At 43.4% G+C, this 126,662-nt stretch overlaps 1 protein-coding gene across 2 annotated transcripts; it reads right to left on the bottom strand.

The window, feature by feature from the left end:
• Positions 1-5,384: 5,384 nt before the first annotated feature.
• ZC3H12C (zinc finger CCCH-type containing 12C) lies at positions 5,385-89,075 on the bottom strand. Of its 2 annotated transcripts, none has more exons than XM_043579273.1 (6): positions 88,916-89,075; positions 55,264-56,015; positions 21,228-21,367; positions 15,613-15,847; positions 13,695-13,801; positions 5,385-12,604 (listed from the first exon to the last, which is right to left on the bottom strand). In XM_043579273.1, exons 1-6 carry the CDS (start codon positions 88,937-88,939, stop codon positions 11,208-11,210), a joined length of 2,655 nt encoding a protein of 884 aa, XP_043435208.1. In that variant the 5' UTR covers positions 88,940-89,075; the 3' UTR covers positions 5,385-11,207. The 2 variants fall into 2 exon arrangements, with proteins under 2 accessions (XP_043435208.1, XP_043435209.1); XM_043579274.1 differs by lacking the exon at positions 88,916-89,075 and adding an exon at positions 88,689-88,836.
• Between the last annotated feature and the right edge of the window lie 37,587 nt (positions 89,076-126,662).

Here is a 126,662-nt window from a genome sequence, read left to right as displayed (position 1 = left end):
TGGGCTTCGGACAGAGGGAGAAAGACGGTGAGCCGGTAGCTCCTCTAAAGCCGGCCCCAGGACCCCAACAGAGGCTGCGCTCAAAGGGTATGAGCCTCCCTCCTGTCAGAAAGGCTGGAGACAGCTGTAGGTAGAGGTTGGCCTTTATGTGGAGCCGGCTCTTCGGTTTGTGCTGGCAAAGTGGAGCAGCAGGTGCTGGAACCTGGAGGGTTGAGAGTGAGGACCGTGCCCAGTGTGGGCGGGGTCGGAGGTCCAAGGTCTGTGATGGGTGCAGGGGCGGGTGATGGATCCTGAGGTCACCGTGATGGGGGGGCTCCGCATGTTGTAATGAGGCATCTGTCTTTGTCGTGCAGGCAGTGTGTGTGTGTTGGGGGGGAGGGGATGAGCTGGAGGTGGGCAGCCAGAGGCTTCTAGGAAGCGTATTGTTAGGTTAACTCGAGCTACAGAGTGGAAGGGAGAGGGGTTTGATGGAGGCCGAGTAGGCGGTGGTTCCCAGAAGCCTGAGTCCAAGCAGGGTTTGGGCAGGCGGTGATGAACCTGACATCTAGAAAGTGGGCTGAATGGAGAGCTTGGGAACCGCTGTGTGGGGTGTGAGGGAGGGAAGGAAAGGCAGGGGGCGAGGCGCCATTATGTCACAGGTTCTGGTGCTGGACGTTCTGCGCGGCTATTTTATTACCCCGGTGCTCCTGGAAGCTGGGTAAAAATATTCCTTGTATTCAACAGAGGAAGTGGCTGAACTTCACCACGAAGGACTTGACTGCCCGAGGTCGTCCGTGTGGTGATACGCTTTCAGATCAGGCTGCAAAGTTCGTGCATGTCCCATTGTACCCCAGTACCTCCCCTCCACCCGGTAGGAGTGAGCCCTGCTTCGCTCTAAGCCAGAGAGGAGCTGGACACTCACCAGATCAGATCGCCGGTCCCTGTTTGCAGGTGGGAAAAATGGAATTCCCCCACAGGAGCTTCCGGTTCCCTCCACCCACCTCTCCTGCTATTACTTTGCTTCTTTGCCCACGTGTTGCTTTGGACTGCAATCTTCTCACAGCCAGAAAGAGCCAATGTCAGGATGCATGCTTTTCCTTGGGATGGTGAGCCTCAGGAACGCTGGGGCTCGGAGGGTCATGTGGGCAGAGTCACCGGGCGGTGGCAAGGGTGGCTGTGGACCCCGACCACACTGATGGCGGGAAGTCATGCTTGCCCCCCCAGATTAGCAGAGAAGGCTCCGAAGGCGGTCTGGCAATGCTGCTGAGATGGACAAACAGCCCTGAGAGATGGTCAGTTAGGACATACACCTGTCCCTGTCTCCTTAGGAGCTGAGGAAGCAAGCTGTGACGACCGTCCCCTAGCTTCTGCTGGGGCCTCTAGAGCCTGGCTGCTCAGTCCTTGAGGCACATAGATTTTTGCAACATCCCTAAAGCTTGTGGCCGGATTCAAATGTTCCCTTCTCCACCCCTTATGCACTTGGCGTTCCCTGCTACCCGTTTGGAAAGTGGTCGAGGAAGCCTGCGTCTTAAATTCCTGTTGCATGGGTCAGGGTCTTCCAAAGCCAGTTGCCGCCTTCCTCTTTCCCCTCCCCCATGACCACTGCCACCTGGTGAGCTCAGTGTCACCAGGCAAGCTCTGGCTGGGGAGGGGGGCAGGGCAGAGCTGAGAATCTGGACCTTGATGGATGTCTGGGAACCGGGGAGAGATGGGGCAAGGGTGGGGGTGGGGAGGGTGTCCGTGAGGTCAAGGGCCCGATGAGGCAGGGAGGTTTTTTAAGACCCTGGAGCTGGTGGAGCCTGGCTAAACTGCCCTGGGGCCGCTGGTGGCCTCCAGTCGCACTCTGGCCCCCTCCCACGGCTGTCCACCTCCACGTGTGCAATATCGGCCGTAAATTGAGCTGAGACTAGAACGTGCATGTGCTCTGGTCCTCCCCTGACAGATTGAGAATTCATGGCATTTGAACGTTCACTGCATTCGCCACTTGCAGCGTGCTTTGTCGAGTCTTGTTAGTTGGGTAACAGAGCTAGCAAACGCATAAATCTCTGTCGTGTACAGAATCGCTTTTCATGTAGTGAAAACTGTCCTTCCCTGAACCTTTTCATTTGCACGTTTGAAACCGTTATTCAAGTGGAATGATAAGTCCATCTTTGGAAAGTGAATTGGGGAGAGAGTTCTGAAGGCTGGGGACGGAAAAGCCTGTGCCCCGGGACTCCAGTGTTGCAGCGTTCGGTGCTGGCGGGTCCCGAGCAGTTAAAGGGTGGCTGGGACACGCTGACGCTCGCCAGCACAGGCTTCTGGAAAAGAGCGGGGAGGGCAGGGCGTTCGGCGAATGGGAAATGCACTTAATCCTTGTATTTCCTGTGAAGCTTTGAGTGTTGGGTCCCTCCCTGAGCTCTCCAGGGGAACGGAAGGGAATGTGTTGGACCACCTAATTAAACTTGTCTGGCTCTAATCTCATGCTGAATTTGTGCAAATACAAGGCCTGGGAACTGCAAATGGCAGCTGCTTCGCGTGCAAGGTGTTGTTTGCAGTGAACAGGATGAGAGTCCTAGAGCTAAGTGGGGGCTTCGCACAGCACACCCGAGAAGGGCTCTGTGCATGACTGGAAACGTTAGCAGTGAAGGTACTGCCTCTTACTAAGACCACAAGGGGCGCTGCGGAGGGAGTCGGGAGTCCAGCCTCCAATCTTGGTGGCACAGAACCAGCCAGTCTTGCTTATCAGAGAGGCTGGGGGTCCATGGGTTTCCCAAGGCCCTGAGTAGGGAGCTCTGCTCCGGCGGCTTGGGTCTTGAGCTGAGCACGGCTTCGGGCAATCAGCACGGGCTTCAGGACAGGCGGATCTCTGGGTGTTCTCTCCCTCCAATACGAGTGATGTCCTAGTTATGCCTAGTTGTGCCTAAAAGCAGAGTGGTGAATGTGTGTGGGTCTACTGGAGTACAAAAGCCAGAGTTCTAATTTCTGTTTTTCCTAGTCTTTCCCTGCCCCTGGTGAAGTCAGAGCACGGAGTTCCTTCCTAAACGTTCAGACAGGAACCCACACTAAGGACAAGCACGGGCGCCTTTCTGAGCACTGTCTTGCAGCATAGTAAACGGAAACAAGCATTTTGGAAGCAGCAGAAGGACTTGCCTTTGAGCAAGTGCTTGAACCTTTCTGAGGCCTCATTCTCTCGTTTCTAAAAAGGGATAATGCCCGTTGCACAGGATTGCGGTTTAAGTACAGTCCCGAACCCTCAGATGTGAATGGTCTGCCGGTCAGTGCTCTGTGGATTTGAGAGGAGCACTTATAAACAAGAAGGAAGTGCTCAAAGAGAAAAAAGCACTCACCCGATTTCATCTGGCATCTTTCCACAAATGCGCATGGTCTACCTGAGCACATGCTGCTGTGTCCAGACCGGCTCTGGAGTTTCCCGTTGCCGGGAAGTGACATCCCCTTTGACTCAGGCCCCGGGGCCAGGGTGTGGCCTGGTTTGCTGAGCGGCACCTCCAGGAGTGAAAGCGGAACTGGGGGTTGGGGGGCAGTAATGCCATCCTTGACCTACTGAGCTGCGAGCTTCTGGAAGGTGTACCTGGTTTTTATCATTTTTGTTACTCCATTTACGTCTCTATTCTGATAGATAGGAAACTCTTGAGCCACGAAGGGCCTGAACGTGGGGTTGCATGGGTATGGGGTGCCAAGACCTCTTGAAACAGGTTGAAAGGTCATTCCTGAAATAGACCCCGCCAGTCAAAACATCACACCACGGGCGCTTATTGGAATCAAAACTCTGGAATATTTTTAGCTCTGTGAATGAGAAGGCTCTGGGGGGAACATCTGGAGAGGACTGTGTCTTTGTTTATTTATTTATTGTTAAAAATTTTTTTTGTTTTTAAATGTTTGTTTATTCTAGAGAGAGAGAGGGGCAGAGCACGAGCGTGGGAGGGGCAGAAAGAGAGGGCGACACAGAATCTGAAGCAGGCTCCAGGCTCTGAGCTGTCAGCACAGAGCCCAATGCGGGGCTCAAACTCACTAGCTGTGAGATCATGACCTTAGCTGAAGTCAGACGCTTAACCCACAGAGCCACCCAGGTGCCCAGGACTGTGTTTTTAAATACCTGACATTTACATAACAATGACAGGGTGGGCTGAGGCCTGGCTGTGCCTTGCACAGGGTCTAACTCAGTCCTCACAACCCCAGCAGAAGAGGTGGGGACTCCCTCCATTCGGTAACATGCGTCTCTGCCCATAGGGCGTGTGTGGGACTTGGCCGCCAGGGGCTGTCTTCTTAATGGCCAGAATGACAGTTGCACACAGAGAGGAATGGATTTTTAAAAAGGTTACTTAAAAAACCCGAAAGCCTTGAAAATGTCAAAAGAATTTTTACAAAGCTTTGAAAAATCTTTAAAAACACCAAAGGAACGTCACTGACTCGAAGCCAGCATCAGATGCTGATAAATACACGTTCAACTAGACTCATTTGTTCTGAGTAAACACGATTCTAGTTGCCGTTTCCAACTGCCCTTGACCTGACTTGATTCGGCAAGGTGTGTGAATCCTCTGTGGACCAAGGGACGCGGTGGGGGAGGAATAAACTAGCACTGGCCCACGGGGTAGGCTACTCGGATACCCCCAGATCCTGCCTGACCTCTCCTACTACCGACAGAACGTGTTGCGTTCTCCACCGACTGTAGCTGAGTGAAGTCTGCTGACAGAGATGAAATGAAGGACCTAAATCCACGCCCCAGGTAGAGAGCTTAAGGGGAGGGGTAAGGGGTAAAGAAAATACCGGACAAATGGCAATTAAACACACACACACGCACGCACACACACACACACACACACACACGCGCGCGCGCACAAACATTGGACAAGAGGAAACAAAAAACAACCCATCTGATGTGGAAAGAAAAGTTTCTTCGACTCTGACAGAGAACGTGAATACGCTAAAGTCATGAAGATCATGACACCAGTTTGGGTTTGTGACCACATGATGAAATAAGAGTATTTTCAACTCCCAGCAGGTCACAAGGGAAGGGAACCTACTGCAAGCAGGCCCGGGTAGGGTACTAAGGCTGGTCCTTGCAAGGAGAGAGGCAGCAGACATCTATACAGCAAAGAGGTCTTCGGGTCACAAGAGGTGAGGCCCAAAGCCAGAGACAGTCGAGGCTGGGAATAGCCTAGACGGGCAATTGCTAAAATGGTAGGGAAGGGCCACTGGGTCTCTGTGGCCTTGAATTGCAATTTTCACAGGCATTAATTTGGCTCCACTGCATCGATAAGGGGCTGGTGGGTGTCCTGTGGAACACCCCCGTTACCGCCGCCAAATGTCGGCAGGCCAAGGGACAAGAGAAAGATGCTCTGATTTTTTTAGCATCTGTGCCTCTGCAGGAGGTCCGTTTCCTTGTGAAACAAAAACAAACCACCATAAAAAAATGAACTTTTTAATTTTTTTTTTTCTCAGTGGCAGAATCACACAGCTGTTTTGATAGGGATTTCCAGTAGGTCTAAAATACTGCTTTTTGGAGTTGTAAAAATTCCAGTACAGAAACACACAGAGCAGACATAGGATAAATAGAATCACATCACTTTGTCCAATGGTGGTTCTAAACATTCTTGACTTTATTTTCCTAGAAGAAAAGTCTGAAGGGCTGAATTGGAAATTCTATCGGCACGCGTCTAGGGTTCAGGAAGAACACCACCTCACAGAAGATGAGATCAGTCTCTGGTCACGTACAGCACTACGTTTACGTCTCTGAGGAGGTTCGCATGTTTGTGGGCATTTTGTGTCGGCTACGAAACATAAGTTTAAAAAAACAAAACAAAACGAAGAAAATCTAAAACCTAAACCGTTTAAAAAAACAAGCCACTGCTTTTCAAGGTCTTTTTCCCTAAAGACATAAGCTGTTTTACGAGAGGGGTCAAAAGCTTTAATGGACAGCAAACAATTGGTTATTCTTTTGAAATACCTAGACAGACGACTGGCAGATTGGATATGTGGTTGAAAAGTGGAACTTTAAAATTTTATAAAACTAAATGAAGACATGCACCAAATTCTCCAGAGAATTTTAACTGCCAAATGGTCAAAACCTGAAATTGTTTTTAAATCTTAGAGGCTACGGACCTGAGGGAAAAAGCTACTCCTGGCACATAACCGTGTTATTGTAAGGGAAGCAAAGGGCAGGGGAGCGGGTGACCTTAAAGGGCCGGGGGAAGTGACCGTTTTAAACAGTGGATGCGGTCAAGAGCTAGAGGTGTGTTGCAATTTTAAAATAAAGTAACAAAACTGGACGGTGGTGTTCCACCCCATTTACTGTTCCCGGCGAAATGGTGTGAAAATGTGACCACCACCGATGACAGTGCTGTGAGTGAACGTGCCCGACCGTGTGTGGTGCCGACGGACTTAAAATCACACGTGACCGTGTTCAGAATATTCACCAAGGACAGTCCTAAGGTGTCTCAAGAAGCTACACTAAAGATCTGGACAGAGAGAGAGCAGGGGTACACTTGGATTCTTGTAAAGAGAGCCACAATACAGCAAATGCACTCACATTATCGCTACAGTTACACTGGTCACAATTTAAATCTTACAGAATAAAGCTATATAGTATGTGAAATTACAGTATGTTTATCTTCTTTAAAACCACTTTTAAAGAAGGGCACATCTGTCGTCTTTTTTTTTTTTTTTTTTTTTTTTTTTTTTTTAGAAGTCAAAAAACCAGAAAAACAGAACGGATAAATGCAATCTTTAAAATATTTTGTGGCTAATTACATGCTAACTTTCAAAATACAACAGAATTTTTGGTCCGTGAGGCCCTTAAAACACAAAATGTAGGTAAGGTGTTCCCATTTATCAATAGAAATACAAAGTTCGTGAAAAAAATTCGATACTTAGTAAAATATCTGTTGACCAAATGCTTTCTTTGTGTGCGGTTCAACGTTAAGAAACGTCGCTAATATATAATGGGTGTGACTGGATAAGAAAGATGCTTTAATAGGACAGGCTCAAAATCTTCTTTTGAAAGCCATCAACAGCATCAACTGAAATATGGTTCTCACTTCTACGTTAACACGGATCAGAACTTACTGCTTCACAGGCCCGTTTTTCTCCCTCTAGGACAGAGATGAACAGACTGGCCTAAGTCAGGTTCTGTTGCCGCACAGCCACACGGCTCGTTGACGTTCCTGTCTGTGGCTGCTTTCGTGCTCTAAGTGCAGAGGTGAGTAGTTTATACAGAGTGTATGATTCTCGAACTCTGACTTAGTTACTGTCTGATCCTTTACAGAAAACGCCTGTCAACCTCTGCCCGAGGGAGTTGCCCAGACCAATCAAAAATGACGCAGTTTCTCTACTTTTCTTAACTCTGCTTTCTCTTATTCTCATGCACGTGTGCAGTTCATGAATTTTACGCTTCATTTGACTGGCTGGTGTATACCTAGGAAGCTCATCTTATATAAGGAAGTCGGACAGCAAAAATGAGAACGACAACCAAATATACCTTAGGGTCAGTGCCATTAAATTGGGGGAAAAACAGCTCGAGAGTTTTCAAAACACACACACCTCTGTACCCAGAGGCACCCTCTAACCTATCACAAACTAACAGCTATGACATAATCAAAGTATATTTGCTTTATAAATATATTACTGTCCATATACATAGATACATCCATAAAAGACATGTTAAATAATTATCTGTATAATCAATACTACTTTGTGTGTGTGTGTGTGCGTGTGTGTGTGTGTGTGTGTGTTTTAAAATTACACACTCTATTAAAATTATCAAAATAACTCTTTAAAAATACCAGGAATAAAACCATTGAAGAGTTGCTTTCCATTCAAGTGGTTCTAAATCTTATCATTGGTCATCCAGACTCCAGGCTTGGTCGTCCGCAACTCACAAACATACATAGTTCAACGAAGGGAAAGTTAGCCACCGAAAGCCTACCACCCTCCTGTTTTTAATACTTGATAACAAATATGTATGCATGTGTGTATATATACATAGAAAACCGCGCTTATTAGTTATATTACATATTCTCATAAAGGAAATTTCATAAAAGCACAAAGTTCAAGTTTCTACCAGTATCCAACATTTTATACTGGTGTGCATTTCATTCAATGTTGAGGTCAATGACAAACTCTATCAGGATACAGAGATCATCAACAGACTGAAAACTGACATTATCACGTGCAAGAAAGGAGGAAATACTGACGGCCAGTAACTGGCCAGCTGGGTGCTACTCCCTCTGTAGTAAGACACAGAGACAAGGAACCGGCTAATGACTGTGCAAAGTACCGTCAACTGTCAGTTACTCGGGGCAGAAGATTCCAATCTGAATTCGTTCTCTTCTCTCAGCTGACCACTTGGGGCAGTTTTCCTACTACCTCCCTCCCCTTCCAGTTATTTATTAGCAAGTCTGGTGAAAGACAGGATTAAGGTGAACGTTTTGGCGACAGTGAAGGTTTGGGATCAGCTACGGATTTAACTGAATGATGGATCCTTTTACTTATTGCTTTAGATCATCAAGAATTCGCTGTATCTAAAGTCTGCCAACCATCTCCTTCTTAAGCTCTGAAAGCCACATGGGTGTCAAAACAAAACCAAAACAAAACAAAAAGGAGGGGGGGGGGGGACAAATTGTCCTCTTAAGAAAACTGCTATTTCTTAACTCACAGTGAATTACACTGAAGGATTTCAGTGTGAGTCGTTCAGAGCTAGTCACTTCAGGACAGGTGCTCGCAAGCTACAGCTACTTTTCCTTAATCTAGAAGCCAGGAAGCAATGACAGACGGCTACAAACGGCGAGCAGGCCACGTGAAAAGTAGGACCTACATTTCACCGAAGACCTCCTTTCAATAAATGCAGTCAAGTGTGGCAGAATCTTCAGCTAACGGAAATGCTAAGACTAAGAAAATGGAAGCAAAACCTAGAATTTACAAACGCTTGCACGCTTACGAGAAACAAAACAAAACAAAAAAGGCTTAGAACAGGACTACAGTAAAAGGTACTCCACACTCGTAACCCTATTTTTGGCACTCACTCAGCCTCTACACTGAAACTTGTTCTACAGACAGTTGACCGACGGAATCGAGGAGAACGGAGTCACGAGTGAGCAGGGTCGCGCTCAGACACCCCTCGGAATGGCAGGTGTGGCACCGTCCGCACGGTTTCCGGGCACAGACGAGGGCCACCCTCACCTCAAAAACAACAGCAATAATTATGTAGAACGCCACTTTCCTGAATTAAGTTTGCTGAACACGGTTCAGATTATTGGATATGTCAATATGCACAATGCCTTTTAGAAGCATTTACTGTGTACCCGATTCCTACTCGATGTGACACACAGTGTCACACAAGTAGTGAAAATGTTATCCTAGTCAAAGGTGCTCGGACGTTATTTTCAGGCAGCATTTTACCTTTATTTTTTTTTAAGTTCTCACTAGGTAAGTTTTAGGAGAAAGAAAATGCCAATAAGTGTATTTAATATATTTTAATGTATTATATAAAACTAACACAGACACTTTTATTTACCTAAATAGTTACTTTTTATGCTCTACCCTAGTCTAGACCTCAATTTTACTTTAAAATTTTGTATTTAAATAAGGGATAAAATGTTGCCCAAAAGTCTAATCATAGTTACACATTGGTGTGTTCACTAGATCTACAAATCAAAATAGTTCTTAGAGTTAAAAAGATACAATTTGTATCAACAGTAAAAGGTACTTTCTGGCTTTTCAGGGCTTTACTTCAAACTGTGGCATGTAGGGTAATCAGAACGACCAGGGCCTCGAGGCAGAGATCAGAGGAGTCTGTCACACGAAGAAAATTTCAGAGCCTGGAGGCAACAGTGGAGGTCGTGACAACCCCCCGCCGTCTGCCCCCCGCGTGCGAGGTCCGCCCTTTAAAGACAAACATGAATTCGCATCTAGCAAAACCCATGACTTGGAAACCAGAAATATCCCTTACTAATACTAGAACAGACTTTAGTCTGTAGCTAAAACTACACTATTTGTGGCAAGAATCTGGCCTTAATAATATAACAGGCCCCCCCCCCCCCCAAAAAAAACTACCTTCAGGAAAATGGGAAATATACACTATCTTACAAACGTTTTAAGTTACCATTTACAAGTCCACCACCACCACCTTCCGTCTAGTGCAGTACCAGTCAGCTTTGCATATGCTCAACACACAACCCCCCCCTCCCCCAGGCCAGCCTTGATAAATAGCGGGAAAGCTAAAGAGTATATTAAATATAAAAGTTGCATTGAGAATAATTAGATTCATTAAAAACAGGCAAGTATTGTGAAAGGGTTATTTTATCCAGTCTTGTTGTGCCCCCAAAAGAAAAAGACAAACGCATTAAAAAATACAGGTTAAGGAGGATCTGGGAATTCAATTCCGTTTCTACCGTCTAGAAGCACATCAGAGCTGGGTCACACAGCTCTACGCTGGAGCACACGCGGCTTTTGCCTTATTGGGTAAGAAAAATAGTAATAAAATGGAAACCATTTTTTCCATTGATTGCATCTGCTTTCCTTTAAATCATCCATATTAAATTAACTCATTACTTAACAGGAAAAAAAAAATCCGAACAAAACTAGAACAATGAAAAGTGCCATATTGTAAATCATTCTAATATATAGACGGTTACCCATTTCAACATAAACTGGTAACTTCCGTTTTGTTTCAAATATAAAGTCAGTGCGGTAGTATATCTTTGTTTCTATAAATAATGATTCTAGCACAAAGAAGCCCACTTTCCCCAAATAAAAATAACTTAAAAAGCTGTAAAAGATTCCAATGAAGCTTGGCTTGAAAAAATAGTTGGCTAGGGTCTAGTCAAATGTTCAACGTTCTGAAGGTATCGTAATTGCTCGCGATTGATAGACAAACACCAAGTTAAGAAAACACGAAACAAGGATAAAAAGTGCTGCATATAAACCCCTGATGCACCAAAGAGGAATATCAAAGATCACAGAGACATCTAAGAAATCAAACTGGAAAAATCTCCAGCCGAGGAGAGAGCTTTAAAAAGGAAATGTTAAAAAAAAAAGTTTCCATGTAAAGCAATCCCGTGATATTTCCACTAGGTGGGGCGATACATACAGATTCCATGATACAGTACTTCACAGAAATGGATACTATAGAACCTCCTTGCCGAGAAGGAGATCACATGTGCTATTGTAGCAAACCTCCCTCAGCGTTTGAGCTGAACAAAAAACTACTAAACACCACAAAGATGCATCGTCTCTCAATAACCCAGCTGGGACTTCTCCACCAAAATGGCTGCGGCGAGCTGCTGGGCGTCTGTCATGTGAGGGTTCCGTTTCATGACCGTCCTCACGAGGTCGGGCGGGAAGATGTTGCACAGGTTGACGTAGACCTTCTCCCGGCTGTCCTGGTACCTCGGGGGCTCCGCGGGCGGCCCGCAGTAGGGGACGCGCCAGGCGGGCTCCTGCTGCTCGGGGAGGCTCTGGAAGGTGAACTGCTCGTAGCAGGGCTGCGTGGAGCTGTCCGGCAAGGAGTAAGTCTGCCGGTAGCCGTACGCGTCCACCCCGTAGCCCGGCCGCTCCCAGCCCCCCGGCCCCTCCTGGTGCGAGTAAGGCTTCCGCTGGCGGGAGGGAGAGCCGTCGTAGAGCCGGGAGTCGGAGATGCTGTCGATCCGGGTGGCCACCAGGGCGCGCCCCAGGTGCGGCGCCTTGGAGTGGGCGGAGCCGGGCGGCGAGGGGTAGTCGCCGGGACAGCTGGCCCGGGCCCCCACGGCGGGGTGCTGCAGGTGCACGGCCAGGTGCGGGAGAGGCGCCTTGGGGTGGTACTTTGGTTCTTCGTGGCTGTAACTCTGCACTCGGGTCACGGGGTCGTGGAAGTTCTGCAGGAAGGGCTGGGAATTAAGGCGGCTGTGCGGGTGCACGTGCTGACACTTGAGGCTCTCTTCCAGCTGGGGGTCGGGCGAGCTGACGTACGGGCGGTCGCCGTAGCCCACGTACGAGTCGCCGCTCCCGCAGCTCACGCTCCCTTCGCTGCTGCAGTCGGAAGCCACGGAGCTCACCCTGTAGTCCGTGTCCAAGGAGAAACGGCGCTCGGGGCTGCGCGGGCCGGACACGCTCAGGTTCGAGTAGGCGTTCAGCATGGAGTAATACCCGATGTCCACAGGCGAGTCGCATTTGGGGTACTGTTCGTAAGGCATTGGCGTGCCGTGATTTTTGGTTGCCATCAACATCGGAGGATACTGCCCCTGGGGTCTTTGATCCTGAGGTGGGAAGTGAACTCCGGATGGAAGGCCGTTGCTTAAAGACGTAGCGCTTTGGGGTTTTGCAGTGGCAGTCGCCGGGATACTAACTAAAGAGGGGACGGACCTGGTTTCCAATTTGTTTTTGGTGGGCAGCTTTTCCTCGAGGTCCTGGTAGACTTGAGTCCTGATGCTGGGGTCCGACTGCCTCTTGGGAGCGCCTCGTTTGACATCCGAGGCGCTGTCCGCTTTAGTGCTGCAGGGGACGCTGTTGCTTTTCACCAGCCCGCCTTCGTTCGCCGTTTTGGCCGCCGTGTTTCTGGACATGGCCCGGAGTTCGTCAGCCACCGACCGCTGCGGCTGGCTGCCCCTCTCGGGATGGTAGTATTTGCACTTGTGGCCATAGGTGCACTTCTTCCCTGTGGACAGGAGAGCTAGTCAGGCAAAGGAGCACGCCGCCTGCCCCCGGCCCCTCAGCCTGGCGCTGCTGCTGGACCCCGGGTAGGAAACACAGGCGGCGCGGCGGTTCGCGGGGCGCCCCTCTGCTCCTTACTTGGGAGAGGGGCCGCCTTTCAGTGGTTCCCGCCTCCGTCCTAGCGAGTCGCTTCCAGAGTCGCCAACCCCCTCCCTCCCTGCCCATTCTCCTCGGGACGGCTTCCCCATCAGGCAGGACGTGGTTTCCAAGAGCAAACCACACCGCGGGAATGTGATAAGCCCAGGCCAAACGGACGTGCACGTAGATGGAAGAAACCCCACGTTTTGAGCCGCCTGGCGACTAACTTCACGTAGCATTGGCTGAGTTTTTGGACCCGTGTTTAAACTCTGGGAAGGGCATCTGCACTGAATCCAAATAGGTCAAAATGATGAATTTTTCAGCGCTAACGCGTTTCCTTAAATTTAAGTACAATCACAAGAACCGCACACTATGCCGTCTGAAATTTAAAATATTAAAAAAAATTTTTTTTAACGTTTATTTATTTTTGAGACAGAGACAGAGCATGAACAGGGGAGGGTCAGAGAGAGAGAGGGAGGCACAGAATCCGAAGTAGGCTCCAGGCTCCCAGCTGTCAGCACAGAGCCCGATGCAGGGTTCGAACTCACGGACCGCGAGATCGTGACCTGAGCCGAAGTCGGACGCCCAACCGCCTGAGCCAGCCAGGCGCCCCTGAAATTTAAAATATTTTTATTAACAGGAGTTTAGCAACATATTGTGCACTAAAGGTGTATATTAGGGCACCTGAACGGCTCAGTCGGTTAGATGTCCCACTCTTGATTTTGGTCCAGGTCATGATCTCGCCGTTGGTGAGACTGAGCCCCGCGTTGGGCTCTGCACTGACAGCACAGAGCCTGCTTGAGATTCTCTCCCCGTCCCTCTCCCTCTCAGGCCCGGTCTGTCTCTGTCTCTCTCTCTCTCTCTCTCTCTCAACAAAACAAAACAAAACAAAAAAACCACACACACACACAACCCCCCCCCCCCAAAAAGGCATAAATACTTATAAAGAAAATTACCATATGGACAAGGCTGCTTTTTGTGTTCAGGAACAATAGGTTTCTTCCTCAGAAAATTATCGAGGCTTGGGCCGTGTCTGCCAAGGGGGTCGTCTGGAGGCATGAATCTGTCAAGGACAGAATAGAAAAGAAACCTAATTAGAAGGCTGATCATTTAATTCTAAAGACAGAAGGTCGACATTGATTCACTCTAAGGTATTTATAAAATTTTAAGTTTAATTTATCGTCAAATTGGCTAACATACAGTGTATACAGTGTGCTCTTGGTTTTGGGGGTAGACTCCCGTGGTTTGTCATTTACAATCCAATATTTTGATTCCACGTGTATGGGATAAAAAAAATCAGTACACGAAACTTTTTTAATGAAAACAAAATGTGTCAAGCCAAATTTGTATTTGCTGTAATTCAAGTAAGTTTTGAGCCTTGCGTGTCCTCAATCATTCTTTCTTCCTGTCAGTCTTGGGATTTTGTAAGGGCTTCAGAAAACGACACCCTGAAGTTTTAGGAGGGGAAGGTGGGGGGGATGATGGGAAGACGTGATACCCACCACACCCCGGTCCGTGTTCCACGCCCGATGCTGGGCGTACCCCACCTTCCTCTTCTTCCTGATCGTGAGACCTTGAAGTATGAGCTCCATTTTGCAGATTAATACACTTTCCTAAGGAAGTTTTTTGACCTGAGTTCACATGGCACAGTCAGGGTTCCATGTTTAACCCCCCAGTCCATTCTCTTTGCCTCTTAGCGGAGACGGAAAAAATCTCATGGATGCAAGATTTCAGGGCACACACAGCACCACAAAAGGAAGTTACACCTCGAGAGTTGTGCTAATTATGTCACTGAAGTTCAAATGAGCCAAGCAGTTACCCCTAATATGTGAATAATGTCGTATGAACTCTTAAGAGAGTGTCCACGTGGCCGGGTAAGAACACTTAGCGGATAAGTGTTTACTATTAGCCAAACCAATATGGCAAAATTATTAAAAATAGAAGAGGTGCAAAATCCTGTAACCTTAATACAATTATTTTCCCCTTATGTGTTGCATTTTAGTTGTTTCCGTATGCAAACACATCTCACAAACACAAATATAATTTTGTGCTTTGTCTTCTTAACAAATATATTTCCGTTCCTTAAGAGTCTCCGTAATCACAATGGTGAAGGGCTGAAGAATATTCCACGAGATGGAATATTCCAGCGACTGAACTGGTTGCTCTGTTGTACCTTTAGCTGCCTCTGAATTCTTGAGTTTATAAATACAGAAATGAGCATCTCTGGTCTTTTCCCCTCAGTATGTAAATTCCAAGAAATGAGATGGTTGAGTTGAGAGGGTGTACGTATTTTCAAGGCTTCTGCTAACCAAACCGAATTGCCTATCAGTTTCACTACATGTTTAACAGCATAAAGCACGTGCAAAAATATTTTTGTGAATTAAATGGGCAAAAAATATGTTCTTGATAGATTTGGTTTGCATTTTTGATTATCAACAGGTGAACTTTCCCCACATATTTGTAAATATTTCTCAGGAGACCTGCTTTTATGTCATCTGTCCGTTTCTCAACTTACTCGTGCATTTAACAAATGTATTTGAAAAGCATTTAAGCTATCAATGCTTTAAGTAGATTTTGGAAGGCAGTGTTTTGGAGGTCAATATGTTCGAGATCTGCTTTCTCTGAAGATGGACACTGTCCCTGTCAGTGATGACAGACTTGCTCTGTGCGTGTTTTACAGGGCACGACCTGTTGCTCACACACGGCCTCCAGAGGCAGGACTCCGCGGTTTTCCTGACTCCCACTGAGGATTAGAGGGGAAATTGGGGGGGTGGGGGGTGGGGGTGGGGTGCTCCAGGAGCGGCCGCCAGGGTGGTGTGTTTTCAGGGAATTTCAGGGAAGCAGGGTCACCGGTAAGGGAAGGGTCTTGCTTACTTGTCATTGACAAACGAGTACATTAACAACCGCTCATCGATGAACTTCTTCCACTCTGGTTTTTCATTGGCCAGGTCCCTGTAGTTGTCATTGGACACGATGACCCCGTCCGACTCGAAAGCCAGCTTCACGATGAACCTGTCGTCATAGCACACCACTCGCCTCCCCTGCACTCGCCTGGAGGGCGTGAACACCAGGATCTTCTCCTTCTCTAATTTGCGCAGGATTTCTTGATCTGCAGGAACAGTCAGGGTGAGATTTCAGGAATCAGCACGTACCTAACACACAGGGCTATTTTTGTGCAACGTGAGCTTTTAAAATAGGAAATGGGTTTATGTAATCATTAAAAAAACTTTTTAACGTTTATTTTTGAGACCGAGACAGAGTATGAGTGGGGGAGGGACAGAGAGACGGAGACACAGAATCCAAAGCAGGCTCCAGGCTCTGAGCTGTCAGCACAGAGCTCGATGCAGGGCTTGAACCCAAGAATTGTGAGACCATGACCTGAGGTCGGACACTCAGCTGACTGAGCCATCCGGGTGCCCCGTAAGTCGTCACTTAATTAGGATAATCTGCACTGTGTGGACAGAACTTACTTGTATCTCCCTGTATTTGTCCCTCAGGGTTGCAAGGCTTGAAAAGAGCCCAAAAAAGTGAGCTTAGAACGGTTTAAAACTTGGAAAGAATAAAGCTTAATGAGAATGTGCTGGGCTGTCTGCTACTACAGAAGGTTTTGCTGGAGAGCTGGGGCCCCGGGCTGTGGCAGGCACTTGGCTTCTCTCACACTCGCGCTCCCCACTATTCTGACAAAGCAGCTCTGCAACCGAGTCCCCCCCCCCCCCCGGCCTAGCCCTGCCCCCCCACAAGTCTGTTGGTTTGTAGTTTTGTCTTCTAAGCAGTGGGACTAAGTGGGACAGTCTGAGAAGCTTTAGAAGTAGCAGAGGCAGCAAGGGGGAGGGTCTCAGGCAGAAGGCTCACAGAGGAGGCAGGAGTCAGAGCTGTGGTTACAGATGTGGCCACTACATGTCTCGCGTCTTTTCCTGTGAAACGTGTGGCAACAAATGACGACAGCCTGACGGGCTGGACCGAATGAGAAGAGATCAGAAGTGATTCCAGGGGAGGGGTGCTCAGTCAGTTAAGTGACGGACTTCGGCTCAGGTCATGATCTCACGGTTCGTGAGTTTGAGCCCCGTGTCAGGCTCTGAGCTGGAGCCTGCTTCAGATTCTGTGTCTCCCTCTTTCTCTTTCTGCCCCTCCCCAGCTGGCACTGTTTCTCTCTCTCTCCTCTCAAAAATAAACATAAAAAAAAAAAAAGGATTTTAGGGGAGAGCCGCCATAGAAAAAGAACAGGTAGAGGAAAGCTCCCAACCTCTTGTGTTGGAACATTCTTACGGCCCTTTGTAATGGACCCCTGTAGTGGTTTTTTTTTTTTTTAAAAGGTGCCAGAGTTCATATTGTGATTCGTGATAAAGATTCTCCCCCAACCATCCCTTCTTTCTACTTTTGCTCTCACACTTCGTGTCTTCCCACCATTGTTTGTACTGGCACAGAGTCATGAGGTCATGACTTTTTTTTTTTTTTTAAGGCTACTTCTCCATGTTTATTAACTGGAATGGCTAATTAAAAAAAAAAAATCGCTCTCTCCAGCGACTGATCACGGCTGTGCTATGATACCATGCTATGGTATGTGAAGCATCAACCGCCACCAGCATTAAGAAGGACCTCTCTTCGGGAAGCCATCAGTCACTGGAGGAACATGCAAACCAAGTAAGCAAAGGCTGGAATTGCCACAACAGAAGGATGAGCAGGGGACCCGGGAGGAGGGAACACAAGAGCCATTAGGGGTCTGCTGGCTCTGACGCTGGCATACGGATTTCAGTGACGTTCCTGACATGAGATCACCGAGACCAGAACGTTGGTGTAGAAAAGCGGCAGAATAGAAGTGGTGGAAACGGGGGTGTTCTCATCAGCGAATCATGGGTAAATCTCGGGTTCTGGCACTTTCTGGATCCGGCAGTCATATCTTATTGAGCCGGAGAGGCAGTCGGTCGGGTGGGAGAAGTCAGTGAGTCAGTGAGTTGTCATGTGGCAAAGCACTTAGCACAGTGCCTGGCGAGTTCTCAATAAACACCGTTCTTCAACTTAATTTGAGATAAAAATCGCAGAAAACCAATACAAAATCAGAAGCCTGGTCTCAACTATAGGATTTATCCTACTCTAATTATTTGTGCTTCCCTGATACAAGAGACGTGGTGCCTGCCCTCAGAACGTTTATGGCCACGGCCTTCGGCACGGTAGCAGATACTCCGTAAGCGTCTGCAGAATGAAGACATGAGATACTCTAGAGATGCATATTCTGGGGTCCTCCAGGTTCCTGACTGTGTTCATGAATAACCCTGGTACTTGATCTGTGGGAGTGTTTCCTCATACGTGGTATGCCACGAAGCGACTGAAGACACCAGTGTGGTGGCCTAACGGTCATCTTGCTTAATCTGCTTTTTCTGTAATAGCTAATGAGGTAAAAAGAACACTGATTAGGAAAAGAAATCCGACCTTAAATACGGGTTCAGTATGGTTAGTAGGTCTAAGTGGCTCTCAGATTCCTCACACAGTCCCTGATACATAGCTTGGTGCCTGGGAAGTAAGTGTTAACTCGCCGGAAGGCCGGCAGACACACTAGTCTGAATCTTTAGGTGACAACTTGCAAGATTTGTCATGTTTTTAAGACGGTGAAAAAATAACGGACTGTTAACCAGGTATGACCTGGTTACAGGTTTTAGTTAGAACGATGTCCCGGAGGGAGAAAACCCCTAACGACCTTTAAGCGACCCCTGAACAGCACAGGACTTAGGGTCCTTGCTGACCCCAGACGCGGTCGAAAATCCACGTAACCTTGGACTCCCTCAAACATGACTACTGTAGGCCAGTCGACACGTATTTTCTTTGTTGTGTGTATTATACACTGTATTCTTCAATAAGCCACAGTGAAGACGGTCCCGTGAGAATTACACGACCGTATTGTAAAAGGTCGGCTTCGGAGTGGACCGGCGCAGCTCAAACCGTGCTGGTCAAGGGTCCGCCGTAGTTGCGTGCATTTTACAAAGTCAGCCGCAGCCTGAGGTGTTCCGGAGGCTTGGCAGGCTGGCCTCTTCAACCCAGCCACTCTCCCACTCCCTGTGGTCATTTCCCCTTCTTCTTGGGCTCATGTTCCTTTCGTGCTCAAGCTTTCCAGGCATTGACATGTTTCAATAGGTTTTCTTTTTCCGTTTAGCTTTCCCCTGATCACTGAAGTATCACAAGTTCCTTGAGCAAAATGAGGAAAGGTAAAGGGAAATACTAAGAAGTGGGGAGAAACAAAACCTCATGAAGTCATGACGCAGAGTCAATTACCGTGAACACTTCGGCTAGTCGTTTTCTGCGTATCGTGTCCTCTCCATCGGTGATCTACGTACACACATGCATGTGTATACGTGCATATGTACACGCACACAGTAATAAATCCTTTCATGTAAAAGACCACTTCCTCGAATCGTTAGAAGTTCTGCCCAAATACTCGCATACTCTGACTCCCTGAACCGTTCTAACGAAGGTAGGGTTTATTTCTATTTTTTTTCTACTACAAGTAACTTTGTGGTTGTAAATCTTTGCCTGGAACTCTGCTTATCTTCTGTGGACTTATTCCTGGAAGGGGAAATAGTACATCCGAGAGTATTAATATTTTAAGACCAAACTGCTTTTTAGAAAAGTTGTCACAAATTCCATTTCCACAGCAGTGAGGGAACAGCTCCGGTCGGGCACTGAGTCTGACCAGCGTTTCAATCTCTGCCAATTGGCTGGCTGAAAAATAAGAGTCGTTTGAGGTTGCACTTCTTTTTTTTTTTTTTTTTTTAATTTTTTTTTTCAACGTTTATTTATTTTTGGGACAGAGAGAGACAGAACATGAACGGGGGAGGGGCAGAGAGAGAGGGAGACACAGAATCGGAAACAGGCTCCAGGCTCTGAGCCGTCAGCCCAGAGCCTGACGCGGGGCTCGAACCCATGTACCGCGAGATCATGACCTGGCTGAAGTCGGACGCTTAACCGACTGCGCCACCCAGGCGCCCCGAGGTTGCACTTCTTTAATGACGAATGTGGTTGAACTTTTTCCTCTGACGGGGCACTTGAATTCTTTTGTGAGCAGACTGTTCCCACCACATTACCATTTCTGGGAGGGCTCTGCATTGATTTTACCAATGTGTGTGAGCTCTTGATGTGTTAAGGACATAAGTTCTTTATGTGTTGTACTTTTTTTCCCTTAAACATGGTAACTTTTCTTATTTGCCTCAGAAGATTTCCCAAAACACGCAAGTTTAAATTTTAATGCAAGTACGTGTCATTTCCTTCCTAATGTCTTCTAAAAATGTTACATTTAGAAAGGTCTTCCCAGCCACTCGGAGACGATTGTGTTGTGAAAATTCTTCAACTGTGTGGAGTTTACTGTCACATGGGATAAGAGAAGTATCTAAATATGTATATTTTCCCCAAGAGTTATCCAGTGTCTTGGTGCCCCTGGCTGAATTTATGCCACCTTCTTCCCGTGACAGTTTATACACAGCAGGGTCTAATTCCACAGCTCTGGACTCCTCTACATCTTGTCTGTTCTTAGGCTAGCTTAATAATGGTTTCATGATTACAGATAAAATTAGAGTCTTTAATCTTCCCTTCAGGTATGTGGTCTCTCCGTTTGTTTTTGATTTGAAAATGTCGTTTTCTTCACACAGGCTCTTTAGATTTTGTTCATGTTGGAGGTGAAGAGAGGGGCAAGAAGGGTTGTACGTGGACAGAGAATCACTTAACTTGAGCAAAATGTTCAACAGTCATTGACAGTTTTTGCCTGAAACTCACACATTTAAAAATTACAAAACAGTGCGAAATAACAGATACTTGATTGAGATCAAGTCGTTTCCTTCTACTTGACCCCAGAGAGCATACCTCCAGGGTGTTACAGGTCTGTTTTGACCAGGCACTAATTTCATACAGCAGGTGAGAAAACGGAGGTCCAAAGATGTTCATTCAGCATGATGCTCCCGGTCAATGGCTGGTAAGTGTGTGGCAAAGCCAAAATTTTAAAGGTCAAAATTTCCGGGCGCCTGGGTGGCGCAGTCGGTTGAGCGTCCGACTTCGGCCAGGTCATGATCTCGCGGTCCGTGAGTTCGAGCCCCGCGTCGGGCTCTGGGCTGATGGCTCAGAGCCTGGAGCCTGTTTCTGATTCTGTGTCTCCCTCTCTCTCTGCCCCTCCCCGTTCATGCTCTGTCTCTCTCTGTCCCAAAAATAAATAAACGTTGAAAAAAAAAAAAAAGTCAAAATTTCACAAAATTTGAAGTAAAAAGCTTCCAAGTTAAAAACGAAACCCCAAGCCCAGATAACTGGCTATGGAGCAAGGATTGCTGTTTTCTTAACATCATCAGATAGCTTGTAAACTCACCGGCAACTCTGAGGTGTCACCCAAGAGAGAGTGGCCGTCACACGCACTGACTAAACAGAAACAGATGAGGGTCTCAGTGAAACACCTGATAGTGCCCGACACCTGCACAGGTGTGTATGGAAGCTGCAAGCCAACAGCTGACGGGGCTTACCTGTGATAAGAGCATCAGGTCGGGATTGCTCTTTCCTCCAAGCGGGAACAAAAACTGTAATATCTTTGTGGCCTCTTTCCAAAAACCAATCCACTGCCAATTTTATTCCCCGGCAGGAAAAGACTTCTTTGTTTCCATGGCTGAAACATTATTTGAGAACACGTTAAGACACAAAAAAATCTAAAGTTACAACTTCATTCAAATTTGTAAACAGAAATGATCCCCTAATGACAAGAGTAATGCATTTCAAATTTAAGATGGAGTTGTATAGCTCAGAGAAACATTCAGGTAAACTGAAAAGCTGAAAATCTGTGAGAAAGAAATAGGAAAATTGAGATTAATTGGTGGAGAATAAAAAAGTTTTTAAATGTCAGTTGTAAAGGTTAACTAGTCTGAAAGTTACAAGCTCTTTTAAATCAGGACAGGAAAAAGGGAAGACTCCACCACCACAGCAAGAATTTCAGTCAAATGTAAAAAGAAGCCACACAGAATAATATCTATAAACGGAAAATCACGCTTACAATGCTTAATCTCCTACAAGAGACACTTCCCGTGTTCTTCAATGAAAAGACACCTGGTTTCTGTTTAACACTATTGTGCCCGACAAGGCTTAATGATGACAAAAGGGCATTCAAAATTGGATTAAGCAGTCTTAGTGCCTAAAAGAAAATGCTCAAATAAAAGTGCAGTCACTCAATAAATATTTATCTAGCACCAGGCTCTGCCTGTGCATTTTAATCTAATAATTCAAAAATAACATTGATACAGTTTTTAAAACTTTGAATGTAATGATTGTTTTGTTTTTTTGTTTTTTTTTGCAGCTTGAGCTCCATAATGGAGACAAATATTCTTTACTTCTTGGTGCTAAGGAGGGGGTGAATCAAGTCAGGTAAGTAAATGCTCTGTTCATTTTTAGCACAAACTGAACATTAGGTGTATTAATATATTCTCGTAGACTCCTCCGAGGAAGTACTGGAACCATCTATATCATCCTTTTAAGGATAAAACAGAGATAGACCGACCTGCTCTGTAGATACTGAAGGCTGGAGATGCAAACTGCAGTGTTAATACTCCATGTTCCAAAAACCGGGCTGGGGCAAGGTTAGGGGCAGAATCAGAGGCAGTAAAGTTTCAGAGAAAGGGATACAGGAAGGGGGAGCCTGAGGTCCTATTTCCTAGGTAAGAAGGGCTACACGATGGTCCTGCCAATGCCCCAGCAAAGGACAAAGTGATGTTGAGTTTCATAGAAAATACTCAAATCAGTCTTTTGAAAAGCTATAGGAAAGAATGGGATCATCTCTTAAGAGACTATATATACCGTTCCTAAATACAAACACTCGCTAAAAACTGACTGTATTTTTATTTTGTATTAATGCTTTGAAATCTAAGTGTGTTGTACTTTGCTAGTCCCGAATGACACCTGGTTTACTGAAGCTTGTGCATTTTACTGCTTCTGCCTCTACATGAGCACTTGCTCCCTGGTGACTTCACTTGGGAAGGGAAATGGTCACATTTTACTGCGGAAATAGAAGATTCTATCTTCTAATTAAAGAATGTTCACAAAATGTGTGGCAACAGCAAATCATTTACAGTCAAGGAACAGAGATTCTCCAGGTGCTTCAAGGGGTATCAGGCCCCGCAATCCTGATGGTAAAGGTTGTTGTCCTCTCCTTGTCCCACAACCCCCGTTGCCATCCGACCGGCCCAAGGCGGGAGGGGACCACACTGTGAATGGTGCACAAGGACATAAAGAAAGCCTGGTTTCTGAGCAGAAAGACATGCACCTATCTCTCGGACATTGTTATTTCACAAAAAATACTTCCCCCATTTTAAGAAACTGTAGTCAGGTTTTCTGTTATTTGTAGCTAAGGACATCCTTGTCTGCTTTTTTAGTTGTACCATAAACTAAAGAAAACTTGGAAAGCTCTTTCAATGTATAAAAACAGAGGGATAAAAAAGTTATTAAACAATAGTAAAAATGAATTCACAAAAACGAATAGTAAAGACGAATTTAGGATAGGAAGCTATCCTAATTGTGAACTGAGTAATGGAAATGATGAACGGATTACTAGAAGAAAAAACAGTAATTGAACGATGAAGCAGAAAACATTTAGTAAGAATATAGATGACTGGATCCATGACAAGCTTGATCTCATGGACATGCACAAGACCCTGCAGAGAATAAGAGAAAAATCTTTTCAAGACCATGTGGAAGATTTATAAAATTGGCTATGTACTATGCCACCGAACAGATTTCCATAGACAGGGCTGTATCCTACAGACAATATTCTTTTACAACATGTTATTACACTGAAGATACAAGGTTGTAGTTAAAAAATTTGTACTGTTATACAGTAGCAAGCCAATTTAAAGTTTTAATTAACAAAAATCCCATTTGTAAAAGTAACAAAAACTAAAGTCTAAGGAGGAAAAAGAGAGGCAAGAGTTTTTTTTTTTTTAATTTTTTTTTTTCAAAGTTTTTTATTTATTTTTTGGGACAGAGAGAGACAGAGCATGAACGGGGGAGGGGCAGAGAGAGAGGGAGACACAGAATCGGAAACAGGCTCCAGGCTCCGAGCCATCAGCCCAGAGCCCGACGCGGGGCTCGAACTCACGGACCGCAAGATCGTGACCTGGCTGAAGTCGGACGCTTAACCGACTGCGCCACCCAGGCGCCCCGAGGCAAGAGTTTTATAGAGAAAACAAAAAGAGAAAGCCTATAATGAAGGCATAAGACAAGACCTGGGGACGTCTGGGTGGCTCGGTCGGTTAAGTGTCGGACATGGGCTCAGGGGATGATCTCATGGTTCTTGAGTTCAAGCCCCGTGTCGGGCTCTGTGCTGACAGCTAGGAGCCTGCTTCAGATTCTGTGTCTCCCTCTCTCTCTGCCCCTCCCCTGCTCAAGCTCTGTCTCTCTCAAAAATAAATGTTAAAAACAAACAAAGGGAAGACATGAATGAAAGGAACAATATACCATTTTCATGGATGGCAAGACTCACTTTATGTAGACAACAATTCTCAAATGAATCTGCAAGCTCACTGAAATTCCAATAAAAGCCCTCCAAAGGATTTTTAGGGAACTTGAGAAGCTCATCCTAAAATTGCTATGGGAGAAGAAAAAGGCCAAGAATATTAAAGAACAAAACGGGAGGAACTTCCCCACTAACGATCAATATGTAGCATAAAACTAGTGATATCCAATCAAGGTTATATTGATACGGGCAAAGATTAAAAAAACATGTAACAGAAAAGCAAGCTGAAGGTGAGACTTGTGTATAAGTGACATTAGAAATTAATTTGAAGATGGACCATTTAACAAATGGCACTAGAACTGGGAGTTTATATGGAAACCATAAAATTGTATTTTTTAGCTCTTACCATAGACAAAAATAAGCTGTAGATCAAAGATTCAAATATGAAAAATACTATAAAACTTTGAAAGAAATTACAGGATACACTGACATTAGGATGGGGAAATACTTCTTAAAGATGACATACAACTGTGCGTTATCAAGGAAAAGACGGATGAACTTGAGTACATAAGACTTTTTATGTAAAAGCATGAACAAAAATGCATATGCATAAACAGGCCATAGATTAGAACAAGATATGTGCAACATACAGAGCCAAAAAGAAAGCTAGGACTCAGATTATGTAAAGTATTCCTATACGTTGAGAATAACCATTTTTTTAGGGCAAAAGATATGAACAGTGAATTCACAGAAGAGGAAACCCAAATGACCAACGAACATATGAAAAGATGCTCAATAGTGAAGAAATGCAAATTAAAGCCCAAAATGAGACACCACTTCACACCCATCAGATTGGAAAAAATAAAGTCTGCAAACACCAGATGTTGCCAAGGATGTGTGAAAGTAGGAACTCATACATTACAGGTGGGAGTGTAAATTGGTACAACTATTCAGGAGAACAATTTGGCAATACTTGGTAAAGTTGAAGGCGTGCTTTTCCTAAAACATAGTAGTTCCATCTCCAGGTATAGTAACACCCCACACTAATGTGAAATCATATTTAATGCAATTAGCAATTGGCTCTCATGCTTGACCCAGATCAGAGCTCACGTGGGGGCAGGGAGAGGCAGTCCAAGTGCTGGTGTGAACAGTGGGTCTCCCAGCCTCTGGCCCTTTTCTCAGCCGGTCGTCTCCTGATCGGATCAAAGAAATGAATGCTAACCATGAAATCCCTGGAATGGTGGCTGTTGTCTTGGAAGTGCCTTCCAGCCCCCAAGGCCCAGAATCATCCCCAGAATTATTAAAAGCCCAAGCAGAGAACTACTCAGTGGTTCCCAAGTGCAGACGGGACTTGTACAGACCAGGAGAGCTTCAGGAGACTGAACTTAAGGTAACCTTCCTGAGACATGTTGAAGGATGTGACTAATCACAGGTGCTGGATACAATAGAAAGGGCAACTGTAGGAGGTTCTGATAAGGAATTAGAAAAACAGAGTAAGCCTGACTAAAAAATATATGCAAAACAGGACGTCAGAGCAAGCACAATGTAGCTACTGGGGCAAATGAACTATCTGTTGAATGTTTACCAAAAGAAAGTAGGATGATGTTTAAGAACTGAAGCTTTAATTCCATATAAATAGAGAAGACTCATTACAGTCTGTAGTCATTTATGGGCTATGTCTGCATGCATTTTCTCTGTAATAAAAATAGCTAATTCTATATTTATGAATTGGCATATTCCATTGGGCCTTGATTTTTTTTTTGTTTCAACAATTTGGCAATAAAGACGGTACACCTCAAGTGAGTCTTTGTGATGCTGAATTTGTTGGAACATTTGTGGCCACCTGTGATTACATAAGAGAGCCTGAATGTCTGATAGAATGTGTCCTTTTGACTCAGTTCGACTGGGTTCCCAGGGAGAATTTGAAACTCTTACTGCAAATTCTGAATTACTACTGAGCAAAACCGTGTAATACAGGCTCAGAGTTCACAGGTGATTCACCAACACCCGGGGCCGACCAGCAGGTGTCTTTCTTGAAAGGCTTCTTTTACTCTGTCATGTTTGGAATCAGCATGCTTATAAAAATCCTGCTTTGCAGTGGCCACAGAAAGGCTCAGATGAAGTAGAGAAATTGGTATGTTTATAAGGATTTTTAGAAAAACCTTACTGAAAATAATAAAAGGAGTACTGGTATCTCTGAACATCAGGAAATTAATGAAAAGATGAACTGGGACAGCCAGAAAGAATGAATAAGAAACCCAAGGCTCCTTTCTCCTAGTTCTCAAAGCCTTCTCTGCTGTTCCTCCTTTCCCCCTTTCCACTCTTTGTCTGGAACTGAGAAGAAGGAGACAACTTTTTGGATGGATACTTCCCAGTGGCTTCAGGGTCTGAGGATAACTTCCCTCTGGAAGAAGGAAAATTGCTGGCCTTACCCAAATGTTCTGATGTGAACTCTATCTCCAAGATCCCCTACATTCATCATGCAAAACACAGGGCAGCAGAAATGATGAAGAGGAAGGAACAAGGAGTCTTGCGAACTGGGGTAAGATAAAGTATCCGGCTGGCAAACGGTTGCCCTGATAACTAGAAAGAAAGGGGAGATAGGAGTCAGGCTACGAAACAGTAAGATGAAACTGGCCGGAGAGCCATACAAAGCAACTTTTCATCTCAACATGGGGAAGATCAGCCTTCTCCCTTCGGAGCTGCAAGGACTCAAGGGCGTTGAGAAGTTACCCAGCACTGCTGGGTGGATCAGACAGGGAAAGAGCCCAGGTGCCCTTTTCATGGCTGACATTCTCCATCTTCACTTACTTTCCCCTGCTCTGCAGATACGTGCAGACATGTACCAAAGTCCTCTACAGCAGGTCTTCAGTCCTACAGCCCTCCGCGGGAAGATGGATACTGGCTGCCTGCCTGGGGAGGTGACCCTGCACGGCTCTGCTTGATGCACGGAACAGGAATGACGGGGGCTAAACATGAGCCCCCCCCTCCCCCCCACAACCGAATGTCTTGGCCTCGGGCATCTCCGACAATGCAGGCTGTTCCTGAAGCCTCACGTGCCTGCTGGGAGGCACTGCTGGTGGCAGTCTTTGAAATCTTTCTGAAAAGGTGACCTGGGAGAAGCCATGGGGCTGCGGCTGGATGAGTCTTCCACCCGTTTTCATCTGTGATTCACAGATGCATTTTCCAGACCCATGGGCATGGATTCAGGAGCAGATCAGAAGAGACCCTTAACCCTCTTCGCTTTTTTGGTTACCTTGTTACTGAAATGCAGGCACAGGTAAGAGACAAAGTTCTTGGGTGATAAGGATATATACACTTCCTCACATACTGGCGTTGGGAAATGATGGAGAAAGGTGGAGGCAGAAAATCAGACACATACGTCAATGGAACAGAACAGAGAACCCAGAAACGGACCCACAACTGTATGGCCAACTAATCTTTGACAAAGCAGGAAAGAATATCCAATGGAATAAAGACGGTCTCTTCAGCAAGTGGTGCTGGGAACACTGGACAGCGACATGCAGAAGAATGAGCCTGGACCACCTTCTTACACCATACACAAAAAAACCTCAAAATGGATGAAAGACCTCAATATAAGACAGGAAGCCATCAAGACCCTCGAGGAGAAAGCAGGCAAAAACCTCTTTGATCTTGGCTGCAGCAACTTCTTACTCAGCACGTCTCCAGAGGCAAGGGAAATAAAAGCAAAAATGAACTACTGGGACCTCATCAAAATAAAAAGCTTCTGCACAGCAAAGGAAACAATCAGCCAAACTAAAAGGCAACTGAATGAAATGGGAGAAGGTATTTGCAAATGACATATCAGATAAAGGGTTAGTATCTGAAATCTATAAAGAACTTATCAAACTCAACACCCAGAAAACAAATAATCCAGTGAAGAAATGGGCGAAAGACATGAATACACACTTCTCCAAAGAAGACATCCAGATGGCCAACTGACACATGAAAAAATGCTCCACATCACTCATCATCAGGGTTATACAGATCAAAACCATAATGAAATACCACCTCGCACCTCTCAGAATGGCTAACATTAACTACTCAGGCAACAACAGATATTGGCGAGGATGTGGAGAGAGAGGATCTCTTTTGCACTGCTGGTGGGAATGCAAGCTGGTGCAGCCACTCTGGAAAACAGTATGGAGGTTCCTCAAAAGAAATTGAAAATAGAACTACCCTATGACCCAGCAACTGAACTACTAGGCATTTATCCAAGGGATACAGGTGTGCTGTTTGAAAGGGGCACATGCACCCCAATGTTTATAGCAGCAGTATCAACAACAGCCAAAGTATGGAAAGAGCCCAAATGTTCATCGATGGATGAATGGATAAAGAAGATGTGGTGTATGTGTATGTATATGTATATACACATATACATACCTACATGTATATATACATACATACATACATATACATACACACACAATGGAGTATTACTCAGCAATCAAAAAGAATGAAATCTTGCCATTTCCAACTATGTGGATGGACCCAGGGGGTATTATGCTAAGCCAAATTAGAGAAAGACAAATATCATATGACTTCACGACACAGAACAGGTGAACATAAGGGAAGCAAAAATAATATAAAAACAGGGAGGGGGACAAAGCATAAGAGACAAATATGGAGAACAAACAGAGGGTTACTGGAGCGGGGATGGGCTACATGGGTAAGGGGCATTAAGGAATCTACTCCTGAAATCATTGTTGCACTATAGGCTAACTAATCTGGATGTAAATCACACAAAAAAAAAATTAAAAAAAAATAGAAAAGAAACATGTCTTTATCCAACCTTAACCTTTCCCTGTCCTTGCTCGTGTCTGCAATTTGTATGGACTTTTCCTGTTTCACCCAGGCCCAGAAACACACACGATGGTGGGTATACCTAGACACCTGTCCACTTGCTCTTTCGCCTCTGAGAATCCTGAGCAGCACGTGTCCCTCTGGTGTCCCCCAATGCCATTAATCTGTGGGGAAGAGACCTGCTGTATAGTATTAAGGGCTGCCATGTTCTGTACTACAGGCAGAGTATTTTGGAAGTTGGAAGCCCCCGAGAGACCAGGCACCTGACTTAGTAGATACTTGTGGAGTGTCTGCCAGGCCGTGGGCAGAGTTTGAAGAAGACAGGCTTTGTAACATCAGTGGCAACTATGAAGCCTCAATTTAATAAGCCACAAGCTGCAGATTTCTTAGTCACTGCAACTTCCCCAACAGCTTTGTGTAATTCACTGTAGAGATCACTTTGCAGACCCAACAGCAGAGAAGGATACTAAGTTTGGGCCCAGGTGACGGAGGCCCAGAGACTTCTGTGGAGGGACTCTGACTCACAGACACGAGCAACCCCCTGTGAACTGGACCCTGGAACCCAAGGGGAGCTAAAATAGATGCAGATCATCTTGGCGTATTCTTCCTAAGACTGGCACTGTCCTAACTTTTCACTCGTAAATTCATGGTCTCCATATCTAACAGAACTATCTTTATTCATATGTACCTCTGTAACAAATTTGAAAAGTACACAGTTTGGTCTTCAACAGGACAATTCCATAAACACTCAAAATAACATGACTTGCTATGTAACACCACCACATACGCATCCCAATGGAGAATTAAAGTATACTTCTTGATGTGTCTTTAGATTAGTCACCTCTGATGATTAAAGGGCTATAAAGGCATACTTTGTAACAGAAAAATTCAGGGCACTACGTATTGTAATGTAGTTTGCCACAAAACAAGACTGAGAAGAGGGGGCTAATGGGCCAACCGTTCCATCAGCAATATGCAGGAAATAGAATGTCCTATATTATTTCTCAAGTTAGATATGCACATATCATTAACTGGGTTAACCAGAGGATAGGAAGGGTTACTTTAGAATTCTAACTTCTAGGGGCGTCTGGGTGGCTCAGTCGGTTAAGTGTCTGACTCTTGATTTCAGCTCAGGTCATGATCTCACGGTTTTTGAGTTTTAGCCCTGCATTGGGCTCTGTGCTGACAGTGTGGAGCCTGCTTGAGATTCTCTCTCTCCCTCTCTGCCACTCCCCTGCTCATGCTCTCTCTCAAAATAAACATTAAAAAATAAAAGTTTAGGATTGTAACTTGTCCTCAGTGGTAGACAGGAGGATTAACTGAAAAACAGAGAAATCTAAAAATGGAATGAGGGATCTATTAAAAGGGACTGCTTTTCAATTCTTTTGATGGCACTGAAAGGAAAACAGATGAGTCCCTTTTTCATGATCTTATCTCTTCCACATTGATTCTGCTATAGTGTGAGAGTTTGTTTTGCATTAACATGTTATTTGTGTTGCCTGTAAAGAAGGCTGCAGGGAGGAGGACGAGGAGGATCCTGAGCACGTTCCCCTCCCCGGAGGCACTGACACAACCCCTCCACTTCGTGGAGACCAACACAGCAGGCAGGCATGGGGAAAGACACCCTAGTGTGGCGGCAACCCCCCAGTGGGAGGGGACCGCAGGAGCAGTTATTCCCTGAGGAGGGAGGCGACCAAGGAGGGCATACCTGGCCCTGGGACCCTGCACTGAGAAGTCAGGCCACCAGAACGTCAGGCTTTGAAAACTGGTGGGGCTTCACTCTGGTGGGGCGGGGGGGGGGGGGCACTCGAGGGCTGTAGTAAATCGTGTCTCCTCCCTTAAAATGTCAGCATGCTGTATTTCTTAGCCCAGGACACAGCAGAGAAGCAGCAGGTTGCAAAGTGCCTGGGATACATGCGAAGGGTTACTAATTTGGGAGGTGTACGTAACGGGCAGGGATCTGAAGGTGCTCTGGGCACCGGGCTCCTTGCTCTCCTTCACTCTAGCTGGCCCAGTGCTTGCAGGAACCAAGTCGGACACCGCACCTACCTTGCCAGCCCTACTCTTCCTGCCCAGACATTCCCCTGAGGACTCACCCCACCCAATGGATAGCCCTGGTCAGGACCGGCACCTCTCCATAGCAGTTTTTCCCCCGGGGATGGGGCACTTAGCCCCAGCAACCAGTGTACCTACACTGCAGCCAGACCTCTCAGTCAGAGGCACCAAGGACAAGCCCTACTGATCATGTGCCCACAGCAGTGGCCCTGGTAGTCTTTGCAGACAGCTGGGCTGAAAGGCAGTTCCGTTCACCGTAGCATCCAGAGGAGTTGTGCCCAGCCACAGCAGGAGGGTGCACTGTGCTTCTGGACGCCACAGAACGCCTTGTACACGAGGCCAGGAGATGTAGCTGACCTAATACATAGTAACACACACGGTCAGACAAAGGAGATGGAGGAATGTGATCCAAAAGCAAGAAAAAGACAAACCCCAGGTAAGGAGTTAGACAAAATGGAGATAACCTATCTACCTGATAAAGAGTTCAAAGTAATGGTCCTAAAGACGCTCAATGGATGACAGTCCTAAAAATACATGAACTCAGTGAGAACTTCCACAAAGGGAAAATACAAAAAAAGAACCAGTCAAAGCTGACAAATACATTGGCTTAATGAAAAACATACTAAAGGGAATCAACAGCAGATTAGAGGATGCACAAGAACAGATCGGCAAGCTGGTAGACAAGGCAATGCAAAGCACCCAAGCTGAAGAGTAAAAATTTGAAAAAATGAGAGGTTAAGGAATCTCTGGGACGTCAAGTACGCTAATGTTTGCATTATAGGGGTCCCAGAAGATGAGAAAGGGGTAGAAAATTTACAAGAAAGAAGACGTGAAAACTTCCCTAACCTGGGAAAGGAAACAGACCTCCGGGTTCCAGGAAGCATAAAGAGCCCTAAACAAGATGAACCCAAGGAGATTAGAATTGAAGGAAAAAGAGTTTCCCTGCACTAAGAAAAGTTAGAGGAGTGCATCACCACTAAACCAGTCTGAAAAGAAATATTAAAGGGACTCCTTAAGTGAAAAGAAAAGGCCCTAACTAGAAGCAAATTAAGAAAAAACTTCACTGGTAAAAGGAAACTTAATGGTAGCAGATCAATCACTTACAAAGCTAGTACAAAGATTAAACGTAGTAAAATTATACAAAAATTAGACAAGGCACTTGAAGTAAAATAGGACATAAACATAACATGGAGTAAAAATGTAGTGTTTTAGAATGTGTTAGAACTTAAGTGACCATCAGCTTCATATATAGCATCCTAAGTATATACAATCTCATGATAGTCACAAACCAAAAACCTGTAATAAATACACACAAAGAGAAATCCAAGCATAAGGAAACCGAAGCATAAAGAAAATCATCAATCACAAGGAAAGAGCAAGAAAGCAGAGAAGTACTATAAAAACAACCAGAGGTGCACCTGGCTGGCTTAGTTGGTACAGCACGTGACTGCTGAACTCAGCATTGTGAGTTTGAGCCCCATCCTGGGAATAATGATTACTTAAAAATAAAATTTTAAATAATAAAGAGAAAATTAAAAAAAAATACCTGGAGACAAACGAAAATGCAAACACTACAGTTCAAAATCTTTGAGATACAGTAAAAGTAGTTGTTAGAGTCAAGTTTATAGCAATATAGGCCTATCTCAAAAATGAGAAAGGTCTTAAATAAAAAATCTAAACGTATACCTAAAGAAACTAGAACAAACAGGAATACCTGGGTGGCTCAGCTGGTTAAATGTCTGACTTCAGCTCAGGTCATGCTCTCACAGCTCATGGGTTTGAGCCCCACAGCTGTTAGCTCAGAGCCTGGAGTCTGCTTTGGATTCTGTGTCAATCTCTCTCTCTCTTTCAAAAATAAACATTAAAAAAAAAAAGAACAAATAAAACCCAAAGCTAGAAGAAGGAAGGAAATAATACTGATCAGAAATACAGACTAAAACAGAATAGGAAAGATCAATGAAGCTAAGAGTTGGTTCTCTGAAAAAGATAAGATTGGTAAAACCTTAGGCTAACCAAGAAATAAGAGAGGACTCATGAATGAAATCAGAAAAAAAGAGTTTACAACTGACATCACCAGAATACAAAGGATTATGGGAAATTACTCTGGAAAATTACATGCCAAGAAAATGGGTAACCTAGAAGAAATGGATCAATTCTTAGAAACATACAATCTTTTAAGACTGAATCAAGAAGACACATAAAATCTGAACACACTGATTACTATAATGAAACTTAGTGATCAAAAAACCATCAAAAAACAAAAGTCCAGGAACATATGGCTTCACAGATAAATGCTAACAAACACATAAAGAACAGTAAATCCCTCTTACAAAAAACTGATAAGGAATGCTTCCAAATACATTCTATGAGGTCAGCATTACCCTAATCTTAAACTAGATCAGGACACTGCAAAAGAAAAAAAAAATAGACCAGTATCCCTAATGAAAATAGATGTAAAGATCATTATCCAAATATAAACAGAATTCAAATCTAAGTTAAAAGGATCATCCATCATGATCGAGTGGGAATTATTCTATGGATGCAAGGATGGTTCAATACCCACAAACCCATCAGTGTCACACACCACATTAACAAAAAGAGGAAGACAAACCACATGATCATCTCAACAGAGGCAGAAAAAGCATTTGCCAAAATTCAGTATCCCCGTTTGTGATAAAAACTCTCAAAATGGGTATAGTGGGAACATACCTCAATGTAGTAAAGGCCACATATGGCAAACCCACAGCTAATATCATACTCAATGGTGAAAAGCTAAAAGCTTTTCCTCTAAGATCAGAACAAGACAAGCACATCTGCTTTTACCCCCCACCCCCATTTTTTTCACATTTGTATATGGTCTCACTAATTGTTAAATACCACAGTACTACTGAAACGAGAGAGCTGAGAAAACCTGTTTTTCATTCGCATTAAACATCAAGTAAAATTGTTAGTAAGATACAGTTTCACTATTTTTAATACCCAGTAAATGAGGTACATCCAGGTGTTGGCTTGTTATTCCTGACTGGCTAATGGTCTTTTCATTTAAGGATGGGCTTCTAGCCACTCTTACCTGACCCAATTCTTGGGCCCTTCTCTCCCTCTCCCTACCCGGGATGAAGGCCCAAGACAGAAGCTCCCCAAGTTGAGGAACAGTGTTTGCTGTCACACTGACGGATTTAGGAATAGACCCAGGACACAAGTTAGGCCAGTGAGAATTTTCACTATTTTCTCTGGAGCTCTGAGGAAAAGACCATCACCTATTTCTTCTTCTTTTTTTTTTTTTTAATTTTTTTTTCAACGTTTATTTATTTTTGGGACAGAGAGAGACAGAGCATGAACGGGGGAGGGGCAGAGAGAGAGGGAGACACAGAATCGGAAACAGGCTCCAGGCTCTGAGCCACCAGCCCAGAGCCTGACGCGGGGCTCGAACTCATGGACCGCGAGATCGTGACCTGGCTGAAGTCGGACGCTTAACCGACTGCGCCACCCAGGCGCCCCACCTATTTCTTCTTTTAAGGATGAGGAAAGGACAAGTAGCTTGTGGGGCTGTTACAGAAAGAGTCTGAGAATGACGGTTACACAGGAGAAAGCAGAACCAAAGGATCATGGGAAAGACAGAGTCACCTGACAAACTGTGGGCTCCTGAATCCCACCTGGACAACTGCGACCTGATCCCTTATTCCCAGTTACTGAAACAATAATATTGTTTTAAACAAGCTAGCATAATTTATTCTACCAAGGCCAGCATGACCCTGATGCCAAAGCCAGAAAAAAGAAAAAAGAAAAAGACAAAAAGAAAAAAAAGAAAAAAAAAGACAATTACAGAACAATATCCTTGCTGAACAGAGATGCAAAAATCCTCAATTAATTATCAACAAACAATTCAATAATACATTAAAAGGATCATTCACCTCAATTTATTCCAGGGATGCAAGGCTGGATGATTTGTGCCATTAGCAAAACGAAGGATAAAAAAAACCACACAATCATCTCAATAAATGTAGAAAAAGCGTTTGACAAAATACACATCTGTTCATGATAACTCTTAACAAAGCGGGTGCAGAAGGAACATACCTCAATATAATAAAGGCCATCTGTGACAGACCCATGGCTAACATCATAGTCAATGGTAAAGAAAAAAACCAAAAAACTTTCCCTCTAAGATCAGGAATAAGGCAAGGATGTCCACTCCCTCACCACTTTAATTCAACATAGTATTAGGAGTCCTAGCTAAAGCAATTAGACAAAAACAAAAACAAAAACAACAACAAAACAAAACAAAAACCAAAAACATCCAAATTGGTAAGGAAGAAGTAACAGTCACTACTTATAGATGATATTACATACAGAAAATCCTAAAGACTTCATCAAAAACCCATCAGACTAATAAATGAGTTCAGTAAAGTAGCATGATATAAAATAGCTGCATTTCTATACATTAATAACGAGCTAGCAGAAAGAGAAATTAAGAAAACAATCGCACTTGGGGCGCCTGGGGGGCTCAGTCGGTTGAGTGTCCAACTCTGGCTCAGGTCATGACCTCATGGTTTGTGAGTTCCAGCCCTGCGTTGGGCTCTGTGCTGACAGCTCAAAGCCTGGATCCCACTTCGGATTCTATGCCTCCCTCTCTCTCTGTTTCTCGCCCACGTGCACTCTGTCTCAAGGTCTCTCTCAAAAATACATAAAGAATAAAAAAACAATCCCATTTACGACTGCATCAAAAGGAATTAAATACTTAAGAAGAAATCTTCTTTTACATTTTATTTTTGACAAAGAGGGGGAAAGAGAATCCAAAGCAGGCTCCGTGCTGTCAGCACTGGGCCCGATGTGGGGCTTGAACCCACAAATTGTGAGATCATGATCTGAGGTGAAATCAAGAGTTGGAAGCTTAACCAACTGAGCCACCCAGGGGCCCCAATACCTAGGGAGAAAGTTAATCACAGAGATAGAATATCTGTACTTTGAAAACTGTGAGACACGGATAAAGGAATAAATACTGTTAACATGTTTATATTACCCAAAGCAGTCTTCAGGTTCAATGCAATCCCTATCAAAATACCAACAGTATTTTTTTTATAGAACTAGAAAAATAATCCTCAAATTTGTCTACAACTATAAATGACCCCGAATAACTGAAGCCATGTTGAGAAAGAACAGCAAAGCTGCAGGTGTCCCAATGCCAGATTTGAAGATGTATTACAAAGCGATAGTACTCAAAATAGCATGGTAGTGCCACAAAAAAAGACACAAAGATCATTGGAACGAAGTTCAGAGCCCAGAAACAAACCCACATTTCTACGGTCAATTGATCTACAACAAAGGGGGCAAGAATATACAAGGAGGAAAAGACAGACTTTTCAGTAAATGGTGCTGGGAAAACTGGACCACTTTCTAACACTGTACACAAAAATAAATTCAAAATGGATTAAAGACCTAAATTTAAATCCCCAAATCATAAAACTACTAGAAGAAAACATAGGCAGTAATCTCTTGGATATCGGCCTCAGCAATATTTTTCTGGATTTGTCTCCAAGGCAAGGGAAACAAACCCAAAATAAAAAGCTGGGACTACATCAAACTAAAAACCTTTTGCAGGGGGTGCCTGGGTGAGTCAGTCGGTTAAGCATCTGATTTTGGCTCAGATCATGATCTCACAGCTTGTGGGTTCGAGCCCCGTGTCGGGCTCTGTGCTGACAGCTCAGAGCCTGGATCCTGCTTCGGATTCTCTGTCTCCCTCGCTCTCTGTCTCTCTCCCATTCGTGCTCTCTCAAAAATAAACATTAAAAAAAATCCTTTTCAAAGAGAAGGAAACCATCAACAAGATAAAAAGGCAACCTACCTAATGGGAGAAGTTATGTGTACAAGAATATGTCTTATATCTATCTAAAATATATAAAGAACTTGTACAACTCAAAAACAAAAACTCTACAAATAATCCAATTAAAAAAATTGGCAGAGGAGCTAAGCAGACATTTTTCCAAATAAGACATGAAGATGGCCAAGAGATACATGAAAAGATGCTGAACACATCACTAACCCTCAGGGAAATCAAAACCACAATCAGGGATTACCGCAAGCCGGTCACAATGGCTAGTTTCAAAAATGTTAGTATCAAAAATGCAAGAAAGAACAAGTGTTAGTGAGGAAGCAGAGAACAGAGAACCCTCGAGCACTGTTGGTGGAATTATAAATTGCCATAATCTGGCCACTATGGGTAACAGTATAGACGTTCCTCAAAAAATTACAAAAGAAGTACTATACAGTCTACTAATTCCTCTCCTGGGTATTTACTCAAAGAAAAAGAAAACACCAGTGCGAAAAGATACATGAACCCCTATGTTTATTGCAGCACTATTTACAATAGGGAAGCAACCTAAATGTCCATCAGAAGAATGGATAAAGAAGATGTGGGGTAGATAATACAATGGAACACTCCTCAGCCTTAAAACGTATAAGACCTTGCCATTCATGAAAACACGGATGGACCTAGAAGGTATTATGCTAAGTGAAATAAGTCAGACAGACACGTTCTTTGTGCGCAAAGAACACACTGGCCATCACCGGAGGGAAGAGATTTACGGGAAAAGGCAAAAGAGGTGAAGGGGACCGAGACAGACACACTTCCAGCTATAAAATAAGTCACAGGGAAAAAAGTACACCACAGGCAATAGAGTTGATAATATCTCAGTAACTTTGTATGGTGACAGATGATAAGTACACTGAGTGTGGGGAGCCTTTTCTAATGTATAGAATTGTGGGGTCACTATGTTGTACACCCGAAATGAATACAGCATATGGCAATAATATTTCAATTATATTTCAATAAAAAAAATAGGTGATTTTTATTCTCTTGTTTTGGTATTGACGTAGCAAGCACAGGACTTACAGGATCAAAGGAAAGCTCTTCCTGCTTAAACAAGTCTTTCCATAACTGATCTAATTATAAAAATAATACCTAGAAGGTCATACTAGTAATAAAGTAGCACAGCTAATTATTGTAACAGAAACAACAGCAGTTATAATACCAGGACTGCTCAACAGGGATGGCTCTTAGGGAGTGGGCCAATATGTTGAAAATGACCGACCTTTGGGATGAGACAAGTGATCAGGTATCTTTACCACTTTTCTGTGTGACCGCGGTGAGTCACCCTGAACCTCAATTTTCTAATGTTTATAACGGAAGTCAACCTGTGTACCCTGCGGGTGGGAGACGAACAAGGCGGTGTCCGTAAGGCACCCAGGAGGGCGCCAGGCGCATAGAGAGCCCTCGTCACCTCACTGGTGGCGACAAACCAGTGCCTCTACTCTCTCGTGTCCCTGTAGTCCTAATTTGTAGAAAATGGAAAACACTTACTTTGGAATGAAAATGCAACTGATAAAATAATCTCACCAGTAACAGTAAATTGTGATTTTGAGGGAAATGTATTTGATGTACAGAGATCACCACAGTGAGTTTTCAAAAGAAACCAAAAAGTAATCAAGCTCATCAATCAGAGGACTGAAAAAAGGACACTTGCCTTTTTTTATAACCTTCTGTATATCATTTTTTATTTAAGTATAATATATGACCTAGAAGTATGCGCTCCCCTCCACTGGAAGGTCCAGGGAGGATTATAAAACTCCTACGGCTTTAATGGGTCATTATATCAAGCTACCTGCAAGGATACAAGTTAGCAGGGTTTGTCAGTCAAGTGCCTACAGTGAAATATGTAAGAGCCAAAGGTATCCCTTTAAACTAGAAAACCATATTTGAATCTTTTGTACTAAGTCCTTGGAGTTTAGACTTAGTTATGTGGCAAGAAGTCAGGGTGCACAGGACGTTAATGACAGAATAATCGTAATATGGTAAAACTAATAAAAATATCGAGCACTAAATTATTAATATAGTCAGGGACTCTTCAAATATTTGACTACTTGATTTTTTTTTCCTCAATTTTTAGGCCCTGATCATACACAGGCCATATTGGACATATGAAAACAGATTTTAATTTTAAAGAACTCTTTAAAAAATGGCTTTGAGACCTTCTTCACTAACATATTTTTTTCATCGTTTTCTGATTATGGAAAAGAATGTCTCACGTCTATCCTATGTTCCTTAAGCAGGCAGGAAAGAGTGGAGCTGGATAGAACCTTGAATATGGAAAGAAGAGAAAGTTTTGCTTTCTATCACTCTGGAGTCTAATTAAATTTTATGTTGTATGAGAATGTCTAATTAATTCCAGGTGCTGCCTCACAGGAATCCAAAATTTTCTTTTATCCTGAAGGTTCATACGACTGACTGACCGATGCCAATTTTGGCAGTCGTACAGCTGCTCAAGTTTATAATCTCTGATCTTTTTCCCGATAGGCCAAGATCACTTGGAAGCTAAACCTGGTCTTGAGGATACTGCACGTACCACCGGAAACTGCGTTGTTAGAGATTGTTAGTAATCTCTAACCACCTCTCCCTTGTTAGAGAGTACTTAATCGGTGTTCACCAGACTGAATGCCCAACTTCCACACTGTGGCTCAGAGACCCTTCGAGGCAGCAGGGAAGAGGATTTTTAAGTGGGAAACAAAGCTCTGCCTATACCACTCAATTCAAAGAGAACTCTGGTTTTGTCGGTTTTGAAAATGGGCTTCCTGGGGCGCCTGGGTGGCTCAGTCAGTTGAGCGTCCAACTTCGGCTCAGGTCATGATCTCGCGGTCCGTGAGTTCGAGCCCCGCGTCGGACTCTGGGCTGATGGCTCAGAGCCTGGAGCCTGTTTCAGATTCTGTGTCTCCCTCTCTCTCTGACCCTCCCCCGTTCATGCTCTATCTCTCTCTGTCTCAAAAATAAATAAACGTTAAAAAAAAAATTAAAAAAAAAGAAAAAGAAAAAGAAAATGGGCTTCCAGCAAGATTTGCAGGGTTATACTGCTTTTAAGAAAATACAAGTCTGAAAAATCACTGATGGAAAAAGGAAAATATTCAACGCCCAAATTACGATGAAATATATGAAATGTAAAACAGTTTATCATTACCCTCCACTTGGTTACAGATTTAACGGCAGGGGGGCCAACAGAGTTTTGAGAATGGAGAAGTGTAAGGAAAAAGGGAAGGAGAAAGACTGTGTTGACTTTATGAGGTCCATTATTTGAAGCCAAAATTAGTAACAGGAAGCACACCTAGTTAATCTCGATCCAAGTGCTGAAGAGAACGTATCTATTAAGTACATGTAAAGAGGTCTTCAATTTCAGCAAAAGTAGGGAACATAGACCCTAATCACTTTTTCCTTTTTCATATAATTGGGTAACATTTCCCATGTCTTATCATTGGGAACACTGCTTAGGTGATCTTTAATTAACTTCATTCACAGGTAATAGGATTACTAAGGTTGCTGATTGCTAGGGTACAGTTTAAACACATCTGAGATAACAGGAAAGTTTATGGACCACTGGCCTATTAAAACTCATGACTGATGACCACATCTGTGGATTTAAGATTATAAAGAGATGCAGTGGAATATAACTAGTACTTGTCTCTGTCGTATTCCACACTGATCGAATTAAAAACAGAAAACTAGTCATGATTCTTCGATTCTTTTTGTAGTCTCTAAGGATGTTCTTTACAACAGTAAGAGAAATGGGACACGGCCAGCTAGCCTGTAAGTAATACCCAGGATACTCACTTAGGGGGAAATTAAGCTGTCCTTTAATTAAAGGTAAGCCCCAATTAAGCTGGGGCATAAAAAGCATTCCGCTGAGAGGCTATCTAGTAGAGATACAATGTGAGCCATATACATCATTTTAAAAGGCATGATATAGCACATTTTAAAAGGAGAAGGCGGCTGAGACAATTTTAGCAATATTTAACTCGACTTATCAAAAATGATCATTTTAACATAACCAACACGGAAGTTAATAAATTTCGCATACTTTTCCAAAATGTGGTATGTATTGTACGTTTACAGAATATCTCAATTTGGACTAGGTACCTTACAAGTGCTCAAAGCCACACAGGTCCGTTGCAAAGAATTTTGATTTGTGTTGAGAACCAAAACCAAATACAAATGAACTCTGGCGTTTCTCAGTCTCTCTGTTAGTGCAAACTGAACACCTGCACTAGGTGTCCAGGAGGATTTTACTTTATTAATTGGGGGATGTACTTCAATGGCAAACAGGCCCAAGGACAAGGAATACACCAGATAAGTGGAGGCAAATTTTAGATCCTGGGTAAAATGACCTTCAGTATTCAAACTGACAACTGAAACCGGTTCTCAAGTTCACAAAACCTCACAAACCAGATTAGATACGTGAAAGCCTTTGTGGCTTGAAAAGATCAAAAGCTAAATCACATGTATCAAGAATACTAAACTCTGCTTGTAGGTTATAAATACTTGGGTTTACCCCATTAGTCTTGATGTAAAGAAAAGTTATCACAACTTACGCATATTCTCTGCTCACACTCTGACTCTAAAATCTGTATCTGATTTCCGTTCACTCTTTAAGGAAACGACGTCAGTGTTTCACCTGGAGAGCTTGTCTACATCCCTGTTAACTAACACCAGCTGGTTCCGATCACAAGCCTTATTTGGGGGTGGAGGCAGAAATGGTTAATGTCTCCATTCTCTGCCCTTTGATTAGTGTACGAGAGCAATGAATATTCTTAGTTCATCCTTTTTTCCAGTTGTCCATAATTTAACCTTTGCATATATTTTCAAATATAATTCTGTCCCCTTCTCTGCAGTCTCAGTGCTGAAATCCTTCTCTAAACTTCTCTACAGAGTGAACTTGTTCAAGGCAAATTTCATATACCACTCTTCCCTTATGTAATTTTTTTTTTGGTGGCTCCTTATCATTATCAGTGAGGCAATACAAGCATGGACCCTACTGGCCAAAAGTGGTCTACCTGAGATTAGCAGCAAAGAAACTATTTATCTTAATACTCTGCACAAAAATACACCAATAAAGGCTACCTACCACTCAGGAGATTTGATCTAAACCCAGAAATCCTGGTTCCCTGACCAAGATAGAGGACTTGCCATGATGCGGGGGAAGGGACAGGGAGGATTTTCAGTAATTCGTTCATATCAGAAAGAAAAGGCTGGTGTGCCTCGTTTTCATTCCATTCAACAGGAGAATCTGTACTACATCATCATGTGGGGGACTGATGACGCTCTGGTTTTTTTCTTGTTGTTCACTACTCACATCACGGATAGAGACTAAAGCAAAATGTGGAGATATAGTTAATTTTAACGAAGTCATCAGGTGACCAGGTCACGGAAGCCTGCTGAAGAACTCAAGGACTGGGGGGGTGGGAAGAGCGAGAGCGGGCGGGGGGGGAATCTCTCTCCCCTCTCTCGCTCGCTGTCCCTCTCCCTCTCCTCTCTCTCTCTCCCTCTTAGGGTCGGGAAGACGGTTCGGAGGACCCCGAGCTCACCTTGTCCCATGGATACACCAACGGCTACACCCATACAACTAATTCTGAAGATGACTCCCAGACTGGCAGAACAGACCTTTTACAAGTAGTCATAGGAAGGGGGCTACATTGAAAAGGGTGGGAGGGGTGGAGCCCCGGCTGGGAACCAAACCTCTGGTGGGAACACCCACAAGTGGGAGGGAATCGTAAGCGGGGAGAAGACCCCGATGTGGCCCCATGCCAGGTGCCCATGGCCCCAGGGGACCTGTCCTGGGAAGATGAGGCCACCCACATCTGGCTTTGAAAACCAGTGGGGCTTAACTTCAGGAGCTTTAAAAATCAGCAGGGCTCAACTCGGGGAACCACAAACATCAGTGGGCTTAATGCCAGTAGAGCCAGAGGGCAAGAGGAAAGCGAGTCCCCGCCCATCAAGAGCCAGAGGAGCAAAATCACCCCCCCACCCCCAGGCACAGCACGGTAGCAGCAGTTTGAAAAGCGCCTATGGTATACACGTAAGAGATTTATTGGCTAATCTGAGAACGTGTGATGGAGGGGGAGAGAACTGTGGATTTCTCCGGGGGCCAACGTGCTGACAGGTGCCATTTCTGATGCCCAGTCCAGACGGCCAGAGGCTTGCAGGAGCCAGCCCTAGCCACTCTACACCCACCTAGCTAGCACCACAAACCCTGCCCCGGCATCCCCTGCGGACCTGCACCGTCTCATCCACCCACCCTGGCGGGCAGGCCTCCAAAGCAGCTTGTGTCCCACCACACCCTGCAGGCAATCCCAGAGGGCCCGGCACCACTGCAAAGTGACTCCTGTCCCCGGGAGGGAGGTAACCCCACATGCCGGTGCGCCCACAGCTCCAGCAGGCCAGCCTCTTAGCTGGCGGCATAGGGGGGTAAGCCCTGCTCCTCAGTGCACCTGTAGATGTGGCAGAGAGGACAACGGCACGCGCCTTGTCTGATCGCCAGCTCTGCTCACCAACAAGAGCCCCTCTGTCACACGGGGAGCACGCCCTGTGGCTGTGGCAGAGAAGCTAACTGCAGATACCGAGTCTGACCGCTGGCTTGCCCACCAAGCAACCACAGCAGTGGCCTCAGGCCTCTCAACAGCATGGGGACCAAACCCTGCCCAGTATGCCCAAACTAGACAAAGCGGGTCAATGCCGCTTGCTGGGTCGAAAGCAATCCAGATGAGCCACGACAGCAAGGAACATGCAGTCCACACGGGGAACACAGGACACAGAACCTCTTCTACACGAGACCATTGCAAGACGAGAAGACCCAGAGAACCTACCTAACACAGGAAAACAAATACGGAGTCCGACAGAACAAGGAGACAGAGACAAGTAAAAAACAAGACAAGTAACAAGACAGTAAAAGAGCGAAATGAAATGGAGATAAACAATATGCCTAAGAAAGAATTCAAAGTAATGGTACTCATTAACTTGAGAAAAGAGTGGATGATCTGTGAGAACTTATAGAAATAGAGATAGGGATAGAAACAGAGATAGAAAATATGAAACAGGAACCTGTCAGAACTGAAGAATTCAATAACAGAACTAAGAAAAACACACACTACAGAAAATAAATAGCAGATGTGAGGACACTGAAGAACAGATCAGTGATCTGAAAGACAGGGTAATGGACAGCAACCAAGCTGAATAGCAAAATAAATAAATAAATAAATAAATAATAAATAAATAATAAATAAATAATTTAAAAAATGAGAGTAGGTTAAGGGAATTCAACTACATCATCAAGAGTAATATCAGTCACATTAGAGGAGTCCCAGAAGGAGAAGAGAGAGAGCAGAAGGCAGAAAGTTTATAAGAAGAAATCACAGCTGAAAACTTCCCTAATCTGGGGAAGGAAACAGATATCCAGGTCAGGAAGCAGAAACGGCCCCCAAGAAAGTCCTTACCAAGACCCATAATAATTAAAATGGCAAAAAGTAGTGTTAAAGAGGAACTTAAAAAGCAGCAAGAAGAAAGAAAATAGCTACATACAAGGGAAATCCCTTATGGCTGTCTGCTGATTTGGGGGCAGAAACTTTACAGGTGAGATAAAGTTTTGGATAAAATTCGGCAGGAGTGGCATGGTATGTTTCACCGTGCTGAAAGAAAAAAACCGCCACAACCATGAATACTCTACCCGGCAAGATCATCCAGAGTAAGAAGAGAAATAGTTTCCCACATAAACAAAAATTAAAGACCATTACCACTGAACCAGCCTTACAGGAAATATTAGAGGGAATCCTTTAAAAGTGAAAAGAAAAGGCCATAACTAGAAGAAAATTATGGAAGGAAACTTCACAGGTAAAAGCAAATATAAAGTACAGTAAAATCACTTATATCCACATAAATTAGTCAAGGGATATACAAAAAAAGTTGGAAAATATGAAATCTATATATAAAACATGGTGGGGGGAATAAAATTTTAGTGCTTTTAAAATATGTTCCAACTGAAGTAACCATCAACTTACATAGTCTGTTATACACATAAGATGTTATATATCAACCCAATGATAACCACAAATCAAAAATGTATAAGAGATATGCAAATAATAAAGAGAAAGGAATCTAAGCACGCTAAAGAAAGCTATCAAACCACAAGGGAAGAGAGAAAAAGAACAGAGAAGAACTAAAACAAACAAACAAACAAAAAACAAAAAAACAAAACACCCAGAAAACAACAACAAAGATGGCAATAAGTACACAGCTGTCAATAATTACTTTAAATATAAATGGACCAAATGCTCCAATCAAAAGACATAGGGTGACCGAATGATAAACAAGACCATTCTCTAAGCCGCCTATAAGAGACTCGCTTTAGACCTAGAGACACATACAAACTGAAAGTGAAGGGGTAGAAAAACATACCATGCAAATGGGAGCCCCCAAAACAGCAGGGGTAGCAATACTTCCATCAGACACAATAAGACTTTAAAACAAAGACTGTAGCAAGAGACAAAGGACACTACATAAGGATAAAAGGATCAACCCAATAAGAGGATATAACAATTATAAATATCTATGTTCTCAACATAGGAGAACCTAAATACATAAAGCAAATATTAACAGACATAAAGGGAGAAAATGACAGTAATACACTAATAACAGACTTTAACACTCCACTTACATGAATGGACAAATTACCCAGACAGAAAATCAACAAGGAAGTAGTGACTTTGAATGACACATCAGACCAGATGGACCTAACAGACAGAAAACATTTCCTCCCAAAAGAGCAGAATACACAATTTTTAAAAGTGTACATGTAACACTGTCCAGAACAGATACCATGATAGGCCACAAAGCAAGTTTCAATAAATCTGAGACTGAAATCATATCAAGCATCTTTTTTGACCACAACTGCATAAAACTAGTAATCCATTATAGAAAAAATCTGGAAAGAACAAGAATGCATGGAGACTAAAAAACGTGCTACTAAACAATGAATGGGTCAACTGAAATATCAAAGAGGAAATTAAAAAATATATGGAAACAAATAAAAATGAAGACAAATGGTCCAAAATCTTTGGGACACAGCAACAGCAGTTGTAAGAGGCAAGTTTGTAATGGTACAGGCCTCTATCAAGAAACAAGAAAAATATCAAATAACCTAACTTTACACCTAAAAAACTAGAAAAAGAAGAATAAAACCCGCAGCTAGAAGAAGAAAAGGAAGAAGAAAGATTATAGCAGATATAAATGAAATAGAGACCAAAAAACAAGAGAAAAATCAATGGAACTAAGAGATAATTCTTTGACAAGATAAACAAAACTGATAAATCTTTAGGGACACTGATCAAGAAAAAAAGAGGACATAAATAAATAAAATGAGAAATGAAAAGAAGTAACAATGAACACCACAGAAATAGAAAGGTTTATAAAAAAATATCATAAAATATTACACACTGACAAACTGGATAACCAAGAAAAATGGATAAATTCCTGGAAACATACAATCTTCCAAGACTGAATCAGGAAGGAAAAGAAACAATGAACAGACTGATTACTATTAATGAAATTGAATCAGTAATCAAAAAACTCCCAACAAACAAATGTCTAGGACCAGATAGTTTCACAGGTGAATTTTACTAAACATGAAAGAAGAGTCAATACTTACTCTTTTCAACTATTCCAAAAAAACAGAAGAGGAAGGTAAACTTCCAAATTTGTTCTATGAAGCCAGTATTACCCCGATACCAAAACCAGACAAAGACTCTACAAAATAAGAAAACTATAAGCCAATACCTCTCGCGAACACAGATGCAAAAATGGTCAACAAAACATAATCAAACTGAATTAACAAATACATTAAAAAAAATCATTCATCATAATCAAGTGGGGTTTATTCCAGGGATGCCAATGTGGTCCAATATTTGCAATCAATCAGCATGATATATCATATTAACAAGAAGAAGAATAAAAATCACGATATTCTCAATAAATGCAGAAAAAGCAATTTGATAAAATACAATATCCATTCATGATAAAAATTCTCAACCAAGTGGGTACAGAGGGAACATACCTCAACATAGTAAAGGCTGCATATGACAAACCCAAAGCTAACATCATATTCAATGGTGAAAAACTGAAATCTTTTCCTTTAAAATCAGGAAGAAGAGAGTGATGTCCACTCTCATCAACTTTTATTTAACATAGTACTGAAAGTTCTAGACACAGTAATCAGACAAATACAAGAAATAAAAGGCATTCAAACTGGTAAGGAAGAAATAACACTATCACTTTTTGCAGATGACTTAGTACTCTACATAGAAAATCCTAAAGACTGCACCAAAAACTACTAGAACTGCTAATTTTGGTCATGTTGCAAGATACAAAATTAATACACAGAAATATGTTGCATTTCTATGCACTAAAAACAAAGGGGAAGAAAGAGAATTTAAGAAAACAATTCCATGTACAACTGCACCAAAAAGAGTAAAATGCCTTGGAACAAATTTAACCAAGAAGGTGAAAGACCTATGCTCACAAAACTAGAAGAGGTTGATTAAAAAAAAAAAAAAATTAAGGATGATTCAAATGGACAGATACACCAAGTTCATGGACTTGAAGAATATTGCTAACATGTCCATTCTATCCAAAGCAATCCATAGATTCCATGCAAGGCCTATCAAATACCAGTAGCATTTTTCACAAAAGTAGAATAATACTAAAATTCGTAAAGAACCACCAAAGAATCTGAGTAGCCAAAGCAATCTTGAGAAAGAAGGACAGCTGGAAATATCACAACCCCAGATTTCAAGATATACTGCAAGGCTCTATGAATCAAAACAGTATAATACTGGCCCATAAACAGATCAATTTAATAGGCTAGAGATCCCAGAAACAAACCTACATCTACATGGTCAGTTAATTTATAACAAAGGAGAGAATATACAATGGGGAAAAGACAGTCCATTCAATAAATGGTGCTGGGAAAACTGGATGGCTACATGCAAAAGAAGGAAATTGGACAACTTTCTTCCTCCAAAATTCGTACTTCTAAATAAAATATTTCCAAAGTAAATATTTCTTTACACAAAAAATAAACTCAAAATGGATTAAGGACCTAAATTTAAGACCTGAAACCATAAAACTCCTAGAAGAAAACAAAGGCAGTAAGTTTTTTGACGTCAGCTGTGGAAACATTTTTCTAGATACGTCTTCTTAGGCAAGGGAAACAAAAGCAAAAATAAGCTATTGCAAGTACATCCAAGTAAGTTTTGGCACAAAAGAAACGAACAAAATGAAAGGCAACCTATTGAATGGGAGAAGATATTTGTAAATGATATGTCTGATAAGGGTTAATATCCAAAATATCTCACGAATTCATACAATTCAACACCAAAAAAAACAAACTAGCAAGGATGTTGAGAAAAGGGAACGCTTGTGCACTGTTGGTGGGAATGCAAACTGATGCACCCACCGAGGAAAAGAGTAGAGAGGTTCCTCAATAAATTAAAAATAGAAACACTACACGATGCAGTAATTGCACTACTGGGTATTTACCCAAAGAAAGGGAAAACACTAATTCAAAAAGAAACATGCACCTCTATGTTTATGGCAGCATTATGTACAATAGCCAAGATAAGGAAGCCATCTCAGTGTTCATCTAGAGTTAAATGGATAAAGAAGATACAGTTACACACACACACACACACGCACACGCACATGCACAGGCATATCACTTAGTCATAAAGAGTGAGATCTTGCCATTTGTGACAACAGGGATGGACTTAGAGAGTATTAGGCTAAGTGACATAAGTTAGGCTGAGAAAGACAAATACCCTATGGTTTCCCTTATATGTGGAATCTAAGAACAAAACAAACGACTAAACAAAAGAAAAAAAACACACTTAAATACAGAGAACAAACTGGTGGTTGCCACTGGGGAAGTTGGTGGTGGACGGGTGAAACAGATAAGGGGGATTCAGAGGTACAAACTTACAGACATGAAATAAATAAGTCATGGAAATGAAAAATACACCATAGGGAATACAGTCAATATTACTGTAATAACGGTGCACAGTGACTACACTTATCCTGGTGAACGCTGAGCAACGTACAGAACTGTCAAGTCGGTATGTTGTACACCTGAAACTAATATAACATGGTCTGTGAATTATTCTTCAAGAAAAAGGAAATAAAAAAAAATTTTTTTTAAAGAAAAAGGAAATCAAGGAATCTCAGTCATCAAAGTGCACTGACCCCAAGTTATCATACTCCCATCCACGACAGCTCTCAGAACTGTACTTCGTTAATGACAGGACAAGTCACCTGGTAACTTAAGCCACACGTAAAAGAAAAGAGCACTGGATTTCTTTAAGGAAAAATATGAATTTAAACTACTGGACACAGGGGCGCCTGCATGGCTCAGTCGGGTGAGCATCCGACTTCGGCTCAGGTCATGATCTCACAGTTCGTGGGTTCAAGCCTTGCGTCGGGCTCTGTGCTGACCGCTTGCTCAAAGCGTGGAGCTTGCGCTTCAGATTCTGTGTCTCCTTGTCTCTCTGCCCCTCCCCCGCTCACGCTTTGTCTGTTTCTCAAAAATAAATAAATGTAAAAAAAAAAATTTAAACTACTGGATACATGTGGACTGAGACGAATTCAACTCCACTGATGAACTACCTTCAGTTTAACGGAATCACAGGGTTTGAAAAGTTGTAAAGCTACTTGGAGGAAATGAAAATCACAGTATCCTAAGAATTTAATTTCAGAAATATGATAAATAATAATCATGCTTTATTTCTGAGGCATACATTTCATGGAATATCTACATTATCAAGTATCTGTCCCATTAAGGAAAGAGGCCTATTGACTGAATGACCAATTTGCTAAATTACTAAAGAGGGATTTTCTTTTTTTAAGGAATTAAAACCAACCGCACTTTTTGTCAGGATTTGTTACTCCAGCTCCACTCAGTATAACTTTCACTCTGTTTCATATTTCAGAAACCCAACAGGTTTTGAATTCTTACTATTTTATATGCGCAAGTTTAGGGCTTTCTCTAAACTTAGCTCACCTTTCTATTTTAACACACTGACGTCCTCCATACTTAGCAGTGAAATAGTATCACAAATTATGCTACAGTAAGTTCTGGGTAACTGTCAACTTTTGGTGAATTGTTTATTCAACAGACTTACCCAGAACTTCTATCCATGTGGCGCATTTTAAAAAGCATATTAATCAGGGGCGCCTGGGTGGCTCAGCTGGTTCAGTGGCTTGATTTCGGCTCAGGTCATGATCTCACGGTTCATGAATTTGAGCCCCGAGCTGGGTTTCACACTGACAGCATGGAGCCTGCTTGGGACTCTCTCCCACTCTCTCTGCCCCTCCCCTGCTCATGCACACATGTGCTCTCGCTCTCTCTCTCTCAAAATAAATAAACATAAAGGAAAATAAAGCATGTTGGTCAACGGGAAGTAGAAGCATGCTCCCTCCAAGGCAACACAGTAGGACCCCTGCAACCCTGGGACTCTGGGGTCTATCTTGGTTATGCGGCTTGTCTCTGTGCAACTTTGAAGGCACCCAGATCTAAGATCCAAGGCTCCTTTATGAAACTGTAGAAATCATCACAGAAAACCACCGATATAAAAGTAAGGCAAAAATTAAAATATTCCTATAAATCATAGGAACAAAATGGACTGCTAAATTGCTATGCTTATTAAATAAACAAATAAAACCCTGGGATAACAAAGTATTCATTACATGAGTTACTATATTCTGGATTGAAATCCAGAAGTTAGAGCTAATGCAGTACGTGTAATTACTGAACACCTATTACATCCCAGGCACTTGGTATTAATTACCTTTAAGTCTAATAACAAGCCCGTAAGACTTCCCCCTTTTTCAGTTCTGAAAAGTGGGGCTGGAAAGTTTTAACAATTCAGAATCACAAAAGTGGTATGTAAAGAACTAACTTAAACAATTTTTAAGTTTTTATTTGTTTTTGAGAGACAGAGCGAGAGAGAGACAGAATGCGAGCGGGGGAGGGGCAGAGAAAGAGGGAGACACAGATTCTGAAGCAGGCTCCAGGCTCTGAGCTGTCAGCACAGAGCCCGACGCGGGGCTCAAACCCACAAACCGCGAGATCATGACCTGAGCTAAGTCGGACGCTCAACCGACTGAGCCACCCAGGCGCCCCGAGAACTTATTTTTTTAAAAGTCTCCTTTGGCAATTTCAATAAAAATGCCCTGGCTTTTCTACCTTTAACTTCTATCTAATCATTTTCTATCACTTCTATAGCTAGCATTTAAATGAAACTAAAATATACTCATCTTATATATGGAATCATTCTGCCTCGGAGATCAGAAAGAAAATAAAATAGTACTCTATTCTTACCTCATGCTTGTATTTACTTATTTTGTGTATGAGTTTGTTATATAATAGGTTTGCTTAACTTATCATGAGTGGGAAATTAATCTGAAAAGTAAAACCATGTTATATTTTATGAGACATGACATGGATGAAATCTATCTACATTTCTGTTAAAATAAGATTATGAATCTGAAGTAGATATGTATTTTTAAATGACTTTTTTTTACTTTATGTAGATCTTATAAATGGCAGAATATGAAAGTTTACTATGAATTTTCATGAGTTCTGGCACTTTCAAAGTTATGGACGTGGTACAACATTTTATTGTGACTGACAGTATAATTCTGCTATAATAAAAATTTCCTGTCAACCTGTTCTGTCCTGAAATGCCTGAAGCACTTTCGTTTAAGTGTCAGATTAAAATATATGACGGAGAGGAGAACAGAATCTGCACTGTCCCGTCTTTACAGCAAGCGATACAGGGGGGTGCCAAAAGGGTGTGGGGGTAGACGTTTGTTTTCATAATTATGTAAGAATAGATGGTTCAAATGCCTTCATTATGCCATCTATTTTTGAATCAGTTTTCCTGTGGATAATTTGCACCATGTGGGAGAAGTAAAGTTTAGAGTCTTACGTAAATTTTCCATCATCCAAGTACCTTTCATTTCCATTGGGAGCCGTTTTGGGTCATATGAGTTGATGTGAGGCTGACCCAACTGTGACATCATTTATCTAAAGGACACCCATCTCGGAACTTCATTTCTGCGGGCTCCAGGTTTTATAAATCTCATGCCCTTTGCACCTCTCTAAAAGTGCGTTCCCCTCTAACGCCAAATACTCCACTTGTGCCTTTCTTGTTTCCTCCATCAGAATTGGCAGTTGGTTCGGTCTGAAGGCCAGACCGTCCTAGTCTTACCGTCTTTGTCTCCTGTGGAGACTCTCTTTCCCACCCCCTCCTTATCTAGGTTCATTCTTAAACTGAAAACGAAACTAAATCCTGCCCCAACATTCCTTCATCCTGTTTTTCCCCTTCCTCTGTCAACTTTCTACGATACTGATCTAGCTGTAGTTCTTCATTGCTTTCTTTCTTTCCTTTTTCTTTTTCCAAGTAGGCTCTATGCCCACTGTTGGGCTTGGAGTCACAACCCTGAGACCAAGAGTCACGTGCTCTACTGACTGAGCCAGCCAGACACCCCCATTGCTTCTTTTCTTGGCATCCCTGTAACCGGGCTTCGATCTTTAATGCCATGTGGCATTCCTGAAGACAGTGACTTCCTGGCTGTCGTGTCCTCTAATCTCTCTCCTTAAAGCCTGCTCTTCTTCGAGTTTGACTGCATTTGTACATCTTGGTTTTTCTAGCATTTTACTTTTTCTAACATTTGTGCTTTTCACACTACTCTTTCCCTGAACTATCACTTTCCTCTGCTTCCTGATCTGTAAATATGCACATTTCATGCTAAGTGATTTTTGACACTAGCTATACATCCGAAATACCTTCACCCTTCAAAAATATATGATGATGTGGGCTCTACCACAGCCCCGTTCATTCAGATTCTCCAAGCGTAGAGCCCAAGACTTGCCCTGGTGATTGTCATATCTGGCTATAGTTACAGGTCACCCTCCAGAACCTTCCTTTGTTAGGCTCTCCCCTAGAGATTTCATGATGTTTAGACCTTACAAATGATCACTCTGCTAAAGTAATTGTTCGCTAGTTCTGGATTTTTACAAGGAAAAAAAACTCATTCGGGAAAGATTAAACAGTAGGTTATTTTACTGAAAGACTTCTCAAGGCCGTACGTACACTTAATACTTCTATGCCACTTCAGGCCCTCTTTATTCCATTAGAAAGGGTTGTTTGCACTCAAATGGACCTACCTCCTATAATCCACTTTCTTTTTTTTTTCCAGTTTATTTATTTTGAGAGAAAGTGGGAATCAGGGAAGGACAGAAGGAGAGGGAGAGGGAGAGACTCCCAAGCAGGCTCTGTGTTGTCAGCGTAGAGCCCGAAACAGACCTAGAGCCCACGAACTGTGAGATCATGACCTGAGTTGAAGTTGGACACTACACTTGACCTTAGCCAAAAGGCTGAGAAGCGACTGAAGTTGGATGCTTAACCAACTGAGCCACCCAGGTGTCCCTATGATCCACTTTAAACATCACTGCTAGATTATCAGTCTAAGGCACAACTGTACTCTTATAGTCCTCTTCTCAAAAATCTTCAATTATCTTTGGATCAGGGTCAAGTTTAAATTCTCTAGCTTGGCACTCAAGGCCTTAGAAGGTCTGACTTGAACCTTTTCAACTTGTTTTTATCTCTCATTATCCGATAAAAAGAGTACAGACTTCGAAGTCCGGTATACATGGGTTTGAATTATGCTTTACCTGGGAGGAGCAATTCAAATCCTGCAAGTCTCATTGGCTTATAACTGAAAGAAAGATAATGTTGGTCCTACCTGAGAAGGTTATCTTGAGGCTTACAAATTGGTCCTTCTCATACCCTGTGTGTAAGTCCTCACCCTCACCCGCTAAAAACAGTGCTTCTCAAATGTCAGTACACATTCTTGGTAGCTGGCATACTCGTTACACAAGGAGATGTGCGAGTTGCACTTGGGTCTGGACTTGGGCAGTCCGCGTGGAGAGCTGGCAGGTCTCTAGAGTTACACAGCCCAGTATGGTGGCCACCAGCTCCAGGTGGCCCTTGAGGACTTGAAGTAAGGCTCGTCTGAACGGCGATGTGCTGTGAGTGTAAGATAGCCGACTTTACGACTTAGTATCAAAAGAGTGAGGCGAAACACCTAATTAATAACGTTATCAATGACATGTTGAAAGGATATTTGGGGTCTATAAGCCTAGATAAAATATACCATCCATGTTAATTTTACCTGTTTAACTGTTTGATGTAGGTACCAGAAAATTTTAAATGATGCACATGCCTCACAGTGCATTTCCAATGAACAGCACTGGTCTAGTATGTGCATTTCTAATAAGTTCTGCGACGATTCTGTGGTATCCTCAGATCACTTTTTAAGAAACCATGTGTGAAATGCTAAGCTCTCTGAAAGAATCAATGCCTTTACACATCTTTATAAGCCTCATAGTGTTCTGAACATTGGGGGTTATTTACTTTATACTAATTGAATTTAGATGCACTTAAAATTTTGAGTTCTTAAAATTCATAGAAAGAATTTCATTAGAAGTTTCGCTTTGGCTTTTTTATCCCCAGCTTGTAAGGAATTATTTTTGAATTTACATTTCTTAAGTGAAACAAAAAAATTTGAAACTCTAACTTTGATTTGTTCCCAAATCAATATAAACAGTTTTCTAAAGGAATTGGTGTTTTCCCCTAGGATTATTTGACTTCACCTAGAAATAGACTGTTTACCTGACTAGATTCCAAAATTGTCGAATATTATCACAGTCAAGTTCTTCGTTTAAAACTAGTGGTCAACACTCAACCAGGAATATGCATGGATTTCTACGCCACAGTAATTTAGCCGGATGAGGAACAAAAAGACATGTATCTGGGGAAAGAGGGTCTGTATCTAAGGATGCACGGGAGGAGAACTGGCAGAGCCCCCTGGCAGCTGGGAGGAAGAAAAGTGAAAGAGATGTGATTCCAAATATGTAAGCTAGGGGCACCTGGGTGGCTCAGCCGCTTGAGTGGCCGACCTTAGCCTAGGTCGTGATCTCCTGGTTCACAAGTTTGAGCCCCACGTGAGTCTCTGTGCTGACAGCTCAGAGCCTGGAGCCTGCTTTGGATTCTGTGTCCCCCACTCTCTGCCCCTCCCCTGCTCTCTCTGTCTCTCTCTCAAAAGTAAATAAAAACATTAAACATTTTTCAAAAAATACACAAGCTAATGTGGGGATGCAGAATAACCTTGACTTCAGTGACTATTAGAAGGGAAATTGGTCACGACACTAGGAACACCTCTCAAAGATGGTTTAGTAATACCCAGTGAAGACTTTGGCACTTACCTCATGGCCACATTGCTGCCATCGATGACTACGGGTCTCAGGTTCTCCCCGTCATCCGCCACGAGCTCTTGCATCGGAGAGTCCGACCGCTGAGACTCCAGGGAAGGCGCTTCCCGAGTTAGACTGTTGACCGTACTAACCGTCTGTTCGGCCTCACTTTTGTTTCCAAGCTTGACGAGCTCTCCCAAGATGTCATTGATTAAAGCATCGGTACCGAGTTTATTGAGCACAAGCTGAACCTGTTCTTCAGAATAGCCTAACTTCAGTGCAAACTCTAGTTTTGTTTGGTATTCTCGCACCACATCGGGGGGTTTCTTCACTTCCTTGGAGGTAGTCTGGGACTCCTCAGGTTTAAAGTCTTGCAAAATGTCACTGCGTTTGAGTATGTGAGGCTCTAAGCAGGGAGACCTACACAGTTGTCTGTGAGTCTTGGTTAATAAGCATGGCTCTGCTGAAATGCTTCTCGACTGGTCTGACTCGTTATCGGAATTTGTGCTTTCTTCAGAGTCACCAGAGCTCACATTCTCTTCAGATACCTCTTTCTCTTCCTTCCCGGAATTAACCTTATCCATTGTTGGCTTTTCCACCATTGACCAAGGTACAGATGTACTCAAATGTGGGTCAGTGCTCTCCACATAAAGGTGGCCTAGGTCATGCCCCAGATGATCCTTCAAGCCCATGAAGCTGTTATGTGTACTTGACTCCACTTTGCTATTTTTTCTGTATTCCTGAATGCAAAGCACCCCGTATTCCTAGAGAAAAAATGTAAAATATTTAGAATCTCTTATGTACAGTTTCATTCCTGTTTCAGTGAAGAAGTTGAAAGATTATTTATTACCAAACTATACCGAATACCTACTTTGCAGTTACCTACGTCTTCTCATCCCACGGAACACCTTTGCCCAAGATGGCATCATGCCCCGTTTTTCAGATGAAGAAGTTAGGAATTAGAATGCCATGCGATCCCTCTGAGGCGACAAAGAAAATAACCAGTGGAACTGGATTTTTTTTCACCCAGTTTTGCCCGACTCCCACACCCATGCTTCGCCCACTCTGTCATGATGCCGCTCGACCATTACGGAAGAGACCTTTCCACTGTCAGAAAGGCCAGTGTTTCCAGAGCGACACCTAGAACATTACCCAAAAGCATGTTTTAGATATACCAGGATAGGTTGTGTACAAGTTCTCTACAAGAGTTCATAAACATTTGTAAAGATTAAAGAGAAAGCCATACGGAGAGAAAGGAAAACATTAACTTTACTGTAATTGAAAAATTGACGTTAATGTGGATCAAGCTTAACAACAACCTAAAGACATTTCAAAAAAAATTTTAGGGGGTGTGCTGTAAAAGCACAACTGTACAACGGCCAACAAAGAATGAAATAATTACAGAGTGAATCCTACTCCGTTTAGGAGATGAACAGTTTTGTCCTAACAATCTTTATTTTGTGACTGCTGAACATAGTAACGAATACAAATCTTAATGATACGCCACCCTTACTGTCAAGGACACTACCATCTACTTCACTCCAGGGGAAAAGAGCTCTTTTTTATTCTGTGCACATTGCTAGAAAGCGCAGAAATGAAATCGTTCTCATAAAATTAGCAGCATACAGTTAAGTACACTGACCGTTATCTTAATTTCCTGCATTTTACAGAAGAAAATATCTCTCTGTATTATATCAGATAATTAGTTCACCATTATCTACGTTTCGCGAAAAAGTCATCCTTTCTGCTACTCCCTCCCCTGCCACCCCCAGGAATGCCTTGCTGTTTAAAATGCTTTTGCTGTTTTACTAGTTTTCCTTAAAGTCTACTGGGAATCATTATTATTTCTCTACCAGGAACAGGTTAGCAAAATAAAATTATCTGTTCTTGTGCTTCAGTGCAAGGGCTGTAAATTTACTTATTAAGGCAATTCCAGTGTTCCATCTGGGGAGATTAGTAAGGCAGGGGTAGCTGAATTTGAGACTGTCATAAAACACCTATTTAAGTAATCTAAAAAAGAAAATTGTAAAAAAACATTTTATTCTAAAGCTCTTCAACATCTTATTTACACTAGAAAGGAGCTATTATATAAATGTTAAGAGAAAAATGCTAAGTGTTCTTCTAAGAAGTCAAACATCTGAATGCATACTTGGTGAACTTATTAGAGAGTGAAGTATTTCCACATAATGAAATAAATTCTATTAAGTATGGCAAATACTAGAGAACAGAACATGGAATCTTTAGCTTGATAACCACACACTTAACATTTCTTCCGTGTGGAACTCCTACACACTTCTACAGGAGTTTCTTCGGGTTTTATCCCTCGAGAAGACAGATAACGCTGTTCTATTAATAGAGCGTTCATTAGTCTTAAAGGAACATCAAGTTCTCCTGGCCTGGGACGGCACAACTGATAAAAAGAGACACTCTTTAGGAGAGCTCTGAGCCGTATCTATTTCATTTTTTTCCTATTAATATGGATATGCACGAGCCCAATTATTTAGAATTAAAGGAAGGGATTCTGAAAGCACATCTTTACGCCCAGTGATTTATTAACTACTGTAATATACTGACACCATAATGCAAGTAACAAATCACAACAGAATCCTAATGAAGGGATACAGTTAAAAGAAAAATCTGCACCGTGGCCTTCGCAGAGCTCCCACCAAAAGTATCTCGAACAAGGAAAACCCTATTGGAAGCTGGGCTGCCTGGCAACCAGAAGCTGGTTGCTAAGCTGCACTCTTTTAACATGCCATCATGAATGCTAGCACAGTCAAAGAATAATTTGGTATGAACAAAAGCCTATAAAAGAGACTGGGACTTAAGTGCGTCTGGTTTACCCTCCGAGAACAATGCAGCTGCCAGGCCAATCTGGAAGCTCCCACATCATTGTTCCGTAAACCCCGCAATCTGTTCTGACTGCAGGAAGTGTATTTAATGGGCCACGCTGCTGATCTCCCCCGAAAAGTTTGGGTTCTGCACAAGCGCTGTTGTGGGATAATTCTTCATGGTAATGACTCACTGACCCAATCCCCGACTTGAAGTAGGAGATATTATTTTAATATTGAGCAGGAGTGTCCTCCTTTGGGACAGTTTCAGAAAAGATGAATACTTTATCAAAAACACAGCCACTGGGGAACAGGGAAATGAAATGTTACGTTTAAAGAGTAAGTGAAATTATTCTGAATTTTCCCATTTTCCAAAGAAATGAAACCCAATACTGTAAAGATTTTTAAACCATAAATGATCCACCCTAAACAAATATTTAAATCTTTCTATATCACTTCAGTCTAATCTAAAAAAGTGTTCATGACACAATGTAAAACTGCTCTATTAAATTTTATTCTACAGCTATAATGATAAAATAGGGAGAAAAAAATGAGATTGCCAATAGTTTACTTTTTATAATATTAAACCACAGAAAACGCAACTGTATACAAATGTAGTGAATATCACACACCTTTAACTTATAATCACTCATGTAATTTATACATCCTATTTAAATAAAAAGTTTACGATAACTGGGCTAACATGATTTTTAACACTAAGGATAAAAGTAAGCTTGATCTACCCTACTTTGAAAAAAAAAAAAATAAATAAAATTAAAAAAACCCTAACATTTTATTTTGTTAGGCAAAACAGTTTTTTCTTTTCAAATATTCTCACTGAACCTTTTTTTCCACAGTGACAGGCCTCTCTCTTCATGTTCCATATTTCAACTGGTTACTTCAGAATTTTCCAACGTCATCTTCCCTAAACAAGCAGTTAAATAATTTTTAGTTCCTGTCAATCAACAGACTAAATATGAAACAGTAAGAACAAGGGCAAAGGAGTTGTTACCAGGCCTATAAGCCACACAGATTTTCTTCACTACATAATCCAAATCTGAAGCAGCCTCATTTGTACTGATCAAATGGCAAACATTTGGTTTTTAAAACTTTCATCACTGAAATGCTTCCTTACCCATTCGTAATTAGTAAAAGACTGCCCTGACTTAATATGGCAGTTAACATTTTTTTCACAAATGATCTTGAAATCATTCAATAAAATATTAAAGGCTAGTCTTAAGATTTAAAAGCTGAAAAAATATTTTCATAGGCTGCAGTACTTGTTCATGTCATGTGCAAAACTTAAAGGAATTATTACAAGAAATCTTAGGACAAAGAACAGTAAAGGGTCTTTACTCTTGTTCAGGGCCTTCAAGATTATCAACGTAATGTTGAAAAAGACAGCAAAGACTTCAATACCATCACATTTCTTATTACATGTAAGACAGAAAATACTTTTCTCCTTAATTCTAAATTGCTTACTAGACTTTTAAGGTTTGCATGTACTCAAATGCAAACATAGGTAAACCACCTTTAATCAACTATTAACCAATAAGGCTAATTTCCCCCAGTTCATGAAGAAGCAACGTAGACAAAATTTCACACATAAAATAGGTCAGCGTTTATACTCCCATCATTATCAAAAAACTACAAAAAATATGGCTTAACTTTTAAGCTTTATATCAGGAATCTGTTGTAATTGGCCTTTACACACTATATTCATGAATACAAAAAGCACTGGGCAAAAACATCATGGTCTGAACACAGATTTCTACACTTACAAAGCTATAGCTTCCGTCCAGATACTATCTTGGACACAAATAATTTTCTTTGCCAAAGGCCTAATAGATTAAAAATCAAATAATATTATTTGTTGAAAAATAACCAAATTTTCATGCTAATTTTGTAGATGATGAAGTGTAACTATTTTAATTGTCAAAAAGAAACTTTCTATTAGCTGAAAGTTGGTTTATAATAGAACGGTTATGTACTAGAAATGTGTTGTATACACATGAATTCCCCGGTTGGTGAGATCTTTGAAAGTTCTCATTAGATGACTTGGATAATCCTTCACCTCAAATCCAGTAAAAAAGTTTTTGTTTTTGTTTTTGTTTTTATTCTAAAGAGCCTCACAGATCCGGAATATTAGACCACAAAGTTGTTAAATCAATTTATTTGTTTGTAATGTAAAGTTACAATGCCATAAAGTGGGTTCTGGTTGTTATCCAAATGGTAATACTATGAGAACAATGAAAATAAAATAATGAATATGTAATAAATACCTACTGCTGTAGTCTCTGTGTATTTAATTACCATTGTATTTCAGTGAGTGCTGTTGTCCGCATCCCTCTAGCTAACAAAGGAAGGATGTCCCTTTGAACAGATTGGTTAATGCTCTGGGGCAGCAGATGTCTACTAGAACTGCAGGAGACCAGCAACTGGTGGCCTGCCCATCTTCTGAAAACTTTCAATAGACTCCTGCATATGTTCACACAATAGGGCATGTGGTAGAAAGGAAAACCTCTTTTTAACCCTTTATGCTCTCTCTTTCTCTCCCAACTGATAGATGAAAGTCTTTGTCTCCTCCTCTTTTCCCCATTACACAACTCGTGAAAGCAATAGTTATGGGAACGACATCTTCAGCCTAATGTTTGAGACCACTGCAGGGAAAAAGAGATGGGAGAAATCAGGACTCTATGTTACTATCAAAAACCGCTGACAGAGCAGGTGAACACTTAGTCACTGTATTTACAGCAAGCTGTCTGAAACATCTACCTGTGCATCGGTCCATCTCCCCAAGCTAGGTTTTTAGGACAGTAGGAAAATCGATCATATCTTACTGTCAGCTTAGAGCACCTAAGTCTGACAGTGACACTTTAAGGAACCTAAGAATGTGACAAGATAAAATCCTAATTCATTGTTTGTCAAAATATCAGAACATGTGATCATCACTTATCTTTAAGTACCAAATGATCACGTGCCGTGCGCAGCGCCTTGCAAACGTTCATGAGGCTGTAATGACGGATCGGACTCCAGAAGATAAACCTGTAAAAGATCTGCTGCACGTATTTTACGGAGAGAAAGATCTTGTATTTTGGCACTCCGTAATAATTTGTAGGCTTTCGTTTGAGGCGTATCCTCTCTTCTACAAAGTTCAAGTCAATACTCTCGGTATTTAGCCAAGTTGAACTTGGGAGGCAGGCATTAAGTAGCGCAGATACTCACGGCGGCAGGAAAATACAAAGACGTTTCTGCAGCAGCTTCAGCGGGAACTCCTTAACACAGTGGTAGCCGCAGACGTGCAGGCAGCCAGGAAGAACAATGAATGGTTGGACAGATGCAATGGCAATGTCTTGGCTGAACCGATTACCGAGTGGAGGGACAGCCAATCACGGCGCGGGAGCTCACAATTAGTTGGGCAGATGCGGGCCAAGCTCGGCTCCCTGCGTCAGGTTCGCAGGTTCCTACGATAAGCGAGTTGATGTCATTCCCGGGGCCTGCCCCGGGCAGCGTGTGTATTAACGAGGGGTGTGCGGGCAACAATAGGCCAGACAAAGGCCACTCGCCGGCAGCTGCTCTTTGGGAGCCGAGTCATTAGGCAGCAGGCTGCCAACAAGAAACACCTGGCTTGGGCGGCCTTCGGCTTTTCCTCCTTGCTTTTCATGCACCAAACAAAGAAACCAATTCTATTTTCAAGTAGTCAGAGTTGCATGTTTCCAAAAAGTTGAGGCTCCACTCCAGTCTATTAGCTTTGGGGTTTTGAGAAATAAAGAAAATGAAGTGTGTCAAAGCAGCGATTCCCTACTGCAGTAATCCCTTTCTTTAATAAATGAGTGACTAGTGAAATGAGACAGAAGGCTACAGTCAAACGATTTCCCTGGAAACACTGGGAAATCCAAAATATTTTTAGGTATTGGTTCGTTTGTTGCAAGGCAATAAAAAGACAAGAAAGGGAGGGGGAGCGATAAGAGCTTACAAACAGAATTTTAAAAAGTGAGTTCACTAGTCCTGTAGTGTGGGAAGACGAAACGAGTGTGGTCCAACTGTGTGCCAAATGTGTCATCCAAACTATACATTTAGACAAAACTGCTTACGTTCAGCCTAAAATCGCCAGCACGGCTCACCTTACACATGTGCAACGCCACATAAAACTCTTTTATTACGGATTCCACTCACCCATCTCATTAAATAAAAGCTTTCATTATGTTCTAATATACAACATTATTATACCTGTTAAAGGGATTTGTATTTCAGCTCAAATTCCAGCTCAGGAACAAGTTAACTTTATGAAGAAGAAATATGGGGGGAAGAATGACCAAAATGGACCTCCTCAGGGAGGAAGCTTGTTACCCCAGATTTATTTCCAACTTCCAGAATGCAGTACTTACAATGCTACCACTACATGCTTTTGAGGGCTGCAGTTTCATCCTGAGTGGCCTCAATTAAAGTTCAACCAAAATTTACAACCCCTCAGGTGTTGTGAAAATACTCCCCCCCCCCCAAAGGAAACCTACCACCGACGCACCACCTACTTTTGTGAGCTCGCGCCCCCACCCGCCCACACAAGCACGCACCCACTTTTCACTCTCCTCCAGGTAAAGCAGGAGCTGCTACTAAAATTCGACTTTCTGATACAGGCTGAATTATGCACAGCCTAGGATTTATCATTGTATCATTATGAGAGCCAAGATGTAAAATTTGGCTAAAGCACCCCTAACGATAGAAACCAATAACAAATACTGGAGCTACTCTCCGTTAGGGTCATTTGTGAATACTTGGGGGGAAAGTGCCAGTTGGGACTCCTGGCCACGCCCTTACTGTGTCCACTCAAGTGTTAATGAGATTTTCTCTATTTACAACCCAAGAGGAAGGCGTACTCCATACAGTTACAAGTTTTCAGTTATCTCACTGAAGAAAACATCCCTTATGCCTACCAGAAGCCTAAAAAAGTCCTGTTATCAGAAATAAAATAAAAACACAGAGTATACTTTAGAGCACTGTCTATATTTTTTTCTCCAAAGAGTTTACTATTTTATTAAGGTATATCATTCCCAAATGTTAGAAAAGTTCAAAATCTGTGGAAATATTTTCTAACTAAATGTAATTATTAGGTCTAAAGCAGAAACCATTCTTTTTCCGCCAAGGGTTATTTACGGTAATGTTTCTGCAGTTAGGTGAGCCTATGGTCTAATGTTGTAAGCTCATTAAAGATAAAGCCTCTCTAACATAGTTTACTGCAAGTTATAAGGTAAATTACACAGAGTTTAGACTTTATGTCTTGGGTAAGCATATGAATGTCACAGAAGCGAAGAAAGTTAAAAAATGTTTTAAAAGTGACGTGGTGGTATTTCTCTTTAAAATTTCATGAGCAAAAGGGGTAAGAAACATAAATCAAGGCCACTAGGATGGTTAGCAAATGTACTTCTTTTGGTAAAATGGAGTTTGATTTAGCAAGATAAGAAATAAAAAATATAACACACACGAAAGCAAAGTAGTTACAACTAAACCCTAATAAAACCTAAGCTATGCACTCAGAGAGACAGGTCAATATTTATGAATTCATATTAAAACTTTTTTGTGTGTATAAAAAGGAAACTCTTTAGTATGAATAGAAAGTCCTCTCTTTTCCCCTGGGTTTCCTTTCTTCTCTTTATCCCCTGCTACTATAGTTACTACTTTATAGCTTTAATTCAGGAGGAGGAGGAGGAATCTTCTCACTAATTCCTGCCACTGTGAACACAAAGAATGAGAGAAAACTACCCAAGGGCTCAGCAGGGAGCCTGATCTCTAGCACTGGATTAAGCTTTTTTGCAAACAGCAAATAAAGGCAGTGATCTGAAAAAGCTAATCAGATCCTGCTGGGGTATTTAGACTATCTTGGTTGCTAGTATTGGATAATGTTAAGCACATTAAAACATCTGTAGGTGAAAAGCCCGTCTGGCTTTCTTAGTCATAGGCCCTGCCTGGTCCACTTGCCCGCCCCCCGCCCCCCCCCCCCAACACGCCCCACCCCAAAGCCAATACAAACAGCTGCACTGGGCTCTCTCCGGGGTGTCGCAAACCAGGGCTGAGCAGGCCTGCGGCTAAGACAGGAAAAAACAAGGCAGGTGTCATTTGTAATTTGGGGAGCACGCTGAAATCTGTCAATGCCAAGGGGGTGTCTAATGTTAGGACCTTGTTTGCTCAAGTCTGAATGTGAACACGTGGGCTCTGATGCTGATGTCTGGAAATCAATTCTCTTTATTTCTGGTGATACAAGCCCGCTTCCCAGTACCTTCCCCCTAATGTGGATTTGTTTCCCAAAGTACACGATCTTCCTTGATCCTAACAGTAACACCATGGAAGTGAAATTACCATGTCACATTTCCCCAAATGTCTCCCAAAGGTTCAAAGGTTAAAATTTCAGTCAAAACTCTTCTCTAATTTTTGAGAATTAAACTAACAAACAAAATAACCAACCTACAAAAACCTAATCTACACACACAGGGTAAGAGAATGAAGCAAAATCAATCAGGTACCAGCATGTGAACGAAAGTGCTCGTGGGCGAGTTTTATTTCTCTTTCATGACAGGGTGAGCTTCTCCAAGAGCCCTCAGCTCTTTGCAGTGTTCCTGTAGCCCTGGTTCTGCCACTGAGGCTGCTGTCAACATCCAAGGCAGCGGTGGCTTGAGGGCACATCAGCCTCTCTGTGATGAGAGGTCTTTTCCTAGCATCTCCTGCTCTGGCTTCAACTTCCCAACTACAGTGGCCTCCTTGGGTACAACACTCCATCTGGCTTCTGCCTCCTCACTGGAGGAGGACTGATCTGGTGGGGGAGTCTGGGAACAAGAATTTTGTAAGCAAAGCCTGGCCCCTTCCTCTGCCCTTTTCCCTTGGGCATCTGCCCACGGACAGAGTACACGGCTGCCTTGCTCCCCAGCACTGCCCAAGACTGGGTGGTTAAAGTTTTCTAGTCTGGACGTTCAAGGTTATCGAGCCCTCCAAGCTGGGCTCTGCCATGGTTCCACCAAAAAAAAGGCTATTTTGATGTCCATCTGTCTGGCTCCTTTGTCTATTTCTCACTTGGTTCAGAACTAAGGCAGGAAAAACACCCCCTCAAACAACATTCAACAAAAGCTTTTGCTATCAATAGCTATTAAGGGGAACAAAAAATGGTATGAAGACTTAGGTAAATTAACTCTGGTCAGACTACAGTTAAAACACATATAATGGGAAAGTTTTTTCAAAAAAGAAAAAATTCTGCGACACCTGGGTGGCTCAGTTGGTTAAGCATCTGACTCTTGATTTTGGCACAGGTCATGATCTCACGGTTTATGAGACTGAGCCCTGTACTGGGCTCCACACTGACAGTGTGGCGCCTACTTGGGATTCTCTCTCTGCCTCTCCCTCCCATATGCACAGGCATGCTTGCTCTCAGAATAAACTTAAAAAAAAAGTTCTACAGAAGAAAAAGTCCTGTAATAAGAGGGAAGATAAGGGGCGCCTGAGCGGCTCAGTCAGTTAACCTTCCAACTTCGGCTCAGGTCGTGATCTTGCAGTTTGTGGGTCCGAGCCCCTTGTCAGGCTCTGTGCTGACAGCTAGGAGCCTGAAGCCTGCTTTGGATTCTGTGTCTCCTGCTCTCTGCCCCTCCCTCCCTCCCTCATGCTCTCTCTCTCTCTCTCTCTCTCTCTCTCTCTCTCTCAAAAATGAATGTTAAAATTTTTTTTAAAGAGGGAAGATAATGTCCCTCAATATCAAAATTCTAAGGGTCTGACAATCTTTCAGTGTTACATCACTAAGAGGGTTCAGAGACAAATAGCAAATACACAAAAAGCAGTTATTTCTTCCCAGTAGACTAAAAGCAAAAATTTTTCTGCATTTTAAGTGACAACATACTCCACAGTGTAAGGCTTCAATTATTTCCCAGTATTAACTTCTTATTCAGTATTCTTGAAAATTCATTAAGCAGTAAGTCTTTAAAAAGATGCTCTTCGGGGTGCCTGGGTGCCTTACTCGGTTAGGTGTCCGACTTCGGCTCAGGTCATGATCTCAAGGTTTGTGAGTTCGAGCTCCACATCGGGCTCTGTGTTGACAGCTAGGAGCCTGAAGCCTGCTTCGGATTCTGTGTCTCCCTCTCTCTCTGCCCCTCCCCCACTCGGACGCTCTCTCGCTCTCTCTCAAAGATGAATAGAAAAAAAAACTTTAAGATGATCTTCAATTCTTATCAAACTTGTAAATAATCAAGGAACAAGGAATTTTAGAAAAGCTCAGTGAATACAAATGACATCCTGAATGCTCACGTCACAGGTTCCTAAAGCGGCTAATGTAAAAGGGAGTAAAGGGAGAGAAAATTCATAGGCATAAAAGGCCACAAATGATTTTAAAAGAGGTAGAAATCACCTGATATCATCCATATTAAAATACACAATTACATTAAATATAACTGAAACTCTCAAGAAAAGCTGACCCAAAGTGTGTAATTTTATATAAAACACAGGTAAGACATTCTCCGAATTAGGACAACCTGATGACACCTTACCTCTTACAGTAATGACGATATTTGCAACCTCATTATCAAAGCCTAGTCAGAACTGTTCTCTCCTGATGCTGTGGGGGCCCCTATCGTCCACTGACTCTGCCGTTACCCCCGCTCCACCCACTGTGTACTCGTTCGTGTACACCACGGTCGCTGCAGCCTGTGCATCCCAGTGGAGGACGGACATGGGTCTGGTTCTTTAGGTGTTAAATAATTCCACGCAGCAAACTAATTCAGACACTGCTTGGTCAAGAGCACTGTTGAAAAGTGAGACTGACAGAGTCAGGCTATAAAGAATAACTATCAGACAGAATTAAAAGAAAGCTCTGTCATGAGGTCTGATCTTACGAATGGCCCAGAAGAGTGTGTAAGAGTGAACGGAGTAGAAAGGAACTGGGGAGAGAAAAGCATGGGATGCAGAAAATGACACAAAAGTAACTACAAACCAACTATGGCCCAACCAAAGTTCTTTATCAAGAATTCCATCGAAATTCTCATTAATAGTCATGATAGAAATAGTTCCTGACATACCAACTCTTCTAAGACGGGAGCATGAAATGCTGGAGCTAGTGCCCTGTCAGGCCCTCACGCCAGTGATTTCCAAGTACTGCACTGCTCACTTTGGCCAACTGTCCTGGTATTCAAGAAACTGAACAAGACGGAGAGGCTAGCCAACCGAACGGTTGTGTTAGACGCTGCCGAGCGAAATCGGCACAGGAGTTCATAACATTTTTCTCTACAGAGTTCTATTCCATAAGAGAGAGATATAATCATTTAGATACTAAATTTAGATTTCTGAGCCTCCCTGACAAGACTCCTCCATACCAATCACCATATACTATAAGAAGTTAAATTTAGAATGTGAATCACCCTCAACAGCTGCCAACAGCGTCTGTCAACTCTAGCACGGCAGGGACTCCTGGGGTCTTGCTGATGGATCCCCCGTACCCCGCCAAGTGCTCCACATACAATAGGCACTCAAGACATATGCAATAAAGAACTGACAGCATTTCAATACCTGGGTCAAAATCCCTTTTCCAGATTGATTTGATCTTCCCGTCACATAACCTATATTCTTCCCAAACACGAGTTTAAGTGCTTTAAATAAAGCAATGATTCTTTCAATTTGGTTGCACACTAGAACCATCTGGGGAGTTTTAAAAGATATGGATGCCAGAATCTCATGCCTAGAGAGGTTTAGTTGTTTATTTATTTTGAACTGGCGATAGCCCAGGTGTGTCTAATGGGTACCCAAGTTTAAAATGGCTAGTGACTTACAGGTTTTTTCTTCTAAAACACCTTTTCTTCACAGCTTCACGTGTTAAAATCCTACCCATTACTACTGAAGATTCAGCTAAGCCCCAAATCTGCAGAAACCTTTCCTGGAACACAGTTAAATTTATCTTTGGAGGACTTGAGTTTTGCACAGGGCCTGGCCTATGGCCAGGACTTGATAAATGTTTGAGCGGTAGATCATTCCAGGAGCAGAGCACAGAGAAACACAATACATATTTATTGAAAGACTGATGTACAGGTGGTCCTCGTTACTGGCAGATTCTGTGTTTGCAAATCTGCCTCCTGGTAAAGAAATATTTGTTCCCTCCAAATTCATACTCGTTCAAAGCCGTTTGGCGGGCCTGTGTGAGGAGAGGTGGAAAATCGGAGTTGCCTGAGGCACATTCCAGCTGAGGCTGAACTTAGTGAGGCTGTGCCTCTTCCTTCAAGCTCTCCTACTGTCAACATGGCTGCTGAAAAGTACTATTTACTGCTGGGTCTTCTGCATCTTGTGCTTTTTGTTGGATTTGCAGTTTAAATGGCTCTCCAGCCTGGCTCTCAAGCGCTGTCCAGTGTCCTGAAGTGCAGGAAGGCCTTGCATATAAAGCACGCGCCCCAGGTAGGCCCGACCTCCAGCGCTGCTGGCAGTGGGGTTGGTGTGGGTGAACGAACCAACACTATATATGAAATAACAAGTCTTTACGGGGCGCCTGGGTGGCTCAGTTGGTTGAGCATCTGACTTCAACTCAGGTCATGATCTCGTGCTCTGGGACTATGAGCCCCACATCAGGCTCTGTGCTGACAGCTCAGAGCCCGGATGGAGCTGCTTCTGATTCTGGGTCTCCCTCTCTCTCTGCCCCTCTCTCACTCATACTGTGTCTCTCAAAAGTGAATGTTAAAACATTTTTTTAAAAAGTCTTTAAACAGCAACACACTGGCAACAGGTTTATGTGTTGATTGGTCCATGGAAGTGTTTTGACTGGAGGCTCACAGGAACTTACTCTTCTATTTCCTCTAGGAACAATGGTTCAGGACTTGCAGCAACTTTACAAAAGTACAATGAAAAACAAGAGCTGAGGGTAACTTCTCCCTCTCCTCAGAACCTTTAGGACTGGTATTTTTAATGCCAGTTTCACTCAGTAATTGAGCACCTCTGAGGTGCAGGTGCTGGGGAGATAGTAGGAATGAAGGAAGCTCCTTTCTCTCCCCAGGCTTACTGTGTAGCCTGGCTGGGGGACAGGGAGAGAATATATACAATACATAAATGTCAGGCGATGGAAAAGGCTATAAAGAAACTTTCAGTCAGGGAAGACTTCTCTGCTAAGGTGATATTTGCACAGACAGCAAAGAAAATGTGCACAGGAAGAGGGAAGATTTAGTACAAAAGCCTGACAGAAGTGTGTGTTTATGGAACAGCAACATGGCCAGCAGGACGGGTGGCAAGTGAGCAGGGGGAGGACTGAGAAGATGAGGACGGAAAGGGACCCACATAAGAAGCCAGGTCAAGTGGAGGGGCGCCTGGGTGGCGCAGTCGGTTAAGCGTCCGACTTCAGCCAGGTCACGATCTCGCGGTCCAGGAGTTCGAGCCCCGCATCAGGCTCTGGGCTGATGGCTCAGAGCCTGGAGGCTGTTTCCGATTCTGTGTCTCCCTCTCTCTCTGCCCCTCCCCCATTCATGCTCTGTCTCTCTCTGTCCCAAAAATAAATAAACGTTGAAAAAAAAAAATTAAAAAAAAAAAAAAAAGAAGCCAGGTCAAGTGGAGCTCTAAAAGGCAGTGCCTCACAGACTTTACACAGCATTTGCACCATGAGCATCTTCAAGATTGTGACTGAGGAAGTCTGGGCTGGGGTCTGAGATACTGCATCCTAACAAGCTCACAGCTGAGGCCATGGCTATTGGCCCACTGACCCTACGGTGAGAAGCAAGACTGGAGGTCACACTAAGGCCTTGGCTTTTAATCTGAGATGGGAGTGATAGGACCCTATTTTATACTAATGTCCTGTAAACTTGGGCTTACTTACTAACAGTTCTGTTCCACTGATTTTTTCTTTTTCTGTGCCTATACCATATATTAAGACTGTAGACTGATAGTATATTGGGTACCCTGAATGTGCAAGTCTTCTATCATTACATTTTTAAGCAGGCTTCACGCCCAGCACAGAGCCCAATGTGGGGCTTGAACTCACGACCCTGAGATGAAGACCTGAGCTGAGATCAAGAGTCAGGCGCTTAAGCAACTGAGTCACCCAGGTGCCCCAATTACGTTTTTTTCTCATTTTCTTATTCTCCTCTTGGCTACTTTTACATGTACATGCAGATACTTTAGAACTGTTTTGACAGATTTTAATCAAAAAGCTGTTGGTAATTGGAGGGAGACTGTGCCATAGTAGGACTTGCTTAAAAAGTACTGCTGATTTGTTGAACTGTTGAATCAAGAATGATCTGGTATACACACATATCACTCAGCCATCAAAAGAAATGCGATCTTGCCATTTGCAACAACATGGATGGACCTAGAGAGATTAAGTGAAATAATTCAGAAAAAGAAATATACCATAGAATTTCACTTATATATGAAATCTAAAAAACAAAACAAATGAACAAAACAGAAATAAACGCAGAGATACAGGAAACAAACTGGTGGTTACGAGGGGCAGGGGCGGTGGGGGGGGGGAGCAGGGGAGGGGCAAAAAAAAAGGGATTAAGCGGTACAAACTTCCAATTACAAAATAAATGAGCCACGGGGATGTAATCCACAGCCTGGGGAGTGGAGTCAAGAATACTGTAATAACTTTATATGGCGACAGTTGGTAATGACACTTTTCATGGGAATCATCTGGTAATGTATGAACATATACTGACTATGATGTACACCTAATATTCATATGATATTGACTGTAAATTATACCTCAGCAAAAAAAAGATTGATTTCTTCACAAAAGACAAACTTCTTACTAAGCTTGTCTTAAAATGTTTTGCTTTTGTTCTTGCTGCTGTGAATGAAGGTTTTTTTCTTCTGTCCTTATATTTACTGACTAGTTATTGTTGGTGTCTAAAATATTATTTTATTCACATAAAACTTCAGTAAACTAGGTACCTCTGTGAACTCCGCATGTTTCCATCAGTGTCTCCCTGAGGCTCTGGGGATTTCCAGATACATACAATAACGTAAAATCATCACATGGCCTCTTTCTTACCAACGTTTAGATCTCTTACTCCATCCTTTTGTCCAATTACACTGTATTATTAGATAACAATGGCTATTTTGAGTTTTTCCCAATACTGATGGGAATGCCTCTGGGAGTTTATTATTAAGCATATATGGACTGCCGGCTAGGCGGTGTTCACACATACAGATATACAACACATACATCCCTCACCTTGAGCTTATTTACCACGCCAGGCCCCATTTTTCTCAATAGAAAAAAAAAGATGTGATATGGTTGCTCTGAAATTTAAATGAGCTAATATAGAACACTTGGAATGGTGTCAGGCACATAGTAAGCATTCAGCAAGTGTGAGCTATATGCAATTCTTTGTTTATATACAACTATACATACACACATCACACTACATAGAGCCTTTGAAAAATCACTTATGGAAATACATTTTCCTCCTACATGAAAGATACGGAGAAAAAAATCAGGAATGTGGATTGCATTAATATGTTAAAGTGATCATACTGTTTTCTTTGGCTTACTAACATTATGAATTATATTAATAGATTGTCTAATATAGAAACACAATTACATTTTGTGGATTATATATGCTTACATTTCCCCAAGAATTTGTGAATCAAATATAAGATTGTGTTGTCACTTTCCTTAATGTATTTGCTTTGCCATATTTGGGCACAATTTTGCTGTTAGCAAAGGGATACGGTCAGTGTACCAGAGAGTGCCTGACTAGACTGGGTGGGCCATGCTTTCCGATAGAGGAACCACTATTTCTACAGGTCTGGTTTAGTGCTATTCTGAACCACGTCCCTGAACCTTGACTATAAATTCCAGGGCAGAGTTTGTTCCACCATAGGGTCCAAAGAAAAAGAGGCTGACCTCCTAATTTAGGAATATAAAAACCAACACCATACCATGCCCTCTTCCAACAACTGAGTAACCTGGACAAGTTATTTAATTGCTCTCAGTTTCACTAACCAGAAAATGGGGACAATACCACCAACAGCACAGGGTTGTTATACAGATTAAATGAGTTAATACACTTAGTTTAGTTTAGTTCCAAACATTTAGTTTGGAAAAGCCAAACATACCCAAGCTTTTCGTAAGAAAAGCTGAAGATTGAAGGGTCATGATATCTCGGCCAGTGAAAATAATTACAAGATGCTGAGGGAAAGCCAAAAGGGAACATGATGATAAAGGTGGTTGGGAGCCAGTGATTCAGAAGAAAAACACTGGCATGAAGGTGGGCAGGAGTAAACGGATGAGGGAGAAAATGGAAGCATAATTAGAAGAAAGTAATGAGAGGCACCTGAAAGGAAACAAGGATTTTTTTTTTTTCTTGTAGAAAATAAGAAAACATTTCCTTCAGTTTAACAATTTAGATGGTGGGGTGTGAAATAAATGGCTCTAGACGAGGCGATCCCCTCCCACCTCTCTCATAATTTCATTAACATTTTAATTTCCTAAAAGTTCCACAGAACTTTCCTAAAGTAATAAATTGCTTCACTTTTCAGAGTTAGCTTTCTCCTAAGACCTCGAAGTTATTAACTATTGAACAATTAAAGCTGTGATAATTTTTCCCTTAAATAATTGCTATTGAACAAAATCTTTTATGAAAAGAAAGAATTCCTATGACTGAGGGATTTTATCGATAGTAACATCATTAATTATGGAGCACCTCGGTTCTTAGGGCATTTTTATGGAAGTTAGGTAGCTGATCACATTTCATTTATACATTTAAGAAGTAATGCTCTGATGAAAGGCGGGGAACTAGCATCGTCCGTGAGCACCCAACCACACTGCATGAGAGCTTAAATCTGGGTTCCAGGAGTCCACGTGCTCACTCAGCAAGTGTGTATTTAAAACCCACTGTGACAAAGGGATAATGCTGAGCGAAGACGAGAGACGATATAAACATGGATACAAGTGCTCCCTAAGGGATATAAAGGTGTACTAGGGAGACCCGATAAATGACCATCTGTGTAGTAGAGGGTATGTCAAAATTAATGCTATTAACACATAAGGGTACAAGAGACAAGGACATTGGCTATGATTTGAGCAGGTTCTGAGAGGTGAGTACAGACAGATGGTGCTGTCAGTCCCACCCAGACTATGGTGTATGTGTCTGTGGCTGGGGGGAAGGTGGTGAGCGAGGTAAGGTGGGAGGAGAAGGGATTTTTGCCCAGAGAACAGGATCGAAGGCCCAGAGATGTGACAGATAATAAAATATGCAGAACACTGTGTGATTCATACTGCTGTTTGATTAATTCTACTGCCGTAGAAGAGGCTAGAAAGAGGCCATACTAGAGTTTCAACTTTGGTACTGGGAAACTATTGAAGGTTTTTTTTTTTAAACAGTGATGATGGTAGGGAATACAGGCAGTAATGTCTATGACATGGGCGACAGCAACATTTTCCTACATGTATCTCCTCAGTCAAGGGAAATAAAAGTAAAAGTAAACTATAGGGACAAGATTAAAATAAAAAGCTTCTGCACAGTGAAGGAAGCAAAACTAAAAGACAACCTACTGAATGGGAGAAGATATTTGCAAATGACATATCTGATAAAGGGTTAGTATCCAAAATATGTGAAGAACTTATACAACTCAATACCCAGAAACCAAATAATCCAATTTAAAAAGTGGGCAGAAGACCTGAATAGGTATTTCTCCAAATCAAATAAGACATCCAGATGGCCAACGGACATATGAAAAGATGCTCAACATCACTCATCGACAGGGAAATACAAATCAAAACCACAGTGAGATACGACCTCACACCTGTCAGAATGGCTAAAATGAAAAACATACGAAACAGCAAATGTTGACGACGATGTGGAGAAAAAGGAACCCTCATGTACTGATGGTGGGAATGTAAGCTGGTACAGCCACCATGGAAAACAAATGGAGGTTCCCCAAAAAGTTAAAGCAGAGCTACCCTATGACCCACTAATTTCATTAGTGGGTATTTCCCCACCCCCCCCAAAAATGGAAAGAGCCCAAGTGTCCACTTACTGATGAATAAATATGTCTACCCCCCCCCCCACACACACACACTGGAGTATCAGTCATGAAAAAGAATATCTAGCCATTTGCAACAACATGGATGGAGCTGGAGAGTAAAATACTAAACAAAATAAGTTAGTCAGAGAAAGACCAGTACCATGTGACGTCACTCATATGTGGAATTTAAGAAACAAAACAAATGGGGGTGTCTGGGTGGTTCAGTTGCCCGAGTGTCTGACTTCAGCTCAGGTCATGATCTCATAGCCAATGGGTTTGAGCCCCGCACTGGGCTCTGTGCTGACAGCTCAGAGCCTGGAGCCTGCTTCAGATTCTGTGTCTCCCTCTCTCTCTGCCCCTCCCCTGCTCATTCTCTCTCTCTGTCAAAAAATAAACATTAAAAAATGTTTTTAATTAAAAAAAAAAAGAAACAAAACAAATGAACAAAGGAAAAATAAGAGACAAACCAAGCAAAAGACTCTTAACTACAGATAACAAACTGATGATTACCACATTGGAGGTAGATGGGGGTGTATGTGGGGGGGGGGGGATATGTGAAGGGGATTAAGGAGGCACTTGTGACAAGCACTGGGTGATGTATGGAAGTGTTGAATCATCACTATATTCTACACCTGAAATGAATACTACATGGCATGTTAACTATATGGGAATTAAAAATTTTTAAAAGGGACTGGTCTATTTCTTCCCACGATTTAGAAAGGTAATGGGGAGCCCCTGAAGGTTTCTGACAACGGGAATGATGTGTTTCTAACTACATTTTAGGATCACTCCAGCTGCATTGGTTTTGAGGGGGGTAAAAGAAACTCAAAGACGACGTGTCAGGGAGGTATTATAATGGGCCAAGCAAATGGTGACAGGTATCTAAAGCTACACAGGAAAAAAGAAAAGAAACAAACAGGATATATTATCTCAATTAGAGCCATTGGGTCTAGACCAAGAAGAAGTAAAATATTAAAAAATTGAGGGCAGCGAATGACACACATCCCCTGCAAAAAGGCTGAGGACACTGGGTTAAGGCGGTTAGCGGCCTCACAGGGAGCTACTCCAGGGCGACGGAGAGAGGGGTGGACGGCAGGTGCTTTTTCCGAGCGTGCCAGACCTCCCCTTCGCGGGCTAATGAAGTCTACAGATCGCTTTTCAAAGAAGTGCTGGTAAATACGTAAAATAAAAACATACATCCCAAAGAACAAGATGCAGCAGCAGACCTGACACGGACCGAGATTTTGCAGCTAACAGTGAAAAAGGCATTTTAGAGAATCTACCTCAACTGAAACAGAGAGGGACACGTTTGCAATTTCTACGGGTGACAAAGTCAGGTAGGCTGTTCTTGATACCGGGTTTACTGCTTACATTCACCATCGGGGGAAACGCTGAATATCAGGAATATAGGAGATCCAGGAACACAAAGACGTAAACTTCCTCCCGCCCAACATGACAAAAGGCGCGTGTTCTGCCCATGGGTCCCCCGGGGAACCGCAGGCCACAGGTTACAACTCCCAGCCACAGAGTGTGTGAAGAGGAAAGGACAGCACATGTATCCTTTTGAGAAGTTTGGCGGCAGGCAAGGAATCAGACGCAGAAAGAGACTGTGGGGGGCATGTTGGAGAAGGATGAGGTTTCTCCTCTTTAAGAAGCGCAAGGCAGGAGAATGAAGTCAGTGGGGCAGAGAGAGAAAGGGTGCGCACATCTGTGTATGAGTGAATGAGAACAACTACAAGCCTGTTAATGTTACCCCAACCCTCGGGCTGTCCCTGCTTCTGTGCGACCAAGGGGGCCAGGACTGCCAGGGGGCGAGAGAAAAAGCCTCTCCCGGCAAGAAACTCAGGAGCAGGGGCTTGTTTTTTGTTGCTCTCCTGCCTCCTTTTCTAACACATCTTCCACCTTCTTGAGCAGCCCTCACCATACCTGGGGCTTAATGCTGCGCCTACAGACTCCCTATGTTGCTGCTTCAGTCCCTCCCCCACCCAAACCCCAAACTCGCAAAGACAGACCACTGGGGGCGCTGGGAGGCTTGTGTAATTCAAGAAGTCATCACACATCGACGTGAGAAGGATTCTGGAGGACGGGGTGAAAGGACAGCTCATTAGAGCAAATGACTACTTAGATGGGGAAGCTGATGAAAGCCGGTGAAACGTGACAGCATGAGCACACTGTGGGTCCTCGGCCCCCCTACCCTGCCCCCGCACCTCACCTCCTCCCTGCTCACGTGTGCACGCATTTGCACAGAGAACGGAGGGTGCAGGGAGGGCAGGGTCAGCTTATCCCGTTCCTCACTCTTCCAAGAGACTCCTAACCCATTTGGTTTGGTAAACAAAAAGCTACATTACTGGGAAGCAAAGATTTGGCAAGTGTACAAATTAATCAGTCTTGTGAACTAGTATTTCTAAAATAAGTAACTCATCTTTTTATCTCATCTTCCAGTTTGGATTATTTCTGTAGAGATAATACACACAAAATCGAGTCCGAGGCTAGCACACGGTGACAAGAAAAATTATTTCGATCAAACGTGAATCCACGTTGAACTGTCCTGCTTGGATTAGGTGCTGATCATCGAAGAGGTACCCAATCTACTGAAATGCACAAAGAATCTAAGCGCTCATTTGCTACCAAGGTGGGTAATAAACACTGCTGATCTACCTGTTATTCGCAGGAGCGTTCGGGCCCAACACTCAGCACCCAGCAGCACACTTGCCAAACTGGCATTCTGGCTGCTGGCTGTCACCCAGGAGCTCCAAAGTGCTTTCTTCACCTGCCCCGGCTTCCCTCAGGTGCTCTCGAGGCACAGGGTGGTCTCCAGGCCGAGCTGCAGCTGCCAGCATGGCACGTGCTTGCCCACCGCCCAGGCCGGCAGGAAAACTGCCTCCCTGGACCAAAGTCGCAGCATCAATTCTGCGAGATTTCTCCTAACAAGCAGATTCCTGGTGTTTCTCCCAAATCATACTTTAAACGGCTACCTGCACTCTGAGTCTAGGGTCTGTCTCGGTACAGAAAATCTGTGTCATCTGTGGACGGGGTACGGGCATTAGCAGGCTCTGGTTCCCAGCTCGCGATCTTTCTCCAAAAGGGGAAGAGCGCGGACGTGTGGGGACCAATCAGCAGCTCTCCCCCCAATGCAAGCAGACGACCTCAGAGCACACTGGACAGAGGGAGCTTACTGGGAAATAAAAAGGCAGTAATTTGAAGCACTTGGTTCTCCTTCAGAAACAGAGTAATTTGTTAATTTTCTCACAGGAGCCACTAGAATTGCCACCACTCCCCACCTTCAAGAATGTGAAAAAATTCTGCCATTCCTCTTGGCCAGTTTATCCAGCCATCCATACACAGGTCAGGAAAGAACAGTTCATTTTTATTTCCAAAGCTTTACAGTCTTGAGGGGGGCAGTGGGGAGGATTCGGAAGACGCTCCCTGTCATACCGTTAAATCAGTGAAGAGCACAGGGAGGACCATGGAGAAGCCACAGGTGCTCGCTCAGCTCCTACCCCCAGAACATCCTAGAAAGCACAAAGGAAGGGTCGGTACCAGGGCCAAGAAGTGTGGAGATATAGGAGGAGAGGAGCTCCCCTTAAGCAACTCAAACACTTTTAAAACCAACTGTGAAAACAGCTTATTTTGGAAGTTAAGACACAAAGATGACAGAAAGCCCCCCAAATGCAAAATGTTAGATTTACTTCTCTTATCCACAGGCCTTAAATGATGATGAGGGCGTTAACCTCCCTCCCAGGTGTATTCGTATTTAAGCCATAACAATGATGGTAACAATGACCCTTATCTCAAGTACTCACAGAGTAATTCGCCACGGGCTGCCTGACTTCAAAGTTAAGATACAGACAGCCATGGACACTAGCCTACCTTCTTCAAGGCATTTAGTAAAAACCCAAGCCTAGACAATGGAAGTACACTCTGACCATGATACACAGACAGGAGTTAGCAGCAGAGTGCCAAAAACAGATTTTAAAAACCACCGATCTATAAATTAGAAGTCTCTTCCAAATAACTCTGTAGTTAAAGAAATTAAAAAAAAAAATTACAATCTATGGGATGTGGCCAGAATGAAACTCAAAGAAAATTTAATTGTTTTTAATAGAAGACAAGAAATAAAGGAATTAAAAATTTAAACTGGAAAGATTAAAATGAGCAAGCGAACCAAATAAAGTTGAACAAAGGAATAAAATTAAAAGCACAAAGAAATTAGGAAGCAAAAAGGAAAAAGCAGAACCGGTTAAGGAGGAGTGGTTCTGAATGCACGAATGAATGACAACCCCCCGAAACTGTGACCAAGAGGTGGGGAGTTCTGCAGATAGGGAATGTTACACACATCATGTTCACGGAGATGGAAAGGATTCGTCCCAGAAATCTTCACGCCAATCAATTAAGAATCCATCATTAAAGCTGACTTAAGAAAAGGTTACGAGTGTCAATAACCGTGGAAGTAATACAACCTTGTGAAAGATTTATACCCTCGACTCCATTCCTGGTGAAGGCTGCTGAGCCTACAGGTTCCATGGGTGTGTTCCAGCAAAACCTCAAAACATCCAGCTTCACTTAGATTATTTGAGGGCACTGGACACCATGGAGAGCATGTGACTGGTTTAAAAGTCTAATATAATGCTGGTGACAAAACCTAACAAAAATAGCACAGAAACTAACCAAATATATGCATAATCTTACTTCTATCCATAGAAGTTCTACATATAAAGTGAATTGCATAGCATATTCAAACTGTCACAACACACATTACCCGGGTAGACTTTATTCTATGATAATAGATATTTCTAATATTGAACAACCTTGTTAATTCAATTCCTTACGTGTATGGATTAAAGGCTCATGCGCCGGCTTGGTTGTGGAAGAGGAAGGAGGGACCTGGGCAATCAAGGGCTTGGTAGATTTTTGGTTTGAGCAGCTGAGAAGAAGGTAATGAAGGACACTCAAGCGGGGAAGGCTTGGAAAGAGACAGATTTGGAAGGGTAGAAATTGTTGTAGATGATTTTCATTTCAGATACCAATAGCTATCCAAAGGGAGCTGTGTCCAGGCAGCTGCCTAAGAGGGAGATAAAGTTGGTCATCCCTGGCATATTGACGGGGTTTTAAACCGTAATGATGGATACATGGAAGAATGTAGAAAAAAGAAGAGACTCAAGGACCAAAACTTCAGTAACCTCATGATGGAAAGATACTACCTAGATTTGTGAATACCGTATTTTCATTGTAGCACATATTGCCATACTTAGTCATCTCTGTAAACATGCTCAGTTAGGACTTCAGTATAAAATCTAATAAAACCTCATGAGATCACGAGGTAGTTCTCCTGCTAACTTCTGAAAATGTCAGTGTAGTGGCACTGTCAGCTTGGGGGATTTAGAAATTACTTGAATCTTTCCGGAGGGGAAGAAGTTTTCAAGTAGTGTTCTAAAAGAGGCCTCAGAGGCTCAATAACGAGGACGCTGGGACCCTGATCCTGAGACTTCATTTGAATAAAAGGTTCTATTCCAGGGGCAAAACTGTTTCATTTACTCAAATATGATTTCATTTCATTCAAATATGATACAACAATGGACAATAGTGAAAACAAGAGTAGGTCTTGAAGGGTGTATCAATGAGACACAGATCGAATCATTAAGTACGTTGAAAGCAGTGATATTTCAAACTTATTGAAATTGAAGATATATTTAAATTGATTGATTGCATGTTCCATAAAAAAAGAGAATACGAATTAAACACTGAAAATATATTTTTGAAGATGTGCCTAGTAGATACTTAAGGATTTAGTAACTTAAGGGAATCCTCCCATAACATATAAATCTATTTTCAAGTTTCTCACATTTGACTTTTATGGTTATTTGCAGGAATATGTGTATATATTCCTACCTATCTATGAAAGCAACAGCCACTGACATTTAGTAAGTGAAATACCAGAGAAGACGTCACATTAAAATCAGAAATAAGCCCAAGTCATCAACAAATGCCTACTATTCATCAACACTGTTATCTAAATTCAACCAACACAATATAAGAAGAAAACGTAGAATTGAAGGATTGAAAAAAAATTGTTATTATTGTTATCACCATTACCTATTCTGAAAAATCAAGAGACTCAGACTGAAAAGGTGTTGGAACTAAGTCCTACAATTTAAGAGTACACATAAAAGAGTTCAGTAAGGTAGCTAGATGGTTATTTAAAAATGAGTAACTTTTCCTTTATACCAGCTATGACTAGGTATAAAATATAGGCATACCAAATTATAAAATATAATGATGGGCAATCTCATTTATAATAAATAACGACAGCTAAAATCTCTCAAGGACATACGCTTCAATACACATCATCTGTTAATCTCCACAACCACACTATTATAGGACAGTACCATGAGTGTAGGTACTACTATCACAAATTTACAGAGGGAAAAAACCCCCAAAAACTGAGGCTTTGGGAAATAAAAAAATTGTTCAAGATCACATAGCCAGTAAGTGTCAGAAAAGGAATTCAAACTCAGTCCCTCTGTCTCCAAAGAATGAGCTGCTTAACACCATCATGCCCATTCTTCTCTCTCAAATGAGCAAAGCTAGCCTATGTGGGGAAATAGTAACAGGTACAAAGAATGGACAGACACACCGCCAGTAAGAATATAAAATGGTGCAATTTTCACGACACATCTAGGAATTTGTAAGGAACAGAATCAGGGGCGTCTGGGTGGCTCAGTTGGTTCAGCACCTGACTTCGGCTCAGGTCTTGATCTCTTAGTTCACAAGCTCGAGCCCCGCGTCGGGCTCTGTGCTGACAGCTTAGAGCCTGGAGCCTGCTTCGGATTCTGCGTCTCCCTTGCTCTCCGCCCCTACCCCGCTAGCTCTCTCTCTCTCTCTCTCTCTCTCTCTCTCTCTCTGTCTCTCTCAACACAAGCAATGTGTTTATATGGGCTAAAAGTTTAAAAATGGCAACACTGATACCAAAATGATCTCTGGGTGAGAATCACAGATGATTTTCAGCATCATTTTAGATCTTTTTTCTGTATTCTAAAAATGTGATAAAGTGAAGGTGTTAAGGAAACTCAAAATTTAATTTTAAAAGATAAAGTGAGGTATCAAAATAATAGAAATGCAGTTTAGAAAATATTTCCGCTACCTCAGAGTGTTTCTTCCTATGCACTATATTGCCAATTTTAACATACTTTTATGCCCATGACTTTTATGCTACTTAAGGTACTTTTCTCTCTTAGCAAAAACAGGAATACTTGCTTTATCAACATAGATAATTTACTGCACGTTTTAAGCCTTTTAAGTCTGTACTAATCATTTAAAATTATAGCAAAATTCCAGAAGTTATCTAATATAGAAGATCGCCACATCAGTGAGGCAATTAACAAAAATGACAATTCAAAGGTAGAACAAAAATGTCTAAGTCAACAACAAGCAGAAAGCCTCAATTACATGGGGAACTTGTTCCCTGTAAGCACACGATAAAAATGAGCTAGAAAGTAAAAGCCAAGATGTGAAACAGACTAAGTCACAGAATAAGGATAAAATAAACCCACATAATTTTGAATAGTAAATGAGGACAGATGACGAAGAACAAAGAACAAAAACTAATTTTAGCTTCACCCTAAAAAACATGAAGTAATAGATTTGAAAGCCCTTCGGAAAATCTATAATACAAACTGACATATTAAAAGCAGTAACGGCAAACTCAATTTTATAGGCTTTTCCTACCTGGGAATCCCAACCACTCAGGACATGATTAAGAGCCTGTGAATAAGGAGACAGAAAAACAAAACAAACCAAATCTCTGTCCAATCAAATCAACGGATACAGCTAAAGCATTTTCTAATAATCCCGAGTGCCTGGCACACTTCTGTGCTCATGATCTTGATTCAGTAAAAACAACTCTGCGAAGTACACAGTGTCTGATAGCTGAGAAAAGTCAAAGGGAAACTGAGGCTTGCCTAAGGTCATGGTCTGGGAAGGGCAGAGCTGAGATGCAATTCTGAGGTCCCACCTGCTTTCTCTGTGCAGCATAAGCCTTCAGTTGTCCAACCCGGCTTAGTGGGAGGGAGGGAGGGACAGTGTCAGCAAGGAACAGATAACATCAAGAAGACCAAAGAATTCGCTGATATAAATCAGTATACATCATGAGGTCCTGCTGCCCCCGCCATTTAAAAAACAAACAAACAAACAAAAAAGGCATGAACAAGTATTGCCATTTACTTTAGGATAAACCAGAAATCTCCATAACCTTGGCCAAGTTATAAGCATCTCTGGACATCAGTTCCATTACCTAGCAGATAGGCAAAACAACCACAGTATAAACCTAACAGAACTGTGTGAAACTAACTCAGATAATGTAAGTAAAGTGCTTAATACAGGTGCCTGGCACAGAGTTAGTGCCCAATAAATGTTAGCTATTATTAGATTTCACAGTAAGTGAAATTATAAGCTGCATATTATTTGAAGGTAGAAAACTATCATGTCTGCATACAAAATCTTCCACTTAAAACAGTTTAAACATTTCACTCTTCGAAGACTTTAAGAATAAACGTTTTACACAAGTCAGTTTTATAATATCCTTCCCCTGCTAAGTGGGGTAGATAAGGTTAATTATATTCTTAGAAGGCAAACCTGTATGGCCCCTCAAGAAATCTCATCATTCATTCTAAGTTAATTTTTACAGTTTGGGCACCAATTCTCTTATTTGCTCTGAATCAATTATTGTGACCATCTCTTCACCATCCACAGGCTTTTGTTCATCCCACCCACATTAGCAGGTTCATTTTAAGTGCTATGTGGCCCTTCAATAACAACACATTCATGAAATATCTACTAGGTGCCAAGCGTTGTATCAGAGTTGGGTTAGAACAATGTAGACCACAGAGTCCTAGCCCTCAGGGAACCTAAAACAAGATAAAAAATCATATGCACATATAAGGTACTGTTATCAACATTTTGTATTATCAGTATATCATTATGACAAATCTATGCTCTAGGTAGTATTTTCTGTTTGCAGATGAAGAGTAGAGGTGCAAAAAGCAGAAAAGAAAGAAGTAAACAGTTAAACATAGACAAATATTCAAAGATTAGGGAGGAATATGTAATATTTTGAAAACACAGGGGAGCAAGCAAATAATTTTGCCCAAAACTGGGAGATTATGGAACGCTTGTGTTTCTACTTAAAAACCCAAGTAAAAACTCTGTAAAGTATACCTATGGGAATAAAAAATAGAGGATTCATCCAAATATTTACATTAGTTATTTCTGGGTAAGGAGATTCCAGGTGGCTTTCATTCTCTCTTTGCTTTTTCTTAACCAACTTGTAGTACTTAAACAATTTAAAATATAAGGCGAAAAAAAAAGCCAGCATTAAAATTAGGTATCAATGCTCATCTAGCAAACTGTCAAAAATTTTATTAAAAAAATTTTTTTAATGTTTATTTATTTTTGAGAGACAAGGGCGTACACACACACACACACACACACACACACACACACACACACAGTGTGAGCGGGGGAGGGGTAGAGAGAGAGGGAGACAGAATCCGAAGCAGGCTCCAGGCTCTGAGCTGTCAGCACAGAGTCTGATGCAGGGCTCGAACTCACCAACAGTGAGATCATGACCTGAGCCGAAGATGGACGCTGGAGCCACCCAGGCGCCCCAAAAAGTCCATAGCGCATTCAAACATGATGAAATCAAATCTTTCTCTCCTCTCTCTCTGTTACCAGGTATACGTATCCATTCAACTTTTCTGGAAAGCTTTCTGGCCATCAAAAACCTTAAAGCTTGTTGTGTTTGAGCATTACTTCTACGACTCCTAAGGACCCAGGTGCAGAAAACATTTCATTGGGATGTTCAGCTAAAGCATAATGATATTAAAATATTGGGGGAAAAACATGTGTAACTCACACAGAATAAGGATTAAATGACATGTTCTTAGCAAGAAAATGTTTGAAATACTTCGAATATCCTGAGAAAATCCTTAGTGTATGCTACCTGGGGATGGGAAGGTGGGGGGCAAAGCTCTATCATTCTACCTGCACAAGAAAAAGACCTCTAGAACCAAACTTTTTAGAAACCAAGCTTTTTAGAACCAAACTTCCAAGAAAGAGGATTCCATCACATTGTTTAAATCTCACACTACCAAATTTATTAACACACATTAGGTTACAGAGCCCTAAATATTTGTTTAAAGCAGGGGGTTGTAAACCTGACCAACCTGGAACCCTGGCTCTGCCATTATTAACTGTGAGACCTCCGTAAGTTATTTTACCACATTGTGGTTTGTTTTCTTCATCAGGGGAGGAAAGAAAAAGAGGCCATAAATACTTTTTCAAGGGCAGTGCAGTATAACATACATGGACAGCACCTGGAACGATGATTGGCACAATTAAGTGTTACCTACTGTCATCAGCCTTAAAAATACAACAAAGCAAACCAAATGAGATCTAAGCAGAGGCCTCGACAGCGAGCCAGGAGCCGAAGAAAAGGTAATGTTCCAGGCAAACGGGACAATGTTCCAGACAAACAGGACAACCTTGGGATGTTCTGCTTATTCCCTATCCACCCTTAAGGAGTAGGTAATTACCTTGAAGGCAGAACACTTTGACTTTTCAGACATCTGCTTGTGGGCTCGTTCACTGAGCCTATGAATCGCTGTCAGTGTTGTGATGTAAAACCACATACACTAGGCTTTACGGGGGGGGGGTTATTTTTACAATCCTTTGCTGGTACACAGCAAAGTTAAAGAGAGAAATGCGTCGTAGTGTTTTTAGCAAGCTCTGGGTCATAGAGGTTTAAAAAACTGTTTACGTTTGTCTACATTTTCTGAGTCTTTTACCAAGAAGCATGTGACGTTACTCTAGCCAGAAAAAAGTGTTGTAAACGTCAGTAAAAATCACTACTCATAAAAACCTTTGTGGTTTCTGCCAAAAGATGCTCCTTCTGGTGGGACTACATTTCTGTTGAAATGTTCCCCATGTCAGACTAAAACTGTCTTCAGGTTTGTCTTCTTAGGGACCTTAAGCAATCTGCTGAAAAGACACGGTCCTTGCCTCCAAACTATTTCGGCCAGACGGGATTTCATATTGTCCACACCCGGGAATACTTGGCAGAGAGTAAGTTGGTGTATGTCTTCTCATCTTCCAGACCCATCAGTGCTAATGATCATGCATCTCTTAATTTTCAAACGATGTGTGTCTACATATGTACACACGATGACACGTCTTAGGGAACAAAGTAAAAACAGGATCACAGGGAGACAGAACTGCCCAAGGGGTAAGGGGATGGGTTTCAGAGTCAGGCAGCAAAGGTTCCGGCTCCCTTCTGCAACTTTCTACCCGTGTGACTCGAAGCTATTTGAACGCTGTGTCTGTCTGGGTTTCCTCATCTATAGAATGAGGACCAGAAGAGCAGTGTGTAAGCATGGGGTCGGGCACATCGGCACACAATACATAACAGCTGTTATGTCAGCTACAAAAACCACAGCAAGGATGGAGAACTGGTGTCTCCAGATCACAGATCTGAAAGCTACCTTTATGCCATAAAGCACCAGATGTGACAGACAGGGCCCACATTTCCCAGGCCACCTCATTTAAATAGCTCAATTGCCCTATAAAGTCTCTTCCCCAAGACACTGGAGATATATTCTGGGATGAAATACATAAAAAAAAAATTCAATTGTTCATCATTTCTCCAAACTACGAACAGCAGCAATTATAACAGGTCTTCTGGTGGACCTTAAAATTCAAGTTTTGTAAAAATCAGGGTATTTCAGACGTTGTAAGTCCACGAGGCATGTGGGCACCTCCGAGACACAAGATTTCTTATGACGTTTGGTAGACTGGAGATCAAACCCCAGCATCTCAGGATTCTAAATTTGGTTTCACTTGGGTTTGCATTTGGAAACCTGACTTAATACATTTTTTTGTTATTCACTGACCTTATTTACTATTTCTCTGTCCAGTAAAAGCTATACCCGGAAACCGTGTTTGCCACTCAGTGCTCCTATTGGCCCATCCACGCCCCGCCTTCCTTGCCTCACAGTATTCGCTTGGAAGGGACTCTTAACCCGCTCTACCAGCTTGAATCTTACTTTGGAGACCTGGCCAACAGCCTTTCCCACTACAATACCTGCATTTCCTATTCTTCGTTTGCCCCCTTAGTCCATTTCATCCAGCACCGTGTTCTAGCTGTTCCTAATCTGTCTTCTTCTAGAGGTCAGGGGCCTTATACAGCACCTAGATCAACACTAAATTAATTATCTGCTGAGGGAATAAAAGTTTACTGGTGCCCAGGGAGCAGTAACTGGAGACTGGTTTACAATCCTACATTCTAACACTAACAGGATTTAAAAAAAAAAAAAAATCTACTTAATATCTTATGTTTGTTTCTTTAAAATCGCTATCCCATCAGAATGAGAGAATTCTTCTAAATTTACGCACAAAAACAGTGAAAAGCCCAGAAAGTATAAAAACTTACAAGAGGGTACAGAAAAGGAATTGAAAGCTATAAAATGATAGCAACACTTTTACGTCTGTTACGGTAATTAAAATTAATGTAAAAGCCATTGTGGTCTGCTAGAATGAAGACAAGGTAACTCAGGTGCAGAATGAGGAAAATACTTCAAAAATAGAATTTCCATGAAGCACCTGGGGTCCAATTTGGCAGATATAACCCGTGAAACCTAGCTCCCGGAGAAGCCAGTAATATAAAATAGGTTATTTTTATTAGTCTGATAATTACAACAAATACTTAATAAAAGGAAGTGACTAATAAAAACTCCCATCAACAATACAAACATTCCACGCTTCTGTTTCCTATTCTTTAATATTTTCCACTGTTAATCAACTAGTTTCATTAGATGTTCATTATCAAAGGGAGATTTAAATTCAACGGCCTTTTTGGTGTCGTTTGGTTAAAAAGTTTATTTTACTTTGTTTGTAATGTTCCAGTACTTTAGTGATGGCCAGAGGCCCGAGGTTGAATTTCACAGTACTTGGAAAGTAAAACCCACTCTTTAAGTAAAAATGCTCAAACTCAAAACGTTTGGATTCTAGATTTCAAAACGTTTCAAATTCTAGATTTCAGTTACTAGATCATTCCGATATTTAAGAGTATCTTCAAAGAGACAGGTATAGATAACGTAAAATAAGAACGCCAAATTGGAAGCACACAGGTGAACAGAGAGGTAAAATAGTAAGATAATTTTACAAATATTTGGCGAAGCTATGTTTATAGTCCGGTAACACCAAGATGAAGAAACTGCCATTAAAATTAACTTAAATGTGAGTGTTTAAATACATGTAAGTCATACCTTCTACAACCTAAACAAACTTCTACAACCTAAACATATGTAGACTTAAATACATATCTATCTCTATAGATACCTCCTATCTATCTCTATAGATACCTCTATCTATCTATAGAGATAGATACGGGTAGAACGCTGTATTGCTGACTTCTTGTGGTTCTTGGAAAGCCCAAAAAGTGTTTGAGGCATACCCACTGTTTCCCGTTTAGAAGATGCACTGGAAAAACTCAACGAGGAAATGAGTCAAGAATTGATGAATTTTACCAAATTTCTAAATATACTAGCCCAAGTGTCTCTGTAACTATTCCAAGATGGTTAAAAAAAAAGGAAAGAAAAGAAAAGAACGAAAAGAAAAAAGAAATCTGAATCAATAAGCGTCTCACCGGCCTGGGGGATACTCCAACCCAGCCTTGCAACCAATAGGAAAACTTTGACTAAATCTGGATTCAGATTTCATCTCTTTATCACAAAGCACGGAGCACAAACCAGTATTGTTAACGGTTACCCAAATGGCAAGACTCCCAGTTAGAGTAATCGGTACTTGGAAGCTCAGGCTGCTTCTGAACGGGTTGAAGGGGTGAAAGGGGAGGCAGTTTAGGGAAGGAAAGCGGGGATCCTTTCTCCGAGTTCGGCGTGGAACAGGGCTGTGTCGGGGGTTGAAGGTGGGAAGCAGCGGCCCGTCTAAAATGAACGCGAGGTGAAAACCGGGGTGCGCCCCGGGGCCGAGGGGTGAGGGGCGCGGGGCGCAGGAGGGACGGGGACGCCGGAGGGGTTTCCGCCGGGGCCGCGTCACGCAAGCTAAGGGCTGGGGCTGGATCCGAGGTGCCGGGGGACGCCTCACCCCGCGAGCGCGCGGCGCCCAGAGCCGCAGGGGCAGCGCCGTGGGTCCGTTTCCGTCCGGAGCGCCCGGGCTCGCCTCCATCTTCGGCGGCCGAGCCCCGCGGCGGGCGGGCGGGAGTGGACCGCTGCCCTAGGCCGCGGGGCCCGGGTCTCCGGCCTCACCCGGCCCGAGGTGCCGGCGAGGACGGCTCCGGCCGCGGGGACGGCGGGCCGGGCTCTCCGCTCGGCCCCACCCGAGCTTGCGGGAGCCGCGGGCGCTCAGTCCGGTCCCCCCCCCACCCCCTCCCCGCCTCACTCCCCGTCCTCCGGGCGGGGGGGGGGGGGCAGACCCGCCCGGGCCTGGAGCTCGCCCGGCGCCGCCGCTCCGGCCTCTCCGCCCGGCGCCCGGGCGCGGCCTCCCGGCGCGCCGCCCTCCCCTCGCGCGGCTCCCGCAGGGCCCCTCCGGCCGCTGTCCGCCCCCTCCCCCGCCGCCGGGGGGACAAACCTGGCGGCCGCAGCCCGGCATGGCCGACGCCGCGAGGAAGCGGCGCGCCGGCGGCGGGGCCCGCAAGCGACGGCGGCCGGCCCCGGCCCTCCCCGCGCCGAGCCGCGCCCGCCCGCGCGCCCTCGCTCTCTCCCTCCCCGCGGACCGCGGCCCCGGCGCCCCCTCCCCCGGGCTTGCACAACTTGCGCCCCGGCCGCGCGCGCACGCGGAATTGTTGCTCAACCTACTTGCGGTCTCTTCTCCGCGGCCATCACGACATGCCCTGGAAGCCGGGGCGGCCCCGGGGCCCTCCGGCGGCCGGCCGCCTCTCGCCTCCGCCCTGGGCCGCCGCGGCCGCCGCTAGGGCGCGGGGCGAGCGGGAGGCTCCCCCATGCCGCCCGCCCGGCCGGCCGGCCGCGCGCCGGGGCCTCGGCTCGCCCGCCGCCCGCGCCGCTGCTCCGCGGGCGAGAGCGAAGCCGGCTCTCCCGCCTGCCGCCTCGCTCCTCGGCCGCCCGCCCGCCCGCAGCCGCAGCCGCCGCCGCCGCCGCCGCCGCGCCGCTTCCTCCTCCCCTTCCCTCTTTTCCTTCTCCTTCGCCTCCTCTGGAGCCGAGGTTGGCAAACCAGCACCTGCTGCTGGAGATCACCGAGAACTGAAACAGGAAACCCCGAGCCAAGGGGAAAACCCGGGAGGCGTGGAGAGGGGTGAGGGGAGCCACGGGAACCTGTCGGGCTCCACCGAGCCCGCCTGGCCTCCTCCCCTCGCACCCCTGCCCTCCCCCGGCCCGGCCCGGGGGTCCTGGCCTCCTCTCCCGGCCCGCCCCCCAGCCCCGTCCCGGAGGGCGCCTCTCTGCTCGGCGACACCTCGTCCTCGCAGCAATAAGGCGGCCCATTCATTCCCTGGGCGGGCAGGGAAACCGACAGGCTGCCTACTTAGGGCGAGTTGCCCGTGCTCCTCTGCTTATTATCAATATTCTGTAACGAGGAACAACCACACCCGCGTTAGCAAGACCAATAAGGGAACTTACACAAATGAAGCTGTTGGGATTTCACCCAGGGGAAGGACTTCTCTCGGCAAGGAAACTGGCCTTATTGGAAATGGCAGTGTGTCAAAATCGAGGTTAAACCCGGGATAAATCCAGATCTCCCGCTGGAGGTTGGGAGGAGACGGACAGCCCTGTGCGCTGAGTTGCGAGAGTGAAGAGCGCTGAGAGCAGAGAGCCTTTTTTTCTCTCCTGTCAGTAGTCCAACCGCCGGCACAATTTAGGTCAACATTTCAATAATGTTCAAATAATCGTATTCGCCTGCCTGTGGAATTCTCAGCGGCTGCCCCACTCCTAGCCTTGGGCCGGATGAATCCGCCTTGGGAGTGAAAGGGAAGGGAATTTATGTGGCTTGTGTCCCTACCATGCGCCACAGACTGGGTAGCCCGCTTTAAGTGCATTGTCTCATGTGTGTGTCACCACAGCCACGTGAGCTAGGTGTTATTATCCCCTTTATCCCTCAGAAAATTGAGGTTAGAAAAATTTGCTGAAACGACACGGTTTGAACAGGAAGGATATACAGGCCTGTCTGCGGCCGAAGCACATCCTTGTTTCACTGGACCATCATGCCTTTGATGATGAGACTTTTCACCTTTAATGAAATTCTCTCTTGTCTCTCTGAATTGTTTTCAATAGAGCATATGTGATTTAAGCCGGGATCTGCTGACTTTGCTTGGGTTACTTAATGGTAGTGACATCCATACCGCTTATTGGGGCTATAACTTTATAGTTCCCAGTTCTTAAAAAAAAAAAATCTGCCTCTATGGCTCCGTCGAGCAGTACAGGTGTCCCCACTTATTTGGCCAACATTTGTAGCCCTTTAGCTATTGATGACGGGGTCCCAGCTGACAGCATCCTGCTGGCTGGTGCCCATGGACATCCTGGTAACTGTAAGACGGAAGGTACACCTTGCTGAGCCTGCTTTCCGCTCCAGCAGGCCGGGCTTGGGGCCTATTAAAGGAAATAGCAGACGGGTAGGCTTCTTCTGGGACACAAGAGCTCTCTGGTCCACGTGTCTAGTATCACCTTTAAGACCCTCAGCCTGTCTGGCGCCCTGATCTCTGCAGCCCGGTCCGTTTTGATTGGCAAGCAGGGAGGGATGCTCTGGGAAATCATCCCCTGTTCGCTGAGCCAAACCCTCAGAAGTCTCTTGTGCAGTATCGGGGAGCGGCGGGGACCTAAAAAGAGGCTGGCTGGCTGACAATAAGTGACAGCATCTGTGGCATGATTTTAGTGATGCCAGGAGTTCCCCTACTCCACAATATATCACCCACACAGTCTTAGTTCCCTCATTGACTCAACTGAATTCCATTCAGTATTGATTAAGCATAGTTACAGACCAGGGCACTATATTAGGTAGTCTGGAGCTAAGAGACATGAATAATTATTGCAACTGCCAACATTTGTGAATGCTTACCATTCTAGGGACTTGGCATGTGTTGTCTCCTACTAGGCACACAAAACCCCTGTGAGGAAGTAAGTATCATTATTTCCATTTCACAGATGAGAAAACTGAGACCAAGATCACAGTCAGTAACAGTGCACGGGTGGGAGCACAGTCTCCCTCTGGAATCAGGACCCACTGCGAGAACACGATATGGTAACTGCCCTTAGTTACCTCACGACGCAGCTGGGGAAATAAAAACACATGAAAGTTCAAAGAAGACAAGAGAATTTATAAGTGTTTAGTGTGTGTCATGGGTCATAAATCCAATGACATTTCAGACCAAAGAAGGGTTGCCTTCAGTTGGAGCAGCTGAGAAGACTGGCATAGAAGAAGAGCCTGGGCTTCAAAAAGACAAGACAACGAAGCTGGATAATGATGAGGAATAGTATTTTGATAAACAGAGCAGATGGGGAAAGGCGTATCAATGAATTGGAAGGGTTTTGTGGAATTGTGAAGAGTTTTGAAGGCAGGGTGACGTGGAGAACATCCTATTTTAGGAAAATAAATATTGTGATGGTTACTGGATGGTTGGGAAAGGGGAGGGACTGGGTATGAGCAGGGAGACACGTTTGACAGCCAATATGGCAGAACAGACATGAAATCCTGAAGTAAATAGTGAAGGAGAGGAAGGGACAGTTTAGTGATGCACTGGGACTTGAAAAGTACTGAGGCTTTGTGAATGATTGCATACACTTGACCAAGAAAGACGTGAGAAACGGGAGAAGTCCAAAGTAACTCTGTGAGTGTAAATGTAAAACCTTTAGTATTGCAGACTGGGCAAAAGAGGAAGCTTAGGGGTTGGGAAACTACTTTCTTGAACAAATGTTGAGAATACTTTGGTTTTAGGCATGTATTTGTGGTAATAGTGGAATATGTATGTGGCAATGTTTTATGGCCTTATCTAGAAGAGACAAATAGTTACATAAATGAGACTTTTATGTTACAGAGAGGGTATGAAAACTTTGAATGCTCACTATTATAAGAATAACCAGGCGTGGTTATTCATCTTAAGTCAACAAGAGTTGAAAGAAAATCTCTAACAAAAATAAAATGCTTCTGTGCCCCTGAGACAAATAAGTATTAGGGAATGTCTCTCTTTCTGAGTCCAGATTATATTAACTTAGAAGCAAAAGAATATACAGGAAAGAAAATCCATGAGTTCAGAGAATATAAGACTGATGAGAGAAAATTAAGAGCTCATTTGGCCTGATCCGACTTTTCGTTTTGCAGACGGTGAAATTGAGGATCAAACTTTGAATGTCTTGACAATAAAATTTCAAAATAGGCATTTGGCAACTATGGCACATTTGCCATGACCAACTCTGGAGAGACAACCAATCTGTATTTTAGTTATAAAATCAAGCTTGGACCTCAAGCTGTGACTTTGAATTGCACATAATGAAAAGAATTTGAGTGGCCACAGCTCCACAGAAGTTAAAGCCTTGGGACAGCCTCACTAGTTAAAAGCAAATGCTTTGGAAAGAACAGATTAGGGACAGGGGGTTGGTCAGGGTGGAGAGAATGGGTACAAGAGCAGCACTTCGTGGGGCACCTGGGTGGTTCAGTCGGTTAAGTGTCTGCTTTTGGCTCAGGTCATGATCTCGTGGCTCGTGAGTTCGAGCCCCGCATCGGGCTCTGTGCTGACAGCATGGAACCTGCTTGGGATTCTCCCTCTCCTCTTTCTCTCACTGCCCCTACTCTGTTTGTGCTCTCTCTCTCCTTCTCAAAATAAATAAGTAAACTTAAAAAAAAAAAGAGCAGCGCTTCTTTCTAAACTATAGCTCCCAGGTAGACTGCTGCACACCTATATTCACATTTGAACTTCAAAAGACAGTTTGAGATGGCCATCACCTCCCACCTGACTACCCTCAGCCTGGAACTTCCAATTGCCAGCCGCCTTTTCTAAGACCTACAGGGACTTAAAAAGTGAGGGCCCATAAGCCACTCTCAGACTGAAAAGTGTCACACACCCTCAGCAACTGCTTCTACTCTATCCAGAACTTTCCTAGCGATGTCCTTCGAAGTTTCCTCTTTGAAAATGTGTGTATACAATGGATATGCTTGAGGATGCAAGAGAACTCTCTCTCCTGCCTCCACCTTTTCCACCAAAGCACTTACCTTACTCAGCTGAGACAATGTCAGTGGTCCCTTCCATGCGCTTCATTCAGCGCCAGCCCTTTGGCCAGCACTCGACTTCCTCTGGTTGAAGAGCTTTGCACCCATAGCCAGACGACTGCTGTGACTTTTCGTTCGGTTTGTGTCTTCCAGACAATTCTGGTTAATTCCAACCATCCACAAAATGTAAAGTTTTCTTAATAATATCATTCCCCTAAACATCATGATCTGTAGAAGACAGCCACAGAGGGAAAAAACACATCCTTGCCCAGGTCCTTCAGGGACTGCTTAGAGTTGCTTTTTAATGCTGAGTTCGTAGGGAAAGGAAACTAGAGGGCACGAGATACGTGCTGTTGACCAATCCCAGGACTTCTTTCTCTTGATGGAGTTACCACAAGATTCTATATCAGCAGCATGACTCCTGTTTTTTTTCTTTTTTTTCTCCAGCATTTGTGGGAGGCCCCCAGAGAGCAGAACACAAGGTTTTCAATATGCTGTGTCATACAGTCATGTGCTTGGTTTTCTACCTGAACCAGACAGCGTGGCTGCCCTAATTTACCACATTTGGTCAACATAGGAATTTTGAGAATCACGAACGTTTACTATTGAATTTAAAACTGCTCCTAAGGTGGCACATTGCCATTTTGACAAGGACCAACATGTGTCATGACAGTTCACCTTGCCCAGAAGTTGAAAGACTTTTTGTTGTAAAAATTGCACAAAATCTTTTTTGTGCAATTTTAAGTGTACCAGAAACATCCTCGTCACCTCTGCAAGCTACCCTTGTTTTAAAAGGAAACTCGTATACAGAATTACAAACGCACATAACTGAGCCAGTTGGAAAGAGAATGATGGAATTTTCGGGTTAAAGTATACCCTGTGTTAAAAGGCTGTATCACGAGAATATTAATTGTAGCATTATTGGCAGAGGCAAAAAAAAAACTGGAATAAACCTAAATATCTATTCATAGGAGACTATTTATATGAATTGTGGTATCTGCATACATTAGACTGTCATTCACCTATTAAAGAGAATGAAGTGGCTTAATGCATTTGGAATTGTTTTTGAAAAAGTGATGTCAATACCAGTGTATACAATATGCTACCATTTGTGTGAAAAACAGAATATTTCTACCTGTGCTTACACGTGCCTGCATTATCTCTGGAAGGACACACAAGAAGCTGGTCATGGTGGTTGTCCTGGGCAGGGGGACTGGATGATTATTCAAAGGACGCGTGGAAAAGAGATTCCCTTTTTATTCTATAACCATTTATAGCTTTTGAATTTTAAATGGGGTGCTTGATTTAGCTCTCCCCCCAAAATTTTTAAGTCTACCTTTATTGGTGATATGTGCTACTGTCTGCCCTTTTCTATTGGATTTTATAGGTAGGCAGATATTATTTTTGCAAAGAGTACCCCAGCCACAAGGAAGAGGAAGTTGAGAGTCCTGTGAGTTGCATGTGTGGGTTCTGGGGCTTCCCAGTGAAGGGAAAGATTCCTATGGTCATGTGGAAGGGGAGGTCCCATAATTGCTAAAGGATTCCCAGCCAGCATTAGTGGGATTAGTCGCTGTTTTCACAACTTAATTGTCAAAAGCGTCAAACTCAGATTCTATGAGGATTTTTGATGGGAACTGCTTTACCTTAAAGGAGCCTTCAGGGAAGTTCTCACGAGCAGATACAGGACTAGTTCACGTAAGCGGCTGGCATCACAGAAAATCAGCGGGAGGCCTGGCGCCCACGAGCATGTTTCTTTTCTCTCCACAGTATTCACTCCTAGAATTATATTTGCTTATCTGTTTTATTGTGTCTCCTCACATCAGCAGGTAAGCTCCTGGAAGGTGGGAGCTCTGTCTGTCCTGCTCTCTGCAGTGTCCTCAGTTCTTCTGTGCCCAACGTGTAGAAAGCACTCAAGCTGGCTCCGTTCTGGGGACCACAGCACCCCGTGACTCTCTAGCCCGTGGCTGCCTCTTTAGGCATTAATCTGCCAGAAGGCAGTACAGACATGGCCAGGGGAGCCAGGCCTCAGGCCTCCAGCATCTGGGAGCATGGGCAAAGCAGAATTCAAATCTCAGAAGAACTGGGGAGGTAGAAAACTATTTATGCATAGAGGAATAGGGCAAGGAGCCAACTACTGAATAGCAGAACCAGGTAGGGGCTTGGTAAAGATAGAAGGAAAGAAGAAGGAAGGAAGGAAGGAAGGAAGGAAGGAAGGAAGGAAGGAAAAAAGAAAGATAACCAATCACAAACGAATTAGAACAAGACAGCTTCCCCAAACACATACGAGTAGCACAACAATAAAATGGAAGTGAGAGCCCTATAATTAGGGCTGCAGTTCACAGGAAGCAGAGCGGGTTTGCTGCTGAGTCACTGTGCCGCTGGAGAGTTGGGTGGTTAGGTTGGGAAAGTCACCTTGATGTAGGGTCTAGGCTGGCTTCAGAGTCTAGGATGGGGGACAGGTAAGTGAGCCTAGTGGCTGAGGTCAGAGGGAGACAGGGAAAACAGCCAACCTACAGGCTTCTGGGTATTTACTTGTAACCTTAAGAGTGGAAGTCACAGGGAAATTTCCACTCTCGGCTCTTTGGGTCTGAATGTAGACATTCCAGGGGATATTCGGTCAAAGAACATCCAGGAGTCCGAAACGAGGATTTGAGGAGTCCGCCAGGCAGGAAGCATTAAGCACATCTCTACGGGTCCCCTAAGTGAGTGCCACAAGCCTAGGTAGGTGACCGAGGCTCAAGAGAGAAATATGATACAAATATCTGATGGCTTTTCGTGGTTTTGGGAAGTCACTGATCACAGTCAGGAGTTTGGTGGAGGTGAGCTCTGATCATAGAGGAGCGATTTGTGTTCTGTCTTGCTGATCCTGTGGTCAGTCCAGAGCATACAGGTTTACACTTGACAAGCAGAGGCAGAGTCAGGCAGTACCTTAGCCTAGGGTTCAGCCGTGTATCGATTCCTATCCCTCATGGTCCTTCATTTTGGTCACAACAGTTACCTTATTTGAAACAACATCAGTATTCCCCTGAAATGTTTCTCTGGCTCTTTAGTTATCATGTGACCTCCTCCAGTTTTTTATTTTTTTAAAGTTTATTTATTTATTTTGAGAGAGACAGAGACAGCATGAATGGCGGAAGGGCAGAGAGAGGGGGGGAGGGAGAGAGAATCCCCAGCAGGCTCCATGCTGTCAGTGCAGAGCCCGATGTGGGGCCTGAACTCATGAGCTGTGAGATCATGACCTGAGTGGAAACCAAGAGTCAGACTCTAAACTGACTGAGCCACACAGGTGCCCCCATATTTTTTTAAATTGTAAGGGTGGCTGTTTATCTCTGGGTGATGGGATGAGGGATAATTTGTTATTTCTGAAAACTTGTGTTTTTACATGTGTGTCTTAAAGACTTTCTGCCATGAACATGTATTCTCGTGATAATTTAAAATAATACATCAGAATACTACCTGGTACTAGAAAAGCCAGTGAAAACCACTTCCGTGGTTAACCGTGTTCAAGATCCATGAGGCAGGAGTACTTGACCCTCAGTTTCACTATCGGCCAGCTGCATATATAAAAGAGCCTTGGTAAATCCTAGCTATTGCTTTTGTATATAAAGAATTGACCACCCAAGACAATACAAGTTATTGTATAGACTCAATCCTACCAACACTCTAAAATGTTGTTACAAACACGTAGTTTAGCAAAGTAAACACAGAAAGTGATGACAATATATTTTATCTGGACATGCCTTCTAGTAAACAAGTTGTCCTTGCCAAAACTTACTGAACATTTAACTGCCTCTTGGAGCTATCCAAAATAAAATAAGTTCCTGAATTTCTTTAGAAAGGTTTCCAGTAAAAAGTAGGAACTGCTGAGGATGCCTGGGTGGCTCAGTCTGTGAAGCGTCCGACTCTTTATTTTGGGCCAGGTCATGATCTTGCGGTTTGTGGGTTTGAGCCCCCACACCCCCCCCATAAGTAAATAAACATTAAATTTTTTTTAAAAAAAATTCTGTATCTATATTCCACTACCTTTCTTGATTTAATTAAGCCAAGCAAGTGTTGAATTCCAGCACTGGACTTTCCATCATAAAATAAAAGACATGGTCTATGTCCTAAATAAACTAAATTTTTGTTTTTTGTTATTTATTTTTAAAAGTTTATTTATTTATTTTGAAAGGGGGGGTGGAGGGAAGGAGGAAACATGTGTGGCGGGGGGGAGGCAGAGAGAGTGAGAATCCCAAGCACACTCCATGCTGACCGTGCAGAGCCCAGCATGGGGACCTGAGCTGAAACCAAGATTCAGACTTTCAACCAACTGAGCCACCCAGGTGCCCCTAAACCAATTTTTTAAATAAAGCTTTTTTTTTTTTTAACATTTATTTATTTTTGAGAGACGGAGAGAGCACAAGTGAGGAAGGGCAGAGAGAGAGGGGGATAGAGAATCTGAAGCAGGCTCTGGGCTGCCTGTGTAAAGCCTGACAAGGGCTCAAACCCATGAACTGTGCAATCATGACCTGAGCCAAAGCCAGATATTCAACCGACTGAGCCATCCAGGCGCGCCGACCCTACACCAAATTTTTAAAGGAAACATTAAGACATACACTGGGGGGGAAATCCAGGGAAAACACTAAATTCAATATAATCAAATGCTAATCTTGCTTGAGTTAGGGACTCACTCAGTTAGCAGCAAACCCCAGGATGCAGATCTCAAAATAATTCTCTGTCCGCCTTAGGGATTCATTCATTTAACAAGTGCTTTTTGGGCACCTGCTGTATTCTGGGCACCACTGGGATGTCCCCCTATTTCCTAAAGCAGCCTTGGAGAATTCCCAAGCTGAAGGCCAAGGCTGCTGCCTTCAGTCCACCCTGTACATGGCCAAACCCTGTCTTCTCCTACTCTCCCCTGCTCATTCTCCACCTGCCACAGTGGCCTTCTTGCTGTTCTGCCCATTCCTTCTCTCTGGAACATTCTTCCCCAAATATCCATAAGGCTTGCTCCTTAATTCCCACAGGCTTCTGCTCAAATGTCACCTTATCGGCAAAGTCATCCCTCAACACTCTTATCTGGAATATCACACATAGCCTCCCTTCATGTATATTCTGGTCACTCTCCATCCCTTAACCCTGCCTTTTTTTTTTTTTTAAGCCCTTATAATCACCTGAGAGAGGTACAAATCCAGATCCGGATCCAGATCCAGATCCAGATCCAGATTTAGATAGACAGATACCAGAGATATATAGATATAGATATCTATTTCCAGCTAGGATGCCTACATAAATGGAGATTTGTTTATCCAAAGAGGAGAATTCTGGAAAGTTTACTTGAATTAAGGTGAAAGGAGAACAGATATGACATCACTAGTGAGCTATATCCCAGGAAACCCAGACAGAAAGTAGATAGGTAGATAAGGCTTTCTTCAGAAGTCCCCAATGGGCACACAACACAAATACCACACAGTCAACAAGTCTCAGCCACATCCCAAGAAGCTACTGCACAGAATCATCAGCCAGAAGCAGATTATCTAATCAAGTGGTAATTTATATCATGGGCTCTGTTCTCCCTTCGTTTCTGTGATACCACATCTCTCCTGCTTCCCTTTCACCTCCCAGATCCGTCTCTTTGGGTTTTGTTCTGTCTACTCCTACATAGAATTCCTCTCTGGCCCATTATATTTTGGCTCCACATGCCTGTCCCGGGTTTTCTCACCCATTCCTGTGGCATGAAGTGCCACCTATATTCTGGTGATTACCACATCCATCTCTGCAGCCCAGAGTATCTGGCAGTGAGTAGGTGCACAGTAAATGCACCTTCTGTTTACTCAAAATGAATAGATGGCCTTTTGGGGGCTCCCACTATGTCAACCATTGTTGTAGGTGCTGGAAAACTTTCCCGCTCTGGTAGAACTTGTATTTAAACATATACAATTAAATCAACAGATGAAAGGCACAAATAAATGGAAAATAATTTCACATACTAGCAAATGCTCTGAAGAAATCAGAGCGGAGTACTAGCATAGCAGGTCAGTGGTGGCTGTGGGCAGTGATCAGGGAAGGATTCCTTTAAATCCCATCTTGCTAGGGCACCTGGGTGGCTCAGTCAGTTAAGCGTCTGATTTTCAATTTAGGCTCAGGTCGTGATCCCACAGCTCGTGGGTTCGAGCCCCACCTTGGGCTCTGCACTGACAGTGTGGGTCCTATTTGGAATTCTCTCCTTCTCTTTGTGCCCCTGCCCCACCTGTGCTCGCTCAATCTCTCTCTCTCTCTCTCTCTCTCTCTCTAAAATAAATAAACTAAAATTTTTTTTTTTTTTTAAACTCCCATCTGAGCAGAAATGATGCAAAGGAGCCAGCCTACGCAAAGCACATTCCAGGTAGAGGCCATAGCAAGTGCAGGAGCCCCAAGGCAGTGTAAGCCAGGTGGGTCAGGGAAGAGAATGAAGCCTGTATTGGGAGTAGAACCTGGCGCCAGTGGATGGTCCCTTGCTCTCCAGTTTGCCCCGACCTCACACCTTCCCATTATCGTATTCCTGGCCAGCCCCTCTCACTTACCTTACCTGCCTGGCTCTTGTAGGCACTTGAGTTTGTCCCCCTTCCTTGCTCTTGGTAAAGTGCCTTGGCAGTTCTCAGAAGGTTCCATGCTCTGGTTTATTCCTGGGCCTCCACCTGGTGTGCTCTTTCTGCTGGCAACACCTTTCCCCTAACACTTTGTGAACAAAGCAATTCATTCCATTCTAGAAAGCCTTCTTTGATCTTGTCTCTCTGAGTTAGAGGTCCCCCCTAACCAAAGCACAGATAACCAAAGCACAGAAAAGTTGAGTAACTTCCCCAAAGCATACTCCAGAGGCAGGATTTGAACCCGGGCTCTTAACCACGGTGCCCTGGGCCCTGCCTCCCAAGGCTGTTGGGAGAACTACATGGGATGATGCCTGCAAAGTGCTTAACATAAGCCCTGACCTTTGGCAAATATTCAGTAACTGTTAGCTCTAATTATACACACAATCTCTGCCCCTGAGAAGTGTATGGTCAAACAATGAAGCTAAAAGTCTAGTAAACAGATGGGTAAGTTGGAGAAAACTTTGACTATCTAGAAGGATCTGGACTGTAGTCTTAAACGGCTTCTCTCATTTGCAATCCTTTCTGCAAAGTACCTGCCACTTAATAATCGTGGTGGTGATGCTCTTTGAAAAAGAAAATATTAAAAGCAAGAGCAGGTCTTATGGAAAAATGATACACTTCGGTTTTAGACATGGTGAACTTATCTTCTGGAAAGGCTTCTGGAACATCCAATTAGAGATGAACAGTCGGTTGGGCAAATGGCTGCACAATTCCCTCTGTTACTTAAGCATCATCCCTGATTCTTCTCCTCCCTGGCTTCCACGTCTCATTCAGCAGTCAGGCTCTGTTGGTTCCGCTTTCGAAATATATCTGTTGATCTGCCCCCTTTTCTCCTCTATCACCACCTGGACCCAGACCACCCCCCCCCCCTCTGTGTTTTCATCTGTAAAATGGAGACACGAATAGTATTTACTTTATGGGGTTGCTGTGAGCCTTAAAAGAAGATAATTTATGTAAAGCACTCAAAGTGCTGCCTATCATGCAGAGAAAGGATCGAGACTGTGTGGGACTGAGGAGCCCACAGAACAGAATCTCTAAAAGGAAAGTAGTTATCGGAGATGAAGAAGACTGGGAGGTTTCAAACATGTGAGGTCCTGCGGGACATGTTTATGTTAAAGTGGTAAAAGAGAAAGTTGAACAAGTTTGTCCTACACAATCCGTTTATCAGAATAGCATTTACAGCAACTATCTACAGAAAGGTTGAGTCAATTATGGTCTCCCGGTTAGAAGCAATAAGAATCAGCTAGAATCTGGTTGACTCAGGTCACCTCTGTCGAGTCAAAACTTCTCGTGTCAGGCCACCTCAGAGACTGCTGACCAGTCTGTGGATTGCCTTTCTTTATGGTCAGCTGTCCGCCCCTGTTCAATCAATACAAGACAGAGAGGGGTGTGAATAGCCATCCTGTCAGCAGGGGCTCAGCACGGAGCAATTTCCCTTGGAAATGACTCTGGGCTCTGAGTGTGAGGGCCACCATGAACGAAGCTGAGAGATACAGTCACATAGAGGAAAAAGTATGAAGTTTGAAGCCTGGGTTTTGAGTCTCCGAAATCTAGTCCCACTTTCAACCGGTTCTGTGCGTTGGGCGAGTTAGTATATTTTTCTAATGCTTACCATCTCCTTTATCAAGTGGACATGTTTATAATTTCATAGCTGTTTGCTTTGGAAAGCTCTATGTGAACTGTAACCACCTCGAATCACTGAGGTCTCAAGCAGCCTGGTGGCTTAGTAGGAGACCACTTAGGTTTTAATCGAAGGGTTAAGCTAATTGCTGAAAGCTTTCTTAAGTAGCAGTACTCTCTGGGAGTAGGATAAAGATATAATTCCCACAAAAGACTTTCTATTCTTTCAGAGGTGTAGGAAGAAGAAATTCCTTAAAGCTGATGAGAGATAGTATGGCAAGAGCAGTCTACACATGCACAATTTCCTGCCATTCTGACGAGCAAGTAGAAAGACAATAAAGAAAATGAGGGAAAGTCCCATGGAGCAAGAAAGCTGACCTAGAAGCCACGTCTCTGGTGACAGGTGCAGACATCACAGCTTTCCTATCACCACCCCACGCTGGTACCAGAAGGGGCCACGAGGATTGCTGCACCTCTGGAAAGCAAGTGTAGCTTCTGGCCCTGTTATGATTCTTGCCAGAAGGGAGCCCATGAGGGCTCTCTTTCTTCGGTCACTAGCTCCTGGTTCAAATTCTGATGTGAGGGCATCCAATCAGTTTAGACCATGTGCCAGTGCTATAGCTACAAGGGCAGCTGGGCAAACCGGCACCTGGAATGTTCAGCTTCTGCAGTGAGGGGCGGGCTCTGCCTCATTAGGTTTCTCAAGCCAAGCAAAGAGTTTTAGATGCTGGGGAACCAAAACCATTAAAAATATATATGAAGTGGGTCTTCTAAGAATGCTTGATGTTGGTAACCAAACACTTGATTTAGTTAATACAAGATTCTAGACATTGGGGCGCCTGGGTGACTCAGTTGGATAAGCTTCCGACTTCAGCTCAGGTCATGATCTCACGGTCTGTGAGTTCAAGCCCCAGGTCGGGCTCTGTGCTGACAGCTCGGAGCCTGGAGCCTGCTTCAGATTTGTGTCTCCCTCTCTCTCTGCCCCTCCTCCACTCATGCTCTGTCTCTCAAAATAAATAAATAAACATTAAAAAATTAAGGAAAAAAAAAAGATTCTAGACATCTCCTTTTAGCTCCCAATCCTTGCTGGTAACTCCCGAGAAGGCCCCAAGAAAGTGAAGGCAACAGTGATTCATGAGACCCTTTTCCCTCGGTAATTTTTTTCCCTGTGGGATGGTATGTAGATAGTTTTTTTACTTCAAAATTGTGAACATTTACTAGCATTAAAAATCAAGATGCGTTTTCTTGTTGTTGCACAAAGATAATTATTAATATAGCGAATAAGTGATCACCTATAAAAATAATGAATAGGTTGAAAGAAAAGCTTACGTGTTATAAGATGCTTTTGTGCCTAAGATATGCATTACAAGGTGATGATAATGACAGTAATAATAATAAACAAGGAAAGGGTCACACATTAAATGTTTGATTTATGCTTAGATTTTTTCCTTTTTCTCCCCTGACCTCTGACAGTGTATACTTACAGAAAGAAACGTCAATCTCTCTTTGTCACCAGTGGAATGCTTTTGTGGTCCAACATCTCGACTGTAAATAATAAGCTTGCTTTTTAAGGCTATCTAATAGTCATTTCACAATTGATTAGCAATGCCAGTCCTGATGCAGATGCATGCCACATGCAAATATTTGTATATCCGTGACCCCTGTATATCCTCTGTCAACTCCTAGTGGAGTTCCTTTGGAAGACAGGCAGTTGACAAGCCAGATGGGAATGAGACTGTCCTCAAAAGCCTGGGAGATTTTTGTCCATATGCTTCTGGTTGTTCCATAGCAAGACCATATTGTCCCATGTGATGCTAATGAAGGGATGAGTGGCCTTTCGTTAGTGCTTACTCAGCCTTTGTCTTTCCTGTGAGTCATTATTGTTTTCCAGCGAGATGCTGTGGCCAGCCTCGCTTTCAATGTGTCATTTTCATTCATTTGGAAACTAAAGAGCTGAGCTTTGCACCACGTCCTTAATGTCAGCAAAGCCCGCTCTCTTGGATTAAAATGCAAGATGTATTTGCAGCTAGTGCAAAGTGCTGAAGGCTGTCTGAGCCCAGCAGCCACAGTGGGCATGCCAGAGGTCCCCTTCAGAAGGGCTCAAGGGCTGGGTGCCTGGGGCTAGCAACATCTCAAGGCCAGCCGTGGCAGGAAAGCTGCCTTTATTTTGTGCCCGGGAAGTACAGAATGTGGCATGTAAGGGAGGTGTGGGCTGGCAGAAATCGCTATAAAATGGTGACATGATATTTACCCCTAAGTTCCCTATGGGATGAGCTCCTTGTAAAAGACAAATGGGTTCATACAATAAAGCACTTAGAACAATGATTAGTTAAACTTTTTATATGTTATCTCATTTAATCTTTACAACAACTCTATTCAGATGAGAAAGCTGGGTCCAGACATGTTAAGTAACTTACCCAAAAGCACACAGTGACTTTACTGGTTGGGAGCCAGCAGCATTCAAACCCAGCTCTGCCTGACGCCAGAACCCTTAACCTTTACCAATGAACTCAAATTCAACATGTAGAATTATATTCTGTTGCTAAGAGGAGAGGGGGAGTGCTGTACTTGACACGGGGAGGGAAAAGTGTGAATTAAAGAGGACTGCTCCACGGTGATGCTCAGATAAAGGAAGGCACTCCCTGCTAACCAGACTAGAAGTCCCAGAATGGAGTCCCTCTGGCTAAGGCCAGAAGCCACTCAAAACTCGATGAGGGATTCTGTTGACTTTCATGTCTCCCATGTATTTACACTTCCCTCAACTTACTGCATTGTATCAACAAACCCACAGGTGTGGGGAAACGGAGTGTGAGATCATGGAGAAAGGAAATGAAGAATTTAAAAAGTCAAGAGATGCCGGCCCTTGGGGGTAGTGGTAATACGCATGGTGCCCCAGTAGATGTCCAATAAATGTTTCACTAATGCAAGAACTTAGAGATTGTCTCCGAATGTCTTAGATGTGGAGCACACGTTACATGCAAAGAGAATCAAGGTCTTTCTGACCATAATAAAAATCATTGATGCCTGTATAATTTTAACTGGTGCTTTGAAAACACCTGGATCCTTCCAAGAAGAGATGTAGTTGCATAAAGCAGGAAGATTTATTGCAACGAATTCTAGGAGAGCTAGGATATGGCCCCAGGCATCTCACAACACATTGTGCCTTCAACTCTACCCACTTCTAAGGGTGGCGTCTTCTTTAGGAAGTAATGTTGCAAGGGAGCTAGGGTTGCTCCGGGCTGCCGTTAATAACACGAGAAGGGTGCCCCTGGGCAGCTGGTTGGTCAGTTATTAACTTAGTGGGTGAAGACTATACCTCCCGAAGACTCCACTCTGCTACCTTCAGCCAGATTTCATTCCTCTGACATCAAAAATCAGATGGTTGCTTTTCCTCAGATTTTCCCTTGGCATTTGTGTGCTAGTTCATTGTGACTCTCACAGGACCTGGTTCCTACGCTCGTTTACTTGTCTGTGTCTTTCTAGAGGCTTAGGACTGCCTTCTGTTCACTAAGAAATCTTAACTGTCTTAGCACAGTGCTTGGCCCAAAGCAGGCGCTTGATGGATGAACGGCTCAGGTGAAGTCATACAGGAAAAGGCAGTTATAAAGAGAGCATAGGGAAGGAGGATCTCTCACTGCGGTTAGTACAGCGTGAGCCACTTAAAACCCCTTGCATTTGAATTGCATTGAATTGCAAGGAGTTCTGACATTCATATTTTACACCACTATTAGGTTCAGCTAAAAGCCCACTTGTTGTGCGTTTACCATATGCCGGGCCCGGTGATAAATTAGATATGATTCTTGCTCCTAGGAAGCTGCCAGTCCAGTGGGGTGAAGTGAAACCGAATGTGTAGCCACCCCAATGTGATATGATCAATGGTAGAAGGGTTCACTATGCGTCAGAACCTGCTCCAAGCACTTGTATTTCTTTACATTGTTTAGCTCTAACAGCTCTACAAGGTGGATAGTATTGTTGCCCCCTTCTGCAGGTCAGGAAATGGAGATGCGGAAAGGTTAAGTAAATTGTCCAAGATTGCCATTGCTACACGGTAGGGCCAGGAGATGAACTCAGATTAACTAGAATTCAGAGAGTCAGCTAGAAAACTTTGCATCATCCATCTCCAGTACAGAAGAGGGAGGGATTACTTTGGGAAAGGAGAAGGGGAAGGGAGAAGGGAAGCCAGCAGGCATTAGGGAGGGGGTCTTCCTTAAGCAATGACTTGAATGACAGGAGTATGGTAGATGAACAGGTTGGCAAAGGAAGGACGAGAGGCAGAGTTTGCAAAGATGCAGAGAATTGAAAGACACGGTGGGTTCAGGGAACTGGAGCAGTTTACTGTCAATCAAGCGTAGTGTGCAAGGGAGGGAGGGGGTGTAAGGGGCAGACAGGGATTGTATCATGGGAATCAGAACAGTCTCAAAAGTCAGTAGCCTCTGGCAGAATCTGCACTTTGGTGGGCTAGTATCCAAAATATATAAAGAACTCATCGGGGCGCCTGGGTGGCTCAGTCGGTTGAGCGACCGACTTCAACTCAGGTCATGATCTCGAGGTCTGTGAGTTCGAGCTCCGTGTCGGGCTCTGTGCTGACAGCTCAGAGCCTGGAGCCTGCTTCTGATTCTGTGTCTCCCTCTCTCTCTGCCCCTCCCCTGCTCATGCTTTGTCTCTCTCTGTCTCAGAAAACTTAAAAAAAAAAAATTAAAGAACTCACCAAACTCCACACCCGAAAAACAAATAACCCAGTGAAGAAATGGGCAGAAAACATGAATAGACACTTCTCTAAAGAAGACATCCAGATAGCCAACAGGCACATGAAAAGATGCTCAACGTCGCTCCTTATCAGGGAAATACAAATCAAAACCACACTCAGATATCACCTCACGCCAGTCATAGTGGCCAAAATGAACAAATCAGGAGACTATAGATGCTGGTGAGGATGTGGAGAAATGGGAACCCTCTTGCACTGTTGGTGGAAATGCAAACTGGGGAAGCCGCTCTGGATAACAGTGTGGAGGTTCCTCAAAAAATTAAAAAATAGACCTATCCTATGACCCAGGAGTAGCACTGCTAGGAATTTACCCAAGGGATACAGGAGTGCTGATGCGTAGGGGTACTTGTACCTCAATGTTTATAGCAGCACTTTCAACAATTGCCAAATTATGGAAAGAGCCCAAATGTCCATCAACTGACGAATGGATAAAGAAATTGTGGTTTATATACACAATGGAATACTACTTGGCAATGAGAAAGAATGAAATCTGGCCTTTTGTAGTAACGTGGATGGAAGTGGAGAGTGTTACGTTAAGTGAAATAAGTCATACAGAGAAAGACAGATACCATATGTTTTCACTCTTCTGTGGATCCTGAGAAACTTAACAGAAGACCATGGGGGAGGGGAAGGGAAAAAAAAAGTTAGAGGGGAGGGAGGCAAACCATAAGAGACTCTATAAAACTGAGAACAAACTGAGGGTTGATGGGGGGTAGGAGGGAGGGAAAAGTGGGTGATGGGCACTGAGGAGGGCACCTGTTGGGATGAGCACTGGGTGTTGTATGGAAACCAATTTGGCAATAAATTCCATTAAAAAAAAAAAAGGAATCTGTACCTTTGTTAAACTGCATCTCCCTCCAAAGTCCTTATGAACGTGGGGCCTGGAGTTGCAAATGGAATGTTTCATCACCTGGTGCTTCTTGATGTGCACGTGTCTGGTGATGTCTGCAGAGTCCTCCAGCCCACAGAGACCACCGCTGGCATCCGACGGCTGAGAAAGTAGCCAAGAGCTTGCGCTTTTTACCAGAGGAATCGTGGGGTTGTCAAAGAGCTAAGGATAACTTAGCCTGAGTTGATTCCTACCTTAGCTTATCAACTCCATGACTGGTTCTGTCTCATTCATAACCTCCAATATATGACATGGTATCTGGCAAATAGTGGGCTCTCACTATATCAATACATTTTGTTGAATGAATAAATAAGAGAATAGGGCCGGGAATTTACCACTAGAAAAGGCTTACTCTTAAGGAAAATAGAGGAAAAGCAGAGGAGATAGAGAAGGCGGCTTGTAAGCTCAAGAGATAGCAAGGAAGGGCTGGGATGGCCATGTTGCTTGGTGTGGCTCAATCTAGCTTTTCCTGCGAACTGGGCTCAGAGCACCCAAAGAAGTCAGCTACTGCATTGCGATTTTGACTTGAAAAAGGAGGAAGCAGAGTAGCTAAAACTGTCTGAGTCCTGTTTTGTTTCTTTTTCCTTTATTTTATTTACTTTTAAAGATTCTATTTTTTTAGTAATCCCTCCTCCAAAGTGGGGCGCGGACTGAAAACCCTGAGATCAAGAGTCACATGCTCTACCTACAGAGTCAGCCAGGCGCCCCTCTTTTCTCTGTATTTTAAAGAAATATTACACATGAAGCTTTCTTTTTTTTAATTTATTTTTTTAATGTTTATTTATTTTTGAGAGAGATAGAGACAGAATGCGAGTGGGTTAGGGGCGACAGACAGGGAGACACAGAATCCGAAGCAGGCTCCAGGCTCCGAGCTGTCAGCACAGAGCCCAATGTGGGGCTCGAACTCACGAGCTGTGACATCATGACCTGAGTTGAAGTCGGTCGTTCAACCGACTGAGCCACCCAGGCACCCCTATGACACATGAAACTTTCTGTTAAGGGATGGTCATTAATAATCCCAGTGATTTTTTAAAATAGGAAATGGTATGACTGTTTCTTGCAGGCTTTCTTGATGAACATCTCATTTGATTCTATTCAACAATTTTATATAGTACATAAAAGAGCAGAGAGATTGTGTATCATAAGAGATACTAAGTAATTATTATTCATATAATTATATACATTTATATAAATACATAAAATAGATTATGTATTAATATATATTATTTATTTACATAAATTTATATATTTATATAAAATACCATTCTCCCAGAGGCTCTTGATGGGAGTTGGCTAAGAGACAGACAAAGCAGAGATTGCCTTCTCTGTCCAGGGCCTTGATAAGTCAATGGTCTCTGTGGCTGGTGAGATCGATATGTGCTTTGAAAGTAAAAACAGCAGAGAGGCCAGATTGCCATCCTATTATTAATATATAAGCTCGTTCACTACACTCTTGGATGATCATTTCTGCCTCTACGTGGAAATGAATCAGAGAATCATGAGCACAGCATCTATGAGACATGGGACAGGGTAGAATTTGTTCTTCCTCCCCATCCAACTGTTCAGAATTAAAAAAAAATTAAATATTTAATAGAACCACCAAAGCATATATAATCAGCTATGTCAGTTTAAGACAGATCTCAGGGTTCTATTTATTCTCTGATGCCACACGTACCAAAATCTTATTTTTCCTTCATTACCATAGACAGCAATAACAAAAATTTAAACTACTAGGAACAATCCTACGGTTCCATCTCTTCTGAGCAGATGTCCTGTTTGCCCACCGGCACGCTTCCTCACAGAATTGATTACAGACTCACATCTCTGGGTGCAAATTTTCCTTCTCTCTCAACTTGTCCAAAATTGGTTTGTTCTGGTGTCTTACCTGGTAGCTCATGTATTTGAAAATGTTATCAAAGCAAAAGCTCCTATTTTCCCATTTTTAACCTGGCAGAACCATTAGCTGCTCTCTTTTTAAATTTCTTCCTTCTACTTCCTTCCTTTCTCAACACAACTTCTTCCTTGTCAGAATTCCTGGCGAATGGTCAGGAATCACCGGGGTCACAGAGAAACTGTCACAACATATGGCTCAAGCTATAAAGGACAGGCTTTTCCTTTCTCTCTTTCACTATAATAATAATAATAAAAAAAAATCAGTGATATTATCCAACTCTGGTAGAGATTGACATCCAAAAGTCATGTTAAAATTTTCTCAAGAACATGCTTTGGAGGCACTCTAACATTTCTTAATTCATTTGTTTGTTCTTTCACTCAAGAATAAATATGGGTCAGATATTACACAAGGGACTAGGACTTCAAAGACAGTTAAGTGGGCAGACAAACATTAAAAACAAATGATAACAGGGGTGCCTGGGTGGCTCAGTTGGTTGAGCATCCGACTTCAGCTCAGGTCATGATCTCATGGTACGTGAGTTCCAGCCCCACGTTGGGCTCCACACTGACAGTGAGGAGCCTACTTGGGATTCTCTCTCTCCCTCTCTCTCTCCGCCCCTGTCCCATTTGCTCTTGCTCTCTCACTCAAAATAAATAAATAAACTTCAAAAACAAACAAACAGAAAAACCCCAAATGATTACAGTGATATATAACAATTTTAGTAAAGAGCATTATAGGACCTCCAAGAATGACATGTTAAGCTCTTTTCTGAGAATCAAAAAAAAAAAGCTTTCCGAAAAAGAAAGCATTTATTTATTTTTTATTTATTTATTTTTTTTAAATTTTTTTTTCAACATTTATTTATTTTTGGGACAGAGAGAGACAGAGCATGAATGGGGGAGGGGCAGAGAGAGAGGGAGACACAGAATCGGAAACAGGCTCCAGGCTCTCAGCCATCAGCCCAGAGCCCGACGCGGGGCTCGAACTCACGGATCGCGAGATCGTGACCTGGCTGAAGTCGGACGCCCAACCGACTGCGCCACCCAGGCGCCCCAAGAAAGCATTTATATTTGAAGACTGAGTGAGAGTTCACTTGATAAACAGCATAGGAAAGAACATTCTAGAAAGGGGGGATATCAGAGGCAGGAAATCATGGTGTACCGGGGGAGCTGCAAGTATATTATGATGGTTAAGATGAAAACTGGGTAGAGAGGAGTTGAGAGTAAGAGTCTGGAAAGAGTGGTTGAGGAGTTGAGTGTAAGAATCTAGAAAGAGTGGTTGGAGCAATGTCAAGCAGGATTTTGCCCGCCATGTTTGCCATGGGGAGTTTGGACTTCATCTTGAAGGCCACAGGGAACCATTGAAGAATTATAAGCAGGGGAGAAACAGTATAAAAATTTTATTTTAGAGCGATGAATTTGGCTTCAGTGAGGATAGATTAGAAGGAGATAAAGCTGGAAACTTTCCAGGTTCCCTTGGCATAGCTGCTGAAAGACTGGTGTGGGGAGGGTTAGGAGTATCTCTTATCCAAATACTCAGTGGCGAATGTGGAAGGCAAGTATCAGGATTCTGTCTGACAGAGATGCTGGGTTGAGTTGGAGTGGAAAGTCCAATGGGAACCATCAAGGTTGGGGTCAGGGGTGCAGAAGAGACAGGAGTAAAGAGTACCAGATTGGGATCCGTGGAACAGGAGATAGCATGTGCAATTCCAAGGATGGAAGCCAGTACTGCAGAGGCCCTGTTATATGGTGGGACTTTTATATTTTCACACATTTCTGTGGCACAGCTACATATTTTCACACATTTCTGTGGGCAGAATGGGTTCATTGGAAGTACCCAGGATGAAACAGACCAGAAGCATAGAGACTTGTTAGAACTCGGTAGAGTTGTCCAGTCAAACATTAAAGGACAAGAGAGTGGCACAGCTGATGAAGAGGAAGGTGGATGTTAGAGCTTTTCAGTTGCCTTCCTGGGGTATTTTCCAGGGTAGATTGATGGCAAAATGTATCTCCAGATAGCAAATCACATTAGCTAATGGTAAGTGTTTTTCTTTTTCTGTGTCAAATTTTGGAGTTTAATCTTGGAGACTATCAAAGACAATATTTTTAGCTTTTGCATAATTAATACTGAGCCTCTCTTTCTGGCAATAGATTCAAGGCCCAGTTGTTTGTGAATCCACCCCCTGGCTCATCATATAACATTATTAATGGCAAGAAGGAGGATACTTGTCTTCGTGTTATATATGAGAGAGGACACCCTCCCCATCATCTAAAGTAATTCTGAATTATGAATGTGGGGCCAGAATGCATACGGCTAGTGGTGATCGTCTGACTTATCAGGAGATCTCTTGTGCCTACCCTCATTTTGTGTGAATGTGGGTAAGCAGAGTTCCTGCAGCTAGGCCCAGGGCCACTTCCTGACTCCACAGGAAGAGGGCTGAGACAGGCCACTAAAAGTTGTGGGCGGTAGCAGTGAAGGTGCCCCCTCTTGCCTCTCCTGGCCGGAGAGAGTTGTTCAAGCGAACCACTGTCGGGTTCCCAAATCCAGATGTGACAGCCTCTCCTTTCCTGCCCCACCGGGTATCCAGTGGTTCCTATGTGTCCTGGAGTGAGGTGTGGGGTTGCCTGAATGTGACCAGATCGTCTTGGTGTGTGTGGACTCAAAACACATCCTGGTGATGGCTGGGGGAGGTCTAATATTGCTTCTTTCACAGGGAACAGCCTGCCGCAGCATTAGAGCTCACCCACGGTGCCCCACACCACAGTTCTCCTGGGCTAATTCAGGTGGAATTAAGACCTTGCTGGGAATGAGGTCCAGCCATCCAATCCCCAGACACGACTGTTTCGTCCTCCACTTCTAGTTCCGGTGACCTCACCTCCTTCCTCCCACCCTCTTTTCCAGATCACAGTGCTCTGTCCTTCCTTCTAAAGGTGGCCACCCTAACTATCCATGTCCTCCCTCCCCCCCCCCCCCCCCGGAGGAGTAGTTCCCGAAATCCTCACATATTCCTTTCAAGGTGGCCCAATCTGCAGTCCTGCGCTGGGTCTGAGGATGGCCGCACTAAATCTCTATCCTGTCCCTTCTCAGGGGGCGTCTTCAGGGAGAACGAGAAGAGAAACGATAACAAACGTGTCTCAAGCAGACATTCAGTCCACAATCTTAAATTTTTCTTTTCTGATTTTCTTTTTTTTTTTTTTTTTTATGAGATGAGGGTGTAACATAGTCAGTGGTGGAGTAGGAACTAAGTAAACGGCTCTGTGACAAAGGATAGTCACCCTAGACTTTAATTCAGAAGCTGTGTTCAGATGAGTCGTAAGACCGGTGACCAGGTTCAGTCCGAGAACAGCGTAACGTATATGAAACCTTAGGAACTGAAAACAAAGTCACTTTAGATTTACAGAGCTTGAAGACACAGGCCTTTCAGACATTCATTTTGATATGTGCTTCCAATTCTTTTTTTTTTCTTTTTCTGAAAGCTGTACATTGGAAGACTGTCAATAAATAGATCTTTATAATTAGTCATGCAAACCAAGCATAGGGTCTCCTGTCTTGATTTATTACATTTATTTTATATATATTTATGGTACATATTTCTTGTAAAAATGTTTATTTTTGAGAGAGAGAGAGAGAGAGAGAGACAAGGCAGAGACAGAGTGTGAGTGGGGGAGGGGCAGAGGAAAGGAGACAGAACCAGAAGCAGGCTCCAGACTCTGAACTGTCAGCGCAGAGCCCTACGCGGCACTCGAACTCACGAACCAAGGAAATCATCACCTGAGCCAAAGTTGGATGCAAAACTGAGCCATCCAGGCACCCCTATTTTATGTATTTCTGTATTATTTTATATGTGCATATTTTTAATATTTTTTAATGAAATAGAATGTATTTCTTGAGGGCCCACATGTGATAGTTGGACTCTTTCAGGTTGCAAAGAAATGATACATTCTAGTGTGGCCCCAGTTGATTTAAGGAGCCAGCAGCAGCCCCACTCTGGGGCTTGGCTCTCTTGTCTGTTAACTCCTTTGCCCCAGCCTCCCCCCATGTGGGGTGTTTTACACCTTTAACTTCCCCAGTGAGAGGACCAGAGGCAACTGACTGGGATAGTTGATCATGGTGCTTCTAGACCAGCTTGGCACATGGGCACACGATGGCGTGTTCCCCTTTACCCTGCTAACCAAGCCAGGCTGGTGCTCACGACTAACAGTCCTCACAAACTCCCATAGAGAGAGTGATACAGTTAACAAGCCAGCAGCGGGAAGTTGGCAGGGCAATTGCAACAGGGATTTAGAAGCTCTTTTAAGTTACAAGGAAAAGATTCCTACAGAAATAGGAACATTCTTCCATTGCAGTTTAACAAACTCCTGTTTTAAAAGGTGCAACAATGTGTACAAACAGGTTTAGGAACCACTACCATATAATGACAGGGCCGAGAAGACAGGACCTGTTTTCTCTTACATCATTCATTAGCCTCCTTAATTAAAAAAATTTTTTTGTTCTGTTTTTCACAGTTAAATAGCTTTATATTTACATAAAATGGAAATTTGGCATTAAAAATATTTTTTAATGTTTTTGTTTTGTTTTGTTTGAGACAGAGAGAGACAGCATGAGCAGGGGAGGGGCAGAGAGAGGGGGAGACACAGAATCTGAAGCAGGCTCCAGGCTCCGAGCTGTCAGCACAGAGCCCGACGCCCGAACCCTCGGACTGTGAGATCATGACCTGAGCCAAAGTCAGACGCTCAACCGACTGAGCCACCCAGGCGCCCCGGAAATTTGGCATTTTATACAAAATACAAATTAGGTAATATGAAATATATTTGTCAATACATAAAATATATTTACTTATAAATATAATAAAATAGTGGAGACTGAATATACAAACGGACAATGCCCAGACCAACTATAAAACCAGAACTCTGACGCACAACCTGAAGCAACCTTTCCAGAGAAGCAGCCCATTTACCTACGAAATCAGCCCGGGAAGCCAGCCTGCTGTAAATCACACTTTCAGGAGGCCAGATGGCTCTCTCTAGAAACGATCGGGTAAGCTAAACAATAACATGCAACAATCACTCCAAAATGGGCAGAATTTGATTAGGAAGTAACAGCTTCCCTGATTGTCTCCGCTTCCAACTTAGGACCAATCAGAGAAAGCCAAATGTGCACTTCTAACCAATCACATAGGATGCACCCCTCTGGTTAGCCCGCCTACTGTCCCCGCCCCGCCCCCACGCCAACAGCCTTCAATCAGGGCATGCCTGATGACTCTTGTCTACTACGAAGCTTTCCCATTCCTCTTCCTGCCTTTGACTCTGCCAGAATTCTCTGGATAGTGGCTGTCTCCCTTGCTGTAGCAAGCTCTGAACATGTAGGCTTTGCTTTTCTATTTTGGTTGGTCTTTATTTCCACAGATATAATATATAAATACATTTATATAAACTATAAGTAGCACGTGCTCTTTCTTTCTTTTTAAATTTTTTAATGTTTACTTATTTTTGAGAGATAGAGAGAGAGGGAGAGGGCGAACACAAGATGGGGAGGGACAGGGAGGGAGGGAGACATAGGATCCAAAGCAGGCTCCAGGCTCCATGCTGTCAGCACAGAGCCTGATGTAGGGCTTGAACTCACAAACCATGAGACCAGGACCTGAGCTGAAGTCAGATGCTTAACCGACTGAGTCACCCCAGTGCCCCAAGTAGCACATGCTCTTTTTAAAGAGTTCAAACGACATATAAAAACAAAAAAAAAAAAGGAGGTGCCTGGTTGGAGTCCATGGAGCGTGTGACTCTTGATCTCTGGGTTGTAAGTTCAAGCCCCACATTGGGTGTAAAGATTACTTAAAAATCTTCAAAAAAAAAAAAAAAAAGGAAGTCAAGTTCATCTAAGATTCTACTACTCTGAGGTAACCATCATTAACCTTTGATGATCATTGTTTTATGTCTTATTTTAGGATTATATATAAAAATAAAAATTAAAAAATATATGTATGACTTTACACGAACAGTAATTGCTCTTCTCATGGACACTTATCATCCCACCCTGTCTAGACTTTCATATCCCACTTCTGATCACTGTCCATCCCAAGTGACCCATGTTAATCCTTAGCGATTGTCTCTCTCTGTCTCTCTCTCTCTCTATATATATACATATACGCATATGTATATATATAACGTTTACTTATTATTTTTGAGGGAGAGAACAAGTGTGTGTGCCAAGCAGGGGAGGGGCAAGAGAGAGAGGGAGACAGAGGATCTGAAGTGCACTCTGTGCTGAGAGCAGTGAGCCCCATGTGGGGTCAAACTCATGAACCGCAAGATCATGATCTGAGCCGAGGTTGGACACGCAATCGACTGAGCCACCGAGGCGCCCTGTCTTTTTATATTTTTATCAACTTTTATATAATTCTATATGGGTGTATTAGATCTATCTATATATATCTATCGCATACAGATTATTTGAGTAATTTTTTTTTAATGGGAACAAATTATATCATACACATTTTTTTTTCCTGTCTTTGTTTTTTTGTGGTTCTAGCTTTTCTCCTTCAAAAGCTGCTTATGGGACCCTCCCAGATCATCTTGTATTGCCCTACCTCCTTCTTTTCCGTGGCTGTGTGGTATTCCACGAGCGCCACAGCCACCCTACGGGATTTCCTCTTTGTTTTCAGTTCTTGGCTCTCACATAAGCATCCTTTTATAGAGGCACTTTTGTGTCCAATGGGTAGATTCCTGGCAATGGAACTGATGAAGAGTATATATGATTTTAATTTTTAAAGATATTGCCAGATGGCTTTCCAGAAAAGTCTGTGGTGCTTCAAATTTCACCCGCCATTGATTTTAGTACTTTGCCCTTCTTCCTCCCCAAATGCAAGAGAATTGAGAATAAAGTGAGATTTATACTAAACTCATTACCAGAGACTGCCCTTCAGTAGTATTTGGTGGAATTTACACACTTTCTAGGGGATTTTTTTTTTCATTTAGGTTAAAATAACTCTCTCCATGCCACGTGGAAACAATCCTTTTGGTCCAAGCCATCTTCTGGAAAGATTTTGCCACACGTGGAGGACATCTTGACGTTGCAGCCTTTGGAGATAAATTCCCATCTGTCAGAGGCCATATACCTGAGCGATCAGTGTGCATCGTGGCAGGAGAGCAAACCCGAAGGCCTATCACACTCATCTTATTGAAAAGCAGGAGCAGGTGTGGATAAACGGGTTGCTACCATGTAATCCTGGGACATGAGTGACAGACCCTTTAACATGGCTTTACATTGCAGAGACTCTTCTCTCTGTCATTTTCTTCCGTAAGAAAATTTTAAAAACTTTAATTCTTGCAAAGGAGAGGATTATTTTTACTGGAATCTGGATTGGTCAATGGCATAAGGTATTAAAACGCACAAAGCCTCCCATTGTACTGTAGGAGACAGATCTCTGTCATTTGCAGGAAAGCTCCTGGGGATCTCCTGAACCTGGCAGGAGATGACCATGAGAGTCACAAAGCATAGGGATGGGGGCGCCTGGGTGGCTCAGGTCATGATCTCGCAGTTTGTAAGTTCGAGCCCCGCATTGGGCTCTGTGCTGACAGCATGAAGCCTGCTTGGGATTCTGTCTCCCTCTCTCTCTTCCCCTCCCCCACTTGCTCTCTCTCTCTCTCAAAATAAATAAAAATAAACTTAAAAAATAAAAACAAAGCAAAGGGCTGAACAGACCTTTTATTGCTGGCTAAGATGGGAACCAGAACTGGCTAGACTTGGCTTATCTCTCCTGAGGTTCATAAAGCAGAGCATCAATGAACAGCTCACTGAGGTGAAGACCAGGGACCAGTGGAAATTTAGCAGGCACGCAGGGGTCCCTCTGCCCTGAACCAGCCCGTGGAGAAGAATCACAGCAGTACAAACCATGGCAGTAGAGGGGACTGAGGCTCTAAGAAGGCTGAGCCGTAAGCCCAAAAATGAAATTTTGCAAGGAAAGGACATACAATGACAGCACGAATGGTTGGATTCATGATAGAGGGACTCTTGCTTAAACATATTCTTCGGGCAATGTAAGGAGAAAATTAACAGGTGACATTTCCCTTAGTTTACGGCAATCGTGGACATGGGCTAGGCCCATGGGCTAGGCCCATCTAAATCAGGTGGTGTTTAGAAAGTCGAGTCCCATCAAGATGGCATCCCGCTTTCTTTCAGGGAACTAAGCCCTGGTACATAAGCATCTTGCCTTAGTCCCTCCTTTGTTGAAGAATGACTCATTTTTCATCAAGGAAAGGAGCAGATTATACATTCTTGTGGGGCTCTGGGATTCACGGGGCCCCAGGCTGCTTCCTAAGATTCTGGACTTGAAGTGATTCAGAGTCAAAGAAAAGAGTAGCTGAGTCGGTTATACGTACACACACACATAGATTTATATACTTATGAAATACCAAACCGAAACCGAAACCGAAACCCAAAGCCAAACCCTGTTCAGGATAATTCCTGCCAGAGCTCATTTCTCCGGGAAACGTAAATATGGGGGAGGAGGGTGGAAGATCTACCCCAGAGCAGAAGTTTTGACGGCAAGATTTGAAAAACAGCAAACTTTGAAATGAAACTCCCTATTAATTAGGGAGTTTATATTTTGAAGGTTTTGTTGGTCTTGATGCGGCTCCTTCTCTGGAGAGATGTTACAAGGTTGGAGACCCAACCCCCTCGTTAAAATAGGCCCCCCCCAGCCCCCTCCTCCCCCGGGGACAGCCTGTCCCGGTTCCTCTAGGAAAGAAAGCTGGCGCCTCCCTCCCCCTGCGGACACGCGGGGATTCTCTACAGGTCCTGTTCCTGTTGTCTGTCAATCTGTACAGGAGAGACAGCAGGCTCTAGAAGGACATCACGACAAACCCCATTCCCAATGTGCGAGTATGTGCGGCTCTAAGGGGAAATTTGTTTTCCAGGGAAGGAGTGGTGGTGGGATCTCCTGAACTGTGAAAGGCTTTAGCTGGGAGTTTGGGAGAGTGGCGGGGGATGGGGAGCGGCTGTTAAAACTGGAAGAAATAGGGAGCCACTGAGCAATGATATGAAATCAGAAGCAACATTGCAACTAAAGAAAAAAAAAAGAGAACAAATCAATATAGCTATTATTTATTTGAGAGAGAGAGAGAGAGAGAGAGAGTGAGGGTGTGTGTGCAGGTGGGGAAGGGGCCGAGAGAGAGAGAGAGAGACACGGAGGGAGGGAGAGAGAATCCCAAGCAGGCTCCATGCTTGGCACAAAGCCAGACGTGGGGCTCAATCCCCTGACCCTGGGATCATGACCTGAGCCTAAATCAAGAGCCGAGGCTTAACTGACTGAGCCGCTCAGGCACCCCAAGTATAGCTATCATAAAAAGTGGTCAGAGAGGGGCACCTGGGTGGCGCAGTCGGTTAAGTGTCCGACTTCAGCCAGGTCACGATCTCGCCGTCCGTGAGTTCGAGCCCCGCGTCAGGCTCTGGGCTGATGGCTCAGAGCCTGGAGCCTGTTTCTGATTCTGTGTCTCCCTCTCTCTCTGCCCCTCCCCCATTCATGCTCTGTCTCTCTCTGTCCCAAAAATAAATAAACATTGAAAAAAAAAGTGGTCAGAGAGTTGAAAGTGGCTAGAAAATTAGATAAAATATAGGCTTTTGAATATTGTGAAAAAACAGCAAGGAAGACCAAATGGGCTAAATATGACTAAGGTACAAGAAAGCCATTATAGGCAAAGAAGATATTTAAAAGATAAAAATAATACTATGTTAGAAGAAAGCAACGAAGCCAAGAGATTGCAAAATTAAAAAGCTAAAATCCACGGAGTTAACAATGAAAGTAAAAATGGGTCAGAGATACCAACTCCAGGGCTCACATCTCCACACGCGGACCTGCCTCCGAAGCTTCCAAGATGAGGACACTTGCTTCCAAGGTGGGGCCCCAGACTGCCTAAGACCAAGCCCAAGGTCGTACAGCCTCCTGCCTGCCCCTGGCGCTGCTCGTACCGCCCCCACCCCTGTGCCCACTTGTCCACTTGGTTAAATGTCCTCTGTGCTGCTGGACGGCTGTGCCTGTCTACCCTAGACCGCGGCTGTGTGAAGCCCAGCCCGGAGCACCAAAAACCAGCCTTGGGTGCGGAGCCACGTCGTCAGCGTTTGAGCTGGAGGACAGCCTCCTGAGGTACCAAGAAAGCGCATATAATGCTTTAACATGCTCCCGGTTTAACAAGGTGTAGTAGCTGTGTTTGGGTTTTTTCAATTCGCCTGAACTCTTTGTGTGTTGCACTGTGAAGCCGTCGGACCCTGTTGCCGAAATCTAGTAGTCGCACCGTGTGTGTTCTAGCATGTTCTTCCGTAGTGGAACTGTGGGTTGAGCTATTACCAGAGAAGACGGTTGAAAAAATCCTGGGAATCCCGGGTTCCCCGTCTCTGGGGGAGGTACAGCTCAGAACTCGGTGAGAAAGACAGTTGGAATTCAGTGTGGGGCGTGAAACGGAGCCTCCGATTATGCTCCTCGGTGGCGTTTCTCACTTGCTTCACTCTGGACACGTGTTTTACCCTACCGTGTTTAACTCCTAACGCAGTGACCTACATTTCAGAGACTTCCAGTAATGAAGAGATGGTTGAGCCTGACTCGAATCTCAGTGGAGTTTAGAGAATTGACTTACAGTTTTCCTTGCTTCATGGAAACGTGCCAAATCGTGTCACTTCGTCTGTACATGTTGTTGTACTCAGATGGCTTTACATATGCTGTATGTGTAAAAATATTTTCTGGTCTTTTTTTTTTTTTTTTTTTTCTGGAACCACATCTATAGCCAAATTTTTCTGTGTATTGTTTTACGAGTTTTTCAAGGGATTATCTAAAGCTGCGTTCAAGCAGGGCTGATCCCTTTTTCTCCTCAGCTTTGCAATACCTCTTGCTTCATCGTCAGTCTCTTTGCGGGTCTTGAGTCTTAGTTGGCGGACACACTGAGGCAAATGCGAGAGAAATAACACCAGCTCCCGCCGCCGCGTCTACTTACTCGTGTTCGCCTACGGCCTTCGGCTCTGCCCTCCCCCGTGACTCTCGGTGACCCTTCGCTTGGGCACAAGAGCCACGCCCCCCTGGCCTCCTCAAGGACATCGCTCTAGCAATTGCCCCTTCTTTTCCTTGCAGCTTCCCTTTCTGTGTTTCCACTAGAGCCTTCCCACCGACCTACAACCCCCCACGGCTGCCGGGCCACCTCCCCTGCCTTCCTCCAGCCTGTTCTTACTTCAGCAGCCAGAGGGATCCTGTAAAGACCCGGGTCACACGTGTTAGAAACCACCTGCCAGATTCCTGTGTCAGTCGGAGGAAAGGGCAAAGCTTGTAGAACGAGTAGGGCTCAGGATCCTTTTCTCTCAACCCGCCTCTTCCCCTTATTTCTCCTTATTCGTCCTGCTTTGGCCGTATGGAGCTCTTTGCTCCACGCCAAGAGCGTTTCTTTCTTCAACACGCCAAGAGCGTTCCCAGCCCTGGGCTTTTCTGTTTGTTTCCTGCTGCCTGGAATGTTCTTCCCCAGACCTTCTGCTGCCTCACTTCCTGTAGGACTCTGCCCCACTATCACTTGCTCAGCGACTTCCATCTACGTTGACCACCTTACTTAAAATTGCATTCCTTGTCCATTCTCTCTAACCGCCCCCTGGGTTTATCACCTTCCAATATACTGTGTGAGTTATTTCTTTCCTTTGTGATATTCTGTTTTTCCACCGTCTCGTGGCACAGGGCAACCCCTGCAAGCTGCAGCGCCTCGGAGGTGGCTGCACGTGTCCTCTGCTTTTACCTGCATTTGGCTCAGAAATAGTCTTAGAGGAAAATGTAACTAACTTGCGGTCTTCAGCCTCAGTTGACCCCTCAAATATTTGCAAATGATGCGGTGAGCCTGGGGAGGGGGGTGGTGGTGGGCCGGGGAGAGCAGTGGGGAAAGGTTGGGATCATAAGCGAAAGGCCAGTCATCCTGCCCCGGCTTTTTATGTGTTGGATCACGTTTGTTAATTCTCATCTGAGAAATATTCATAAAATTTCATCTATGCGCTGGCCACTGAGGATACAATCCATTCATTCATCCTTTTATTCAACAATGCTTAATGTTGCCCCCTGTTCCTGCAGCCCCGACTCGTCTCTATAGTAGTGGTAAGTGTCCAGACGCCGGGAGTGGGGACATGGCCTTGGGGAATGGGGAGGAGACTGTTCACAACCTTCTCCTGAGAGGGGCTCCTGCAACTCCAGACTGGGGTCCACCGGAGCCCCACCTGTGCCACGGAATACTGTGAGCCCAAAGGAACGAGCAAAGCCCCCAGCTGTCCTGGGGGTTAAGCCTTCTTTAAGTGAGGATGTTACCTGACTCTCCTTTGATGAAAAAAGAATCAGAGGTCGAATTCACCTGGCAGCAATTTCTTCTTTTTTAATGTTTACTTATTTTTGAGAGAGAGAAAGAGAGAGAGAGAGAGAGAGAGAGAGAAAGAGAGAGAGAGAGAGAGAGAGAGAGAGAGAGAGAGAGAGAGAGAGAGAGAGAGAGCACAAGCAGGGGAGGGGCAGAGAGAGAGGGAGACACAGAATCCGAAGCAGGCTCCAGGCTCTGAGCTGTCAGCACAGAGCCCTACACGGGGCTCAAGCCCACGAACCATGAGATCATGACCTGAGCTGAAGTCGGATGCTTAACCAACTGTGCCACCCAGGCTCCCCATCCTTATCTTTTTCTAAATTCAGTGTTGCTCTGTTTTCTAGAAGCCTATACAAAAAAAAAATTGGCAAACATCAATCACATGGTAGGTGTAGATTCCCTCTCTTCACTTGTGTGGATGGAAGGGAGAGGGGGAAACACACGTCATTCTTTCCAAAAACCTGATTGTGAATGGAAGTCAGAGACTGAGGTGAAGCCAGAGAAGGACACTGAGCAAAGGGTGGACTTGTGTTTTTTATTGTTTCTTTGTTTTTGAAAGAGAGAGAGAGCGCAAGTGGGGGAGATCATGACCTGAGCCAAAGTCAGATGCTTAACTAACTGAGCCATCCAGGTGCCCCACAGGGTGAACTTTTAAAATAGGATGGAAGTAACTTCACCATGCATATGTGGCCTGAGGGGAGGCAGTGGAGAGTGTCACAAAATAAAATTCAACTGAGTAAAGTTGGCTTTGTGGAACAATTCATGAATTGGGTAGTATCGCACCTCACAAGTAGAGGGGAGCTCTGGTGCGCTAAACCAGAGAATGAATGGTTTTTAAAGGCAGAGAGAGAGAGAGAGAGAGAGAGTGAGAGAGCATTAAAAAAAGAAGAAAATAATTTTTTAAATATTTATTTGTTTTCAAAGAGAGAGAGGGAGAGAGAGAGAGCATTCCAAGAGACGGGGACGGGGGAGGCACAAAGAGAGGGAGAGAGAGAATCCTAAGCAGGCTCCGCATGTCAGCCCAGAGCTGACTCGGGGCCGGATCCCATGAGCCATGAGATCACGACCTGAGCTGAAGTCAAAATCAGACTTGCAAATGACTGAGCCACCGGGCGCCCCAAAAGAAAAGGACTTATTAGCAAGGAATGCGTTGTTGAGCAAGGTGCCTCTCCTAAGGGGGGTGGAAGTCTCTATCAGTAAACTTCCTACTATTGGCCGGGAAATTCCATGTTGATCAGTTAAAGGTTACATTGGGGGTGCAGGGTTTGAAACTGCAGTTAGGTTACGTATTAAGTGTTGATTTCCTGACTTGGGGCCTGAACCTAAGTGATGCCATTTTGCACATGTATTTTCTTTTCAACGAGAGGCAGTGATTCCAAATATATAGAAGACAAAAGAAATAATTACATGATGAACGAAAGAATGAATCAATGCGCTCGGGGGGTGGAGCGCGTGGCGGGGCTCGAAGAGAGTGGTGAAGGATTAGAACGGCCCCTAAGGCCCTGGATCAGGGGTCGACCACAGGCGTCGGGGACCAGTAACCTCACACGCTCTGCAGTGGGGGGATAACAGATCACCTCACAGGGACTGGAAGTAGACAGTCTTTGTAAAGGCCCACCCCAGAGTCTGGTACATGGGAGGCCTTGGGGCAGTAGGGATTGTTATTATCATAACCTATGAATCACTTAGGGAGAAAATACAGATTAAAAAAATTTTTATCTTTGGGGCGTCTGAGTGGCTCAGTCGGTTAAGCATCTGACCTCAGCTCAGGTCATGATCGCACGGTTCATGAGTTTGAGCCTCGCGTGGGGCTCTGCGCCCGACAGCTCAGAGCCTGGAGCCTGCTTCCGATTCTCCCTGCCCCACCCCTGCTCATGCTCTCTCTCAAAAATAAACAGTAGGGGTGCCTGGGTGGCCAGTCGGTTGAGCGTCCGCCTTCAGCCAGGTCACGATCTCGCGGTCCGTGGGTTTGAGCCCCGCGTCAGGCTCTGGGCTGATGGCCCGGAGCCTGGAGCCTGTTTCCGATTCTGTGTCTCCCTCTCTCTCTGCCCCTCCCCCGTTCATGCTCTGTCTCTCTCTGTCCCAAAAATAAATAAACATTGAAAAAAAAAACAGTAAAAAAATGTTTTTAAAAGAGGTTTATTCTAATATAATTTCATGTTGACATAGTATTGCCCTTCTTTACTATTGATGTTATGTGTTCTCTATGTGCGTGTGCATAATTTTTTTTCCCTGACATCTTTAAGAGTAAGTTGAAGATACAATGATTCTTGACCTTTAAATACTTGGATGTGTACTTCCTAAAAACAAGAACATTGCTGCCACATGGCCACAGAACAATTATTAAAATTAGGAAATCAACACCGCTCCAATACTATCATGTAACCTACAGACCTGACACAAATTTACTTTGGTAAAATTTTAAAAAGTGAATTATTATACCTGTCATCTTTGAAGAGACTAGAAGAGATTCCTTTTCTAAAACTAAGATTATATATTCTCAGTAAATTAGTGCAAGGAAAATGAAAAAGCATGCTTTTTTTTAAAAAGGCAAATAAATGAGGCTTTTGACAACTACACATTCTATTAAGAACAAAAGTGGATTGATTTAGAATTGTTTGCAGTGGTTATGGGAAAAAAGTCTGTTCAAATGGGATTGCTAATGGGGTTTTCGGTAATGGCAAAAAAAAAAATAGGATGCCTGGGTCATTGTTTTTACAGTAAACTGCCACGGAACTCGGGATGATTTTAGAAAATTACTAATGGAGACGTAGAAATAGCGACTATCACCTTTCTCAGACCTTCTTGTAAAATGTGGCATTTCTATTTATAGCGTGCAGAACTGTCAAGATGTGTCCAAACAGGAAGGTGCTGCTGAGACCACCGTCACACTCAGCAGCCAGGGTTACAGGCCCGAAGGAGGTAAGAGGGCCTGTTTCCTCAACGCTGAGGTCAAAAAACTCCTGGACAAAACAGCAGAAAGGACAGCAGGGCAATGGGCAGCCGTTTTAAGTGATCACTGACTGAACACTGCCCTCTTTCTGGACAGTTCCTCCTCAATTCTTAGAGTTCTGTTTAAGGCTGTTCATTAACTCAGTCCCAAGGAAGCATGCACATACTCTGTCTTTCACTCCTTTTCTTAACCACTTATTTTTAAAAATATTTACTTATTTATTGTGAGAGAGAGAGAGAGAACACAAGCCAGGCAGGGGCAGAGAGAGAGGGAGAGAGAGAATCCCAAGCAGGCTCTGCACTGTCAGCATGGAGCCCATGTGGGGCTCAAACTCACAAACCATGAGACGGTGACCTGAGCCGGAATCAAGAGTCAGATGTTTAACTGACTGAGCCACCCAGGCGCCCCTCTTATCCACTTATACAGATTACAGAGGCAACACATAAAAAATTCTTCCTCCCTTAAGCTGAATTTTATGAAGCTTTTACTTTTGTAAGTCAAAGTGGTAGAACACCAGCCATTTCAAATAGTCCAATCTAATAAAAGAGGTGTAACCTAACTAAAGGTTCAAACAATAGACCCTATACAGAACAAAATGTTAAAAGCTCTCTATCCATACTTACTCCCATTACCCTTCCCAGAAGTAACCTCTAAACAGCTCAAGAGTAAAGAGGATAAAAATCCCACGGGGGAATGAGACAGGGAAACTAAAGGGATCCCGTTAAAAAAGGCTCCCCCTCCCCCACTTTGCTCCAGCTTCTATTCTTGCCAGGGCATCCCCAACCCGACACATGACTTGTCATGCAAATAGCATACCACCTCTGTGTAAGGGACAAAGAGATAATGATATCTCTGGAGTCTTCCAGCGCCAGAGATAACATCCAAAGAATGACTGAGCGAGGTTGTCATAAATGGTCTCCAAGAACGTGGACTCCAAACACCTTGATGCAAAGACCCCTGACTTGAGGGAATGCATGACTTATCGAGGACACCTGGACCCTGTCCTTGTTCTGACCAGTAGCTGGATGTCTAAGAGGACACGTACCCCAGACTACGATTGCCAGTAAAAAACCCCAGACCTCAGGACATGCTCTTTTCCTTTCTGAGTCTCCTGGACTCTCTGCCTGTATCTCTGTCTCTATTAGATACATCTTCAATAAACTCTGCTTTCACTTAAAAATAAAAATAACAATTTGAAGCATATTCGCCAGTCTTCTTCTGAACATTTATATTACACACACACACACACACACACACACACGCGCACGTATTTACTTTAATGTGTAAATACACTCATTCTGTATACATTGCTCTACAAATCGCACCATACGTGTGAGATTTTTGCGTGTCAAAAAATTTGGTCTGCCTCATTCTGGTGATAGCAGACTAAGTAGTTCCATATGATTGTTTCGTGGTTTATTTAACCGTTCACTTATTAATTCCCTTATTAATAGGTAGTTCTATTTTTAAATGTTTTGGATAGTCCTGAAGATTCTAATGCATATTTATCTGTACACATGGGCAAAATTTTTGCAAAATAAATTCCTAGAAATGTAATAGCTAGACCAGAGGAATGTGCATTTAAAATTTCATTAAGTGCCATCAAATTCCCTTCAAAAGAGTTTACCAATTTATCTACTAATAGTGCCGAGTTTCCTGCATCCTTGCTTGTAGCAGGTAGTATAAATCTTTTAAATTCTTACTAACTGATGGTGGAAATATGATATTATATTAATATGTATTTCCTTGATTATTACTGGTTAGACACCTTTTGATAGGTTTTGATGGGCCATTTATAGCTTTTCTGCCACTATTGGATAGTAATTCTCTATGTGTTTTGTGTTCTATTATTTTCTACCACTACTGTCTTTTTACTTTATTTATGGTCAATGTCATCATTAAGAAGTTTTTAAACTTTATTTAATTAAATCAATCTTTCCCATTTTGAATTCTTGTGTTTATAACTTAGGAAGGCCTTTTCAGTTTTAAGATTACAAATCCGATTTTTTTTTAAATGTTTATTTACTTTCGAGACAGAGACACAGCGTGAACAGGGGCAGGGCAGAGAGAGAGGGAGACACAGAATCCGAAACAGGCTCCAGGCTCTGAGCTGTCAGCACAGAGCCCGACGTGGGGCTCAAGCCCACAAACTGTGAGATCATGACCTGAGCCCCTGTGGGACGCTTAACCGACTGAGCCACCCAGGTGCCCCTGCTTTTTTTTTATGCTTAATTATTCTGAGAGAGAGAGACAGACAGAGAGAGAGAGAGAGAGAGAGAGAGAGAGAGAGAGAGAGAGAGTG

This window comes from Prionailurus bengalensis, chromosome D1, assembly GCF_016509475.1.
Source record: "Prionailurus bengalensis isolate Pbe53 chromosome D1, Fcat_Pben_1.1_paternal_pri, whole genome shotgun sequence".
Taxonomy (NCBI): Eukaryota; Metazoa; Chordata; class Mammalia; order Carnivora; family Felidae; genus Prionailurus; species Prionailurus bengalensis.
Note: the sequence above shows the minus strand (reverse complement) of the source record. Positions and strands in the feature narration are given on the sequence as shown.

Bases quoted from the DNA above. Each gene is read 5' to 3' on its own strand.
- ZC3H12C (XM_043579273.1), bottom strand. From the start codon at position 88,939: ATGGCCGCGGAGAAGAGACCGCAA. The intron at 56,016-88,915 runs GTAGGTTGAGCA...TTTTTTCTCTAG, and splicing joins CCGCGGAGAAGAGACCGCAA to GAATACGGGGTGCTTTGCAT. The intron at 21,368-55,263 runs GTAAGTGCCAAA...ATAATGTTTCAG, and splicing joins GGCAGCAATGTGGCCATGAG to CCATGGAAACAAAGAAGTCT.